The 140338-nt window shown below is 35.8% G+C and overlaps 16 protein-coding genes across 33 annotated transcripts; 12 read left to right on the top strand and 4 right to left on the bottom strand.

Moving 5' to 3' along the window:
• The first annotated feature begins 5855 nt into the window (after positions 1–5855).
• LOC110822903 (uncharacterized) lies at positions 5856–6796 on the top strand. Its single transcript, XM_022053141.2, has one exon. It carries the CDS (start codon positions 5939–5941, stop codon positions 6506–6508), a length of 570 nt encoding a protein of 189 aa, XP_021908833.2. The 5' UTR covers positions 5856–5938; the 3' UTR covers positions 6509–6796.
• A 29881-nt stretch (positions 6797–36677) lies between these two features.
• Positions 36678–43135, top strand: RAD23C (Rad23 UV excision repair protein family). The gene is made up of 12 exons (XM_088213099.1): positions 36678–36913; positions 38624–38785; positions 39141–39194; positions 40237–40307; positions 40407–40571; positions 40774–40951; positions 41449–41589; positions 41713–41793; positions 42038–42085; positions 42161–42270; positions 42358–42436; positions 42767–43135. Exons 1-12 carry the CDS (start codon positions 36848–36850, stop codon positions 42881–42883), a joined length of 1272 nt encoding a protein of 423 aa, XP_088069225.1. The 5' UTR covers positions 36678–36847; the 3' UTR covers positions 42884–43135.
• Positions 43136–60076: 16941 nt separating this feature from the next.
• Positions 60077–63387, top strand: LOC110824058 (Major facilitator superfamily protein). The gene is made up of 4 exons (XM_022054579.2): positions 60077–60236; positions 60334–60551; positions 60694–61253; positions 62333–63387. The coding sequence occupies exons 1-4, from the start codon at positions 60143–60145 to the stop codon at positions 63213–63215; spliced, it is 1755 nt and encodes a 584-aa protein (XP_021910271.1). The 5' UTR covers positions 60077–60142; the 3' UTR covers positions 63216–63387.
• Positions 63388–64823: 1436 nt separating this feature from the next.
• Positions 64824–66388, top strand: LOC110823998 (Glycolipid transfer protein (GLTP) family protein). Its single transcript, XM_088213098.1, has 4 exons — positions 64824–65191; positions 65270–65442; positions 65536–65681; positions 65774–66388. Exons 1-4 carry the CDS (start codon positions 64976–64978, stop codon positions 65878–65880), a joined length of 642 nt encoding a protein of 213 aa, XP_088069224.1. The 5' UTR covers positions 64824–64975; the 3' UTR covers positions 65881–66388.
• A 308-nt stretch (positions 66389–66696) lies between these two features.
• On the bottom strand, positions 66697–71741 carry LTA2 (2-oxoacid dehydrogenases acyltransferase family protein). Its single transcript, XM_088213097.1, has 6 exons — positions 70583–71741; positions 70294–70485; positions 70100–70187; positions 69917–69987; positions 69744–69827; positions 66697–67138 (listed from the first exon to the last, which is right to left on the bottom strand). Exons 1-6 carry the CDS (start codon positions 71501–71503, stop codon positions 67034–67036), a joined length of 1461 nt encoding a protein of 486 aa, XP_088069223.1. The 5' UTR covers positions 71504–71741; the 3' UTR covers positions 66697–67033.
• A 13862-nt stretch (positions 71742–85603) lies between these two features.
• LOC148268734 (Agenet and bromo-adjacent homology (BAH) domain-containing protein) lies at positions 85604–90364 on the top strand. Its single transcript, XM_088213088.1, has 6 exons — positions 85604–86080; positions 87752–87828; positions 87955–88077; positions 88227–89054; positions 89165–89378; positions 89466–90364. Exons 1-6 carry the CDS (start codon positions 85831–85833, stop codon positions 89990–89992), a joined length of 2019 nt encoding a protein of 672 aa, XP_088069214.1. The 5' UTR covers positions 85604–85830; the 3' UTR covers positions 89993–90364.
• A 1091-nt stretch (positions 90365–91455) lies between these two features.
• On the top strand, positions 91456–92659 carry LOC148268733 (uncharacterized). Of its 5 annotated transcripts, XM_088213090.1 has the most exons (4): positions 91456–91572; positions 91700–91861; positions 91965–92085; positions 92190–92659. In XM_088213090.1, exons 2-4 carry the CDS (start codon positions 91754–91756, stop codon positions 92399–92401), a joined length of 441 nt encoding a protein of 146 aa, XP_088069216.1. In that variant the 5' UTR covers positions 91456–91572; positions 91700–91753; the 3' UTR covers positions 92402–92659. The 5 variants fall into 5 exon arrangements, with proteins under 5 accessions (XP_088069216.1, XP_088069217.1, XP_088069215.1 ...); XM_088213091.1 differs by lacking the exon at positions 91456–91572 and having other exon boundaries at positions 91615–91837; XM_088213089.1 differs by lacking the exon at positions 91456–91572 and having other exon boundaries at positions 91618–91861.
• A 150-nt stretch (positions 92660–92809) lies between these two features.
• Positions 92810–93663, top strand: LOC110824155 (Copper transport protein family). 2 transcript variants are annotated; one of them, XM_088213095.1, is made up of 3 exons: positions 92810–93063; positions 93186–93267; positions 93368–93663. In XM_088213095.1, exons 1-3 carry the CDS (start codon positions 93052–93054, stop codon positions 93550–93552), a joined length of 279 nt encoding a protein of 92 aa, XP_088069221.1. In that variant the 5' UTR covers positions 92810–93051; the 3' UTR covers positions 93553–93663. The 2 variants fall into 2 exon arrangements, with proteins under 2 accessions (XP_088069221.1, XP_021910405.1); XM_022054713.2 differs by having other exon boundaries at positions 93183–93267.
• A 1349-nt stretch (positions 93664–95012) lies between these two features.
• Positions 95013–108946, top strand: LOC110825335 (Protein kinase superfamily protein). Of its 5 annotated transcripts, none has more exons than XR_015816921.1 (17): positions 95015–95537; positions 96119–97851; positions 97930–98111; positions 99387–99586; positions 99749–99817; positions 100489–100561; positions 101062–101218; positions 101331–101622; positions 101701–101815; positions 101927–102090; positions 102326–102400; positions 102496–102680; positions 102811–102912; positions 103271–103335; positions 103771–103821; positions 103912–103935; positions 104114–108946. XR_015816921.1 is itself a non-coding variant. In XM_088213087.1 (12 exons), exons 1-12 carry the CDS (start codon positions 95190–95192, stop codon positions 102682–102684), a joined length of 3597 nt encoding a protein of 1198 aa, XP_088069213.1. In that variant the 5' UTR covers positions 95016–95189; the 3' UTR covers positions 102685–103117. The 5 variants fall into 5 exon arrangements, 1 of the variants encoding a protein (XP_088069213.1); XR_015816923.1 differs by adding an exon at positions 95849–95971 and having other exon boundaries at positions 95396–95537; positions 103912–108946; XR_015816922.1 differs by having other exon boundaries at positions 95013–95537; positions 101331–101529; positions 103912–108946.
• A 1523-nt stretch (positions 108947–110469) lies between these two features.
• Positions 110470–115318, bottom strand: LOC110824213 (eukaryotic translation initiation factor 2 subunit alpha homolog). Of its 3 annotated transcripts, none has more exons than XM_022054788.2 (9): positions 115197–115318; positions 114872–114952; positions 112039–112425; positions 111715–111771; positions 111544–111630; positions 111321–111467; positions 111082–111186; positions 110883–110981; positions 110470–110780 (listed from the first exon to the last, which is right to left on the bottom strand). In XM_022054788.2, exons 3-9 carry the CDS (start codon positions 112420–112422, stop codon positions 110631–110633), a joined length of 1029 nt encoding a protein of 342 aa, XP_021910480.1. In that variant the 5' UTR covers positions 112423–112425; positions 114872–114952; positions 115197–115318; the 3' UTR covers positions 110470–110630. The 3 variants fall into 3 exon arrangements, with proteins under 3 accessions (XP_021910480.1, XP_021910479.1, XP_021910478.1); XM_022054787.2 differs by having other exon boundaries at positions 114887–114952; XM_022054786.2 differs by lacking the exons at positions 114872–114952; positions 115197–115318 and adding an exon at positions 114652–114806.
• A 2472-nt stretch (positions 115319–117790) lies between these two features.
• LOC110824261 (Regulator of Vps4 activity in the MVB pathway protein) lies at positions 117791–119974 on the top strand. Its single transcript, XM_022054841.2, has 5 exons — positions 117791–118224; positions 118325–118428; positions 118553–118724; positions 118909–119031; positions 119146–119974. The coding sequence occupies exons 1-5, from the start codon at positions 118039–118041 to the stop codon at positions 119770–119772; spliced, it is 1212 nt and encodes a 403-aa protein (XP_021910533.1). The 5' UTR covers positions 117791–118038; the 3' UTR covers positions 119773–119974.
• AHP2 (Tat-binding protein 1(Tbp-1)-interacting protein (TBPIP)) lies at positions 118735–122804 on the bottom strand. The gene is made up of 7 exons (XM_022054789.2): positions 122525–122804; positions 122252–122277; positions 121424–121691; positions 121165–121235; positions 120877–121065; positions 120636–120786; positions 118735–119062 (listed from the first exon to the last, which is right to left on the bottom strand). Exons 1-6 carry the CDS (start codon positions 122643–122645, stop codon positions 120688–120690), a joined length of 774 nt encoding a protein of 257 aa, XP_021910481.1. The 5' UTR covers positions 122646–122804; the 3' UTR covers positions 118735–119062; positions 120636–120687.
• A 33-nt stretch (positions 122805–122837) lies between these two features.
• Positions 122838–125950, top strand: LOC110824215 (uncharacterized). 2 transcript variants are annotated; one of them, XM_088213085.1, is made up of 5 exons: positions 122838–123301; positions 123539–123633; positions 124949–124994; positions 125092–125227; positions 125339–125950. In XM_088213085.1, the coding sequence occupies exons 1-5, from the start codon at positions 122966–122968 to the stop codon at positions 125752–125754; spliced, it is 1029 nt and encodes a 342-aa protein (XP_088069211.1). In that variant the 5' UTR covers positions 122838–122965; the 3' UTR covers positions 125755–125950. The 2 variants fall into 2 exon arrangements, with proteins under 2 accessions (XP_088069211.1, XP_021910482.2); XM_022054790.2 differs by having other exon boundaries at positions 122839–123301; positions 123539–123632; positions 124957–124994.
• Positions 125951–126560: 610 nt separating this feature from the next.
• Positions 126561–127356, bottom strand: PSRP3/1 (Ribosomal protein PSRP-3/Ycf65). The gene is made up of 2 exons (XM_022054707.2): positions 127044–127356; positions 126561–126963 (listed from the first exon to the last, which is right to left on the bottom strand). Exons 1-2 carry the CDS (start codon positions 127254–127256, stop codon positions 126679–126681), a joined length of 498 nt encoding a protein of 165 aa, XP_021910399.1. The 5' UTR covers positions 127257–127356; the 3' UTR covers positions 126561–126678.
• A 2007-nt stretch (positions 127357–129363) lies between these two features.
• On the top strand, positions 129364–131766 carry LOC110824121 (aluminum-activated malate transporter 9-like). 2 transcript variants are annotated; one of them, XM_088213083.1, is made up of 6 exons: positions 129364–129924; positions 129994–130131; positions 130224–130493; positions 130581–130726; positions 130802–130948; positions 131032–131766. In XM_088213083.1, the coding sequence occupies exons 1-6, from the start codon at positions 129591–129593 to the stop codon at positions 131650–131652; spliced, it is 1656 nt and encodes a 551-aa protein (XP_088069209.1). In that variant the 5' UTR covers positions 129364–129590; the 3' UTR covers positions 131653–131766. The 2 variants fall into 2 exon arrangements, with proteins under 2 accessions (XP_088069209.1, XP_021910358.1); XM_022054666.2 differs by having other exon boundaries at positions 129371–129924; positions 130590–130726.
• A 154-nt stretch (positions 131767–131920) lies between these two features.
• LOC110824120 (aluminum-activated malate transporter 4-like) lies at positions 131921–137075 on the top strand. Of its 5 annotated transcripts, none has more exons than XM_022054661.2 (7): positions 131921–132154; positions 132326–132423; positions 134393–134764; positions 134862–134999; positions 135093–135362; positions 135438–135805; positions 136047–137075. In XM_022054661.2, exons 2-7 carry the CDS (start codon positions 132411–132413, stop codon positions 136788–136790), a joined length of 1905 nt encoding a protein of 634 aa, XP_021910353.1. In that variant the 5' UTR covers positions 131921–132154; positions 132326–132410; the 3' UTR covers positions 136791–137075. The 5 variants fall into 5 exon arrangements, with proteins under 5 accessions (XP_021910353.1, XP_021910355.1, XP_021910356.1 ...); XM_022054663.2 differs by having other exon boundaries at positions 131921–132423; positions 135438–135574; positions 135659–135805; positions 136047–137030; XM_022054664.2 differs by having other exon boundaries at positions 131921–132423; positions 136047–136532; positions 136601–136813.
• The last annotated feature ends 3263 nt before the right edge of the window (positions 137076–140338 follow it).

Genomic DNA, 140338 nt, shown 5'->3' with positions numbered 1-140338 from the left:
GATTCTATTAATACTTAATTATATTTATTTCAAATTAATTAAAAATAATAATAATAATAATAATGAAATTATTGGGTGTTACAAATATCCTCTTCACTCGTACGCTTCTTCAATCTCTTTTCATCTCTCCTTCAACTTCTTCACTCTCCCTCCTTCCGTGTCAACCAACCTCTTCCTCTTTTCCCCCCTTTTTTTGTTTTTTTTCTTTTATTTTTCTTTTCTACTCTCTCTTTATATACTTCCTTCCCCAGGAAATCCTAACCGTTCATCCTAGTCCTCTAATCCTCATCACTCATTTATTTGACCTTCCCCCACTTTGACTCTATTAAATTATTACATAAATTATGATTTTGTTCTTATTTATTATTTTTTTAATAAATTAAATTTAATGACATTTATTTTATATTTTTTATGGGTAATCCTAGCAAGATGTCACGAATGTAGATTTAGTATCTTTTTAAAAAAAAAATTTGAACTTTTTAATTTAAAGAATTAAATAATTGTACCCACGGAGTAATTTTTTGTTGTGTTTATAAAAAAAGTTATTTTAAACATTGAATAGAATAACCCTACTTTATAATGTTACCAACTGCAATTATACTATTTTTAAAATTTTATTGGCAATAATTGGTTCATATATTTAAAATATTTAATTAAAAATAAAAAGTCATTATCTTTCACTATCATACAGATTATATTTTGTATATATTAATAGATTTGAAAGAAAATCAATATGTAAATAGTAAACAACAAATAAAATCCTTTTTTTATGAATAGTAAACTAAATCATATAATAGACTTGATGAGATTTAACTTAAATTAGCTACTGTAATTCTAACAATACATTAATTATCTAATATTCAATTTAATTAAATTAAATATTATAAATTATTTACTGTCGAATTATAATATATTTATAAAATATTAAATTCTATATTATTAATAAGATTTAAATTTATAATTTTTAAATAAAATATAATAAATTTTAACTGTTACATCATAGTATTATTATTATTATTATGAATATAATCTTATCTACAAAACTTCCGTGTTTACGTATAGTGTATAATAATAGTCAAGATTATGCGTGGATAGGTGTTAGCTTGATTTATTTATTTTAAATTCTTCAAATTCATTGTTTTATTTAAGGTCAAAAAATAGTGTATTTAATTGATTGTGGAAATCCAATAATTCAATTATGCCATGCCACTATCATATCAGCAGTGACGCAATCATTAATGGGTATTTTTTCACAACAATGTCAAAACATATACATTTTTTAAAATAATGTTTTTTTCATATGAAATACTTTATTCAACAAGCATCATCATATATGATATGAGAATATTTATTCATATCTATATCAAGTTTCAGGATTCCTTCTACATATTATTGGCTAATATTTTCACTTTTTTATTTTTTAAATTTTTAATAAAAGTACTGGTCCAAATTCTACTATATATTTTATAAGTTATACTATTACTAGTGTGTATATAATTGTTAAAATTTATTATTAGTATGTCAGTGTTATGTAATTATTAATATTTTGTGAATGTTTACTTTGAAATACTATAAGACCTTCAAACATACATATATTTTAATAGGCTATATTCTAATTAATTGTATTTATCAATAATTATAAAACTAATAAAAAAGTAAGACAAAAAAATAATGACTAAATAGCAACTGAATCAAAGACTACGTCACTAGCCCGTAATATTTTGACTTACTAAAATCAGGTTTGCTATATCTATTGGTGACGAATGCTCTACGTATGTATACATATATACATACATACATACATATATATGCAAAACATATATTATTCTTATAAGTACCATTATTATGGCCATCTACTTTTACATAGTTTTTTTGTTTTTTTTTTATCGTATTCTTTTCCCGAAAGAAATTATTCGCAAAAGCAAACAAAACTTATAAAGTATACGAAAGAAAGTTCAGTTTGGAGTATGCTTCAAGAAGATAAGATTCGCTTATTAATCTATACAAGTTGTTTTTCTCCCTTCGTATATATACGTGTATATCTACAGATATATATATATCTCCGCCTCTTTATAAGTAAGATGCTTGTCGGTGTACATATATATACACACACACACACACATACATATATAAACATAAAGCACTTATAAGACAAAAGAAAAGATTACGTTATAATTTGGTTGCCTTAATTTGGTTTGTTTTAATATAAATTTTAGTGGAATCCACGTTACCTTTTAATTAATTTCTGCTAATAACTTTTACGTTCAATAATTAGATGAACAATTTTTTAGTACAACATAATAAATAATGATGTTATGTTAAAATTAATAGCTTAATCATAAATTAAAACTTAGATAAATGTTAATCAAAACTTGTTAGTTACAATTGGATGTTTTTACAAGGTTGAATGTTATACTTCATAATATGATGATTATAAAAGTAAATTAACAGCTTAATCAAGGAATTGAATAGGATTATATAAATTAGTGTAATATAATAAATTTATTTTTTTCAAAGTATAACTTGGGAATGAGGAGAGATATATATATATTATTTTAAAGTTTTATATTATGTGCCAATATTTGGAGCATATTTATTAAATTAAAAACAGCGAACAAAATTATTCCATCATTTTTTATATTGTTGTGTATTTTTTTTTAGAATACCAAATATTGGGAGTGAATTTTGTTAAAATTTTTAATTTAATAAAAATTTGAATGAAATTATCTAAGTCAAATTTATATATAATTCAAATATTTTTTGATACTTTTGTTATGAAATTGAATATATAAAAGTGAATCTAATTATAGACAAATATAATATGTAATATATTAAATAATTAATATTTAATTATATTAAATAGTTCATTTTTATTAATTAATAAATTATTTTAATTTTGATTAAATAGATTAAATTAATAAAATATAATAATCATTAAAAATGCTATTGATAAAAGTCTACTTTATAGTTTTTTTAATTTTATATTTTATGAAAATAAAAAAAACATATTTTCTTGTGTCTCTCTTTTTTATATATTTACTGACACACATGACATAACGGAACAGTAAAACTAATAAAAGAGACTGACATGTGTCAGTTGACGTGGCAGTACAAAAAGAATCTGGACCGTTAGATGAGCATCCTGAAGAATTGGTGGGTAATTATTAAATTAAATATATTTTGGAAATAAATGAGGCTGGCTGGACCGTTAGATCTAACAAACTCCTCGTGATAAGTGAAAGCAACAACAACAACAACAACCATCCCTCCTCCGTATCATGTGATCTCTTTAACATCCTCTTCCTCCACTAACAACACGTGGCCCCATCCATCATCAATCTTTATAGATAGATCTCCCTAATTAAATATATCTACTAGTATATAATTTATTATTTAAAATTAAAATATTGTATAAAACTAATTATTGATGCTAAATTTATTAGAGTAATAAATAGTCTCATGGTAAATACTGGATATCAAACCAGAGTTTACAGAAAACATAATTACAAAATTAAAAATGCTAACATAGATATATATTGTGGCGACTGACAAATGATAGTCGGTGACTAATAGAGAGAGTTGGGTGAAGTTAAATGAATAAGAGCATACAATTTTTAAGTTAGTCAAAAATATTACAAGCAAAATGAACTTTTTAAAAGTTTAGTAAGGTAAACATGCTTTTGATTTTATTCAGTTAATTGCAAAGTAATTTGAATTGCAGAAACCCAGTACAAAAACGGGCATATATATATATATATATATATAGACAATAGTTTGGAAATTAAACTACATTAATTAATTTTTGTAACACTAATTACTTCAATTAGTAATTAGTAAACAAATGTTTGTTTATTCTTTAAATACAAAATAACATGCTAATATATTATTTAGAGTTAATTTAATTACCACTCCAGTTTTAACCAACGGTTAACAAGTTTTAGAAAACTTTTGGAATTCATTATTTTATAAATATATAATATACTAGTAGGAGATTAGTAATAACTGATTGGCGGTTGAATTTTTTTAATTAAAATAAAGTTAATAATAAATATTAATTTAATAATGGGAATTATGAAATATAGTTGGGTATTTCTTCTGGGTCCTTTCAATCAAATCTGGCAATAATGATGACGTTTGACATTTTGTATATTATTTTATTAAGTTAATTACAAAATTGGAAAAAGGATGAATGTGAAAAAAACGTGAAAGGCAGAGCAAGTTGACAGAGTACGCTAATCGAGGGATCGGCTATAGCCTCTACCAGCTGAGCCTGAGCCAGCACTTTTAGAAATTTGAGATGGCATGATTGTGTGAGCCGCGCCGGTTAAGACGTTCAGCTCATTCCTTGGGCTCCACGTAGACGAGGAGCATCGGCTTGGATGGAAGATGGGGGCATAATTATAAATACAAGTAAATGGTGGGGTCAAAATGAAAAAAAAAAAAAAAAAAAAAAAAAAGTAAGAAATGATCAAGTGGAGAACGTATTGTTTGTTTGGGACAATGAGAAAGTGGTTGTCGGCTGGCCGAGTGGGCAGATATTTGGTGAGGCCATCACAATAAGAGCCCGGACCGAGTAGGTGGACCATATTACGCTTTGGTGGGACCCTCTTTTTTATTTTCTGATTTTCTTTTTCTTTTTATTTTTTATTTTTTTTGCCGTACTTGATTTGTCTTCAAACTCACGTGCCCTTCTTGAGGAAACTAATGACGTCGTCTTCAGATTTTTACCCAAAAATGTTAAACCAAACCAACACCTTCTCGTCCCTTCTTATCAAATAAACCCTAATAATTTATTTAAATAATAATAATATATTCTACATTATTTAAATATATTAAAAAGAGTACATAAATAAAAGGGTATTTCATTAAATATATATATAATTTTTACTAAATAATTAATTGGTAAATATAATATTTTAGAAGAAAAATGATGCGAGAGAAATGAATGAATGGATAACAGCAAGAAAAGTTTTTAATTCTTTATAAAGTAAAGAAGCATCAAGAATTAATGAAATGCGGATTTTTTTTTTTTAATATAAATTATGACATGTTCCTTCTTTTAATTTAATATTTTATTTAATTTATTAATTTATATTCATCATTAATTACCCAATAGAAGTCGCCGACGAAATCAACAATCAATTTGCCCACAACTTTCCCGAACACCAAATCCAACATTAAAGTCCGCCTCAAGGCCTTGTCAACCCTCCCAATAATTAATCAATATTAAATTTTCATTTAAATAATTAACGCTTTCTTTAATTTAATTTTAATAAATTACTATTAACCAATATATTTAAATGAAAATAATTTTAAAAAAAAATGTAAATTTTTATGTTCCAAATCAAAACTCAAAATACCCGCAAATTGATTCACACATGACACACCACCTTCATTTTATTTTATTAAAAAATTCCCTTCACAAAAAAAGCATCCCACTGATTTGACCAAAATACCCTTATTCTTTTCCGTTTATAACATATTCCTACCAACCCAACAGACCCTTGGAAGTTGGAATCCGAAAGGCAGCCATGGAAATAGCCAAAAACAAACGGGAAAAAAGATCCAACGGCCAAGATTGACCGACGGCGTGGGGCCCATCTGACCGGACTTGGAGACGAAATTCAAACCAATTTAATAATTTTCCTCTCGGAAAGAAAAGTGAAAGCGGACCCCGAAGATTTCAAAATGTATTTTCTTTTTAGAAAATAGCAAAATACGGCAAGACCTCCGTGATGGTCTATGTATTCTCATCTCCCACGCGCCTGCGTCTCCATCATTTCTCACTCTCTTTCTGCTCTCTCTTTCTCTCTCTACTCTCTCTCTACTTTCGTCTCCACTATATAACTTCGTGTTCCCCTCATCACAGCCACACATCTCCTCATTGCAAAAGATAAACCCTAGCCCTACCCAGGCCCGTCATTTCTTTTATTCTCCCATGGAGGAGTCGGTTAACAACAAGAAGCGAGTGCGTGATGACTTGGGCGAGCCGGATCTCGACTCGCCGGAGGTCAAGAGGTTACGGGATGATCTGTTGGATATCCTCGATGACTCGGACCATGATCCCGCAACTCAGGACCTCGACTCAGTTATGAAAAGCTTAGAGGAAGAAATATCGGCTTCTTCCTCGTCTCCGCCGCCGGTCGTCGATCAAACGTCAGATTCCGGCGAGTCACAGCCGGAACTCGGTTACCTTCTAGAAGCCTCTGACGACGAGCTGGGTTTGCCTCCGTCCTCTGTTGCAACCTCTACAAGCGAGGTCGAGCAGAGTCGGGATGAGACTGCGGCGGAGTTGGAAAGATTGGCCTCTAACTCGTCCGCGATCGGTGAGTTTTGGGGGTTTGACGATCAGATCCCGAGTTACGACTCGTTCGGGCTCGGGATCAATGACGATTACAGCGGTGACTACGTTGCATTTGGTGGATTGTTCGAGTATTCTGACTCGTGCTTCGATTCCTCTGACGTCCAGGTTTTTTCGTGGCGGGAGGAGACTCAGCCGGCGGAGTAAGGCCGGTTTGGACGGAACGATGCCGGCATGTAAATTTGTTTGTTTGTTTTAATTTTCAGGGGTTACATATGGAGGAAATATATTTAGAAGTAGGAAGAAGGAAAATGAAAATTACAGGTGTAGATTAAGTAGTGAAAAAGAATTGGTTCGTTTTTTGAAGATGGATTTAGTTGAACCCGGGGACTTCTCTGCACGAACCCTTGCTATTTCTATATTTTGAACCCTTTAAGGGAAACAAATGTTCAGTTTTCAGTTGAAGAAATACAGATCTAAAATATTATCATTGAACCAGAACCCTTTGGTATTTGTGGTTTAGAACAAAGATTCATCATATGCAATTTATGAAAAAATTAATAATTTTTGTGAAGTGTATTTAAAATTCTGCATTTTGTTGAAGGAATAACGAAAATCATTCTCCGAGTAAGAACAGAAAATAAGCATATTTTAACTTGTAAGACATGTAATAAACAAATCCTTTGATCGGTTCAATGTTCAATAATCGGTCAGAAAAGTTGAATAAGATGACCGGGTTACGAAGAGGACAAATCCATATCAGGGCTGTTGCCAGATGAAGATTTCAGAAATATTAGTGATTCCATTTTGTAGGATTGACCCGGTCAATTTTAGCTCAATAATGGATCAGAAACTTCAGTTGATTGTATTTTTTTATATTAACGTTTGAAACATATTATAAATTTCTCCATGCGTACATTGACCAAGAGGTTTAGAAAGCATTATCTAAAGGGCAAGCAAGTTGAAGTCAACTAAGGTGATTTGTAGTTGGGTGAGATTTTAATTTCAAGTTACAGGTTATGATAGAAACCCTAATTTCCATTCATGTTTTGAGAAAGATTAATATATATTATGATGTTTAAAAAAAAAAAGAAAAAGAAAGGTGAAATCTGAGAAAAGTAGAGGTTTTTTTGTTTTTTTTTGGGCGGGGGGGGGGGGGGGGGGAAATGGTTTAAGTAAAAGATCAAGAAAGTAGGTGAAGAAATGAGACCCTATCTATCCTCTGCAGTGAGAATAAACCAAATCTGAAAAGTAATTAAGAGGTAGGAAATAAAGCATACTATGTATAAACCAAGTTAGAAGCAAAGAAAACCTAAAAGGTTATTTCTACATATTTAAGTTAGTTTTAACTCTTCTTTAGTGTAAATTCCTTACATATATTATATTGTACTTAACAAAAATTGGTAAAAGGCTCAAAATAATTATAATAATAAGGTAAAGAAAGTGCAAGAGGAAAAGTATAGTATTGAAATACATCATTGTCGCCACCTTATTTAAGAGCCTCCCACCCAATGGACCACAACCCACATTTTCCATGAAACCAAAATTATAAAAAAAAAAAAAAAAAAAAACTATTTGGTAAAATAAATTAGTGTAGCATTAAAAATAATAATAATAATAATCATGCGTTATAGTTTGGAGAATGACTAGATACCATTTCCAAACACACAAAAAACCTCTCATCACCCTTTTTAGAGATGTAAATTATTCCATTAGGGTGTACTTATACAAGAATAAATATAATGACAATAATGAGAATTGAATAAAAGTAACAAACAAGAAAAGTATGAGATGAACCTTTAGATATAGTAGCCTACTTACAACATTTATCTCATGTTTCACGTGAAATAACAATAGCAAAACTCTACCGATGCCAAAGCAACAATGGTTGACACTATGAATTGTCGAGCAAAATAAGGGATGTGGGTCAATAAGGATAACTAAAGAGAAGTGATGATCCTCACAACTTATGTCAAATAAATGAAAAAGAAAGGAGTGAACAAAAAGAGAGTTATATAAAATGCTCTGCCCATTCAAAGTATAACTTTTCTTTTGTCCATTGAATTAGATTTCTTTTTTTCTTTTTTTTTTTCAGAAAGTATCATATTCACTTTTATTTTTATTTTTTAGGTATTTTTTACTTTTTGATAAAGTATTAAGTTTGTATATTTTTAAGTTTTGAAATATTAATTTAATTAATTAAATTAAAAGGGTTTTCAATTTTGGTCAAGAATTTACATCTTGCAATACTAAATCAACAATGTCCGGCCCAAAGTGGAGAAATGCTAATGGCCCACGGCCCAATTTGGATTTAAGAATAAAAAGGCAGCAATAAGATTTTGTAATATAATAAATAAAAAAAGTCTCAAAATATTAAAATAAATCAACTAAAAATATAAATCTATTCACAAATACAAATTTTAGTATTTAGAATTATTTTAAATATAAATCCTATGTAGAATGCATTTTGAAACTCTATTAACATGATGAACTTTAAAAATAAAATTGTGTTTTGCATTTTACTTTTACTTTTTTTTTTCAAATATAGTGGTGTAATATAAGTTTACAAAATTTCATTTATTCTTCTGGAATATAATGAATATATTTGATATATTAATCAATTAAGAACACAACCATCTTGTTGAAATATGGTACCCAAAAAAACATACAGCTATAATGAAATATGAGAATCACGGATAAAACAGCCTTCGTAACTAAAGTATGTGCCACGATATTACAACTTTTAATAACCTAAACAAAATAAAAGGAATTAAAATAAATTGTAAATGATAAAAATTGTTTCAAATGCATTTCAAACTTTAAAAAGGCTAGTGCTTCAACATTAGTAAACTTAAATACCATTTATGAGCCACCCAACTATTACTTCATTTTACTTTTCCTCACATCAACTTTGAAACCATATAGTATAGCCATGGTATCAGCATATCCACTAGAGTGGGAGTACAGATCTCACATGTCAATAAACATGACTTCTCCATTCAAATCCCGATAAATAATGCCCAGATCAACCCATTACTCTTTACCAACTGAGGCATTATAATTTAGTTTGAAATTGTCTAGTAGGCAGAGTGACAAACAATTCCCTGTATAGGATTATCATGCCTAGCTAGTGAATGTCCTTCTAAACTATCTCTTTTTAATTTTAATTGTAATTTAATATTATTGCATTTTGTGAATAAGTGTAATGAAATATATATATATTTTTTTATTTTTATGGACCCAATAATTCCTACTCCATCATAAACCCCATAAAATCTAAACCAACTCATCTTTAGGTGTAGAGGATCACTAAGTTTAGCTTTACACCAGTAAAAAAAGATAAAGATGAAAGTTGGTGGGCTCTCGAGGGGCTTACTTTTCATACTTGTTATGCATACATACAGTCTTCAAATAGATGTTCTGTTGTCCCTTCCTTCATCACAATAGGACATATTCAACTAATATACGTTCCTCTTTGTGATAATCTAACTCTTAGTGATAATACATCCTTACAAGCTCTCTATACAAGATGTTTAACTTAAAGGATTGCCAGAGTAATTCCAAATTTTTTGTCAAATAGACTCGTTGCTCTATGATGAAGATCATATCAAAACAACAACTTTACTATGCCTTATAGTAACCGGATTTAACAAAATATGCACCTTTTTTTCGAAGCACCAAGCTCATTGTTAGGTGGTAAAAGGTGACTCAGCAATGTACTTGTCATCAATACAGTATCATGTTATTATACCATATAATAAAGTAATGGAATATTTCATAAAGGATAATGTATAATAATTAAGTAGTAACTAATGATGGGATCAATTTTGGAGCCTTAATCAAATGTCCTAGTTGACAAATTGGTCCACTTTTTCTTCCATATGAGAACTCTTTGACCATTTCCAATCCTCTATGTCAATCATTCTTCAAGTAAGTCTCTACCTGTAAGGATAAGGATGTTGGCCCAAATTTTACTAGCATTATCAAGTTGAAACTTTGAAAATCCCAAAACCCCAATCTTTTTTTTTTGTCTTATTAGAATAAAACTTGGACCATGAGAGCCAATAATCTTAATACTCCCCCTCTTTCTTCCCCCATAAAAATAAGCCACAATTCTTTTCAATTGTTAGCATATTAATTTTGGAATGAGGAAGATACATGTGAAGTAGGATGGAATGGGCTATGCAATTGCCTTGATCATCATTTCTCTCCCTATTTTGATAACTTTATCGAGTTTCAACCCTAAATTGTCTTTTTTTAAAACATGTTTAGTGATTTCTTTTTATTTTAAATATAAAAATTCATGATTCAAATAATGTTACGAATAAATTTCAATATTATTTATTTTTTGCAAACATAATTAAGTTTTGTCCCATTTTTTAGTTTAATTTATTCTCTCATAACATATATACAAATATATATTGTTTTTGACGAGGTCAAAAAGAATTCGAGGACTAGCTATTTATGTAACGACCTGGAACTTGAAAGGAGATAAATTATAAATTGAATGCGGAAGTGAAACAAATAAAGTTAGAGTTTACATTCCTTACACAATAATTCAGAATACCCAATAGAACTACAGAAATAACCCTTCTAAAGGAATAACGAATAATCAAATAAATAAATAGAAAGTAAACAACTGAAAATCCTATTCGCAACCCTCTTGTGGATCGAGATCTGGATATTGGTCCTCTTGATTTGAAAAAGTTAATGAACAAGTGAGCTACACTATCCCAACAAGAATATCACACTACTCGCCGATACAGAAATGAAGGTTGGTAAAAATTATGAAAACACTAATGGAACTCTTAATTTAAGTAAATTTATTTATCGTAAATAAAATTATTTATTGTACACTTACCGTAGTGAAATTTTTAAAACTGATCCATGGAGGCGATAACACAACAATATCATAATCTCATATTCAATTAATCAAAACAACAACTTTCTCTTTTAATTAGCCTACTGATATCCAAGGAGTCCATAGGGATTTTCCTACTACGCATGAACCCATATTCAACATTTTCAATTAACCGATCGTCCTTATACTCCGTCCGGTATGAGCACCAAAAATACTATCCCTCAATATCTCGTTCGGCATGAAGGTGAAACGGACCTTCCCCATACCTCATCCGGTATGAGCACCAAAATACTAATTTTCGATAGCTCGTCCGGTATGAGACAACATTCACGGTAGGGTTTCTTATGTACCTGGTCTATCCACCATCTCCCAGGATATCCAGTTAGACTACCATTCATCCATTCAGTTAATCAAGCAATTTTTCGTTTACATTTAATTTTCCAGTTTTTCAATTTAATTGTAAACTATGCAAAACAAACAATACATGAATCAAAAGACACAAACGAATTATCATACCAATTTCAGTATATTATCACGCATTTGAAACTGTAAAATCAATAAGTCAATTAAAACATGATAAATAGTAATAAATAACCGGCTCAGACTCCATTAGTAACATTTAATTATTGATATTTCTAAATCACACAGAATACCATATTATTTATAATTAGACTTCAATTCTATAACAGAGAATAAGGTGAGTGATTTTTATTCGGATTGGTGTAAAAAATGCTAAACTTACAACTGCACCTACTGGCGGTCCCTGGGTTCTCAGAATTTTCCTTCGGAGATTGAAACACGCTTCAAGTTTTTAAAAATACCCCAAAAAATTTAAAATCGGTGTTAGAAACCCTTTCAGGCCAATTTTAAAATTTTGACACTGCGACATCGCCGCCTGCGGCGGTCGTTTACCTAGGGCTGGCCATTTTTGGTCAGTTTTGGCCGATTTTGACCGATTTTCTACTTATTCACGCAAGAAAACACATTAAGCGAACTCGGTTGACCGAAAAAAGTCAAAAAATAAAAGTTTACCGGTGACGGGATTTTTCGGTACAGTGGCTCCGCTAGCTCACCTTCGCGATTGGGTGTTTTGCCTCGATTAACCTGTAGAAAAAGGAATGGTGATTACAATGGTAAAAAAATTACACAAAACGGGAATCGAGAAGGGCCTCATCAGAGGTAGTTTTTGATTTTTTTTGTGGCAGCGCTGCCGGGCTTTACCTACGATTTTTGGCTCATTCGCCGGTCTTTTTGCTTCGATTTGGCCATGAGGGTGTTCGAAATTGAATTTCAAGCAAATAAGTTTTTTTTTTACCTTTTTTGGCGGTCGGAGGTGGCTCCAGCACGACGGTGGGCGGTAGTTGACTCCTTTCCCGGTGACTTGTTCTTCTTCTCCATGGGGGGGTTGGCAGCTAGAGTTAAGGTTTGATGTGAAGAGAGATATTTATATTCGTCTTCTTTTAATCTGAACCGTACGATCGCGTTTAAGGAGTGAATGAATCTGGATCGTCTATCGCGTTTAATCGCGACCGTCTGATCACGGGCACGCAGATCGCTAACGTGGCCTCCCGTGTGGCACCGTGTCAGCGTGCCTTACCACGTGGCGCGCTCTACTCATACCTGGTTTGGAAAGCTATTTTAGGAATATCTTCTGCCTTGATCTTTACCTGATGGTAACCTGAACGCAGGTCTATTTTGGAGAAGACTTGAGCACCTTGCAACTGATCAAAAAGATCATCGATCTTGGGGAGGGGGTACTTGTTCTTGATCATGACCATGTTCAGTCCTCTGTAGTCAATACATAACCTCAACGTCCCATCTCCTCTTCCTTGCAAATGAGACTTCAGCACTCCAAGGAGAAACACGGTGTTGGATGAACCCATTGTCTTGCAGTTTCTTGACCTATTTCCTCAACTCTTCTATTTCTGCATGATCATTCGATAAGGAAAAACTGAGATAAGTTGCGTGCCAGATTGAAGGTCTATGGTGAACTCAACTTTCCTGTCCACTGGTGGTCTGAGAGGTTCATTAGGAAACATATCTGGAAAGTCTTAGACTACCGGGATCTCTTAAATATAGATTTCTTTCTTAAGTTTGTATATTGTAGAGAAACAATCGAGTTAAAGTGCTATGTACTAAGAAATTTGTTAGGGGAGAATAATATTTGAAATTTTTATTAGCTTGTAAATGACTCTTTATTAGGAGGCTTAAATACACATTTTTCTCATGAAAACAATCCACGATGGCGTGATACGTCGCTAACCAGTTCATTCTTGAAAATACATAAGAGTCCCCCGTGTCAATCTCTATCAGGTCCATTATGGGTGAAACTGAGTCCCGTGGAAGAGGGGATAGATGTTGCTGGGGAGGGACCGGGTGGCCCTATAATGGTGCCAGATGATACAGTGGGGGCTCTGAATTGTATGGTGTCAGATGATACGATGGAGGAGAAGGGTTGTATCGAGGTGACGTTAAATCCTCTCATTGTAGGGGTGGCTCATAGGTTAAAGTGGTAGAGGGTCAGATAGTTCTCTCCTCACTTCCTTGGCCCACTGGGTAGAGATGAGTTTCTTTAAAATCTCGAAGAACTGATTGACATCCTCTCGAAGCGACCCGTTTTGGGTTGCCATGTTCAGTAATTGACTTCATCTCCTCGTGTCTTTTGACTTATTTTTCAAAAGGAAGGGTTTGGCGATAATCCATTGTTTTTGGTGTTTCGTAAGGATTTTGTGTAAGGAATAGTTTCGAGGAACGCGACTCTGATACTAACTGTAATAACCTGAAACTTGAAAGGAAATAAATTATAAATTGAATGCAGAAGTGAAACAAATAAAGTTAGAGTTTACATTTCTTACATAATAATTCAAAATACCCGATAGGATTACGGGAATGACTCTTCTAAAGGACCAACAAATAATCAAAGAATTAAATAGAAAGTAAATAACTGAACATCTTATTCGCAACTCTCTTGTGGATTGAGATCTGAATCTTGGTCCTCTTGATCTAAAATGGTTAATGAAAAGTGAGCTACACTATCCCAGCAAGAATGTCACACTACTCACCGATACAAAAATAAATGTTAGTAAAAATCATAAAAACATTAATGGAGCTCTTAATTTAAGTAAATTCATTTATCGTAAATGAAATTATTTATTGTACACTTACCGTAACAAAATTTCTAAAATTGACCCATGGAGGCCATAACATAACAATATCATAATCTCATATTCAATTAATCAAAACAATAACTTTCCCTTTTAACCAGCCTATTGGTATCCATGGGGGTCTATAAAGATATTCCTATTACGCGTGAACTCTTATTCAATATTTTCAATTAACTGGCCGTCCCCATACCTTGTCTGGTATGAGTGTACCTCAATACCCCGTCCAATATGAAGGTGAAACGAGCCGTCCCCGTACCTCGTCCGGAATGAACACCAAAACACCAATCCTCGATACCCTGTCCAGTATGAGACAACGTTCACGGTAGGATTCTCTATGTATCCGTTCCGTCCACCATCTCCCAGAATAACCAGTAAGGGTACCATTCATCCATTCGGTTAATCAAGCAATTTCTTGTTTACATTTAATTTTCTAGTTTCTCAATTTAACTATGAACCATGCAAAACAAGAAATACATGCATCAAGGAACACAAATCATCATACCAATTCTAGGATATTACCATGCATTCAAAACTGTAAAATCAATCAATCAATTAAAACATGATAAATAGTAATAAATAATCATTTCAGGCTCTATTAGTAACCTTTAATTATCGATATTTCTAAATCACGCAAAATACCGTATTATTTATAATTAGACTTCAATTCCATAACAGGGAATAAAGTGATAGATTCTTACTCGAATCGGTGTAAAAAATGCTAAATTTGCAGCTACACCTATTAGCAGTCCCCAAGTTCCTGAAATGTCTCTTTGGAGACTAAAACACGCTTCGAGTACCTAGAAATACCCCAAAAAATCTAAAATCGGTGTTAGATATTCTTTCCGGCTAATTTCATAATTTCAGCACGGCGGCACAGCCGCCTGTGGCGGTGATTTGCCTCGAGCTGGCCGTTTTTGGTCAGTTTCGGCTGATTTCAGCTGGTTTTGTACTCATTCCTGCGAGAAAATATGTTAAGGGACATCGGTTGATCAAAAAGAGTCAAAAAATAGAAGCTTACCAGCGGTGAGATTTTTTAGTATGGTGACTCCGCTGGCTCACCTTCGCAGTTGGGTGTTTTACTTCGATCAACTTATAGAAAAAAGAATGGTGATTATAACGGTGGGAAAATTGCAGGAAACGGGAATCGAGAAGGGCCCATTAGAGGTAATTTTTGATTTTTTCTGCAGCGCCGCTTTACCCACGATTTTCGGCTCATCCGCCGGTCTTTTTGCTCCAATTTGGCCATCGGGGTATTCAAAATTGAATTTCAAGCAAACAAGATTTTTTTTACCTCTTTTAGTGGTCGGAGGTGACTCCGGCACGGCGGTGGGCGGCGATCGGCTCCCTTCTTAGCGACTGGTTTTTCTTCTCCGGCGGGGTGGGAGGGGGGGGGGGGGGGGGGGCTGGCGGCTAGAGTTAGGGGTTTGTATGAAGTGAGGTATTTATATCCATCTCATTTTAATCTAGGTCGTCCATCTCGTTTGATTTGGACCATCCGATCACACTTAAATAGGAAATGAATCCGGATCAGTCATCGTGATTTGATCTGAATTGTATGATCGTGTTTAAAAAGGAAATAAATCTGGATCGTCTATCACGTTTAATCGCGACTGTCCGGTCGTGCCTGAGGAGGGAACTAATCCAGACCGTCAGCACACGGGGAATAAATCTGGACCGTCCGATCGCGGGTAGGTGGATCACTAGCGTGGCCTCCCGTGTGGCACCGCGTCAGCGTGCCTTACCACGCGACGCGCTCCGGTTCTTTGGGTATGCTCATTGGGCGGTACTGCATGGTATATTTTTCTTAAGTTATATTTTTAACCCCCAGTTTTTGATTTGTTTTCCAAAACACTCTCAAAACCCAAATTTTCACCTATTTCTCCCAAAATTATTTTTAATTTAATCCTCCACCTATTTTTTCATAATTTTTACATTAAATAAAAATTCATAAATTAAAAAATCAAATTTTATACATTAATTTTAAAATTTTTTTAAAAAATTAATTAAGAGTATTACAATTTAAAAGGAGAGAAACAATCTTCTTGCTCTTCCATCTAGCACAAACATTTAACTAATTCTCTTCTATCATTTGATTCAATAGTTGTTACTTCCATATTTCTTTAAAAATATATAGGTTCAAATTGGATGATGCATTCTCTATGTGTTCTTATTAGAATATTAATAGTTTTATTCTCAGTAAAGGTTAATTGTATTAATGTTTATGTATAAGTACTATTTAATTATTAAATTCTATAAGTTTCTAATTTCTCTAATCAACCTTTATAAATGTGAATATTATTAAAAAAATAACTCTTGTTCTATAATTACATAAATGAGCTAAAAGCTTGAAACTTTAATCTTTGGAGGCGATGACTGTAGCGCCCGGATCGAGAAGGAGGAGGAAAAAAAAAAAAAAGGGCCACGTCGGCAGCCACGTCAGCAGGCCCGGTCAGCAGTCCCGGCCAACTGGGGCCTGCCACGTGGCAAGACCACGTCGCTCCGAAAAGGGGCCACGTTGGCGATCCGCGTGGGTGCGATCAGACGGCCCAGATCAATCGCGCGGACGACCCAGATTCAATCAAAAACGAACGGCCCAGATTAAAACAAAATGAACGGCTGAGATCAAAAGGCAAGGGGTTATAAATAGAACCCCCACACCAGACCACAAACCCTAGCCGCCTGCCGCTCGCCGGAGAAGACAAACCAGAAGCCGGCCGCCGCCACCCGCCGCCGCGCCGGGGAAATTTTCGACCGCCGATCGAGGTAAATTTCATACCCCCGACTCGTTTTTCCACGTTGATTCCTCTTGTGGCCAAATCGGAGCCAAAATCCCGGCCAAACGGCCGGAATACGCGGCCGAAGGCCAGCGGCGCCGCCGCGCCCCCTCTCGGTTTTTGCCTCCGATGAGGCCTTTCCCGGCCTCCGTTTGATACAATTTTTATATCACCATGATCACCATTCTTTTCTCTACAGGTTGACCGGAGCCGAATCACCAAAACACGAACCTCGCCGGAGAGCCGCCGTACCCGAGAGCGCCGTCGCCGGTAAGCTCCGTTTTTCCGTGATTTTTTGGCCCCCCCGAGGGCCCTAGGGTTGTTTTCTCACAGGGACCGATGCGAGTGTGGCCGAATTCGGCCGGAAACGGCCGAAAACAGCCAACCCAAGGCGACTCGCCGCCGCCAGCGGCGGCGCCGTCGCCGGAGCACGGCGGAGCCGCCGTGCCGGAGTTACGATTTGGGCCGAAAGGGGCCCTGGGCCTAATTTGGGATTTTTTTGGAACACGTGCAGGTACCAGTAGTGCGTTTCAGTTCTCCGAGGAAAATTCAGGAAAAATTAGGGATAGCCTGCAAGCGCACTGCAAAGCCGTGTTCGGACCCCGAAACGAGTAAGGACCCCTCACCCTATTTCCTATCACGGTATTAAAGTTCAAAATGATAAAACGGTATTTCTTGAATTAACAAATGTGTGAAATTGCTTAAGGTGGCTAATGGAGCCCGAGTCTAGTGTGATTGGTGATTTACTGTTATTTGGCCTGTTTACAGCTTTAAATGCAAAATGAGGTTTGATGTGTTCATTTTACAGATTTGTGTGCATATACTACGTTTTTATTAATTATGGGTTGAATGACTGAAAAACTGATACTGTATGTTGTCTGTTTGGCATAAATTACGATTTGCTTGTTTAAATGTGAATTGATGATGCTGACTGAGGAAAAGGAAAATAAAAGATTGTTTAGACTGATAATTGTATTATGGGGTCAGCCTGACTAGATATCCTAGGAGATGGTGGACGGACCGGGTCCGTAGGGAACCCTACCGGGATTGTGGTCTCACATACCGGACGGGGTATGGAGATCTTATGGTTTTGGCGCCCATACCGGACGGGGTATGGGGACGGCCCATTTTCACCCTCATACCGGACGGGGTATTGAGGTTTATGCTTTTGGCGCCCATACCGGACGGGGTATGGGGACGGCCCTGGAAACTGATTATGAATGTTAAAGGTTAACGGGTAGCGGGACCCCTATGGACCCCCATGGATACTAGTAGGCTGGTAAATGAGAAAAGGATATGTTGTATAATGATTGAATTACAAAAGGCGTGATAAGTGCTATGTTTTACAACTTATATTATTCCATGATTGTGATAATGTTATTGTTTTTCTTATATTGTTTCATGAATTCCACCGAGCTAAGTGGATGGTAAAGGTTTTATCATAAATAAAAGGATTTGTTGTAAATCATGCTCCATTGGTCTTTTGTGTTTTTCTACCCACCTTTACCTCCGTGACGGTGAGATATCGTGATGTTCTTACTGGGCTAGTGTAGCTCACTCCTTATTTAACCATTTCAGATCAGGAAGACATGGTTCCCGAGCCCGTTCCGCAGGAGGACGACGAAGGGGATGCTTAAAGATTCTGTAGTCATACTCATAGTTTTATTTTCGAGTTTCTCTTTTAGTTAGTTTAATCTTTTATATTTTAAGTACGTTTTTGGTTTTCGTGTAAGGGATGTTAACTGAAATTTTGATCTCGCTTCCGCATTTTATGTGTTTAAATACTCATTTCATTTTCACATTTCCGGGGTCGTTACAATGACAGATTAAGGAAATATATAAAATTTGAATGATCATCTTGATTAGATTTACTTTGGGATAAATTTAATTTTCCATGTTTATGTATGGTCCATTTACATTATTTTAGGATTACCTTGAGTTTTGTTTATGTTCAATTTTTATAATTTAAGTTATATGCTCAAAGAACATAAAAATATATATTATGATAAAACTTAACTGAGAAAAATATTATGATAAAGTTTATCTTTAAAAAAGAAAGTGTTGTGATAAAGCTTTAGGATTTGATTACTGATAGAACCAAACGCCGCAGATCAAGGGAAGAAAGGGAAATGTGACTGAAAAATCCCAGGTATTTCGCAGCATGCAGCATGGAAAACATGGGTAATTTATCAACAAGTCATTCTTCCATAATCGGTCAAAGCTATCTCTTTTATTTTGATTTCTTGTTTTTGATTTCTTATCTTCTAGCCATTGTGGCTGTGATTATGGCACCACTGCTACTCGTGCTTCTTGGATAGTAGAAAGAAGTTGATGTATTTCCCCTATTTAAAGCATTCTCCGAGTATTAATAAAGGAGGGTTTTCGGCATCAAATATTTGGGTAATTTTAGTCCTGAATAGAAGATAATTCTTCTTCAATTCGTTTTGGTTCTAACTGGGACCTAATATTGGTATCAAAGCCATGTATAATAAGGAGAGGATTGAATAATTGGAAGCCAGCATCAGGGGATTGCAAGACAGCTTCAACCAAATAGAGTTGGGAGTTGCCGATAAACTTCACCAAATGGAGGACATCCTCAAGCGGTTGATAGATACTCTGTTGATAAACTGTGAAGGGTTCAGCAACAACACTCCAAGTCGACCCAAACTGACGCGACCACTTCGTGAGAATGGAACTGAAAGCAATGATGGAGGCCATCAGCTCTTTTTCTCGAAGCTCGCAAAGCTTGAGTTCCCCACATTTGCCGATGACGATCCGACCAAATGGCTCAGCTGTGTCGAGCAATTCTTCAACTACCAAGGAATTCTAGATAAGAAGAAGGTGCAACTAGCTTCTTTCCTCCTAGAGGGTGAAGCCAACCAACGGTGGCAATGGCTTCATCGGACTTATAATGAAGAAGGGAAAATGGTGACTTGGGCTGGGTTTAAAGAAGAGATACGGGCTCGTTTCGGGCCAATTGATTGTGAAGATTTTGATGAGGCCTTAATGAGGGTGAAGTAAATCTTGCCCCTGAGGGAATAACAAAAAGGATTTGAAAGGCTGGGGAATAAGGTCTGCAGTTGGACCTAGAAGGACTTAATTGGAACTTTCATGGGTGAGCTTCAGCCCCAGATAACAGATGGGATAAGGATGTTTAAGCCTAGGACCTTGAAGGATTCAATAGGTCTGGCTCGTATGCGCGAGGAGCAGTTGGGGCGTCAAGGTAGGTTGGATTGGGTAGAGCAGAATCAACCCAACCCACAAACGCGTTTCCCATCTGATCAGACCCTACGAGCTCTAATAGCAACAATTGCCACTCCTAAGCGGTTATCCTAGGAAGAAGCACAGTGCCGGCGAGCACAAGGTTTGTGCTTCCACAGTGATGAAAAGTTTACCTTCAGTCACAAATGCCATCAATCCCAACTATTATTTCTAGAATGCTACAAAGAGGAAGAAGATGTCAAACCTGCGAAGCCTAATTGAACGGAGAGACCAAGGGTGCCTAAACCTTGAGGACAAAGTTCTAAAAAAGGGGAGACAATGATAGAATCAAACGCCGCATATCAAGGAAAGAAAAGGAAACGTGACAGAAGAATCCCAGGTATTTTGCAGCATGTAGCATGGAAAACGTGGGTGGTAATTGATCGACAAGTCATTCTTCCAGAATTGGTCAAAGCTATCTTTTTTATTTTGATTTCCTATTTTTGATTTCTTATCTTCTAGCCGTTGTGGCTACGATTATGGCACCACTACTGCTCGTGCTTCCTGGATAGCAGGAAGAAGTTGATGTATTTTCCCTATTTAAAACATTCTCCGAGTATGAATAAAGGATGGTATTTTTTTACGACAAATGTTTGGGTAATTCTAGCCCTAAATAGAAGCAAATTCTTTTTCATTTTTTTTTGGTTTTGACTGAAACCTAACAATTACCCTAAAAAATAATGCACATACACTTGCAACATCAAAAGCTGCCTAATACCAAAGCTATTCCAATTACTACACCTATTATTTTACAAACAAATAAGCAAATTACTATATAAATTAAAATGGTTGTCTTCATTTTAGTTATCGATTAATTAATTAATGATGATCAAAATATGTAAACAAGAATATATATATATCTCCAGGGATGTAAACAGCTACAATTGTAATTTCTGCTAGTAACCACAAAGGTACAAACAATACTTGATATATAATGGATGCTCAATCTTGCATATTTCCCGTAAGTATTTGCCCGGATGGAATATTAATTACAAAGAAATAATGGTAATGAAAATAATCGGAAAGTTGGCCAAATATTAATATATATATACATATATATATTTGTAAAAGTAAGTATCTATGAAATATTAATCACATGTGCTTGCTCCCAAATAAACTGTCAGGGATTAAATACGAGCGTAAGTATCAAGCCAATAATAAAATATTGAAATTGGGTTAATGAAATTCCAAACTTCAACTATAAATTAGGAAAGTTAATGGAGTAAAATCACGTAGGTAACTAATTGAAAATAAGCCCATTTCATGGTGAATTTAGGAAAGTTAATGGACTAAAATCACATAGGTAAAAAAAAATCCAAAATAATCCCAACTTTTGGTGAATTTTAGGGAAGTTAATGGAGTTAAATTGCATTGGCACTTAGTTGTCGTGGGGCTTAGAAGAGGGAGAATCACTAGGCGAGGTAATTGCACATGACATGGTTGTATAGGATTTGTTCTTCTTCTTCTTCTTTTTTATTCTATACATCTCTTTCTCTCACTCTCCTCTCTCCCTCTCCTTCATCGTTGTTCAATATGGAGGTGAGACTAAAATCCCTTTACCTCTTCTACAAGAACGAAAACATCTCGTTGACAAAAAGAAGAATGTAGAGACACGATGATAAAGGAATAAAAAATTTGGAGAGCAAATAGAAAAATTGTCATTACCTATGTATATTATATATTTAATCATTATTTATTTTCTAAATTACTTATAAGTAATAAAAGTTACAATTTAACTAGGTTTTCCCATTGACCATATTTTTATAGTAATCATTGCTATCAAGATTATTATTATTATTTTCACAACAAAAGTCAAATCTTTATAGGTTGAAAGAAACATTAAGAATGACACTAATTACATGCAAAATTTCTTGATGATATGTGGTCATGATATTAGAAATAGCTTAACCCAAGAGGTGGTTTACCATTTTTAAAAAAACTTGTAGACATTTTTTATTAGTTTTTGGCAGTGGAATATACATAGTTAGTTTTTCATATAAGATCTACGTATATATATATTTATATGAGGTGGAAAAAAATACTAGATTGAGTTTTTTAACTTTTTTTGTGCCTACTTCAACTAAAGAATCTACCTGACACGTAATATTTTTTCTCAAAAATATAATAAACTCATTAATAGTCACACTATCAATACACTAGTGAACTAATTACATAGTTTTATTAAATTAAATATTATAGGCTGGACACTGTCAATCTACAATATATTAGTATGATTTGAACTCGTAGTGTTTAAACATAATACAAAAGTTTTAACCACTAAATCACCATATTGTTAGTAAGATTCAATTATATGTTAGTATTGCAACTATGTTAATTCATAATTAAGTAAGAAAAACATTGAAGATTATGCATTTCATAACGATATAGATGAAAATTCATGATTATATAATCCAAATAAGAATTGAAGCTACCTTTGTAAAGATCAAGTGTAAAGTCCCGAAACTTTAAAGAAATGGATATGTATTAAAATAGAGGAAGCAAATAATAATTACGATTTACATCTCTTATACAGTAATTTGGGATGCCCAATAGAGATATATGAATGTCATTTTTTTTTATAAGAGTTAAAATAACAGAACAAAAACGAAACTAAAATCCTATGGAGTTAACCTCCACTAGCAACTTTGATGGGGTCTGGAAGGTAACTTCTACTCGCAACCCTCAAGCTGTTTAGGATATGGATCTTGGTATTCTTGATATAAAATGGTTAAATAGGGGGATGAGATATATTAACTCAGTAAGAATATCACACTAATCACTGACACGAAAAACTAAAAGTTGGTAAAAATTATAAAACAACTAATGGAGCCATTATCTTTCTTAAATAAATTTATTTAACATAAAACCGTTCATTCTATACTTACTGTTACGAGTTTCTAAAATTAATCTATAAAAACAATAACTCAAATAACATTATGATTTCATATATAAGTGAGCAAAAACAACAAATGTTCCTTTTTATCTACTTACTGGTACCTCTGGGGGTCTATAAGGATATCCCATATGTGTGTACCTATAATCCAAATTTGTTAATTAACCAGTCGTCCTTATACCCCGTCCAGTACTGGGCGTCAAATACCATCGTCTCGATACCCCGTCCAATATGAGGGTGAACCATATCTTCCAAATCCTTCCGGTATGGGACTTTTCAGCCCCGTCCGACTAAGAAAATACCCACAGTATGATTCCCTATGTACTGGGTCTATTCTCCTTTTCTCATGGTACCTAGTAAACATTTCATACATAAATTCACACCATTAACTAATTACCAGTTACATACTAATATCTCATATTTACATATCAACCGTAAGTCATGTAAATAGGCGATATGTACATTAAGAAACATGATTGAGACATTCATTGCAAAACAAATTAACAATTAAGGGCTATGCAGTTAGGTAAACAAAATAAACGAGAAGGCAATTAAAACTAGCAATTTAATACGCGCAATATAATAATAAGCATTTTAAGTAGTACAGGAGAAAAATAAACAATAAACTAGGAAAATATGCACTAACTTGTTCTGACTCCACTAGTGACCTATAGTTATTTTTAATATTTTCTAATTTTCACAAAACACAATATTATCGATTATTAGGCTTCAATTTACCGTAACAGGGAAAAGGGTGAGGGATTCTTACTTTGGATCGGTATTTGAAATATCGTACTTTTCACTGCACTGCCTGATTAGTCCCCAGTTTTTCTGAATTTTTTCTGCAAAAATTAAAACACTCATCACATATCCAAAAATATTCAAAATGACAAAATAGGCGTTTTAAAATCTTTTCAGTCGATTTTAGGGTTCCAGCACGGTACCGACTTCGCCGAACATGGCGACAGTTCGCCTCGACCTGGTCGGGTTCGACTAGGTTTGGCCAATTTTATATGTAAACCTATGAAAAAACGAGTTAGAAGGCATCGTTTGGCCGAAAAAGGCAAAAAAACTGAAACCTACTGATGGGAGCTCTTCGGGTGCGGCAGCTCCGCCGGTCCTCTTTCGCGGCTTGGTTCCCTCTTCGACTAACCTGAACCAAAAAAGAACGATGAATACAGTAGTTCAAAAAATTACATGAAATAAGGAATGGGTAGGGGATCATCGGATAGGGTTTTTGGTTTTGGTCGCGGTGGCTCAATCGAGCTTTGCCTGTAATTTCTGGCACAACCGCACACCCGATCAAATTTTGAGCGGGAAGGAGGAAAAATTGCCTATTTTGGCTTTGGCAGTGGCTCCGGTGTGGCAGCGACGACGGTAAGTTTTTTTTTCGGCTGTCCTTCTTCTTTTTCTCCAGCGAGGACTGGTGCAGTTAGGGTTAGAGTTTATGGAACGTAATGTTTAAATACCCTCCCCGAGTTGATCTAGGTTGTCCGTGCAGAGACACGTGGTCATCTCCCATACGTTAGATTCTTCTTATTCAGGAAATGAATCCAGACTGTACGATCACATTGAATCAGATTGTTCGATTGCTCCTGAAGGAAAAACGTATCTGAATCGTCTGTGTGCGCGGGATACGATCTGAACCGTCAGATCGCCCAGGCACGCAGATTGCCCACGTGGTCTCCCATTTTGTCATATTTTCTCTTTTTTGCGAGTTCACACCTTGTTTTCAAATGTTCTTTCAAAACTTTAGAATTTTTTTCAATTTCATCCATAACTCATTTTTTTCGACAATTTAATAAAAATTAAATTAAATTAAAATTTAAGTATATATTTTTTTATAAGTTGAAAAAAAATATCTCGGGCCAAATTTCGGGCTCGGGTGTTACAACTTATACCTCCTTAAGAAAAAAATTTGATCCCTTAAATTTGTCACCCTATCACTAGTTAAACATTTGGGGGTACTGGGTTTTAAAATCCGATTCCGGCTCCAAAGTGACCTCTTCCTTTGCGTGATTCTGCCATAGGACCTTGATGAAAGGAATTTCTCTATTGCAAAATATTCTGCTCTTCCGGTCCATAATACTTACTGGTATCTCCTCATAAAACAAATCCTCATGGAGTGAAAAGAGCTCGTGAGACAGGACATGCGAGGAGTTTAGGTTATACTTGTGTAGCATAGACACGTGAAACACGTTACATACTATCTATAGCTCTGGAGGTAGTTCTAGTCTATAGGCAGACGTACCAATCTTGCCTAAGATTTCAAATGGTCTAATGAACCAGAGATTTAATTTTTCTCTCTTACCAAACCTGTCGATTCCCTTGAAAGGGGTGAGCTTAAGAAACACCAGATCGTTTTTCTCAAATTCTAAATCTCTCATTCAGGTATTCGCAAAACTCTTCTGCCTACTCTGAGCTGTGTAGATGTTCTTCTTGATTTTAACTTAGCTGTAGTCTCCTCTACAAAATTCAGGCTAAATAATTTTTTATCACGCACCTCTTTCCAGAAGATCGATGACCTACAGGGTCGGCCACACAATGCCTCATATGGAGCCATCCCGATACTTGCTTGATAATTGTTAATATAGGCGGACTCTATCAAAGGTGGGTGATCATCCCAATGGCCTCCAAAGTCTAGAACACATGCTCGGAGTATATTCTCTAGTGTGCAAATTGTCCGTTCTTATTATCTATCGGTTTGAGGGTGAAATGTGGTGCTGATGGACAATTTCATTTCCATTGCTTACTGAAAACTAAACCAAAATAGAGATGTGAACCTGCGGTCTCTGTCAGATATCACTGTCACCGGGACTCCATGTAGCCTGATTATCTCATAGATATAAATTCTTGCTAACTTGTTTAAAGGGTTAGTCTTTTTGATAGCCAAGAAGTGAGAGGACTTGGTGAGCAAGTCGACAATTACCCAGATAATATAATGTCCCGAGTGTGCCTTAGGCGCAACCCTGTCACAAAATTCATGGTGATATGTTTCCATTTTCACTTCGGGATCGGTAATAGCTGAGGTAGCTCGTTTTCGCATTGATGCTCTGTCTTAACCTGTTGACATACAAGACACTTGGAGATGAAATCTGCAATTTTTCTTTTCATCCTACTCCACCAAAAATGAGGTCACATACTTTGATACATCTTAGTACTTCCAGTATGTATGACGAACTTTGAGTTATTAACCTCTGTCATTACGTCCCTTTTCAGTTCACTGTTATCTGGAACACACATCCTGTCTTGGGACTTTAGCAACCCATCGGCAGAGACTCTAAATTCTGGATTTACTTTCTATTCTGCATCCTTTCTGAGAGCTGTTAGAGTGAAATCAGTCAATTGAGCTTCCTTTATTCTCTGAATTAGTTTTTGGTAGGACAGTTAGATGAGTCAAACATGTAATCATCTTCAAGTCCTAAAGTCGTATTTTTTGTGAAGCCCCTATTACCCTGCATTCAGAAACCATTAAGTGAACAAACATATCTGTACTTTTTCTGCTGAGCGCATCGGCTACCACATTGTCCTTGTTCGAGTGATATAAAATCTTATAATCGTATTCCTTGAAGAGCTCTATCCAATAATTTTGACGCACATCCTCCTGAGTGAATATATGCTTCAAACTCTTATATTCTATATAAATCTCAAAAGTCTCCCCATACAAGTGATGGCAACAGGTCTTCAAAGCGTGGATAATAGCGGTAAGTTTCAAGTCGTGGGTGGGGTAATTCTTTTCATAACTTTTCAACTGCCTATACCCATAGGCTATAACCTTCCCAAGCTACATCAGAACACACCACAATCCCATATAAGAGGCATCACTATACACTGTGTATCCACTCATCCCACTCGGTAGAGCCAAAATGGGTGTGGTAGTCAACTTCTTCTTAAGTTCTATAAAAACTCATTTCACAATCATCGTTCCACTCAAACTTAACGTTTTTCTTTGTAAGTTGGGTCAGAGGAGCGGGTAGGCTAGAAAGCACTTTCACAAACCTTCGATAACAACCTACCATTCCTAGAAAGTTACGAATCTTCTTAATTGAAGTCAATTTTTTCCAACCAAGTACTGCCTCTGTAACGACCCTGGAAATCCAAAAGAAAATGCATATAAAAATCTGAGTGCATAAGCAAAATAAAAGATTTTGGTTAATATCCCCTACACAATAACTCAAAAGTACTAAATAATATCAAAAAATAAGTCCTCTAAATGAGATACTAGAAATGAAAGAAGTATAAAGAAAACTATAAAACATCTAGCATCTACTCGCTGTCTTCTTATGGATCGGGCTCGGGAACCAGGTCCTCTTGATCTGAATGGTTAAATAAGGAATGAGCTATACTAGTTCAGTAAGGACATCACACTATTCACCATCACAGAAGTAAAGGTTTGTAGAAAATTAAAACAACCAATGGAGAAGTAGATTTAAACAAATTCATTTATCAATAATCAAACTATTTACCGTCCACTTACCGCAATGAGATTTATAAAAACAACATATGGAAACAATAATATTATAAATATCATGAATTCATATATAATCTGTAACATAGCACATATCATACTTTTATATTCAAATCATCAAACAAAAATTTCTCCTTCTTATCAGCCTACTAGTATCCATGGGGATCATAGGGGTCCCCACTACACGTGAACTATTTCTCTTAACAAATATAATTACAGGGCGGTCCTCATACCCCGTCCGGTATGAGCACCAAAATAATAAACCTCAATACCACGTCCAATATGGGCGCCAAAACATTAAAATCTTCATATCTCGTCCGGTATGAGACAACGTTTACGGTAGGGTTCCCTATAAACCCGGTCCGTCCACCATCTCCCAAGATATCTAGTGAGGCTGTCATTTTATCCATTTATCAAACCACACCTCTTTCCTAATTTTCCTTAGTCTTCGTTACCAATTTAAACATGAATACTTAAACAAGTAACGTGCATCTAACAAAGCAAATATATCTTAGATTCCCAAAATGAAACAGTAGTGAAGTAAGCAGTGATTCATGCATTCAAAACTATAGAATATATAAACCAGATACCATAATACATTTAAATTGTAAAATAAATCACATAGGAATTGATAGAGAAATATGTCCGGTTCGGACTCCATTAGCAACCATAATTAATTATGCATATTTATTTAATTTGTATAAATTACAGTATTATCATTTATTCAGACTTCAATTCTACGATAAGAAATAGGATGAAGGGGTCCTTACCTGATTGGATGCCGAAAACTAGATTTTCACTGCGCTTACGGGCGGTCCCTAAGTTCCCTGAAGTTTTTTTTTTGGAAATTGAAACGCGCTTACGGTACCTACACATGTCCCAAATAACCCAAAAATCAAACTCAGGGCCTATTCGGCCAATTTTGACATTTCGGCACGGCGGCTCCGCCTCGGGTTGGCTTTTACGGCTGAATTTGACCAAACTTGCATCGGTTCCTGTGAGAAAACACCCTTAGGGCCCTCGGTGGGCTGAAAAAACACAAAAAACTAAAACTTACCGGCAGTGGGGCTCTCTAATGCGGCGGCTCCTCTGGCTCACGTCGCGTTTTGGTGTTTTGCTCCGGTCAACCTGTAAAAGAGGAAACGGTGATCACAAATGTGAAAAAATCACGTTGAACGAGAATCGGAAAGGACCTCATCAGAGGTAAAAATTGAGACACACCGCGGCGGCGTCACTGGGCTTCGGTGACATTTTTTGGCCAATTGGCCGGTGCTTTCACTCCGATTTGGCCATAGGTGGGTTTAAAATCGAATTCTGAGCAAATGATATAATTTTTACCTCGTTTGACGGCCAAAATTTGCTCCAGTGCGGCAGTAGTAGGCGGCTGTCGGTTCCCTGGTGGCTGGGCTGTCTTCTCCGGCGAGTGGCTCTGGAGGCTAGGGTTTGGGTTTGGGTGCGGATGAGATTATTTATAACCATCCACTTTTGATCTGAGCCGTCTATGGCATTTAATCTGCACCGTCTGATCGCGATTAAATAGAAAATGAATCTGGACCGTCTGTGCGTAATTAAATCTGGGCCGTCCGTGCACGATGCAATCCAGGCCATCCATGTGCGTTTTTTATCTGGGCCGTCCGTGCGCGCGGGACTAGATCTCAGCCGTTCGATTGCGCGCACGTGGATCACCCACGCGGCTCCCTTCCGCGTGGCCTCCCATGTTAGTGTCTCTGTCATGCGGCGTTTCCTGGTTGGCCAGGGCTGCTGACCGGGCAGCTGACGTGGTGTAATTTTTCTAAATTGTATTTTGACCTCCGGTTTTCAATTTTTCTTTCAAAAATACCATCAGAACCCAAATTTTTACCCATTTTTTCCAAAATTGTTTTCAATTAAATCCCTAAATAATTTTTACCCCTTATTATTATTATTATTATTATTATTATTATTATTATTATTATTATTTCTATTTGAATAAATTAAATTAAATTAACATAAAATAAAATAATAATGAAATTTTTCAGAAAAAATTTTCTTGGGTGTTACTGCCTCAACCTTCTTGGAATTATCGACACCCCATCCTTTGATATTATGTACCCTAGGAAGGTAGTTTGCTCAAGGCAGAACTCACACTTAGTTAATTTTGTATACAACTTCTTTTCTCTGAGAACCTGTAAAACGTGAGTCAGGTAATGAGCGTATTCCTTTCTATTCCTTGAATAGACTAGGATATTATCAATAAAAATAATGACAAACTGATCTACGAATTGCTTAAAAACCATATTCAACAAGTCCATAAAGATAGTTAGCGCATTAATTAGCCCAAAAGGCATGACCAGAAATTCATAGTAACCGTACTTGGTTCTGAAAGCTGTCTTGAGAATGTCCTCTGCCCTGATCTTTACCTGATGGTAACCCAAATGCAAGTTTATCTTGGAGAAGATTTGAGCACCCTGTAACTGGTCAAAAAGATCATTAATTCTGAGAATGTTGTACTTATTATTGATTGTGACTCTATTCAATCCTCTATAATCAATACACAGCCTTATGGACTCATCCTCTTCCTTTGTAAACGTGAGTCTAGCACCTCAAGGAGATACATTGTGTCAGATGAACCCACTATTATGCAATTCTTTGATCTATTTTCTCAATTCTTACATCTCTACCCGACTCATGCGGTAAGGGGCAACTGAGGTGGGTTGGGTATTAGGCTTGAGATCTATGGTAAATTTGACTTCCCTATCTACTGACAGTTCAAGTAGTTCATTAGAAAATATATCCAAAAATTCTCAGACCACAGGGATCTCTTAAATGTAAATTTCTTTCTTAGTTTTGCATGATGTAGAAAAGACAACCGAGTTAAAACGTCATATAACAATACAATTATCATGAGGGGAAAATATCTAATACTTTTATTAATTTGTGAATGATTCTTCATTCGGAAGATTGAATACAAACTTCTTATAGAAACAGTCTACAATGGCGTGATATGCCGCTAATCAGTTCATTTCCATAATTACGTCAAAATCCCCCGTATCTATTTCTATCAAGTCTACCCTCAATTTCCTATCGGTTATCTCTATGATACAAGCTTTATATATGACCTCCTCTAATAGTATCTTATGCGTAGGAGTAAACACAAACAACACATAATCAAGATTTTTAGGAAACACATTCAATTTTCTTTACAGAAGCATGTGAGACAAAAGAATGTGAAACATCAATATCAATTAAAACATGTGCAAGGTAGTTATAAATAGTGTACGTACCATGTATCATGTTTGAGTTGGCTTTAGCATCCTGTTAGATGAGGGTGTAAGCTCTGCCCTGGATGAGAGGTTTGGTCTGATTATGATTTTATGGGCACTCTCTCACGTAGTGTTGGGCACTTCCACATATGAGACAGGTATTGTTGAGGCGATAGCAGGATCGTTCCATATGATTCTTATCACAGTGCTGGCAAGCCCTGCCACGTCCTGTTATCGAGGCCTGAAAAGGAGCTTCAATCATAGATCTAGGTCTTTTGTTCTGCTGAACCAGTGCAGTAGGTGCTTGTCTGCAGTGTAGAATCGGGAGTCTAAAATCACCCACTACTAGATGAAAAATACGAAAGTTCCTCTCGACTAGCTGTGCCTTAGCCAAAACTGTTGAGTAGGTGCTGAGCTCGAATATATACAGCTGTTGCCTGATCTCAGAACGGAGACCCTACTTAAACTTCCTTATCTTTCTACTTTCATCCATCATACTCTTAGGAAAATACCGACCCAACTGTAGGAATCTTCAGGTATACTCTGACAATGTCAACTCATCCTAGACCAGGTGTGGAAACTCTATTTTCTTCAAATATCAAAGATGCTCTAGGAGGTATTCTATATTGAAAGCTACCTAGAACTGTTCCCAAGTGACCAGAATGGGCATAATGGTCTGCTTCAACTGCCACCAGTGACCTACTTCACCCACGAGCATGTAGGTGACAAGTATAACCTTCAGTTCGGGAACCACCCCAAGAGTTATGAAGGCATTCTTTGTCTCTATTAATCAATACTCGGCCTCATCGAAGGAGGATATCCCTACAAAGGTATAAGGGTTTAGTCTCTTGTATCTCTCAATATAACCTAGGTCTATTATGGATGGAACTGGGTCTCGTGGAAGAGGGATTGGATTATACTGGAGTGAAATCGGACGGCCCTGCGGTAGCACCTGATTGTAAGGTGGGGGCATCGAATTATACTGTGGCAGTGTCAGATGATATGGTGGAGGAGTAGGATTGTATCAGGGTGGCACCGAATCTTCTTGTTGTAAGGGTGGCTCAAACTGTGGCAGAGGTGGAGGGTTAGACAACTCCCACCTTTCTTCCCAGGCCTGCTGGGCGGAGATAAGTCTCTCCAGCATCTCAAAGATTCGATGGACATTCTCTTGAAGTGACCCATCTCGTGCTGCTCAATTCAGTGGGGGACTTCCTCCCCTCATATCCTTGTACCTGCATTTTAAAATAGAGGGTTGAGGTTCGGGTTGTATTCTAGTATTTTTAAATCTTTGTATAAGAAATAGTTATAAGGAACGTGACTCTGATACTAACTATAAAGACCCAAAATCTTAAAAAAAAATATATATGTATTATAATAGTAGAAGTAAATTATAATTATAGTTTACATTCCTTACACAGTAATTTAGAATGCCCAAGAGGGTTACGGGAATGTCCATTTTTTTAAAAGTTAAGTTAAAATAACATAATAGAAATGAAGTTAAACTCCTATGGGATTAACCTCCACTAGAAACTTTGATGGGGTATGGGAGATAACTTTTACTCGTAACACTCCTGCTGTTTAGGATCTGAATCTTTGCCTTCTTGATATGAAATAGTTAAATAGGGGGATGAGCTACACTAAACCAGTAAGAATATCATACTAATCACTGATACGGAAAGCCGAAGATTGGTAAAAAATTGTAAAATAACTAATGGAGCTATTTGCTTTCTTAAATAAATTCATTTAACATAAAACTGTTCATTCCATAATTACCGTTACGAGTTTTCAAAATCGACCTATAAGGACAATAACTCAAATAAAATTATAATTTCATATACAAGTGACAAAAAACATCAAATTTTCCTTTTCACCTGCTTACTGGTATCTCTTGGGGTTCATAAGGATGTCCTCCTACGCGTGAACCTATTATTTAAATTTGTCAATTAACCAGCCATCCCCATACCATATCCAGTAATGGGCACCAAACACTATCACCTCGATACCCCGTCTGATATGAGGGTGAACCATATCTCTCAAACCTTTTCGGTATGGGACTTCTCAGTCCCGTTTGACTGAAGTAATGTCCACAGTAGTGTTCCCTATGTATTAAGTTCGTTCATAATTTCTCATGGTACCCAGTAAGTCTTTCATACATAGATTCACACCATTAACTGATTACCAGTTGCATACCAATATCTCATTTTTACAGATCAACTGTAAGTCATGCAAATAGATGATACACACATCAAGAAACAAGATTGAGACATTTATTGCAAAATAAATCAACAATTAAGGGCTATGTAGTTAAGTAAACTAAATAACCAAGAAGGCAATTAAAACTAGCAATTTAATGCACACAATATAATAATAAACGTTTTAAGCAGTATAAAAGAAAAATAAATAGTAAACTAGGGCAAATATGCACTTATGGGTTCCAACTCCACTAGTGACCTGTAATTATTTTTAGAATTTTTTAATTTTTACAAAACACAGTGTTATCAATTATTAGGCTTCAGTTTACCGTAACATGGAAAAAGGTGAGAGATTCTTATTCTGGATCAATGTCTGAAACACCGTACTTCCCACTACGCCTCCTGGCGATTTCTAGTCTTTCTAAATTTTCCAAAATAAGCATTTTAAAACCTTTCTAACTGATTTTAGGGTTCCAGCATAGTGATGTTGGCTCCGTCGCCCACAGTGGTGATTCGCCTCAGCCTGGCAAGTTTCGATCGGTTTAGGTCAATTTTGACCGATTTTACATGGAAACTTGCAAAAAAGCGAGTTAGGAGGCCTCAGTTGGCCGAAAAAAGGCAAAAAAAATGAAACCTACCAGCAGGGGGGAGGGGGGTTGGGTGTGGTAGCTTCGTCAATCCTCCTTCGCAGCTAGAGTTCCTCTTCGGTTAACCTGCACCAAAAAAGGACGTTGAACACGGTGGTAAAAAAATTCATGCGAAATAGGAAATGGGAAGGTGGTCATTGGAAAGGGTTTTTAATTTTGGCCGCAGCGGCTCAGCTGAGATTTGCCCACATTTTTCTGTTCATCAATCAACCCTTTGGCTTCGATATGGGCATGGGGAGACTCGAGATTGAATTTTGATAGGAATGGAGGAATAATTACTTGTTTTGGCATCGACAGTAGCTCTAGTGTGGCGGCGACAACGGTTGATTTCTCTTTCGATCGCCCTTCTTCTTCTTCTCCGATGAGGACTGGTGCGAGTAGGGTTAGGGTTTCATAAAACGTGACGTTTAAATAGCCTCCCTGAGTCGATCTGGACCATCCGTGCGGATACACATGACCCTCTCCCGTCTGTTGGATCCTTCTTATTCGGAGAATGAATTTGAGCTGCACAATCAGATTGAATCTGTCTGTTCGATCGTGCCTAAGGGAAAAACGTAGTTGAGTTGTCCGTGCACGCGGAATGCGATCTGGACCGTCGGATCACTCAGGCATGTGGATTGCCTGCGTGGCCTCCCATGTGGAGCCAATGTCAGCGTCTCCACCACGTGGTGTGTTCTGGTTCGCCGTGGGTTGTCCCACATGGCCATATTTTTTCTTTTTGCGATTTCGTCCTCTATTTTTAAATTTTCTTTTAAAAAAACTCCCTTATTCAAATTTTACCTATTTTTTTCTAGAATTGTTTTCAATTTCATTTATAATTCATTTTTTCTCAATAATTTAATAAAAATTAAATAAAATAAAATTTAATTATATATATTCTATAAGTTGGAAAAATTATCCCGGACTACATTCCGAACCTGGATGTTGCATCAAATCCGTGTTAAACATAAAGATTTCGTAATCAAATGTCTTCTCTTCTTTAAAAGCCTTAGTAAGTGGATAAATAAACCATTATGAAGTTCAAATAACTAAAAAGTTACTCGACATTAACTCATTCACAAGGCCAAAGTTCGGAGATGAATTTGTAGTTTAGTCAATAATGAATGATGCTACTAATTATACAATATGATGAAAAGGTATGTAAACACCAAAACTTTTTTTGCGAATAAAATACTTTTAGACACAGAGATGTGTAGTACACTATATTAGAGAAATTAGCCTTAGTTATTGTCATTATTGCTAAAAAGCCAAGTCCTTATATAAAAATGTAACCATCATTTTAATAAAGTTGGGTGAATTTAAATATCTACTATTGGCTACAAAACGTTTCAGAAGTCCAAACAATAGTTAACATTTATTTTATACTAATGTGTTATGTAGATACTCGATATAGATGGAGTCCTTGACCTCTAGAAGAGTAGTGTGAGTTTGTATTTCCAAAACCTTTATGTTAATTAGCACTTTCAAGTATATCCTCCAATTTAAATTACTTATTATTAATAATGAGATAAAGAATGAAGTAGTAATTAGTGGGTTAAATATTTTATTTCGAATTTAATTGCTGTAATAGCAATTTATTTATTTAGATTCATTTAAATTAATTTTAATTTAATACAAAAGGTTAATAAAATAATTTCTGTCATTAAAGATAAAAATTAGGAGCAATCTGTAAGGACAATAGTTATTTTAAAATTTATTTTGTATTTAATATGATAATATATATAATAGTTATCAATTTAAAATTTTTAAAATATAAAAATAAATTTTTAAATATATTAAAATAAAAGTAATGTGATAACTAATATCATAATCTAGACAATAGTTGTTTATTTTTTTTAAGATTTTAAAATATTAAAATATATAAATAATAGTTATCTAACAATATATAATATTTATCTATTTAAATATTTTAAATATAAAAATAGAAAGTGAGTATGATGATAATACTATGTGATTAATTTTAATTGCAACAAACTCTGAAATTATGCATTATATAACCTCTTAATTACCTAATTTTTCTAAATTTCATTCATCATATAAATTTCTCAATCAAAAGTTAAAGTATAATATTTTTTTATATTTTATTAAAAACTTTTTTCTATATATTTTTCGCATATTATTTTTACAGAAATACAAAGATATATTTTTTTAGATAATATCAAAAAATGCCATATAAAGCTTTCTTAACTTTTTAGATAAAAATTAAAAATAATATATTTTAATATTAATATAATTATGTATATTATATAGAGATTAAATTTTGGATGTTATCCATTCTGATTTTAAAATAAAAAAATAATATACACAAAATTATCAATCTAAAAATTTTAAAATATAAAAGTAAAATTTAATTTTTAATTGAATTTAAATTAAAATCAAATAATTTTTAAATATAAAAATAATTTTAATAATCGATATAATAATTATTTATTTCAAAATTTTAACTATAAAAATAAATTTTGTTTTAATTAACTGCAATTTTGTATTGTAAATTTGAATTTAAAATTATTATTTTATAAATAATTTTTTTAAAAAAAAATTAACTGTTAGCAGACTAAATTATGGAAATTTAACTTTAACCACATTGTATTAGAATTCACCCAAACGAAAAGTTTTCGCCGATAACCATCCTCTCCGTCGTTTGTAGCATGTGCTCTGGTAGGTGTTCCTCTAAGAAACCGCTTTGAAATGGGAAACCTCTGGTTTCAGCACGCCACGTGGACAATCTGTTTCGTCACTAACACGATGCAAAACTCTTTAAGCCGTCGATTTAGCAGCAAGCGACGTGTTACAATAAGGTGAGATCTTATCCTGACACGCGAAGTACAGAAACGTAGCCCCGAAATATTATAATAAGTACTCGCTGGACATCGGTAGCAGCACTAGATATTCTTTAGGTCTTAACTTGCGCCTCGAGTTATCTCTCTCTCTACTCTCTGGTATCATAAAAATCGTGATATCAAAAGGAGAACAGGAGGGGTTAAATCTCGTTTCTACATATCGTGAAATCAAACTCTGTACGGACGGAGATCGCGTAGTGGAAGATGAAGATTTTCGTTAAAACTCTCAAAGGAACCACCTTCGACATCGAAGTTAAACCCGAGGACACGGTTTGTTTTTTCCTCTGCCCTTTTCATTTTCTCAATTGGAATGGCTTAATTGGAGTAGTTTTATTTTGAATTTCTCAATTTCATGTTTTGTTGATGCGTTTTTTCTATTTGTTATTGAAGGACTGGGTGATTAGGGTTTATGTATCTGTTTTTGTTGTGTATTGTGTTGTTTTACGTTTGCCGAGAATGCGATGAGAGTGTAAATTAATTGATTACTGTGAATTCTTTGTCTAAATTTTAGTGTTTTGAGTGCTTTTTCTTTTCTTTTTTTTGTTTCTCTTGGTTTCGTCAAGGTTTAATTTGTCTCTGTAAGAGGTGTTAGGTAGGTTCGCTTGTTGAATTGTGTGGGACATGAAGAGAGATTGTTTGAATTTAGGTATTGAAGCGTAAACCTCGCTAATTGTTTACTTCAGGAGTGAAGTTTTTGCAGTGTACCTACAATTTGGCATTGTTGTGATTAAATGAGGGATTTATTCAATTGGGTATTGGTAAGACTATGTTGTGGGCTTTGTGATTGATGGGCGTATTTGATGTGTGCCTGATTTTAAGATGTACAGCAAATATGCTTTTACTTCAGTACAAGCAATGTGTGAGATTGTCACCCTCTTGAGTTTTCTTCTTAGAGGGGCAAGCTAATTATATAAAGCAGATTCCTTTCAGTGTGGAAATAGCATTGAGAAGAAGAGGGATCTTGTTATATATTGCATTTATTTTAACTACAATACTAGTCCTTCCGCATGCATGTAGCTTGCGTGTATGCACAAAGAGACAGATTATATTGTTTGTCATATCTGTGTAGGATTGCGAACAAACGGTCACTTCCCATTCATCTTTAACGCTCTTGTATAACCGTGCTTTGGATTTTTGTTATGCAACGCTGGCTTCTCACACATGGTGCATGCAATTTATATAGACAACAAACGTCTAACAACTAGAGCATAACCCGTGCTTGTTTTATATGATCGCTTTCATGCCTTTAAAACAGTAATCTCTTATTGACATTCACATCTACAGTTATTGACAATCCATATAATATATCACTCTTTTATGCTAGTAACGTGCTTTCCTTCTTGTAAAAAAAAATACCATGTTTTGCCTTTATTTCCATTACAACATCGTCCTTCTTTTACGCAACATTTTCTTGTGTATATATAGTCAATAAATTGTCTGAAAAGACTAAATTGGACCTGTGGCAAAGCAGTATCTTTTTCATCTCCATTTCTTTTCCCTTTAACACAGTGATCTTTTATAGGCATTAAAATTTATTACAGTAGTTATTGATTTAGTACTCTTTCATGCATTCTAGGATGTTTCGCCATTGTTTTGATTACAAAACACCAGTCGCCAGACCTCTCACACGTGCTAATCGTGTTTATATTCTATATGTTAGTTAATAAATGGTGCGGAAAACTAAACTGGTCCTAAAGCAAAAACTATGTTTGTTCTTTTGTTTTCTCCCTTTTAACATGGCAGTTTACTGCACGTCAAATCTAATATCGTATTTATTAATTAAGATCACTGGGAGAGTAGTTTATCCTCACTGAGATTGCAATCTCTTTTTTTTTTTCCCATCTAATAATATGCTTGCTTCTGTAAAAAAAAAACAAAAAAGTACATGATAAAGCGTCATAAGTATGCGGGCTCATGCTTATCAACTCTTCTTTTAAATTCTTATTTCATGGATATTAAAACTTATGATTGTTCCACCAGGTTACTGATGTGAAGAAAAACATACAAACTGCACAAGGAGCGGATGTTTATCCTGCTGCACAGCAGATGCTTATTCATCAGGGCAAGGTCCTCAAAGATAACACAACCCTGGATGAGAATAAGGTGGCGGAAAATAGTTTCATTGTAGTCATGTTAACCAAGGTCAGTTTTAGCTATATTTTTAAAGTTCTAGAAAATTGTTTCTTCTATTTTCTGTAGCCATAACTCTTTTTTTTTTTAGTTTTATTTAAAAAATAATAATTCTTTTTTTACTTGAAATGGTTTCACTTTTGTTCATAAATGTTTAGTTTCCTTTAGCTAGAAAATATTAATCTGAATGCATTATGTCAAATTTTGCTTAAAAAATTGATTTGATGATATGAAATGAGTATTTTGATTCATTGCTTTCTAAAATGTTGTTCTTTCAAGATTTTAGCCAAATTTTTTCTTGAAATTTTTGGTCTAGTTCCAAGAAGTAAAGGTGCTAATAACTTAGTTTATGTGTTGAAAATTCCAGACTAAGAGCTCAACTGGTGAGGGTTCAACTACTTCAACTGCTCCTACAAGTAAGGTAATTTCTCTTATTTGCATTAAAGCAGCGATTGCTTTGGCCACTGGTCAATCAGTTCCTGCCGCTATGCTTTTGGATCAGTTGCTGCTACTTCTCTGTTTGATTCGGGAAACTGGATCCTAGGCTCTTGCGTGTTTAATTGTGCACCATTCTAGGTCTAGAGTTAATTTCTATGGTGTCCAATTGTGTGCACTTTTGAGATGATTTATTTGGATTATCTCAAAAGAATCTAATATCATGTTTGGTTCGCGGAATCAAATACAGTTGGAATGAATTAACTTGCTACCAGGAATGGAATGATGCTGCAATGGAATTGTGATTACATTATAATATTATGGGTTGCAATCATTAGTAACTCATTATACTGTTTAGTTCAATAGTGTTAAAAGTTGAAAAGAAAACGTAATAGGTTGTAACTGAGTGCAATAGCTGTATTTATTAAATTTGTTTTGAAATGTATGTGTTGCATTTATATAGAAATTAAGTGTATATAGAATTTTATGTAAATTATTTAGTTTTGAAATTATTTTATATATTTTTCTTTATGTTCAAGCTTAAAAAATTAAAAAAATTTGAGTTAATTAAAGAGATTTCGAACATCAAACCATATGATACCTATAAATTTTTTCATATATTCATATTTAAAATAAAAAAAATTTGATCAATTAATTAAAACTCGAATTGTTAAGTAAGGGGACTATAGCCTTGAGAGTAAAATTAGTATAGTCATGAATTAAGATTACAACTTCTCCATTAATGACAATTATGAGTGATCCTGATTCAACTAACTAAATAGTGTAATAAATCTTTGTAATGTAATAACTATTACATTCTTGATATATATTTGCCTTGTATAGTTAACCAAAAGTACTGTGAATACATACAGGCCTATGTAGTTTGAATCTGTAGCGCTCTCTTTTCCTTTACTTCTCAGATTTTTGGATTTCTGTAATGTTTGACTTTTTGGTTTCATTTGTTGCCTTCAGATTTCCCTTTTTCACATTGTAGAAAATTCGTTTAGTAAATATTTTTTCTTTTGTAGGCTCCCCCGGCAAGTGCTCCAACCCCTGCATTAGCACCAGCTCCAACTGCACCAGTGGCCACCTCAGCACCGTGAGTGTTGTCTTCTTTTGCTTCTTCTGCATTGTCTAGCATAATATATGCAAAGAATGTTAATATATATTCTTGTTATGGATTATTTTGATTGAGCAGGTCTGCTCTTGCTCCTGCTCCGGCTCCTGCTCCTGCTCCTGCTCCTGCTCCTGCTCCTGCTCCTGCTCCTGCTCCTGCTCCTGCTCCTGCTCCTGCTCCTGCTCCTGCTCCTGCTCCTACTCCTGCTCCTGCTCCTGCTGCACCAGTCTCAACTAATACTGCTGAGTGAGTAGCGTTACATTCTGGCAACTAATATCTTCATGTATTTGTATTACGTGTGCCCACACGTGTATTTTTATATTTATGCGTTTCATATATGGGCTTGTTTGTTGTTTGGTATTTGAGAGGTCCAAACCATGATAACCATGTCACTTTTATTGGCTTCCTCTGGCATCAAGGAATAATTATGGTGTTTCATATGAAGCAGGTCTGAATTTGATGTCTACAGCCAAGCAGCATCAAATCTAGTTGCTGGGAATAATTTGGAGGGAGCAATACAGCAAATTCTCGATATGGGTGGAGGGACCTGGGATAGAGATACTGTTGTTCGTGCTCTTCGTGCTGCCTACAACAATCCAGAGAGAGCTGTTGAATATTTATATTCTGTGAGTGCACTCTTCTTATTTGCATATCGTTAACATGTTAACAAGCAATTCGAGAAAAGTTGGTATGGCCAATACATGCTTGGATATTATGGCTTTTGCATTGAGCTTGTGCTGTTGGTAAATGATAACTTGTTTGCTTTTCCTCTTGGCTTCTGCATTTCTTTGTTGTTCCACGTCTGATCTGGTGAATGGTATATTTAGTTGAGAGCACTTGAAATGCCTTGAGAAATTATCTGCTGATTTTGATTTTGGATCGTTCTTAAGTTCTCTACTTTCTATGAAGTGGTTGAATAGCAATATTCATATTATCGATTTCTTGGTAGTTGTTAAGCAGCTTGGTAGCGAGTATTTAATTTTGATTTCTTTCCTCTTTTCTTTTAAGATAAATGTATATGAGTTTGGTGCATATTCTTTTTCTCTTGTTTAATCTTCTCTGCTTTTCTCTGGTAGTCATATAAAAAAGTTAAAAATTTTGTGATTGTAATTTCAAATATCAGGGTATTCCTGAGCAAGCTGAAGCTCCACCTGTGGCTCGGGCTCCTGTTAGTGGGCAAGCTGCAAATCCGGCTCAGCCTGCACAACCAGCACCTGTTACTTCGAGTGGGCCCAATGCGAATCCTTTAGACCTCTTCCCCCAGGTAGTTCTTACTCCATAACTAGTTGATCGTTTATGTGTGACTGAAGCAGAAAATGGTAATATGTAATATGAGAGCTTGGATAACATGAGTGTTGTGTAATTGACTCAAACTATGCATTAACAGGGAGTTCCAAGCATGGGTTCAGGGGCTGCTGCTGGTGCAGCTGGTGCAAACACTCTTGATTTTCTTCGTAATAGTCCACAGGTCTCTCTCTCTCTCTCTATATATATATATCTATCTATCTATATATATATATATCTATCTATCTATCTATCTAGCTAGCTAGCTATATATATATCTATCTATCTATCTAGCTAGCTAGCTATATATATATCTATCTATCTGGCTATTTATCTATCAATCAATCTCTCTCTCTTCCTCTTTCCCTCTCCAGCCACCTGATGTCACTTGTTTTGACGTTGTAACTTCATTTGGTTCTGTGTTTCAGTTCCAAGCTTTCCGAGCCATGGTGCAGGCAAATCCCCAAATATTGCAGGTTTTTCCTATTTTCGAATGCCTTTTGAAGAACATATTTTGTTACCAGTTGCATATTAATTTTATTCTTCTACAGCCAATGCTTCAAGAGTTAGGTAAACAAAACCCTAACCTGATGAGGCTTATCCAAGAGCATCAGGCTGACTTCCTTCGTCTCATTAATGAACCTGTTGAAGGTGGAGAGGGGTGAGTCATTATCATGTATTTTTTTTTTTTAATTCTCGCACTTAGTTTGCATTTTAATATGCTCATTTATTATTTCTTCTATGATAGGAATATATTGGGACAGCTTGCAGCAGCAATGCCACAGTCAATTACTGTCACACCTGAAGAACGTGAAGCAATAGGACGCGTAAGTTCTATGTCATTGTGCATGAAATCCAAACTTGGAGTTTATTGTGAAGATTGTGGGGTTTTCTGATCATTATTATTTTCATTGGTCACATAATAATCTGGAAATTTTAACAACATATGTTTTTTGATGGAGTAAATCTCCCAGTAAGGCAAAGAAGGATCTCGAGTTTTCAAATTTTATGGAGGGAAATGAAATCCAGCTCACAATCAAACCCTAGTTGACTTTCTGGGAATGTTTTGGATGATTGTTGACAGTTTTGTTTTTTCTTAAAAAAAATTTAATTGGTTCCTTTTGTTTTCCATGGAAAATTGCTCTTCCTTTTGTCAGCTTGAAGCAATGGGTTTTGATCGAGAAATTGTATTGGAGGTGTTCTTTGCATGCAACAAGAACGAGGAGCTGGCTGCTAACTACCTTTTAGATCACAGCCACGAATTTGAGGATTAATTTGTTCAGAGAACTGTGGAAAGATGGACAAAAGAGTACCTTTTTTTTTTTTTTTTTTTTTTTTTTTTTTTCTTTTTTTCTTTTTTTCTTTCTTGGTCTTTTGATCGTTTAAATTTAATGCGTCTGGTGTTTATGATGTTGTGGAGTGTCTGGAGTTGGCAAGGAATGTGAAGAATATGTAAACTTTTCTTTGGTTAGTTTTTTGTCCTTGTTAAGATCCATTATAAAATTGGATGCTGCATAGTTTCTCTCTGTTTTCATCGTTTTGTGTATGCTTCTTACTATTGCTTTAAGCTTTTAGCTGTATATAGAATCATCATTTAGCTGCATGTTATTGCTTTGTCTTGAATTTTTCTCTGTTTCCCAGGGTCGAAGGGAAATTTTGGAGTGAATTGTAAGGTACCAATCGGAAGGATATGTTGATTCCAACAATATATATATATATATATATTTTAAAAAAAAACCAATTATTGATGAATAAAAACTCTAAATAAAATAAATTTGCAAAATTTCCAACAAAAGAGTCAATACTAACGCAAACACTGTTTGAGTGACACCTCTATCTCATGAGACGGTGTATGTCCTTTTTAATTTGGTGTTGTTTACTTAAATTGCTCGGGTATCGTTTCATGTTCGTATTGGAATTTATTCTTGTCCTGGTTGAGTACTTTTAGTCAAAAGATTTAGATTGTTAGTGATAGTAAGTCAATCATATCATTATACACGAATTGGTTCAAAGATAATTTATAATGATGTAGATCACGGAGCTTTTGTAGTAAATTGTTTTGAAATAGTAATATCGTATTATGTACTGCCAAAAGTAAATGTAGTGAGGTTACAGTATTTTATTACATTAATTTTAAACATAATTAATAATTATTCTGTCTTTAGATTTTTAAAACTAAAATATTTTACGCAAGGATTTATTCGTAACAACAATGTAAGATTATATTTTCTTTTTACTTAATTTGCAAGACAAGTAATTCTTTAATAGCAAAATACTCTAATTATTTTTATATATTCAACAAATTTTTTTTTTTAAAAAAAAAAAAGAGGAAAAAATGACTGTGGTGGGCGTAAAGAAGAGTATGTCATCAACGAGGTAGGGTGTGCAAGAATATGTTAAATGGAAGGTGGGGAGAGAAGATAGAGTCCTGATTTGGCATGATGATTGGACTAGATCCATGCCATGGCACAAGTGAAGAATATGTCTGTGGAGAAGGCTTATGGGGGAGGCAACAGTAAAAGAGAGTGGTTCATGATGTGGCGAGGAACCTCAATGACTAGAAGGTTGAAGAATATGAAGCTTTACTCCAACATCTGACCACTAAATGATAAGAGTGATTAACTTATTGGGAACTTGAAGAAAAGTAGGGTTTTCATAGTGAAATCATTTTATGCACTTTGTTAGTAAATATTGTGGAGGGAGGGAGGGACGAGATTCCTACTCAATCAGATTTGGAATGTGAGTGCCCCTCCTAGAATCACTTCCTTCGCTTGGGAGGCGGTTAAGGAATGTACTTTGACTGCACACGGGTTGATGAGAAGGGGGGAGGACCATGGTGAACAGGTTTTATCTTTGCGAGTGTGCTGCCGAGTCATGCAACCAGATCTTTCTCTAGTGTCTACTGACATAATTTTTGGACCATGGTTTATAATTCGTTAGGGAATAACACAGTTATTGTAGGGTGGGTGAGAGATAGATTTGTAAAGATTAAAAATTTATAAAAAAAAAAAAAACTTATTATGTTGACTATTTTTTCAAGTGATTTAAAAAAAAAAATGATCAATAAAATTTTTGAGATTATTGAAAAGACGTTATATTAAATTAGTGATATATGGTTTCGTTATTTTTGGTTTTTTGATTTTGGACCATGACTTGTATTAATACGCTAACAGATTTGTATATATATATATATATATATATATATTGTATATGGATGACACCTCATGGTGACGTTAATTTAATATACATCTTATACTTTTTTTATAAAAAAAAAAATGTATTCAAACAATCAACAAACTTTGACCATACAAACTGCTGAAATTGTCAGGGTCCCTGCAACACCCTCTCTCACTCTTCTACAATTCTAAACTCGTTCGATTGTAAATATTTTGAGTTTGATTTAAACTGTAAAATAATTCATTCCAAACGTTCTCTAAAAGATCTTTTCATTAGGTGACATCCAACAAGGGTGGTTTCAGTCAAAGTGTCATTATTATGGCATGGGACCTCTTTTCCATGAAAGGATATAAATTTAGTTGAAGAATGAGATAATGATATGCTAAGAACAGAGTTGAGTCTACGTGAGTTACCATCTCAAATATGAACTGCACCAGATCATATCCTCCACATGCAGGCAGGCCCAACATCCATGAAAGTTGAGCAGGTCAAATTTTGGAGGCAAACCATCCCATCGCAATCAACTTGGAATATTGAGTAGCATAGTGGGGAGCCAGCTAAATTTCTAAATTTTTTCAACAAAAATTTACATATTTTATTTTTTTAAAAAAAAAAATTAGTACTTATATCCCAGTATATGCATAATACACAAAGCAAAACGTGTATTGATTAATTAATGTTGTCTGTCTTACTTCCTTGTGCCGACCTTTTTCAGCTTCTCCTTGTCGTTTTATTACGTTTATCGGAAACGGTATTTTTTGAACATACGTTTTTTGTAAGGGGAGCCTTGATTTCGTGGGTCTTCTGCAATTCACCGTCTGAGCTTCGTAACAATACTAAAAAGATATATACATTAATTAATATAAGTCTACGATTATATTCTGTGTCTTTCATGATTTGATTAGTAAATATCTTCCACGTCCAACAACAAAAATATGTGATCGAAATGTATAAAATGATTAAATAAATAAAATTGATTAGTAAATTTCTTTAATCTTTTTAAATTTTTTTTGTGTGCTTTTTATTTGCATATTTATCTTTTGAAAATAATTTTTTGGGTTTCTTAAATATTACTTCATCTATAACTTTTGAGAGACTATTTTAAGAAATTTTATTTTTTTTTTAGTTTTCAACTCTTACACATTGTTTTATACACAACTTTGAAGTTTTTGAAGAATCTTTTGAAAAGAGCCAAAAAAAAATTTAAATTTAATTGAGTTATCAGTAAATTTTAAATTATAATATCATTTTTTAAAAGAGAAAATATGCAAATTTCACATTATTTTCTTGTGAGTATTATAAGAAATAAATAGATATCTCTATTGTGAGTCAAGTGTTACGAAAAAGAATTAAAAGATAAGTTTGACAACTAAAATATTTGTATTCAGAATAATACTTATAAAAGGTGAAGCTGATATCTTGATATACAAGTTTTTGGACTCGGGTGACGCAGGTGTGAAAGGTGAACTCGGCATTTTGAATACAAACATCTTTTGTTCGAGAAAACATTTGTGATAGATAAAATTTAACATTTTATTAACAAGCATCTTGTAAAAAATTATAGAAAGTCATTCATGTCTTATTCACAATTAATTTTGAATGAATAAAAAAATTAAATTTTTGTTGACTTTCTCATTCTATACTTAATAACTTAAAAGTGTTTTTAAATAAACTTACATTGAATTTAAATTTTTTAAAAATAATTTATTATAATTTAAAAAATAAATTTTAATTAAATCTTTTAAAAAATAAATTCTCACTAATAACATGATATTTATTTATAAAATTAATAAAAAATAAATTGTATTTGAATTTAAATTAATACATTAAAAAAAATTATAATTTTTACATTAATTTTTAATAAAAAAAATTAAATTGAGTATTTCTGTGAAAATTATAAAAAGATAAAATTTCTCTTACGGATTATTACCATAAGTAATACTGTAGAATGGATATTATGTAACGGCCCCGGAAATTTTAACATGAAATATGTATATTAAAAAGGTCAAATGCGGAAGCGTAATAAAAATTTGATTTAACATCTCTTACACTAAAACCAAAAACGTGCTCAAATTATAAAAGAACAAACTAACTAAAAGAAAAATTCGAAAATAAAAGTTATAAATATGACTACGGAGTCTTCAGGCGTCCCCTTCGCCGTCTTCCTGCGAAACGGGCTCAGGAACAATGTCTTCCTGATCTGAAATGATTAAATAAGGAATGAGTTACACCAGCCCAGTAAAGACATCACACTATCTCACCGTCACGGAGGTAAAAGTGGGTAGAAAACACAAAAGGACCAATGGAGCATAGTTTACAACAAACTCATTTATTAACATAAAAACCTTTGCTATCCACTTATCTCGGTGAAATTCATAAAACAATATACGAAAACAATAACATTATCATCATCACGAAATCATAGAAACTGTATAACATAATACTTATCATGTCTTTTGCATCTCAATCATTACACAACATATTTTTCCTTATTTACCAGCCTACTAGTATCTATGGGGATCCATAGGGGTCCCACTACCCGTGAACCTTTAACACTTGTAATCAGATTCCAGGGTCGTCCCCATACCCCGTTCGGTATGGGCGCCAAAACTATAAACCTCAATACCCCATCCGGTATGAGGGTGAAACGGGCCGTCCCCATACCCCATCCGGTATGGGCGCCAAAACACATAAGGTCTCCATACCCCGTCCGGTATGAGAGACCACAATCCCGGTAGGGTTCCCTACGGACCCGGTCCGTCCACCATCTCCCAGGATATCTAGTCAGGCTGACTACATTATACAATTATCAATTTACATAACTTTTCATTCCCCTTTTCCTCAGTCAGCATCATCAAATCACACACAAACAAGCAACCAGTAATTCATGCCAAACAAGCCAACATACAACATCGGGTTCTCAGTCATTCAACCCATAATCAATAAAACAGTGATTTATGCACACGAAACTATGAAATGAGAACATCAGACATCATACTGCATTTAAAACTGTAAAATAGAACAAACAACAACTGACCGACAAATACACCAGACTCGGGCTCCATTAGCGACCTTAAACAATTTCACACATCTACTGATTCATGAAACACCGTTTTATCATTTATTGAACTTTAATACCGTGATAGGAAATAGGGTGAGGGGTCATTACTTGTTTCGGGGTCCGAACACGGCTCCACAGTGCTCCTACAGGCTATCCCTAATTTTCTCTGAATTTTTCCTGGGGAACTGAAATGCACTACTGGTACCTGCACGTGTCTCAAAAAATCCCAAATTAGACCCAGGCCCCTTTCGGCCAATATCGCAATTCCGGCACGGCCGTGCTCCGGCCGAATTCAGCCACACTTGCATCGGTCCCTGTGATAAAACAACCCTAGGGCCCTCGGGGGACCAAAAAATTACGAAAAACCGAAGCTTACTGGCGATGGTGCTCTCGGGTGCGGTGACTCTCCGGCGAGGTTTGTGTTTTCGTGATTCGGCTCCGATCAACCTGTAGAGAAAAAAATGGTGATCACGGTGATATAAAAATTGCATCAAACGGAGGCCGGGAAAGGCCTCATCGGAGGCAAAAACCGAGGAGGGGCGCGGCGACGCCGCTGGGTTTCGGCTGTGTTTTCCGGCCGTTTGGCCGGGATTTTGGCTCCGATTTGGCCACAGGGGAACTCAGCGTGGAAAAATGAGTCGGGGGTATGAAATTTACCGCGATCGACGGTCGGAAAACTCCCCGGTGCGGCGGCGGGTGGCGGCGGCCGGCTCCTCCGGCGTCTGGTTCGTCTTCTCCGGCGAGGGCAGGCGGCTAGGGTTTTTGTGGTCAGGTGTGGGGGTTCTATTTATACCCTTTTGCCTTTTGATCACAGCCGTCCGTGCGATTGCATCTGGGCCGTCCGTGCGCACGCTTGATCTGGGTCATCCGTGCGCGCGGGGATGCATCTGGCCCGTCCGATCGCGCGCACGTGGCCCGTTCCCTGGTCGACATGGTCTTGCCACGCGGCAGGTCCTGGTTGGCCAAGGCTGCTGACTGGGCCGCTGACGTGGCAGCTGACGTGGCATTTTTTTTTAATTATAAATTAAACTAAATAAATAAAATTAATAAAAATAATAATAAAAATGCTGAAATTATTTGGGCGTTACAACTCTCCCCCCTTAAAGAAATTTGGTCCCCCAAATTTGCCTCTTACTCTTGATTCGAACAGATGGGGATACTGGGCTCTAAATTCTGATTCCAGTTCCCAAGTAGCCTCCCTGGGCGTGTGGTTCTGCCACACGACCTTTACAAATGATATTTTTCAGTTGCGGAGTATTCTGCTCTCTCGGTCCGTGATACCGACCGGTACTTCTTCATAAGACAAGTCCTCTTGGAGTGGAAGCGGTTCATGAGCCAAGACATGAGAAGGGTTCGGGTTGTACTTATGTAGCATAGATACGTGAAACATGTTGTGAACTCGGGAGAGCTCGGAAGGCAGTGCTAGTCTGTAAGCAGTGGTACCAATCTTGTCTAAGATTTCAAAAGGTCCAATATATCGAGGGTTTAATTTTCCCCTCCTGCCGAACCTACTAATTCCCTTTAAAGGAGTGACCTTAAGAAACACTCGGTCGCCTTTTTCAAACGTTAGATCCCTCCTCCGGGTGTCTGCATAACTCTTCTGTCTACTCTGGGCTGTTTGAATGTTCTTTCTGATTTTAGCTATCTTCGAAGTGGTCTCCTCTACCAACTCTGGACCGAACAATCTTCTGTCGCCCACTTCCTCCCAACAAATCGGTGATCTGCATTGGCGTCCATATAACGCCTCATACGGAGCCATGCCAATGCTCGCTTGATAGCTGTTGTTGTGGGCAAACTCTATTAGAGGTAAATGGTCGTCCCAATGGCCCCCAGAGTCAAGGGCACAAGCTCGGAGCATATCTTCCAGTGTACGAATTGTTCTTTCTGATTGTCCATCAGTCTGAGGATGGAAAGCAGTGTTGAGGGACAGCTTTGTTCCCATGGCTTGCTGGAAACTATTCCAAAACCGAGAAATGAATCTGGGGTCCCTGTCAGATACCACTGTCATTGGGACTCCATGCAATCTGACAATCTCCCGGATATACATTCTTGCCAACTTGTCCAAAGAATCAGTTATTCTGATGGCCAGGAAGTTGGAAGAATTAGTGAGTCGGTCAACAATTACCCATATAGCATCATGTCCTGATCGTGCCTTGGGTAGTCCCGATACGAAGTCCATGGTGATATGTTCCCACTTCCACTCTGGAATCGGTAAAGGCTGAAGTAACCCACCTGGGCGTTGATGTTCTGTTTTGACCTGCTGACATACCAGGCACTTAGATACAAAGTCAGTTATATCTCTCTTCATCCCATTCCACCAGAACTGAGGTCGCATAGTTTGGTACATTTTTGTACTTCCTGGATGCATGGCAAACCTTGAACTATGGGACTCCGTCATGATGTCTCTTTTTAACTCACTGTCATCTGGGACACACACTCTGTCCTTGAAACGAATCAATCCGTTGGCAGAGATCTGAAATTCTGAACTCACTCCCTGTTCTGCATCCTTCTTGCGGGTTACTAGGGCGGGGTCGACTGACTAGGCTTCCTTTATTCTTTGGATTAACTCGAGTTTAACTGCTAGGTGGCCCAAACATGTGGCCCTCTTCAGATCTCGCAGTCGAACCTGCTGCGTGGCCCCAATTGACCTGCATTTTGAAACCATCAAATGGGCTAGGGTGCCTGCACTTTTCCTGCTGAGGGCATCGGCTACCACGTTGCCCTTACCTGGATGGTATAGGATATCACAATCATAGTCCTTGAGGAGTTCCATCCACCTTCTATGATGCATGTTGAGATCCTATTGAGTGAAGATGTGCTTCAAACTCTTATGATCGGTATAGATCTGAAAGGTCTCTCCATACAAATAATGGCGCCAGGTTTTCAAGGCGTGTATGATTGCGGCAAGCTCCAAGTCATGGGTAGGATAGTTCTTCTCATGATTCTTTAGCTGTCTAGACCCATATGCTATAACCTTTCCATGCTGCATCAGGACACAACCCAGGCCCAGATAGGAGGCATCACTATAAACTGTATACCCTTCTGATTCACTCGGTAGAGCCAGCACGGGTGCAGTAGTCAGTCGCTTCTTCAATTCTTAAAAACTCCATTCGCAGTCCTCATTCCATTCAAACTTTGCATTCTTCTTTGTGAGTCGGGTTAGAGGAGCTACTAGACTAGAGAACCCTTCGACAAACCGGCGGTAATAACCTGCCATCCCTAGGAAGCTGCGAATTTCCTTAACTGTTGTCAGCCTTTCCCAACCAAGTACCGCTTCAACCTTTTCGAGGTTCACTGATACCCCTTCCTTCGATATAACATGTCCCAGAAAGGCGGTTTGCTCGAGCCAGAACCCATACTTGCTCAACTTTGCATACAACTTCTTTTCCCTGAGGACCTGTAGGACTTGGGCAAGATGATGAGCATGTTCTTCTCTACTTTTTGAGTAGACTAAAATATCATTGATGAACACGATGACAAATTGATCCAAGAACTCTCTGAAGATCCTATTCATTAGATCCATAAAGATGGTCGGGGCGTTGGTTAGCTCAAACGGCATGACCAGGAACTCATAGTGTCCGTACCTGGTTCGGAATGCCGTATTGGGGATGTCTTCTGTTCTTACCTTTACCTGATGGTAACCTGATCGTAGATCTATTTTAGAAAAGGCTCGTGCACCCTGCAATTGATCGAAAAGGTTATCAATCCGGGGAAGAGGATATTTGTTCTTAATTGTTACCTTGTTTATCCCTCTGTAATCAATGCACAGTCTCAACGTTCCATCTCCCTTCCTTACAAAAGTAACCCCGGCACCCCAATGGGAAACGCTGTGTCTAATGAAGCCACTGTCTTGTAACTCAGTGATCTGTTTCCTTAGTTCTTCCATCTCGATGCGGCTCATTCGGTAAGGAGCAACCGAGATGGGCTGGGTACCTGGCTGTAAGTCTATGGTGAACTCGACCTCTCTGTCCACTGGTAGACCGGGCAGTTCATCTGGAAATACGTCTGGAAAGTCTCGGACTACTGGAATCTCTTGGATACAAACTTTTTTCTTGGGTTTACCTAGTTAGAGAAAATACAAGATTAAGGCACTGGGAATTAAGAAAACTTGCTATCAGGGGAAATCAGTACTGAATGATTTTATTAACTTGTAAATGGCTCCTCGTTGGGAGGATTAAATACAATCTTTTTGTTAAAGCAGTCTATGGTGGCGTGATACGCCGCTAGCCAATCCATTCATAGGATTACATCAAAATCCCTCGTGTCTAACCCTATCAGGTCCACCCTCAATTTCTTATCTGCTATCTCCACGGCACATGCCCTGTAGATAACCTCTCCTAGCAATGTCTCCCCACCAGCGGTAGATACAAGCAATAATGAATCAAGTCTATCAGGTGGTACACAAATTTTAGAAGCAAGAACATGTGAAACAAAAGAATGTGATGCACTAGTGTCAAACAAAACATGAGCAATGTGGCCAGAGATAGTATGCATACCATGTACCACGTTCGGGTCTGTGTCGGCATCCTTCTGGGTAAGGTTGTAAACTCTGCCCTGGATTGGAGGCCTTCTTTGATTCTGGTTCCTCGGGCATTCTCTTGCATAGTGCTGGGCACTGCCGCATATGCGACAGGTGTTGCTGAGACGGTAGCAGGGTCGGTCCCCGTGATCCCTCCCGCAATGCTGGCAGATCTTCCCATGTGCTGCCCCCGTAGCCTGAGGAGGGGCCTGGATGGCGGGTCTGGGCCTCTTACTGAGTTGGACAGTCGTGGTAGGTGCTGGCCTGCGGAGCAGTGCTGAGGGTCGGGAACTCCCCGCTAGCTGAGGGTGGGTGTCGAAGCTCCTTTCTATGATCTGCGCATTTGCTAGGACTGCTGAATATGTCTCAAGCTCCATTACCAGTAAGTGCTGTCTGATTTTCGGGCGGAGACCCCACTGGAATTTCCTGGCCTTTCGGCCCTCATCCATCAATGTCTCCGGGGCATATCGGCCCAGCTCCAGAAACTTACGGGCATACTCCCACACTGTCATGTTTCCCTGGAACAATTGAGCAAACTCCATTTCCTTCAGGTGTTGGATGTGTTTAGGGAGATACTCCGCGTGGAAGGCCGCTAAGAACTGCTCCCAAGTAGCTGGTGTAGGCAGGGTGGTCCGCTTGAGCTCCCACCAGCGTACTGCTTCCCCTACCAGCATATAGGAGGCAATGGCAGCTCTCTGCTCATGAACTACTCCCAAGGTCTCGAAAGCTCTCTCAGTCTCTGCCAGCCAATATTGGGCCTCTTCAAAAGAGGATCCCCCTGCAAAAGTAGAAGGGTTCAGTCTTCTGTACCTCTCTATGAAGCCGGGGTCGATAAAGGAATGAGCGGGGTCCCGAGGTAGAGGGACTGGGGCTGGCTGAGGGTGAACGGGGGGGCCCTGTGGTGGCACCTGCTGATGTGGTGGGGATACTGGAATGTGCTGTGGCGGTGCCTGGTGGTACCATGGCTGTGGTACCTGGTCGTACTGCGGCTGTGGTGCCGGGTGGTACTGTGGAGGAACAGGCTCCTGCCGGGGTAGCTCGGGATCAGCCTGCTGTAGCGGGGGCTCAACCTGCGATAGCGGAGGAGGTCCGGGTAACTCCCTTCTCTCCTCTCGCCTTTGCTGGGCAGCTACGAGAGCTTCCACCATCTCAAATAGTCTGTCTAAATCCTCTTGAAGCGAATTATCTTGGGCCGCTCGGTTTAGTGGGGGCCTTCCTCTCCTCATTTCCGTGTACCTGCATTCACAAGGAATGGTTGAGTAACGATCTATCGGTGAGTATTTCTCTAAGGCACTATTGTGTAAGGGATGGGTCCGAGGAAATGCGGCTTTGATACCAACTGTAACGGCCCTAGAAATTTTAACATGAAATATGTATATTAAAAAGGTCAAATGCGGAAGCGTAATAAAAATTTGATTTAACATCCCTTACACTAAAACCAAAAACGTGCTCAAAGTATAAAAGAACAAACTAACTAAAAGAAAAACTCGAAAATAAAAACTATAAATATGACTACGGAGTCTTCAGGCGTCCCCTTCGCCGTCTTCCTGCGGAACGGGCTCGGGAACAATGTCTTCCTGATCTGAAATGATTAAATAAGGAATGAGCTACACCAGCCCAGTAAAGACATCACACTATCTCACCGTCACGGAGGTAAAGGTGGGTAGAAAACACAAAAGGACCAATGGAGCATAGTTTACAACAAACTCGTTTATTAACATAAAAACCTTTACTATCCACTTATCTCGGTGAAATTCATAAAACAATATACGAAAGCAATAACATTATCATCATCACGAAATCATAGAAACTGTATAACATAATACTTATCATGCCTTTTGCATCTCAATCATTACACAACATATTTTTCCTTATTTACCAGCCTACTAGTATCCATGGGGATCCATAGGGGTCCCGCTACCCGTGAACCTTTAACACTTGTAATCAGATTCCAGGGCCGTCCCCATATCCCGTCCGGTATGGGCGCCAAAAGCTATAAACCTCAATACCCCGTCCAGTATAAGGGTGAAACGGGTCGTCCCCATACCCCGTCCGGTATGGGCGCCAAAACACATAAGGTCTCCATACCCCGTCCGGTATGAGAGACCACAATCCCGGTAGGGTTCCCTACGGACCCGGTCCGTCCACCATCTCCTAGGATATCTAGTCAGGCTGACTACATTATACAATTATCAATTTACATAACTTTTCATTCCCCTTTTCCTCAGTCAGCATCATCAAATCACACACAAACAAGCAACCAGTAATTCATGCCAAACAAGCCAACATACAACATCGGGTTCTTAGTCATTCAACCCATAATCAATAAAACAGTGATTTATGCACACGAAACTATGAAATGAGAACATCAGACATCATACTGCATTTAAAACTGTAAAATAGAACAAACAACAACTGACCGACAAATACACCAGACTCGGGCTCCATTAGCGACCTTAAACAATTTCACACATCTACTAATTTATGAAACACCGTTTTATCATTTATTGAACTTTAATACCGTGATAGGAAATAGGGTGAGGGGTCCTTACTCGTTTCGGGGTCCGAACACGGCTCCACAGTGCGCCTACAGGCTGTCCCTAATTTTCCCTGAATTTTTCCTGGGGAACTGAAACGCACTACTGGTACCTGCACTTATCCCAAAAAATCCCAAATTAGACCCAGGCCCCTTTCGGCCAATATCGCAATTCCGGCACGGCGGCTCCGTCATGCTCCGGCGACGGCGACGCCGCTTGGGCGGCGATTCGTCTTGGGTTGGCCATTTTCGACCGTTTCCGGCCGAATTCGGCCACACTTGCATCGGTCCCTGCGATAAAACAACCCTAGGGCCCTCGGGGGGCCAAAAAATTACGAAAAACCGAAGCTTATCGTCGACGGTGCTCTCGGGTGCGGCGGCTCTCCGGCGAGGTTCGTGTTTTGGTGATTCAGCTCCGATCAACCTGTAGAGAAAAGAATGATGATCACGGTGATATAAAAATTGCATCAAACGGAGGCCTGGAAGGGCCTCATCGGAGGCAAAAACCGAGGAGGGGCGCGGCGGCGCCGCTGGGTTTCGGCCGTGTTTTCCGGCCGTTTGACCGGGATTTTGGCTCCGATTTGGCCACAGAGGAACCCAGCGTGGAAAAACGAGTCGGGAGTATGAAATTTACCTCGATCGGCGATCAGAAAACTCCCCGGTGCGGCGGCGAGTGGCGGCGGCCGGCTCCTCCGGCGTCTGGTTCGTCTTCTCCGGCGAGGGCAGGCGGCTAGGGTTTTTGTGGTCAGGTGTGGGGGTTCTATTTATACCCTTTTGCCTTTTGATCACAGCCGTCCATTTTGATTAAATCTGGACCGTCTGTTTTTTATTAAATCTGGGTCGTCCGTGCGCGTGCATCTGGGCCGTCCGTGCGATTGCATCTGGGCCGTCCGTGCGCACGCTTGATATGGGTCGTCCGTGCGCGGGGGGACGCATCTGGGCCGTCCGATCGCGCGCACGCAAATCGCCCACGTGGCCCGTTCCCTGGTCGACGTGGTCTTGCCACGCGGCAGGTCCTGGCTGACTGGGCTGCTGACGTGGGATCTGACATGGTGCTTTTTTTTTTAAATTATAAATTAAACTAAATAAATAAAATTAATAATAAAAATGCTGAAATTATTTTGGCGTTACATATTAAAAGCTCCATAAATTACTTAATTAAAAATTATAGTTATTTAATTAAAATTTTATTAATTATTGATTTAAATTTAACTAATCTAATTGAAAATTATATTAAAATTGTGATGCATTTAAGTATAAAACAAAATATTAATTTGAAAAACAATTTTTCAGGAAATATAATATAATAAAATACAGTTTATAACTGCCCACCTCTTCATAAATATTAGGTGATCTACCTACCTGCACCTGATATAAATATCTACAGAGCCTAACAGGCAATCGGGCAAGTAAAGTATAAAGAACATTGAAACACAACCTCATTATTATATTTATATATATATATATGTATGTATGTATGTATGTGTGTGTATATACCTTTATCTGCTGGTTGGGTAAGATCATGTTACTACAAAAAGGAAAAAATAAAACTAAAACAAGAAAATGTCAATTTTTTAACTGTTAATATTATGTTAAATAAAAATAAAATCTCAAATATTTATTTATTAAAAATTAGGGATAAAAATAACTGGGTCCACTTAATCTGTTCATGGGCCCCATTCAGCCCAACCCACTTGCTACTCCATTTATTGTCTCCTCTTTTTTTTTTTTTTTTTTTTTTTTTCAAAGAGAGAATCCGCGGTCAGCAGAAGGGTCTCAATCACGTTGACTTCACTCATCAGACATGATTCTGGAAGACGAGGGACACGTGTCTGCATCATCAAGCGTCCCAAATTTATCTTACATTTCAGTACGTTGATGTTGGGTTGATTGCATTTGCACCCCGTAATTTGTTATTTGGTTTATTTCGAAAGAATAATTATTATATTTAATTAATCTTTTAGTTTTTTGCTAATTTTTGAAAAATAATTAATGTAATTATTTGTTTGGTGCTCTACTCTCAGTTAAGTTGTTTTCTTAATTCTTAATTTCAGGAGTTGCAAAGTTGGTTTCAATAATTAAATTCCCAATTAGCTTATTACAAGGTGTTTGTTTGTTTTTTTTTTTTTTTTAAATTTCTGAAATTTAAGTCTTAAAATACCCAATTAATAAAATTTATGAAACCTAAACTATGCATTATGTGTATTATTGTTAGTCAATTATAATATTATTAGTATTTATAATTTTTATGTTTGAGTTTATCTTATTTTTATTTAATTTTTGTTATTTTGACATAGAAAGTACTTTATTATAATATACAAATTCGATGTATAATTAAATAGATTTCAATCATATTATTTCGTTAATATTTTTAATTTTACAACCACGAATTCACACATGTTAAAAACTAAATCAAAATATCAAATAAACTTGAGTCGGACATGAAATTCATTTAGAATTAAAATATTATTTTCATTAAATTACATATCATATTCTTATTTTTACAAAATTCTATCATTCAATAACTTAATTTTATGGTCCCTATAAAATTTATCATTATAAAAAAAATAAAATTAATTCACATATAGTTGTGAATGTATCCACAATCAAAATATCAAGTAAACTTGGCTTCTAAAGTTTCCAACTTCTCAATTTCCACACAAAAAAAAAAAGGTGGGGTAATATGCAAATCAAGTCTCGTACATCATTAGGGTTTCTATTTTTGTTTTCTTCTTTGTTTCTTGTGGTTATCAATTGTGGGTTATCTTGTAGCATGATCATAATCGTGTTGCGTGAGTTTCATACCGATCATGCGGTGCACAAATACCAAAAGGGTATTCAGAAAAGACAAAACTTATGCTTGTAATCATTTTAACTATGAATCTTTATCAAACACGTACGTCTTCCCTCACCATCATTCTTGGCTTTTTCTTTTTGGATGCAATACATTTTTGAATCATTTATATTACTAGTAATTTCCAAAATATACTTCCCAAAAAAAAAAAAACAAGAAGAGAATACAATATTTTATATGGGTTTAATTGGGATAGGAGTCTACTAAGTAGACGGATATAATAACACTAATCATATTAATACATACAAAAAATTATTATTTTTTTAATCCATATATAATTTACTTAATAAAAAATTATATTTATACCCAAGTTAATTTATTTATGTTACAAAAAATTTCAATATATGGGCACACATATATAATTTAATGGGTATTACTATTATAAAAGTATAGTTAATTTAATTTGTAATTTAATAAAATTGATAATTAATTTTAAGATATTAAATTATCATGGGTTTAATGTGTAGAGACCAAATTGTTATTTCTAATTTATCTCTTTTTAAAAAAAACAAAATATCTTTTTAAGGAGTTATAATCTCCAATTTAAATGGTCAAAAGATTTTTATTTCTCATTTCAATAGAAAAGTTTACATATTTTAAGATTGTTTTAAATTAAAAAAATTAAATTATAACTGTTAAGAACAATCAATTCTACAATGGATCAAGATATATTTTCGATAATTTTAGTGTTTTAAAAATTTATTTTATGTCCAACAATTTAGACCCATTTGACATATTTCTCAAATTACTTAATACTCTTTGATTAAGGACAAAATTTAAATTAATGTACTAACATGTATTAGAAAGTTTTGAAAATGGGGTAATGAGTAAGTGATTCTGAAAAGTGCTTGCAATGTTGAAATTTTTGATTTATAAGAATCGGCCTGATATGGGTTTCCACTTTTAGGATACGAATCTCCAATTTTTTATTTGTAATTATCATATAATCAATCAATCATAGTAACATTCATTTTTCATTGGAATATTAGATCTATATCATTTTAATTACTTTTTTTAATCTTCGTTTTACTTATTTATTTCTTATGTGCACAAAATGTATAGAATCTATATATATGCCTAATTTCTATATCAACACTATAAACTACGAACTAGAAGGTACATAATTTCACCCGTGTGTGTGTGTGTATATATATATTATGTGAAACAACTTGCCCACTATATATAAAAGAATTATTTAAAACTTAAAAGTAAGTAAGTTAATTATGCATAATAAATATCTTTTTGAAAAACTGAGGTATGTTGGGCCATCTATCCAACAACTAATCATAGAATCATGACCTTTTTTAAGGTAATGGAAATACATATTGTATTTTTTTTTAATTATATTTTCTTGTTTTTAATGCATCAGATAAATGTAATTTATTGCGTAGACCCCTGCATCTTGTTGAAGCAATCCATAACTAGTAGTTCGTCAAAGTTTCAATTTGTTGTGAATTGCTAATACATAATTCCATTTTTTTTTATAAAAAAATAAAAATGAATAATATAAAAGTTTATAATATTATAAAATTATTTAATGTAACGTGAATTACTTATTTGTCTGGGTTATTCTTTGATTTAAATATATATGTCAACGAAAAAAATGGTTTTTCATTTTTTTATATAAGAAGAAAAAAATGAGGAAAATAAAAACGGTGTCGTTTTGGTGCAATCTTGATGACATTAAGTATAGCAAGGACGGGACGGACCAAAATTAAATTTGAGAAGAAAAATAAACGGCTGTACCTTGCAAATGCACATTTGTTTCATGAGTTATTGCGCTTATTTCAGATGTGTCAGACTACATATCACACTGAAATTAATATGATGAACATCCATCATTTGTGACATGTTACATTTTTCATAAGTGGGTATTTTTATTATTAATTTCAATTAATCTGGGATAACTCCTAGCTGCCATGGCATATGACGTCGGGCTTTAAAAAGTGATATATATATATATATATATATATAATATATCATACGAAGTAGTAGTATCTTTTCGTTTTGATTCTTCCTCATATGTAAGATAACAATAAAGAAAAAGTCCAGCTAGCTAGCTACCTTCATCCCCCCTCACTTATAAAAACATAGATACAGTACAATAATGCCAAGAGTTAAAAAAAAAAAAGGTACTGATAAACAAAACAAATATGATAAATGTACAATAACAATAATATATAATGACCAAACTATACCATTCATGCTTACCGAATACGTACATAACATCTAGTGTAAATATATTTGTGGCTGGAGATGTAGCAGTGATATTTACTACTACCATCGATACAATATATTTTTTTTTACCGAGTGCCTGGAAAAGCTTGACGTAGTAGGTTCTATAAATAATGGCTTCTGCCATGGGAAATCGAAGCATACTACTGAAATGGAGATTGAAAAGAGAGAAGAAAAAAGGGTTGCCGACCATGAACATGGGAAAAGGCAAAAGGGAGGGTTGGTCACCATGCCTTTCATCTTTGGTAATAAGCTTAAGCTAGCTTTTCACTGACGAATTAAATCAGCTTAATGTTGTTTCGTGTTAAACCATTAATGGTGTGTTTCTTTTGGTTTTGGCAGCAAATGAAGCCTGTGAGAAGCTGGCGGTGGTGGGTTTTAACGCTAATATGATAAGCTACTTAACGACACAGCTTCATATGCCATTAACCAAAGCAGCTAATACTCTTACTAACTTTGGAGGAACTGCCAGCTTAACGCCCTTGCTCGGAGCTTTCCTTGCCGATTCATTCGCCGGCCGGTTTTGGACTATAACCATTTCTTCCATTATATATCAAATAGTACTAAACTCTCTCTCTCTCTCTTTTTTTTTTTTTTTTCATATATATTATATTTATAACTTCATTATATATCAATTGATACTTGTTTCTTTCTTGTTTTCTCTTTAACTCATCTGGGGTGTTTTCTAATATATATAATCAGGGGATGATAATTTTAACACTGTCAGCCATACTGCCAAAGCTAAGGCCGCCACCATGTAAAGGCGAACAAACTTGCCAAGAAGCTGATACAGGACAGTTGGCAATCCTGTACGTGTCTCTGCTGCTGGGAGCAATAGGGTCGGGTGGGATCCGGCCATGCGTGGCTGCATTCGGGGCGGACCAATTCGACGAATCGGATCCAAAGCAGACAACCAAGATATGGAGGTACTTTAATTGGTACTACTTTGTTATGGGAGGATCAATTCTGGTCGCCGTGACGGTTCTTGTTTACATTCAAGACAATGTGGGATGGGGTTGGGGACTTGGTGTTCCAACCATTGCAATGTTTCTGTCGGTTGTTGCCTTCATTTTCGGGTACCCACTTTACCGCCACCTGGATCCGGCAGGCAGCCCTTTTACCAGGTTAGTGCAAGTAGGAGTGGCGGCTTTTAGGAAGAGGAAGGTGGCTATGGTTTCTGATCCTATCCTTCTGTACACGAATGAGGAGCTCGATGCTGCCATTTCTCTTGGTGGAAAGCTTTTTCATACTTGTCAGATGAAGTAAGTTCAAACTCCTTAATTAGTTTTAATAATTTATATTACTAATCAACATTTAACTATTTTATGTTCTTTCTCTAAATTTCATAATAATTTTACTCTTATTATTCTCGGTCTAAAAATTGTGTTTTGTTGTATTTATTTATATATGTCAGTTAAACACAAGCTAGGACATAGATTTTTATTTGACTAAATTTATTATTTATTTTAATTTTATTTTATTTATTTATTTCTATCAGAATTTAACCGAGTGTTGATTTTTTATTCTTTATTTTATATTCTCTGAGATAATTTTACTTATTTACACACAAAAAAAAAAAAAAAGACTAGTTGAAAATTGGTTAGTGTTTTATAATATACGAATGCATTTTTTTCATTCCTCTCTATAATATATATTGATATAACTCTTTTGTTAAGTTTCTCAACAAAATATTATTAATTAATGAATATTTTTGAATTTTTATTAAACCTTAATAATTAATTTTATAATGGTTTTCTGTGTGTGTGTGTGTGGAGTACTGTGAACAATGATTGTACGGGTGCATTTATTGATTTAAGCTGTTTGGGTTAATTGGTTAGATGGGTGTGTATGTGAATGGTGAGTTGTTTGATGTGGAAAAATTAGCAGCACACGTATGGATGTTTCTTTTCGGTGAATAAGATAATGATTTGCGTTTCTACTATTTGTAAAAAAAAAAAATACATGAGGAAAAAAAAAAAAAAAAAAAAAAAAAGATGGATATCACCGATTTTTGAGATGATGATGGAACGTGGTGGGTATGAGTTTAGGAATATATGACATACACGCAAGTGACTCAAAGATTTCTTGTCTTTTAGGAGCCAATTCAGTCAGCCTCAAAATCTTGGATAGTAGCGTCACACAATCTCTGCATTTGCAGCTTTTTAGGCTAACCTACAAATTCCCTTTTACACTCCACAATAGCAACCCACCATGTGACATGTTTCTAGACCGATAAACCCGACTGAACCCAACATTATCCGGTCTGGTCCTGTCCCATATGATCCGAACCAGTTACAATACTAATAATAATGTTTAATAGGTTACATGATTATTGACGCAGGTTTCTTGACAAAGCAGCAATAGTGACTGAGGAAGACAACATAAAACATGGGCAACCACCCAATCCATGGCGACTCGACACGGTTCACCGAGTTGAAGAACTTAAATCGGTGATTCGTATGGGCCCAATCTGGGCAGCGGGAATTCTCCTCATCACCGCCTACGCTCAACAGAACACCTTCTCCCTCCAACAAGCGAAAACCATGGACAGACACCTCACCACCCACTTCCAAATTCCCGCCGGCTCCATGTCCGTATTCACCATGCTGTCCATGCTCTCCACCATCGTCATCTACGACCGCTTCTTAGTCCGCATAGCTCGCAGATTCACCGGCCTGGATCGCGGCATCACCTTCCTGCACCGCATGGGGATAGGGTTCGTGATTTCCGTATTGGCGACCCTAGTGGCTGGGTTCATTGAGCAGAAGCGAAAACAGGCAGCCATAGCTAATGGGCTCCTCGACAAACCTCAATCAATAATCCCCATTTCAGTTTTCTGGCTTGTCCCGCAGTATAGTCTTCATGGGATAGCGGAGGCGTTCATGTCGATTGGGCATTTGGAGTTTTTCTACGATCAGGCACCTGAAAGCATGAGGAGCACGGCGACTGCTCTGTTTTGGACAGCGATATCTGCTGGGAACTATACGAGCACTCTTTTGGTTTCTTTGGTGCACAAGTACAGCGCAGGGCCTGATGGGTCTAACTGGCTACCTGATAATAACCTGAATAAAGGAAAGTTGGAATATTTTTACTGGTTGATCACAGCATTACAGGTGGCTAATCTGATTTATTACATATGCTGTGCCAAGATGTATACGTTTAAACCTATTCAGGTTCATAACAAAGAAGAAGATGCAGATGATCGGGTTTCCAACAAGGTGTGAATGAATGAGGGAGCAGATAACATATTATAGATACGTGTATGTAAACGCATACCCTGAATAACAGCAAGTGCCATCTTCTTTCTAGAAGATAATGAGAAGTGGTGTTAGCAGAACATCCTTGTAGATGATGGAGATAAAAAGTTAGAATCAGAAAAACTGTTAATTTTGGTCAGTGGGTTATATATATATATAGTAGAAATGTCAGGCTTAATTATTGGTATACATAATTTAAGTTGAATTTAGCTCAACCACCACCACCACCACTCTATGGAAGTAGTAGTTTGGGTTTAGGTTTAGTGTTGGGGCAAAAAATTGCAAGAACTCAAGATTCAAAATTGGGTAATTAAAATTAAATATAATATGTTAAATTTTTATGGTATTCTTCAATGTTCGTATGAGTGTGCGGGAAATTAAATATAATATAGTATGATATTTATAAATAAATATAAAAAAAATTAAATTTTATTAATTTATAATTGATTTTATTGTTAACTGAATCGATCCAAGTTCAATTTGTTTTTGGTTGATTTGCTAAGTTGGATTTCAATTGATCCGCATGATTCGGTCAGGTAAGTTGATTTGATGAGTTTACTTATTAATGAGACTGATTGATTGAGGCTTCACCACCCTAACACAAAGATATAATTATTATTATTAATTAAATATATAAGGATGCTAATTATATCTAGTTATTATACCCTTTTTTTTAACTTTTAAGTTTCGTATTAATTATTTAAGTTTTATCTCCTTCATCCTTTAAATTTAATTCATAATCTCATTATGTAGATGATCTATTTTGTTTACATGAGAAAAAGGATTAATTATATATTAATATACTCATAAGTAGGAAATTGGTTAATTATTATCTTGATTATGCAAACCAGTTTGACCCTACTAGTTGATTTGCACTTAGTTGTCTGTGTAGAGTGACGTAATATTTATACGTGTCAGGAGGTTTAAGTTTCAATTTGTAAAGTAAACATTGCAGTAAAATAATTATTAAAAAATTAAAAACCACAAGCTATTTGTTACTTATTGGAATACATAATTTCTTATATATATATATATATATATATAATAGTATGAAATTAACTTAATGAATAAGTATTATGAAGAATCATCAATTAAATTTCAATAATTAGAGAACTATATGTTAAATGCATGAATTTAATTTTGTGAGCTGACTTGTCAAAAAAAATGGCAAGTGAATAATTCTTCATTATGAAATACAAGAATTTTGACATTATATCACCACGTAATAAAAAAAATAGAATAGTAAATGATGTGGCAAAAGCCTGAATGATATATATATATATTCAATAAAAATTAAAACTCTACATTTGTTTTCGGGTTAAATTTCTAGTTCTAATATTCATAATAATAAAGTTGAAGATAATTATAGTAATGAAATCCAATTATTACTTTTTAATAATGTAACTCAATTTATTAATTCTCGAATCATGTATTATTATGTAACTTTATTTAAAAATTATAATAAAATTAATTATCACCTATTATTTATTCAAAATTATAGTAACATAATGCGTGTGTATTCACTCCCTGGTTCTATAGGCAGACCGCAAGCCTAGGGAGGTTCCGCTTCCAAAGATTCACCCTCAACTTCATCAACCACCCAAATTTCATGCCATTGCTGTAAACATCTGTCAACAACCACAACCGACGAGGAAAAGTGAAAGAAACAAGGAGAGGAACAAGAAGAAGAAGGACAAATATAGTAAAGCGGCAAAAAATTGAGAGCCATGGAAGAGGCGGAAGAGAGGTTCGAAGACGCCACAACAACGGCTCTCTCGGCGATTACAGAGGCGTTTGAGGATCTGGCAGAGGTGGTGGAGGATGACACGGAGGAGGAAGAGCTCAGAGTTGATACCTTCTGCCAAGCGTGTAGTCTTGTGTCTGTTCTATTTGGCTGTCTTGGCCTTGCTTTCAAGTTCGCGGAGTTGGAGTACTTCTCCAAGGTATCTTTTCTTTTTCGTTCTCTTGTTTATATATTTTCTGGGTCCGAATGTAATGTCAAGAGTTGGTTCATTACTCAGGTGCGGGATCTGATGGAAGCGTCCAAAACCTTTGAGACTTTACGAGAAATTCTTGACCTGGATGTCGCCAACGATACAGTGAAAGTGTCGGGAAGCCATTCGCGTAACCTGCGCCGGCTTAGGCAGGGTCTGGACCTCATCAGAGTTCTCTTTGAACAATTCTTATCAACAGAGTAGGTTCAATTCCCGTTATAGTTATTTCTTAATTTCTTTGGTTAAGAGACTGATGCATGCATTGCATTGTTGATTTTTTTGTCAAACTTTAGCGATTACTCTTTAAAGGACGCAGCATCAACAGCTTATGCTCAAGTTTGTGCACCTTATCACACATGGGCAGTCAGGACGGCGGTTGCTGCCGGAATGTATACACTTCCAACAAGGGACCAACTGCTGCTCAAGCTTAACGAAACTGGTGAGAATGGAATTTCAGCTCTTTGCCTTAGTTTCCTACAAGTTTCAATCAAGTCTATAAAGTATATATGTATATATGTTTTTTTGTTGCAGATCAATCGGCACACAAGAAAATGAGAAGGTATATCAAAGCTTCACGTCCGGTCATCGATTACATTGATAAGCTTTACATTTCAAGAAACATTAGCTTGGACTGGTGACTTTCGTCATTTCCAGGGAAAAAGAAATAACAGTGACTGAATCTCTCAACCTGAGAAGCACTGAAGTCTGTCTTACCATCTCATTGGTTCAAAGACATCGCTAGAGCAGATTCTATATCCTAGCAGCCCCAATGAAGATGAGTTTATCACACTGCATATCATTCCATTCTTCATTGACGATGGATCTTTTATCTTCTGTAGCTATCACTTCTGTCTAATAGTTCTAGGGATTATTTCAAGAGTTTGGCATAGACGGCAGGATTTTTGACAATATTAATCTATAGTTTTTACCAGAGTAAAGAAAAATCATACAAGTGTACATAGAGAGGGGTCACCCGAAGAAGGAAATCTCGAACTTCTAGTTATAAGTATATGGGTTACTGCGGTGACTAAAATTGGAAAGTTGGTATAGCAAGTAGAAGATCCTTCAATCTTTGATTGATCATCATGTTTTTTCTCCTAAACCAAATTAAGATGAACAGCAGACTCTAGCAGCTTTCACTTCCAACTTGGTTGATCATCACGTACATTTCTGCAACATTTCTGTATCATTTAAGCGTCTTTTGAGCAAGCTCAAGAGGAACACATACCACATTATTATGATACATAACATGTATTTAACGCCTATTAAATCCTAAACTACTGATAAACGTAGTTATAATACAGGAACTAAGTTGTTAAATATTCATGAAAAAACCAGTAACAAGCATCAAAGAATCTCATATATTTTACCCATATTTTGCTAATTTTATTTACTTTTTTTGTCAGTAAATATGGGGATGATGCTCAAAAGCTCATGAATGACCAACATCATGATGTCTGGAAATTAATTTATATAATTCCAGAGATAAAACTTTCTGGAGAAAAAGAATAAAAGTATTGTTCATAGGATTCTGTCAAAAACTTTCCTAGCTATTATTCTTTTCTATCAAGACTATGCCAAAAAGAAAACATCCGAAATCGTCCCTTTTACACTCCGAAAATGGAAACAAAATGAAATACAACATAAACTCAAAGCCTCTATGGACAACTGCAAAAGGCATTTTCTTGAAGCCGGCCACTAAGCAACATAGAGAGTTCACCCCATCTTGACAACCATCAGAGAATTGAGGCCCGCAGTTAACTTACTTCATTCCATAGGCCTGAATGTCATCTATAAGGTCAGGCTTTCAGGGTTCTCAACAATCTTTGAGAAAGTCTGAAGGAAGGCAGCCAAGTCAGCACCATAGACAATTCGGTGATCTGCTGTCACATTCACCTGAAAAAGAATTGACAGACGAACTCACTTATGCTCTTCAACAGACACGTCAAGTTACAAGTAAATCTTTAGTTTTTTCTGCTACCCAAGCCGAATGTCTATTCTTTTTGTTGATGTACAAACCATACATGCATACAGGTTTTATATTTATATATATATATATATATATATATATCTTATTTGATACCTAGCCAGATGTCTTTTCTTCATGCTGATTGACAAGCACACACCTACAGCACATATAACATATAGATATATATGTGTGTGTATATATATGAGCTTAGTTTGAGACAGTAATAACAATAATAAGATAAAAACTGCAGATGCCATGATCTTCATAACAATAGGCATCCTCTTCTCAGTGTGAATAACATCAATCTAAGGTTCTTGTGCACTCAACTAATTTATAACTATAACTAGCAAACAGTTTTGAAAGCAGAGAAAGGAAAGAGAACCTCAAACAAGGGCAACCATTTTCTATAACTACATTCCCATACCTAAGTTATCAAGGAACTACTAATTTATGAAGTACGGTTAGCGAAGTTCACTTGATCTTCCAGATTACTCATTGCTCAATCGAAGTCCTGGTGATTGTGTCACATTTGTTTATATTACAAGTGGTACTAAACACACCCTCCTCAACTCTTAATGGGCTGGGAATAACCTGGGATGATATTATCTGACATGACTAGATTAGACTGAGTATGACACAGATATGCATGCCTTAGCAGACTAGCTGAGGCTTTATCTTCTTGGCCGAGCCCCTAAACTTTCACATTATCGTTTGAACTGATATGTCTACTCTTCATAAGCCTACCTATGGCTGGAATTCAGAGGAGCACTAAACTAAAAATTACAAGTTCAAAATCATATATCTTATTCTCACAGATAGTAGGAATTAGAATTCTATTTTCGTTATCATGCACGTTTCCAACCAGATCCTAGCTCTTCTCCAGATTTTTCCCTCAATCTAATTAAAATCATTGATACTTAAAAATGATATACTCGACAGTGCATACACTGATAATTTAAGATGAAGTTATATAACCCAAGAACCATTGTATTCATCACTATGTAGCTAATAAAACTTATAAGCAAAGTTCTTTCTAGACCTTCAACCCCTTCCAACAGAACCACGTAATTCACTATCAACATAATTGTCTTCTTCATCTAACAGCTAAATTATCACCAAAATCTGGCTAATCACTTAAAATATAAGGAAAACTCAACACTAAGCACATCAAAAACAAAAAAATTGCAGACTGAATTTTAAGACAACTATAGTGACATCTGCCAACAGATGTTTCCTTTGTAAAAATGCCTTGGAATCCTGCAACCACCTTCTTTTGAGTTGCCCAACTACTCGTAAACTTTGGAGTATGATTCTTGGACTGTTGGGAGTTTCTCGGGTTATGACTGAAAATGTTTGTAGCGAATTGATGGCCTGGGAGGGACTTGGCAGCAACAATAACTCTATTAGACTCATTCCCCTTACCATTTTTTGGGTCTTCTGGAAGAAAAGAAACAACAAGGCTTTTGATGGAATTGAATTTGATTTCAACAAGATCAAGGATAACTGGTTTCACTACTTTGGTTCTAACTTATTAGGACATAACCTTGATTGTTTTGAAGATCTTGGATAGATATAATAATTAAGATGTAAATTTTGTACATTGGCGGTGCTCCCTTAGCATCTTACATCAATACAACTTCACACTTTTATTTCAAAAAAAAACTATAGTGACATCAGCAAGCATAACAAGGATACCTATCAAGACACATTTAAATATTATGGAAAATATTATTAACAATGATTTGTTATTCCTTATTTACGATATAGTTCTTCTTCCAGCAAAGGAACATCTTAATACGTGTTTCTCCAAGTTATTTAGCAAAATCGAATTATTTCCTTTTTCAATTGCAATTTGCAATATAATAGAATCTATAACTTTTTCATCTAATCCATGAAAGATTTCATCCTAAATTTCTGATTACAGCAATTCATTCGCCAGTTATTACACAGGTTAGTGGCAGAGGGTCAATATGATCAACGAAACAGAGGAAAAACAACAAGGGAAAAAAAAAGTTTCAACAATAGGTTCAGGCTAGGTACTTAGCATTGCAAATTGGCTACTCCTACTGATAGCAAGAAAGAAAATAATGAAATTGAGAAAACACTGTAGTAAGCAGAGTGGGCAGGGGCAACCATCCTAAGGAGACATCATCCGGCCACCTGCGCCCTCCTTTAAATCAAATGACCTTTTCTCTTCTTGTGAGTTTTCTCTTTATCTCATGATGAGAAATCTTTATATTATCAAAATTATAATTAAATACAAATGACCACAAATAGGTGAAACCTAATCAGTTAGCGGTAGCAAGATCACAAAATTAAAGAACCAGTATTAAGTATTAACTATGAGGTTTCAATTGCATTTGAAAGTAATGAAATTATGAATTCCAAAGGTCACTGGAGCTAGAACATGAATAATCAGATGCCAACGGAATACATGAAACAAATATTACTGCTATGATCTATAAGGAACTGCATAGGTCTTCAGTTCAAAGAGAACTCATCTTGCAGTCAATAAGAATGAAATCAACTAACCAGCATTTTGCTTCTCACACTGAAGAATCCATCAGCATCTGCCACAACAGTTGGCTTTGATGCTCCAACGGCCATAATAGCACCCTGATAAATTATTCCAAATTATAGCAATTGAAAAGATTACATAAGACACAAGAGGTGTGAAGAGCCTAGCTATGTCAGTTGTCCCTCACCTGGCCTGGGGGCAGAATGGCATCAAATCTGTCCACTCCAAACATGCCTAAATTGGATAGAGTGAAAGTGCCTGCAGAATTACGAGGAAAAGACTTTATGTTCTTTCATGGGTTTGAATCAAAGATCTATTCAACCTCGATTGAAAACAGAAAACAAGGCAAACAAGTGATAAAAATGAAAACCTGAATTATATTCATGGGGCTGCAATTGCTTTGCCCTTGCTTTCTCTACCAGCTCCTTCCATTTTTGTGATAAGAGATACAAGTCCAGCTGTGCCAACCAAGTCGGTAAATCAACAAAACAAGTCCAGAGAGAACAAAAGCAACGAGTACTCTTAACTAGAATAACTAATGAACAGTAAAAATTTTCCACCAACCTTATCTGCATCCTGGAGAACAGGGGTTATCAACCCACCATTGATTGCCACTGCAACCGCAATGTTTATGTTGCTATTGTATGTAAAACTTTTTCCATCTTTACAGCTCGCGTTCACAACTGGGTGCTGCACAAGGGCCATAGCTGCAGCCTTCGCTAACAGCGCAGTCATTGTAACACCTTTTGGTTTCACCTGTGAAACCCAAAAGGAAATTGATTACTATATCAAGTCAAAGATGCAATGTAATCAATACAATAAACACTAACAAACGACAATTCAATCAGAATACCTTCTCATACAGCGCATCGAGAGCATCGGTAGTCACAGGGTACCCCACGCGAAAAGTGGGGACTGAGAGACTATCCACCATGTTCTTTGACACCGCAGCTTGCATCGTGGTGAAAGGTACCACCGTTGAACCTGGTAAAGGATTCAAATTAGTCGCCGAAGCTTTAGGTGGTGATACAGGAGCGGCGGCAGGAGAAGGCTGCGGTGGTACAACGACCGAACCCGCATTGGGCTTGGAAGGCGCGATCCCAGCTGCTGCTTCAACGTCAGCAGCCGTAATCCGTCCGTACGGTCCCGTACCCACCACCGATCCAATGTCCACCTTGTGCTGCTTCGCCAGCTTCTTCGCGTACGGCGTCGCTACCGTCTTCCTCGGCCCCTCAGGAGCTGGTGCTTTAGGAGGCGGGGACGGCTGCGCAATCGCCGGAGCGGGAGTGGAAGTAGCAGAAGGAGGCGTGGGAGATACGGCAGCAGGAGTAGAAGAAGAGGATTTGGAAGCGGCCTTAGCCCTGGCCTCTTCGATTTCATCCTCGGTCTCGGCAAGTAAGCCGATAGGAGCACCAACAGGGGCAGTTTCACCCTCCCCGACTACGATGGCGGCAAGGATACCGTCGTAGAAGGTCTCGACGTCCATGTCGGCCTTGTCAGATTCGACGACCACGACGCTCTCGCCCTTGGAGAGTTTGTCGCCCTCGGATTTGACCCAGGAAACGATCTTTCCCTCGGTCATGGTGGAGGAGAGGGCGGGCATGAAGATCTCCCTGATCTTGGATTCGACGGTGAGGGTCCCACGGCGAGGTCGGGTGGGAAATGAGGGGGAAGGAATGCGACGAGGGAGAGATGCGACGGAGGATGAGAAGGAAATGGTGGCGCCATTGGTGTTAGAGATAGAAATCTTGGAAAGGAAAGGAAAGGAAGCCATTTTCCTTCCTTGAGAAATAGAAGATAGAGAAGAAGGAATAATGTGAGTGATGAAAAAGAAGAGAGGAGAGGAGAGAAATAGAAAGAGGAGGGGGCGGAGAAGACGAGGTGGAGTTAGTTGGAGAGTAAGAGGCAGCCTACTCTGTGTTCATCGCCGAGCGAGTTGGCTTGAGTTGAATCGTCAAATAAATAAAAGCAACATACGAGGATTAATAAAAATTAAAATAAAAAATTACAATGGAGGAGCATAGAGTTCGTTATGACATAATATACATATATATATATATATATGTATATACACGAGCGCATACATCTTAATCGGAATGGGTGCTTACCTTAGGTACTAAATAATTGGGCCAAAAATGACCACCCTAACATAGCCTACAAATATCACATGATCCTAATGGTATGACACATTCAAAAACATGTGATAATATATACTTGTCATAATGTGACATATACACTTATCATAGTATACTATATGGGAGTTTGTTCATTCCAAATGCCTATATAAAACTATTATGAGATTTACTAACTTTAATCACACAAAAAATCACTATCAATAATATGTAACTTTATTCGTTGAAGAAATAAATTATGAATTTTATCAATTACAAATAAATTGACAAATATTAATACTTTTTAAATTTTACATATTTTTCAATTAAAAAATTTTTAAATATTTTTTATATATTTTTTTTGTTTTTTTTACTCTTTTATGGTATCAATCTCTAAATTTATTGAGATAGAATTCAATATTATTTGTGTATTCATCTTAATAAATTTTTTTTTTATTAAGAAATACCGTCTTAAAAATCATCAATGAAACCTCAATTTATTAAATATATTTACCTATCACGTATTATCCTCTTCTTTAATTCAACTTTATCAATTAACATCATTTGTAAGAAAATCAAATATAATTAAAAAAATTTGGTACGTAAGTCAAGCAGAATACTTGCAAAATGAGATAATAATTTATATTATATCAATAGAAATAATAATATAACTTATAATGTTATGGGTTAAATTTCAGTTAATAAGTATTATAAGCTTACTTAAGAATATACTTTATTTTTTGTAACTAAGTTTAATCACTTATCTTCCCTATAAATTGTTTGCTTTCATTTTCAAAACATAATTTTTAATTCGAAACAACTAAAAAAATTTCTTAAGGGGAAAAAAATCAAAACACCTTCTTATAATTTAATTAAACAGGGCCCAAACGTGTAGTTACGATGTCTATTTTAACAGGAGAGATTTACACGTGATTCCGAGCCCAAATAAATAGGCCCAATTATTAACTCCTCATCGAATTTGAGGATGCTATACGGGATTCTTTTATTTTTGAAATAAAAAACAAAATATATATATATATATATCAATATTAATTATAAGTATATATGTTATATATAAAGGTAAATTTTAGATCTTATTTATTTAATTTTTAAAATATAAAAATAAAATTTTTAATTTTAATTAATTACAAAATTACGCTGTATAGTTTTTAAATTTATAAATAATTTTTAATTAACCACAATTTATATATTATATAACTAATTTATTAAATTATAACTCGGACGTGTAGTTTTAGGATAATTTATATAAATACTATTTATAATTTAAATAAAATTATAAAAATATTCATTTATTTTATTATAAAATACTCTTCAATATTTTATCCACTGTAGAGGGAGGTACCCACTCTTATTCATGCCCGCACGTAATGCGTCCATTACCTCATCACCATGCTTTAATTAATACTAAATCTCGCCCCAATAATAATAATAATAATAATAATGTATCTGTCTTGTTTTATATTTGAATTTACCATAAGTTATTTTATAATTTTTGTATTTGAATATTTTAATATATTCTCTCATTTTTTTTTAAATAAATTCTTATTTACAAATTTTTCAGTTATTATGAATTTTTAATATTGGCACACAATTAATATTATTTAAATTATTATATTAAAAATACTTGGTTGATTCATTTATTTACGATAAAATATAATAAATGTAAATTTTATTTCATCATATATGTACATGCTTTTTTCATATTTCTATTTTGTATAGTTATTAATATTTATTTATGTGCTATATACACACCATATTGTTTGATATTTATTGAAGTATGTAAATTATGTAATCATCTTAAAATACATATTTTGTAACGACCTTGAAATTTAAAAAGAAACGTATATATAAAAATTATAAGTACGGAAGCGAAATAAAATATTATGATTAACATTCCTTACACAATAACCAAAACGTATTAAACGTATTAAATAATAAGCTAACTAAAGTAAATACTAAAAATGAATACTATAAGGAAAACTATAAAATCTTTAGGCATGTACTCGCCATCTTCCTGCGGAACGGGCTCAGGAACTAAGCCCTCTTGATCTGAAATTGTTAAGTAAAAAATGAGCTACATTAGCCCAGTAAAGACGTCACACTATCTCACTGTCACATAAATAAAAGGTTGGTAAAAAACAAAAACGACAAATGGAGCATAATTTATAAAAAATTTATTTATCAATAATAAAACCCTTTACCATCCACTTACCTCGGTGAGATTAATGAAAACAACTTATAAAAACAATAACATTATAATATCATGAAATCATACGCACTTTGTAATATAACACATGTCATACTTTTAATATTTCAATCATCAGGCAACAAATTTTCTCTTTTACCAGCCTATCAGTATCCATGGGGATCCATAGGGGTCCCCACTACACGTGAACCATTCACCTTAATAACTTAACTTCAGGGCCGTCCCCATACCCTGTCCGGTATGGGCGCCAAAATCGTAAACCTCAATACCCCGTCTGGTATGAGCGCTAAAACATTTAAAGTCTCCATACCCCATCCGGTATGAGAGACAACGTTCCTGGTAGGGTTTCCTATGGACCCGGTCCGTCCACTATCTCCCAGGATATCTAGTGAGGCTGTCGACTTATCCACTTATCAATTCACATACCTTTTCTATTATTTTCTTAGTTTTCTGTTTCTCACATAATCATGAATATTTAAACCAGTAACGAGCATCCAACAATGCAGGCATATCATCGGATTCACAAAATCAAGCAGTAGTGAAGTAAACAGTGATTCATGTATTTAAAACTATAAAATAAATAGATCAGACATCATAATGCATTTAAAACTGTAAAATAACTAAAACAATAACTGACCGAAAATATATCATATTTGGGCCCCATTAGCAACCTTAATTAATTATACATATCTATTAATTCATAAAATACCGTTTTATTATTTATTAAGCTTTAATACCGTGATAGAAAATAGGATGAGAGATTCTTACTTGATTCGAAGTCTAAAATCAGTTTTTCACTGTGCCTACGGGCAGTCCTTAGATTCCCTAAATTTTTCTCCGGGAACTGAAACACACTTCCGGTACTTGCACATGTCCTCAAAAAACTCTAAATCAGACTCAGGGCCTCCTCGGCTAATTTTAAAATTTCGGCACTGCGGCGATCCACCTCAGTTTGGCTGTTTTCGGCCGTTTTCGATCGAATTAAGCCAAACTAGCACCAGTTCCTGCGAGGAAACACACGTAGGGCCCTCGGTGGGCCGAAAAATACAGAAAATCGAGACTTAGCAGCGGCGGAGCTCTCGGGTGCGGCGGCTCCTCCGGCACGAGTCGCAATTTGGTGTTTTGCTCCAATCAACTTGTAGAGAAAAGGACGATGACCACAGTGGTGTAAAAATTACATCGAACGAAAATCGGGAAGGGCCTCATCGGAGACAAAAATTGAGAAAACCCGTGACGACACCGCTGGACTTCGGCGGCATTTTTCGGCCAATTGGTCGGCGGTTTGGCTCCGATTTGGCCACATGTGGGTTCAACATCGAAATCTGAGCCAATGAGAGAAATTTTGCCTCGTTTGGCGGCCAGAAAGTGCTCCGGTGCGGCGGCGGGTGGCGGTGGTCGGTTTCCCCGGCGGCTGGGTTGTTTTCTCCGGTGAGGGCTCTGGCGGCTAGGGTTTGGGGTTGGGTATAGATGAGATTATTTATAACCTTCGTCTTTTAATCTGAGCCGTCCACCATGATTTAATCTGGACCGTCCGATCGCGATTAAATTGAGAATGAATCTGGACCGTCCATCGCGATGCGATCTAGGCCCTCCGTGCATGATTCAATCTGGGTTGTCTGTGTGCGCGGGAACCGATCTCAGCCGTCCGATCGCGTGCACGCGGATTGCCCACGTGGCTTCGTTTCGTGTGGCCTTCCGCGTCAGCGTCTCTGCCACGCGGCATGTCCTGGTTGGCCGGGGCTGCTGATGTGGTACAATTTTTTTAAATTGCGTTTTGACCTCCAGTTTTCGATTTTCTTTTCAAAAAAATCCACAGAATTCGAATTTTCACCCCTTTTTCCCAAAATTATTTTCAATTAAATTCTAAAAATAATTTTACCCCTTTTATCATTATTTTTTTTTAATTAAATTAAACTAAATTTAAAATCATATAATTATTACATAATAAATCAATTATAAAAATTAAAATAAAATAAAATAAAAATAATTCCAATAATAATAATAATAAAAGAATTAGGGTATTACAACTCTCCCCCCTTAAAGAAATTTGGTCCCCCAAATTTGCCTATTACTCCTGGTCGAACAAATAGGAATACTGGGCTCTAAAATTTGATTCTAGCTCCCAAGTAGCCTCCCTTGGCGTGTGGTTCTGCCACATGACCTTTACAAATTACATTTTTCGGTTGCGGAGTATTCTGCTCTTTCGGTCCGTGATACCGACTGGTACTTCCTCATAAGACAAGCCCTTTTGGAGTGGAAGCGGTTCATAGGCCAAGACATGAGAGGGGTCCGGGTTGTACTTACATAACATGGACACATGAAACACATTGTGGATCTTGGAGAGCTCTAGAGGCAGTGCTAGTCTGTAGGCGACAGTACCAATCATGTCTAAGACTTCAAATTGTCCAATAAATCGAGGGTTCAGTTTTCTCCTCCTGCCGAACCTACTAATTCCCTTGAAATGAGTTACCTTAAGGAACACCCGGTCGCCTTTCTCAAACGCTAAATCTCTCCTCCGGTTGTCCGCATAACTCTTCTGCTTGCTCTGAGCCGTCTGAATATTCTTTCTGATTTTAACTACTTTAGACGTGGTCTCCTCCACCAACTCCGGGCCGAACAATTTTCTATCGCCCACTTCTTCCCAAAAATCGGTGATCTGCATGGGCACCCATATAATGTCTCATACAGAGCCATGTCAATGCTCGCTTGGTAGCTGTTGTTGTAGGCAAATTCTATCAGGGGTAGATGGTCATCCCAATGGCCTCCAAAGTCAAGGACACAAGCTCGGAGCATATCCTCAAGTGTACGAATTGTCATTTCTGATTGTCTATCAGTCTAAGGATGGAAGGCAGTACTGAGAGACAGTTTTGTTCCCATAGCCTGCTGAAAGCTACTCCAAAACCAAGAAGTGAACCTGGGGTCCCTGTCAGATACCACTGTCATTAGAACTCTATGCAATCTGACTATTTTTCGGATATACATTCTTACCAACTTGTCCAAGGGATCGGTCATCCTGATGGATAGGAAGTGGGAAGACTTGGTAAGCCGGTCAACAATTACCCAGATGGTGTCGTGTCCTGAACGTGTCTTGGGTAATCCCGTTACGAAATCTATGGTGATATATTCCTACTTCCACTATGAGATCGGTAAAGGCTGAAGTAACCCGTCTGGGCGTTGATGCTCTGCCTTGACCTTCTAACATACCAAGCATTTAGATACAAAGTCAAGTATGTCCCTCTTCATCCCATTCCACCAAAAACGGGGTCGCATGCTTTGGTACATTTTGGTATTTTCGGGATGCATTGCAAACTTCGAGCTATGGGATTCTATCATGATGTCTCTCTTTAACTCACTGTCATCTAGAACACACACCATGTCTTGGAACTGGAGTAACCCATCGGTAGAGACTCGGAATTCTGAGCTCACTCTCTATTCTGCATCAATCTTGCGGGCTACTAGGGCAGGGTCGACTGACTGAGCTTCCCTTATTCTCTGTATTAACTCGGGTTGGACGGTCAGACGGCCCAAACATACGACTCTCTTCAGGTTCTGAAGCCGAACCTGTTGTGTGGCCCCAATTTACCTGCGTTCTAAAACCATCAAATGAGCTATGATACATGTACTTTTCTTACTGAGAGCATCTGCCACACGTTGTCCTTTCCCGGATGGTACAAGATATCATAATCATAGTCTTTGAGGAGTTCCATCCACCTTCTCTGACGCATGTTGAGATCCTTTTGAGTGAATATGTGTTTTAAACTCTTATGATCGGTATAGATCTGAAAGGTCTATGAGTATAAATAATGGCGCCAGGTTTTCAAGGCATGTATGATTGCGGCAAGTTTCAAGTCATGGGTGGGATAATTCTTCTCATGATTCTTTAACTGTCCAGACCCACAGGCTATGACCTTCCCATGCTGCATTAGGACACAACCCAGGGCTAGATAGGAGGCATCACTATAAACTGTATATTCTTCCGATCCACTCAGTAAAGTCAATACGGGTGCAGTGGTCAGCCGCTCCTTTACTTCTGAAAAACTTCTCTCACAGTCATCATTCCACTCAAACTTGGCATTCTTTTTTGTGAGTCGGGTTAGGGGAGCCGCTAGACTAGAGAATCCTTCGACGAACTTGCGGTAATAACCTGTCATTCCTAGGAAGCTACGGATTTCCTCAACTGATGTCAACTTCCTCCAGCCAAGTACCGCTTCAACCTTTTCGGGATTCACTGATAGTCATTCCTTTGATATGATGTGTCCTAGGAAGGCGGTCTGCTCAAGCCATAATCCACACTTACTCAACTTTGTACATAGCTTCTTTTTTCTGAGGATCTGCAAAACTTGGGCTAAATGGTGAGTATGTTCTTCTCTGCTTTTTGAGTAGACAAAGATGTCATCGATGAACACGATAACAAATTGATATAGGAATTCTCTGAAGACCCTGTTCATCACATCCATAAAGATGGTCGGGGCGTTGGTTAGCTCAAATCGTATGAGCAGGAACTCATAGTGTCCGTACCTAGTTCGAAAGGCCGTTTTGGGGATGTCTTCTGTTCTTATTTTCACATAATGGTAACTTGATCGCAGGTCTATTTTGGAGAAGACCTGCGCACCCTGCAGCTGATCGAAGAGGTCATTAATTATGTGAATGGGATATTTGTTCTTGATTGTGACCTTGTTCAATCCTCTGTAATCAATACACAGTCTCAACGTTCCATCTTCCTTCCTGACAAAAGTGACTCCAGCACCCCAAAGAGACACATTGTGTATAATAAAACTACTGTATTGCAATTCAGTGATCTGTTTCCTCAGTTCTTCCATCTCAACGCGGCTCATGCGGTAAGGAGCAACCGAAATGGGCTGGGTTCCTGGTTGTAGGTCTATAGTGAACTCAACTTCCCTGTCCACTAGCAGTCCGGGTAGTTCATTTAGAAACACATCTGGAAAGTCTCGAACTACCGGAATCTCTTGAATACAAATTTCTTTCTTGGGTTTGCCCTGTACCACGTCCGGGTCGGTATCGGCATCCTACTGTGTGAGGTTATAAACCCTGCCCTAAATAGGAGGTCTTCTTTGGTTATGGTTCCTCGGGAACTCTCTCGCATAGTGCTGGGCACTACTACATATGCGACAGGTGTTGTTGAGGCGATAGCATTGTCGGTCCCCGTGATCCCTGCCACAGTGCGACATATCTTGCCATGTGCTGCCCCTGGAGCCTGAGGGGGAGTCTAGATCGCCGGTCTGGGCCTCTTATTTTGTTGGACAGGCGCAGTAGGTGCTGGTCTGCGGGGTGGAGCTGAGGGTCTGTGACTCCCTGCTGACTGAGGAAGGGTGTTGAAACTCTTATCCACAATATGCGTCTTTGCATGAATGGCTGAATATGTCTTGAGCTCTAGTACCAATAAGTGCTGCTTGATCTTTGGGCGGAGGCCCCACTAGAACCTCCTAGCCTTCCTGCCCTCATCTATCAATGTCTCAGGGGAGTATCGGCCCAGCTCTAGGAACTTACGAGCATATTCTGATACCATCATGTTTTCTTGGACCAGTTGGACAAACTTCATCTCCTTTAGATGTCGGATGTGCTCGGGGAGGTACTCCGCATGAAAGACTGCTAAAAACTGCTCCCAAGTGACTGGTGTAAGCAGGGTGGTCTGCTTGAGCTCCCACCAACGACCTGCTTCCCCCATCAGCATGTAGGAAGCAAGGGTAACCCTCTGCCCGGAAACCACTCATAAGGTCTTGAACGCCTTCTCTGTCTCCGCCAACCAGTATTGGACATCTTCGAAAGAGGACTCCCCTGTAAAAGTGGAAAGGTTCAGTCTCCCGTACCTCTTTACGTAGCTCGAGTCAATCAAGGAAGGAGCTAGGTCCCATTGAAGAGGGACTGGGCCAGGCTGAGGATATACTGGGGGGCCCTGTGGTGACACCTGCTGATATAATGGGGGCACTGGATTGTACTATGGCATTTCTGGGCAGTACTGTGGCTGGGGCACCGGATTATACTGCGACGGTGGTGCTGGGTGGTACTGTGGGGGAGTAGGCTCGTGTCGGGATTGCTCGGGATCCGTTCGCTGTAGCGGTGGCTCAACCTGTGGTAGTGGGGGAGGGTCGGGTAACTCCCTTCTCTCCTCTCGGCCTTGCTGGGCAGCAATGATCATTTCTAGCATCTCAAATATTCTGTCCACATCTTCCTGTCTGGTATGGGCGCCAAAACTGTAAACCTCAATACCATGTCCGGTATGAGGGTGAAGCGGGCCGTCCCCATACCCCGTCCGGTATGAGCGCCAAAATATTTAAAGTCTCCATACCCCGTCTGGTATGAGAGACAACGTTCCCGGTAGGGTTCCCTATGGACTCGGTCCGTCCACCATCTCTTAGGATATCTAGTGAGGCTGTCGACTTATCCACTGATCAATTCACATACCTTTTCTATTTTTTTCTTAGTTTTCTGTTTCTCACATAATCATGAATATTTAAACCAGTAACGAGCATCTAATAATGCAGACATATCATCATATTCACAAAATCAAGCAGTAGTGAAGTAAACAGTGATTCATGCATTCAAAACTATAAAATAAATAGATCATACACCATAATACCTTTAAAACTGTAAAATAACTAAAACAACAACTAACCGAAAATATATCAGATTCGGGCCCCATTAGCAACCTTAATTAATTATACATATCTATTAATTCATAAAATACCGTTTTATTATTTATTAAGCTTTAATGTTGTGATAGAAAATAGGGTGAGAGATCCTTACTTGATTCGAAGTCTAAAATCGGCTTTTCACTGTGCTTACGAGCAGTCCCTAGATTCCCTAATTTTTTTTTTCAGGAACTGAAACACACTTCCAGTACTTGTACATGTCCCCAAAAAACATCAAATCAGACCCAGGGCCTCTTCGGCCAATTTCAGAATTCCGGCACAACGGCTCCTCCGTGCTCTGGTGGGCAGCGGCGATCCACTTCGAATTGGCTGTTTTCGGTCGTTTTCGGTCGTTTTCGACCAAATTCAGCCAAACTAGCACCAGTTCCTGCGAGGAAACACATGTTGGGCCCTCGGTGGGCCAAAAAAATATAAAAAACCGAGACTTACTGGCGACGGAGCTCTCAGGTCCGGCGGTTCCTCCGGCGCGAGTTACAATTTGGTGTTTTGCTCCGGTCAACCTGTAGAGGAAAGGACGGTGGCCACAGTGATGTAAAAATTACATCGAACGGGAATCGAGAAGGGCTTCATCGGAGGCAAAAATCGAAAAAACCTGCGGCGGCACCGCTGGGGTTCGGCGGCATTTTTCAGCCAATTGGCCGGTGGTTTGGCTCCGATTTGGCCACAGGTGGGTTTAACATCGAAATTCGAGCCAATGGGATAAATTTTTCCTCGTTTAGCGACCGGAAAGTGCTCTGGTGCGGCGACGAGTGGCGGCGGTCACTTCCCCCCGGCGGCTGGGTTATCTTCTCTGGCGAGGGCTCTAGCGGCTAGGGTTTAGGGTTGGATGTGGATGAGATTATTTATAACATTCTCCTTTTAATCTGAGTCGTCCATTATGATTTAATCTGGGCCGTCCGATCGTGATTAAATTGGGAATAAATCTTCGTGCGTGATTCAATCTGAACCGTCCACACGCGTAAAATCTGGGCCGTCCGCACGCGCTTTTGATCTGGACCGTCTGTGCACGCGAGAACAGATCTCAGCCGTTCGATCGCGTGCACGCGGATCGCCTACGTGGCTCCGTTCCGCGTGGCCTCCTGCGTCAGTGTCTTTGCCACGCGACGTGTCCTGGTTGGTCGGGGCTACTGACCGGGCTGCTGACGTGGCTGCTGATGTGGCGTAAATTTTTTAAATTGCATTTTGAACCCTGATTTTCGATTTTCTTTTCAAACATACCCTTAGAATCCGAATTTTCACCCATTTTTTTCAAAATTATTTTCAATTAAATCTCAAAAATAATTTTACCCATTTTTATCATTATTTTTTTTATTTCTATTTAATTAAATTAAACTAAATTTTAAACCGTATAATTATTACATAATAAATTAATTATGAAAATTAAAATAAAATAAAATAAAAATAATTCTAATAATAATAATAATAGAAGAATTAGGGTGTTACATATTTTGTCTAATTTATTATTAGATTTTAAAAATAAAATCTTACAAAAAATGTTTTTGATAAATATAAATAATATAAGTCAAGGACCTATATTATTATTGTGATTATTATATTTTTTTATTTTATTATAATTTCATCATAGCTTAATACAATAGATACTTACAATACATACTCAGACTAATTTAGGTATATAGTTGAGTTTAATGGGTGTTGTATTAATCAAATTTATATCATTAGAACTGAATTCTTTTCAATATAACTTGAAATTTTGTACGCAATGCAAATAATTTTCTACTATGTGTATAATTTATATTTATTATAATTGTAAATAAAGTAATTATTTATTAATAAATGAATAATTTTAGTACGGTAGCATGCCATCATCTCCCTCCGCATCTTAATGAACAAGGTGACATAGTGAGAGTTGAAGGGAGGTGGCCGTCACGTGAATACTTGCAGCCAACTTAGGTGGGCCAGGGATTTCACCGGTTTAATTCGGTCAGATTTATAAATAACTAAAAATTGTAATTATTTTTAAAAATAATATTTCTTTAAACACCAAAATATTAAAATAATAAAATAAAATTCTTTCGTATTTTCTAAATTCTTTTTCAGTCTCCCGCCTTGAAGACTAATTGGGGCCCATCTCTACAAAAAATGAATTAAAAATAATAATATCTGGAGCCGGCTTAGCTGTCATTTGGAGTAAATTCCTATGTCTTACGTCAGCTATTTTAACTTTATTGCTGATGGGATTGGTGGTGACCCTCTCCTCCCCCAGTTTTTAATAATTTGATAAAATAATAATCAATTTGAAATTTGCTTTTTTCCTTTTTTATTTAAAAATAAAATGTTAAGATGTGACGGCGCCACATAGCAGATGATGGTGTTGCCGTCGCAGCAAACGTGATGTGGACACCACAGGATCAGCCACGTGGGGAAATCAGATCTTTGTATTTTTTGTTTTTTTTTTTTGGCGTTGCCGGCTGCTTTGTAGAGAGAAGGAGCGAAACGGATATTTTAGGACGGGAGCTGTCTTCAATTAGTTATCCCGTACGATATGAGACTAAAACGCAAAAAAAAAAAAAAACGAGCTTCTAATTATTAAATAATTTAAATATCAGTTTACGAGTTTAAAAACTTATAATTTACTTAATTAATCCATTAATCCATTAATTATATATTAGATTGGCCACAGGAAATCAATTATAGGAGGCCAAACGATTCCTCTTCCAATCCATAACTCATATTAGCAAACACGAACGTTTACGAATAACATCAATGGGCAATATGTAGATAATAATATTTTTTTTATGTATTTCAACTGTTCTAATTATTTTCTTCATTTCATAATAAATATTTTAAAATAATTAAGTAATATCTAAACTGTTTAAAAAATAATAAAAAATATCGGAATCAATTTATAACCAAAAAAAAAATATTTGAAATTAATTTATATTAAACGGAAACCTTCAAAAACTAATTTAGTAATCTATAAGTGAAAAAATAAGCGGGATATAGGCATTTGTAAGTGTTATGGATTAACATATTTTAATAATTATGTAATAATTATACAATAATAAAATTATAAATAATATTGTAACCAACACATATACAACCATTCAAATATATAATCTTGTAAAAAATTGTGAGATTACTAATTATGTAACTAATGAAATGCTAGTCAACATTGTAATATATATTATATATTCACATATTTGATGTAATGTAATCTTAATTATCCTTATCATGTATAGTAGAACATTCAAAAGCTCATAATATGATATGTATATTTATATGTGATTGGAATAATAATTTTATTTAATACTATTTATTTTTATTTAAATTAATTTATATCCCACTTTTTTTTCGAGTAAATTAATCTCTATAATTTTTAAAAATTTACAATTTGTACATTTTTTATTATTAATTGATAATATACTTAAATATAATGTATAAAATTTATTGATATTTGATATTTTATGATTGGTTAATTTATAAGTTGAATAACACATCAAATTATTAATTAATATATAGTATGATATTATTAGTAATTATTTGCTATCATATAAAAAAATATATAACAAAGTTATTCATAGGCAAAAATTTAGTTATTTTTTCATCAAACAATATTAATATTTTAAGTTGCAACTTATCTTATAAAAAGAAAAATGATTGGAATTTTCGTGTTGTTTATAATTTATGATATTTTTTATAAGAGATGAGAGAGAGAACGAGGATATTAGGGGATTGGGCTTGTTTTATATAATTTTTGTAAGAAAACTAAATAACAACAAATTTTATTTAATAATTATCATTCTCAAAAATATTATATATAAAAAATAAAATAATTTAATCGATATATTATTTTAAATATGATATGTAAATACGTATGGTGTGTTTGTTGAAATAATTCAATAAAAAAATTATTTATTTATTGTATGAAATATTTTCAAATTGGTTAATTTTTTAATTTAAATTTAATATTAAGTTTAAATTTTAATTATTTTGATTAATTTTTTTAATTTTTTTTTTAATTTTTTTTTCAAATACTACGTGTGTGGCTAAAATGTAATTACATTATTATTCTTATATTTTGCATTAATATAGTTAACAAATATGACTAATGTTCAACAAATGAGCCAATGGGTTAAAAAAAAAATTACATTGTCTTAAATTTGAAATCATCAAACCAAAACCACCAAATTGAAATTTACTCATATTTTTATTTTGATCTCTCAATCAAAAATTACCATTCCTTCTATTACCTCTCCATTAATTTTTGTATGGGTTAGTTCGATTCAAATTAGCAGTTCAATTATACAGCATTATTTGGTACAGCATTATTCATAAATTTTATGTAAGTAGTGAATTTTTGATTAAAAATATCTACAAGTTGACAAATTTAAAAATAATTAAAAATTAAGTAAAATTTAATAATTTTAAATAAAATATTTTAATAAAAATATTATTTTTTTAAAGTATTTTATTAGTCATCAAAATTTTTTTTTTATCTCATAAGATTATTAGTTTTTATAAGTTAAAATTATAAAAATTAATACCATTTATAAATTTTGGAAAGACAATTTTGCTTCGTCGACACAGCTGGCAATCAAATAGAGCGAGTCTACTCTTTCTATACCCGACAATTACGTTCTCAACCGATTCCTCCTCAACTTGTGCATTGTCTTTTACCAAAGCCAATTTGGCAATATCATCACACATGGGGGATGGATATGAAGAGAAAATTAAATTAAAAAAGAAAAAACCAAGTAAATCGAAACTTGAGGGTATTTTAGGAAAACAAAAATATATCCAGGGTAATCCCCCGCAGTTTCCTACTACTTTCCTGCGTGTCATCCTCGTGGATGAAATCCCAACCGTTCATTTTCTTCCCCAATTTTCCCATCTGGAAACCCTAGCGCCTCTCCCTCCTCCTCTCTCTTCTAATAAATCTTTAAAATTCCCCCCCTATTTCTCCCGTCGTACTGCCAAACAGAAAGAGAGGGAAAAACCGCACAGCTGTAAAGCCAAATCTCCTTGTCGAAGTCTCTTTGCCTTCCCCGGATTTTCTCTTTTATTTTTCGAAATCTTCGTTCGTTTGTATTGGGTGCACTTAATACAAGGTTCCGGTTTTAAGCGGCGGAACATGGAGTCGCCGTTGAATACAGCGTTGTATGAAAGTTGGACCGAGGTGTCTGTATCGAGTGACCGAGGAAGGAGGGAGGTTCATTATTACCTGAAAAGAAGAGATGGAAGCGCAGATCTGGCCGTGGTTGGGAGAGAAAAGAGCTCGAGGCACATGTCTTATCACTACGCTATGAGGAGTAACCGCTCCGTCCTTTACAAGCTCAGGTCTCGCAGAGAGGTTATTGATTGGCTTGATTCAATTGTTTCAGGTAATTAAATATTCCTAATGTCGAAAAGGCCTATCGTTTCTCATTCCTCCCTCCCTATTTCCTTTTCTTTTGAAAATTTGCCGGGTTTCTGCTAAGGCTGTTGTGTATTCGATTTGGTTGGCTATGACCAAGAAAAATTGTGATGGAGTGTGTTTTTAGGTGATTTTTTTTGAGGGGTTTGGTTTCGGGCCAGGCTTCCTGAGAGCTAGATCTGAGCGGATATAATGGAAATTACGCAGTCGAATGGGTTTTGGTGATTTTTAATCAACTATTGGAAACATTTTATTTGGCGTTTTCCTTCTACTCTTATCGAATATTGAAATTGACGGAATTGTAATAGAGTATTCACTAATTTGTTGTTGTTCTTTTTCGTATGATGTTTTTCCACATCAATTTCCTTTCGTATATTACAGGCTTTTCTTATAAAACTCACTCTCCTTCATTGGAATTCAATAATTGAAGACATATATCTGTTCCAATTCTCTGTCTATATGATCTGGACCTGAAAGCGCAGATCTTTCAAGTTTCTATTCGCTTCCTCATTGAAACCCTAGTTTAGATTTGGCAGTCTCAGCTTGCCCCAATTACGGATTTGGTGAAGGGCTAATTTCTGTGGTTAGCTGTTGGGCTTGGAAGACGGTCTTGTACTCCGGCAATTTTTTTGTCGACGAGTTTCTTTTGATGGGTCATAAAATTTAGAAGACTATTTAAGCTCGTAATTTTATAGATTTTCCTGGCTTTAATTGTTTTCTCGGCGAAATAACTTCAATATTTTTGTCTTCTTACCAAAAAGTTGTTCTCTTTCAATACGAGAGAAATTGAAGCGACAAAGAATTGGATTGATGGACTGCCATGCCTTGTTTCTTTTGATTAATCAGCCTCCTTCCATGCTAATTCTAACGTTCGATTCCATGATGTACCCTGTTTGTGAGCTTCGCCATTATGTGCTAGCTCTCTCCCGTTTGTTCTTGCAAGTTCTTGCCTTTCCGGGTTTTTAATTCTTCTTTAATGATATATTATTTTGAAGTCTTAGGTTTTTAATGCTTTTCAAACTAAAAACTTTAAATCATATGCAATCCTTTCTCTTCCTTTTTTCCCTTAATGAATTTGCTGTATTTTTCTTTTGCTCCACATTGGTATCTATTTAATGTCGTTATCAGGTGTTACTGTTCCAGAGATATCATTTCATTGTTTTGTTTGTCTCTGTTTTTAACTTCATGGCTTCTAGTTAAGGATGTTTATGGTTCTGTTGATTGTGATATTGTAAAATTGACTGCAATCTGGGCTGCAGGATTATTAATTCAGTTTTAAAGAGCTGGTTGAGAGCATTGGATCTCATTATATCAACAAGCAATCTAGGTTAACATCTTTCACAGACAAATATCTTATCCTTTTGTAAATACTGTTCGTTTGTTATTGGCCTTTCTTTTAATCTGCCAATACCATTTAAAGCAGAACCCTTTGATGTAATTCATATGCAATTTGGATATCTGCATCTTGCATTCCTAATTCCTATGCACTCTCGTCTGTCTTTTCTTCCAGTAATATCATGTGCTTTTCATCTGTTTAAGATAAACTTTGGCTATGATAATTTTGATTAGGAGTTCAATATTTTCCAAGGAAATTAGTCTCTTCTCATCTGTGTTTATTTTATTTCTTGAATTCTCTCAGAATCCTCTCTCAAGCCATACTGTTCAGCGAGCTCTGGCGCAAAAGATGCTGATGAGGTGGATATTGAGGCTTTAGAGGTACGGATGATACTAAATCTTTGAAGGAGTTCCCCATCTTTTCTCATTCGTCAAAGGTATTTGTTTAATTGCAATTACTGATTTGATTATCATTTGTATTGATCGTTCTTTTAACTCTTCTCTCAGGGCATTGAATTAAAACCAATGGGCCAATCTACAAAAGAGTTTCAATGGTTGGGTTCTTCATGGACATGTAGGAAAAGACGGAAACATTATCAATCATTTCACCGGAATGGTGTCAGAATCTCTGTGAGTCCCTTTTGGTTTGTGGTATTTTTTCAAGTGATCAAGTTTTCTTTCTCATTTCATATATTATGTGGTTTTTTTTTTTACAGTTACTTTTTTAATTTAGCTTATTTATTTGTCTTCTGTCTGTCAAATCTTCAACTTCTTTGCAGATGTATGATTTTGTTTATGTTTTAGCTGAGGAGGGTAAGCGGCTTGTTGCTTACTTAGAAGATATGTACGAGGATTCTAGAGACAACAAGATGGTTGTGGTACGCTGGTTTCACAAAATTGATGAGGTTGGTATTGTTTTGCCTCACAATTTTAATGACAGAGAGATTTTCTTTTCTCTTTGTCTTCAAGATCTAAGTGTTGAATGCATAGATGGATTGGTGACCGTCCTCAGTCCGCAGCACTACGATAAATACTTGAAGGTGGCAACACATACTTGGCTAGAACCTTTTGTCTGCCACAATATGTTTGATAATGATGATGTCAAGCCTTTTGATATAGCCCAAGTAAAAGGTTACTGGAAACAGGAGTTACTTAAGTATATGTACAACATTTCAACTTCGAAGTATCATGAGATTTCCTTGCAGCCTGATGATGTCCAGAAAATGGAAGGAACAACCAGTGTCGATGGTGGTATTGGAATCCGGCCTAGAAAGAAGCATCGTCGATTAAAAGATGATGATGATCTTTCCTTGGAGTGCCCTGTTAGTAAAGAGTTTTCAGGTGCAGGTCATGTTCTAGGACAAAATTGCCAAATATCTCCAGGAACTTTAAAAATAGGTGCTTCTAGAGCTGTTCTTTCAACAAAAGTGTGTAAGCAGAGTTCTTATGAGTATTTAAAAGTTGGTTCCCAAGTTGAAGTGCTCTGCCAGGACAGTGGCATGAGGGGTTGTTGGTTTAGAGCTTTGATAATTAAGAAGTGCAAAGATAAGGTGAAGGTGCAATATCAAGATATTCAAGATGCAGTTGATGAAGCTAAAAAACTAGAGGTATCCAGAACTGTATTTTTTTAAAAAATGAATAATTGATGGAACTTTTATCGTGAATGTGCTCCTTTTCCCATTAGTTTAATTAGTATTTTTTATTTCTGATATTGTAGGAATGGATTTTGGCATCTAGGACTGCTGCTCCTGATCAATTGAGTCTCAGGATGTGCGGAAGATCAATGATTCGCCCACTGCCTCCTTCCAGCAAAGGCAAAGTTCAATGGGCTATTGATATTGGAATGGTTGTGGACGTTTGGTGGCATGGTGGATGGTGGGAAGGGATTGTAGTTAGAAAAGATCAGGATAAAATTTGTGTTTATTTCCCAGGTTTGTAAATGCTTCCTCCTTGGATTTTAGTTGTTTCCTGGTGCTTATTCAGTTTGGTTGTTTTCAACATTTCACTTGACCTTGCAGGAGAAAAGCAAGAGAGGAGCTTCCCTTGCAATGATTTGAGACATTCACAAGAATGGCTGGGAAATAGGTGGATGCATATAAAGACCAGATCTGATATTGTTTGCTCTATAGTTTCTCAAACAGTGGATGAGCAAGTTGAAGTGCAACCCATTGATGACAATGCAGTCCAATCTGCTGCTAGTGATGGCAAACAACCGAGAAAAGATGAGGCTGGAAGTAGTGATTCTCATCTTGACTCTGGACATTTGCAGCCAGTTCTTGATCTTTTGAGAGATTGTTTGCTCTCGGAGTTGAAGTGGAAAACCTCGAGGAAGAGAAAAAGAGGTAGTGCGAGCTCTATCCATAGGTTTCGTGGGAATAGTAACAGCTTCAAAAGTAACCAAGAAGTTATGACCTCCAGCATTAGTGAAAGGTGTTTTATTTCTCCACCTGTAACAGTTGATCGTGAGAATTGCAAGTTTGTGGGGGATTCTCTTTTTAGCTCTTCAGTTGTGCCTCCTCTAAGAAGCTTGGTAATGTCTCGGTGACTTGTTTCTCCGCGACCTGTTGAGAAGTGGAAACCCTTGGCATTTCTGTGAGTCTGGTACATATGTCCTAATGTTGCATCTTCTTGATGCAGCTTTTTCTTGGGAACCATGTGAAATAGGGAAATCTTTGTTTAACACAACCAGAGGCCTTCTACCTTTTTTTTTCGAATGGTTTTTTTTCCGTATGTGCCAGGCTATGTACCAGTAGGCCTGGTTCTGGGAAATTCTGGCAGCAATTTTGGATGCAGGAATAACCTTTTAGGGCGCTAACATTTTCTTAGTAGCAAACACATCCCAGCGGCCATAGAGAACCGCTTGTACAATCTAATCTTTGTATATCAACTCATTGCTAATAAAAATTCTATTTTATCCTCTTGTTGTCAGGTTACCTGAAGTTGTGGTGCCATGATATATTTTTCGGTTGGTATAGCTGGATTTTATTTTGCTGTGTTGTGGTTTCTTTAGGTTGGTAAAATTCTATTTCATCATAAAAAAAATGTATTTTATGTTATAATTTATTTAGTTATCAAACAAATGAAATTGAAATCAGATTTAATTTAGCAGCGCTGAAACTAATTCATTGTACCTTGTCGAGTAACAAAATGGTTATAACAACGAAGACATTATTATTGGAATAAACTCTAAACAAATGGGATTTCTAAATATTCAGTGTGGCGGAAGCTTCGTTGATTCAGAAATCCTCGAGTGAAGTTGGCAGCCATGATGGATAAGTTTCTCGGACTTGCGTTTTAGTCTGGTATTCTCTGCATGCTGCAGACTCCTCGAAATCTCCTTGCTTGGTGACGAATAGATACACTTGCAGCCTCCAAATTGGGCTAACACAGAGATGTTCAACTGGGGCTGATGACTTTTACAGCAGCTACACCCACTTGTTTGACTTTTGGTACTTCATGCAGGAAAATTTTTATTGGCTAAGAATTTCATTTTTCCATGTTTTAAGTTTTATCAAGTGCTGGATTTCTTATTTGTCAAAAAAAAGACTTGGGATTCCCTTCAGATTGGGAAACAAAATATCATGAAGTGAAGATTTATGGCTGTAAAAGAATACCTTTATGCAGATCAGTTTAAGTATTTGGACAAATTATGAGGAAGCTTGGTATATTTTTGTATAATTAGATTCAAAATCTATTATTTTAATGTAATAATTCTATCTTTCCGTCATAAACATGAAAAATGTGTCACACATTAATTGTGCAACTTCATAATAATAAAGAACTGTAGTCATTTATAAGAACATATAGAAGTATTAAATCAAACATAAAAAGCTGTAAAGTAATTTACCTAACTACTTGAGTAAATAACTATTTCATCAATTCTGCTCCATGGGATAATTCTTTTTTTTTTTTTATCATATCTGAAGCATGCAATAGCTGTTGGCATCTTAACCTATTATTTGCTTTGATGTGATGGTTAAATGAGGAAACAGCTTTAGGGTAAATATAGTAAACTAGTTTGGTCTTATAAGCAACCTCCAAAGTAATAATTATTTTGTGGAAGGGAAAAAAAAGCAGGTAGCTTTCTCAAGTGGGGACTCCATGTGAATGAAGCATCTTTAGGAAGTAAGCTTATGAATAAAAGGACCCCTTGTTTCCTTTTCACTTTACTCTTTTGTGTTTTAACATATACCATCATTCTCGTTTTTTTTTTTTTTTCATTATCTAACAACTCAAGTACATATCTCAAAAGTTGCAGAATCCTTCTCCCATATGAATCTCTTCTTGGGGTTTGGATAATTTCAATATGGCTCTTGCCGTTTCGCCTAAAAGGAAAAAGGAGTTGCCAACATTAGGGTGTGTTGCACTTAGTGGAACCAGCCTTGCATCAGTTGAATCCTTGTCCATGCCCCTTGTTTGTCCTCTTTCTCTCTTTTTATACACATATACATATGTATATATATGTATTCGTTTCATGTCTTCCCTAAGATTTACTGAAATTGGGTTGGTGAATGCAGATGCAAGAAGTAGTTCTATCAGCAGATATTCGTTGTGCTGATTGCCAGAAGAGACTTGCTGATATAATCTCAAGAATGAATGGTAACTCACATATTTCTACCCAATTGCATATTTTCCACGGTATTGTTGTATTTACTATTAGATCTGTTTAATAAGTGAGAGAATTACGGTTCTTGTTTGTTAATTTGAAGATGAACTGCTTTGTTCTATCTGGTATTTGGCAGAGACAGAGTCCATATCGGTCAATTTGTCGGAGAAGAAGGTAACACTCACTTGCAGATACTCCCCAGTTGTGAAGTTACCTAGACAGCAAGTTGCCACAATACACGGCAGGCCTTTTAGCAAAATTGCTATATTCAAGAGGATATTTAATTATTCTTCCCGGAATTTTTTACCAGCCAAGAAAAGCTCAGCTACTCATACCAACTTTTCATAAAACATTCTTCCAGCCTTTAGTACCTCTATGTATATACACTAGTTATTTAGCAGGGAAGAATAAACAGTGGCTGCAGTTTCAGAATTTGCTCTTCTATTGAGATGTGCCCTGTAATAAACACTATATGTGTAGGTTTTCTTCTTGTTTATACTTTTGGGAAAGACGGGGAGTTCGACAGATTCTTCGTTTCCCTGTCCATTGTGCCTCCTTTGATTGCAAAGCGAAATATTATTATAAAGATGTCTTGGTTTTTGTCAAGATCCTTTGCACAAAAGCTAAATTTTATGCAACAGAAACCTTTGGAAATAAGAAAGGGATGCTTCTTGATGTTGCATGAGGTAACATGCTGAATTTAATGACGAATACCTCCTAAATACACCAACGTTTATATGTATATATATCTATGTATTGATAGACTTTGCTGTGAGAAGAGGAACAAAGCCTTTTACACGAAGTCAAGGATAAAAAGCTAAACAGGGCAAACGCTGCCTTCTTTCTAGCCCTTATAAGCAGAATCAGATTCCAAAATGAAGGAGAAGAATTTTGAAGAAGGAAACCATAAAATAGATAAATGAGCTGCTTCTCGCATTTAAAATCTCGTCAAAGCAGCAAATTTTCATCGGTTTCATCTCCCTCTACTTCCTACTTTCATGTCAGAAAGGGCAAGTTTTATAATTCAATCTTTCAGAACTTGTTTCTTTTTCTTTTTTTTCCTGTTAAACAGATTGAACAAGAATGAAGATTATGTACTGAAAACCCTTTTTGTTTTTCCCTTCAATAGCAGGTATGTTGTATGGTGATGAGGATTAACTTAGATTGTAATGCTTGTTGCAGGAAAGCCAGGAGAGTTCTTCTCAATATGAAAGGTAATATATATATATATATATACATAAAATTATTACTTCTGTTAATATGAAAAATATTGAAGAAAAACGCAATTACTTGTTATTTTTCTTGTGTGTGAAGAAATAGAGACACATCTGATAGAGAGGCAGCATTGCAGAGTGGTTGCTTGTGGGAGATTCAGACCCTCAGATGTTGCAATAAAGCTGAGAAGGAAGATGAACCGCAGAGTTGAGATTTTGGAAATTCAAGAATTCGGTGATAACAATGCACAACAAGACCAGACACCCATCACCAATACCCAATGATTTTTTACGTACTCTTTGTAAGCAGATTCTCTCATTGTTATTGAGATGTTCAAATGGACATATATATATATATATATATAGTGCCTCCAATGTGTGTTCTATTTTTATATATATATATTTTTATGATTTTTAACTTGAAGGATTTTTTTTTTTAATATTAAAACTAAGCAATAAAATATTGGGGCACATCTTTCTCTTTATCTCTTAAAATAAGTTTATTTCAAGCCACTATAATATTATATCTATTTCAATAAAAAAAAAGTATGTTTCAAGCCATTATGGTAATATTTACTCAATTTTAATTGAAAAATACTTATTTAGTTTAAGTTGTCATGTTTTTAAGTGCTGTTGCGGAATTCAGAGTTCAAAAAATAATATATTTTTTATTACAATAATAAAAGTAATATATATAAAAAAGTTAATACTTGATTAAATATGTTTAAACAATATCACAATAACTAAGATAAAATTAGAGCATGATATATCTCATTAAAATATGATGAATTTATTGAGTCAAACGATTAGAACAAATATTACTTTCACGATATCATGACAAATATTACTTTCACAATGTATATGCAAGATTTGAATGTCTCAATTCAATTTAAAAAAAGTTCTAATATGACTCTCAATTTTTATAAATAACAATCTATTCTCATTATATTTTTTAATGAATTACTTTTATTCTAATAAATTTAACATATTCTAAGATTTCATGAATTTTGACTAGCATAGAACTAATAGTACTAAGGTTGTAAGTAAAGCTAACGATTTAATGATTATAATTTTTCTTAATGAGACTATTAATTGTTGCATTTCTACCATTACTTTGTATAGAACTATCAATATTAAACTTTTAAAGGAGTGCTTTCTTGCCGATCCTAAAAAACGAGATGAGTCTTCCTACCGATAAGGACTAATAAAAATAATTTAAGGGCTTATGAAAAAAGATTAAATATACTCGTATAAAATGTTAATCAATGTGATAATACATATATTATTTTAGGTTATAATATGAAGACAGTAACTAATTTTGGTCAGTAGGTCTAGAGTTTGGCACATCGGTTTTCGCTATAAATACCTAAAGGGGCGAATAAAAACATGAAAAACACATATATAAAATGTTTATTATTTGATAATACATGAAAAACACATAATCTTTAGGATCCAACCAGAAGACTTTGACCAATTTGGATGAATAGGTCTAGCCCAAACTATGTCGACTGTTGGCTGGGCTGACGAACTGTGCTGAGCCTTGTTTACTTTATGCCCTCAGCGCGGTTCGATCTACCCACTAAAAACCCATGTTAAGGCCCAAGTTAAGGAGCAATCTTGTTTGACATTGCACGCGTGCGAGAATCCAAACAGCCTTAATTTCAACGCAGAGAGCCAGAGACAGCCGCCGGCACGCTTTATCTCTCGCACGTGCGGCGTAACTGCTGCCCTTGCTGCAGGCCCAAATAAGGCAAATCGAAATCTCACCAGTAGTCTTCTCAAGTCCAAACCACGGAACGGGAATCTCACAAAATTCACTCCTTTCTTTCCTAACAGAAAAACCACCGCGAATACGAGATCAGCACAGCTGAAACAAGCCCTAACCCTAATCCTAACCCTGGTTTCTTCATCGCAACACTTGAATGGCTAGCGAGACGCTGCTGGAATCTCGCCACAGTAAGCACCGACGATCGTCCGACGATGAAGACACCGATAAATCCTCAAAACGACACAAGCACCGCCACCACAAGCATCACAAGCACCATCGCCGCCATAGTCGTAGCAAAAAAAACGAAGACGACGCTCAACGGTGTCGTAAAGATACTGCTTCTCCTCCGTCGCTCCCCGTTGGCGATTCTAAACCCGACGATGACGTGGAAGAGGGAGAGATTCTCGAAGAGCAAAGTTTCGCTGAGTCTTTAGAGAAGAAATGGGAGTCTGATGCCGAGTCTGGAGAAATCAAAGCCGATGATTTTTGCAACAGTAATCTGGTGTGTTCTAATTGCTTTTGTCGGGCATTCTAAAATTTATTGTTTCATCTATGCGATTTATATTTGTTTGATTACTGAAAAAATTTGGATTTTTATTCGAAATTGGGTAAATTTCTTTCTCTCTTTTACGTGCTACTCGGAAATTAAACTTTTGTTTCCCGCTGGTCTACCTTAAGGAGCTTTATTTTTTTGCTATCAAGTTTGGGAATCCTAAATCTGGACAGTAGTCTGTCTCTTTTGTATATATGTGTATATTTGTTTTATGTCTTTTTGAATCTATAATGAATTTTCCTTTGGTGAGAGCTTGTTAGATTTACCCTTATGAGTGTCCCCACACATATCTAAGAACCTGCTTGCACTGCACGAACATGAGTGAAATTGCAAAAGAGGTTCCCTAGGCGTTTCAATGGAGACTGATGGCTTACTATTCCTTTGTAAGAGCTGGTTACATGTTTTTTTTTTTCCCTCTTTTGAATATTTATTCTCTATATTTTGCTAAGTTATTTATTTTCTAATATTGTATTTCAGGTCTGATAATTTTGGAGTTTGTATGCTTATGCTTTATTGGTCTTTATTTGCAGCTAGTTGGTGATGATAATCATCCTGTTGATGAGCATGTGGGAAACAATTCTAAAACTTCAAAGATTTCAGGTGGTGATAGGGCTGAGGGTTTGGTGACTCACCCTTGTGTAGGTGATAAGAGTGATGTAGAGGTTACATTGCTGACAACTTGTAATGTGGATCCTCAAAATCATACAGTTCCTATAATTGTTAGAGGGGATCAAGTCAATGGAGATTTAGGTTGCAGATTTCGTAGGGAGGATGAGAAGGGGCAGAGGGAGTCTGGGTCTCCTTCAAAAAGAAGTGGCAAAAGAAAGGGTTACAATGGTGTTGATGGCATGGACTTGGATGAAAGCCAATCAAGCAAAAGGAGAAACTCATTGTCTTCTGAAGGGTCTGGTAAAAAATACGAGATCTCAGCTCATTTGCTGTCCAGCAGCCATCATGGTGAGGTTGATTGTAGGAATAGATCAAGATCATGTGAACTTGAGAAGACAAGATCTCGATCCCAAAGCTTAGTGGAAGATGAGGGCTTTTTGGAGAGGAAGTATCATTATGAACGAGGAGCCAGTAGGGATGGTAGGCATGGTAGTGTGGAGTTGGTGAGGGACAAAGCAAGGCAAAATAATTCTAATTATAGAAGATATGTTGAAGAGGATGACATTCATAGTAAGGAGATGTATGATAGAGAGAGGAGTAGGGAAAGGGAGATAGAAAAAGACAAGAAAAGAGGGAAAGACCGAGAAGGAAGCAGGAATAGTGAGACAGAGAAGGGTTGGAGAAGGGAAGGTGATAGAGAGAGGAGCAGGGATCAAGAGATAGAGGGAGAACGGAGAAGGGAAAGGGATAGAGAGAGGAGCAGGGACCAAGAGGTAGATGGAGAACGGAGAAGGGAAAGGGATAGAGAGAGGAGCAGGGACCGAGAGGTAGATGGAGAACGGAGAAGGGAATGGGATAGAGAGAGGAACAGGGACCGAGAGGTAGATGGAGAATGGAGAAGGGAAAGGGATAGAGAGAGGAGTAGGGACCGAGAGGTAGATGGAGAATGGAGAAGGGAAAGGGATAGAGAGAGGAGTAGGGACCGAGAGGTAGATGGAGAATGGAGAAGGGAAAGGGATAGAGAGAGGAGCAGGGACCGAGACATAAGTGGAGAGCGGAGAAGGGAAAGGCATAAAGAGAGGAGCAGGGACCGAGAGATAGATGGAGAACGGAGAAGGCAAAGGGATAGAGAGAGGGGTAGGGACCAAGATATAGATGGAGAACGGGGAAGGAAAAGGGATAGAGAGGGGAGCAGGGACTGGGAGATAGATGGAGAACGGAGAAGGGAAAAGGAAAGAGGGAGGGGCAAGGACATGGATGTAGACCGTGAAAAGAGAAGGGAGAAAGAACAGGATAGGAGTTGGGAGAGAGCTTCAGATAGAGATAGGAGAAGGGAGAAGGGAAGAGATTGGAGCAGGGACATAGGTAGAGATAGGGAGGAGGAATTGGAGAGTAGGGACAGAGATAGAGTTAGTGGCCACAGCAAGGAAAGAGAGAGGGATAGGGAGATTCGAAATGATAGAAATAGAGATAAAGGCATAGATATTGATAGCAATGGGAAAAAGTATAAAAATCTTGACGATGATGCTGGTGAGCATGGTAGGTATAAACATCCTGCAAACTCAAGATTTGTTGAAGCAGAAAACTATCAGAAAAGAATGAGGAAAGATGGTCTTCGAAAGTCTTTGCAAGGGAATGGGGATAAACTGAAAAGGTATTCTGTTGCTGAAGGAGGTTCTTGTAAATTCATTTTGTCTTTGATGTTTTTTTCTCATCAATTAATTCTGTGCAGAGATGAGGCTGAGCAAGCTGATTTCGAGGAAAGCATATCTTTGAAACTTGCTGAACAGGAAGAGGAAGACCTCGAAAGAATCAAGGAGGAAAGTAGAAAACGAAGGCAAGCCATCCTAGAAAAATACAAGCATCAGCAGTCACAGCAGCAAAATGAGTCTTCGGCAGAGGAAAAGGAGAAAGGTGCATTAATTCTTTTTTTTTTTTTTTTCAAGATTCATGTTCATTAAAATTTTAATTTCTGTCAGCTTTCTCGAAGTTTTAAGATATGCCAGCCTTGTCTGGTTGATGGTCCTGATGCTAGTTGGTTTGGCTTTTTGGATTATGGCTTGGATAATTTCGTATAGTTGAAAATTTTCTTTTTGCCAGTTTTCTTCTCACTAATATGCTTTAACAATGGTTGGTGATAAAGCCACAATAGGATGAATGGTCAAAGATAATCTTGGTACAAGAGACAAATGCTGGGGGAGGTCTTTCCACATCAAAGAGAGGATTTAATGCTGCCTTTTCCTTATAAATTGATCTGGAAAGTCAAAGTGCTGCCAAGGGTTTCTTTCTTTGCTTGGGAAGCTAGCAGAGAATGTATTTTGACTATAGATAAGCTTGGAAGAAGGGGCTTAATTCTGGTTAACGCTTGCTACCTCTGCAAACAGGCAGAGGAGAACTGCAGACACCTTCTCTTACAGTGTCTTGTTGTCTATCAGTTGGGGTGCATGGTTTACAGCTGGTTGGGTATTAGCTGGGTTTGTTCAGGTTCCATTAAAGATGAGATATGGGCATGGGAGCATCTTAGGGACAGCTGTATCCTTGCTGACTTGATTCCTATTACGATTATGCGGACTGTGTGGAAGGTTAGGAATAGTATAGTCTTTGAGGGGCTTGATGACACAAAGGGTTTTGATGTACTGAAGGATAGATGACTTAGTACCCTAAATTTTTTGCTTACGGGTCATCCTCCGGTATTTTTTGAGTCTTTTAGAAAGTTTTTTGGTATGGAGGGCAAAGCTGTAAATAACTGTGCATGTCTTTGCACCTCTGGTGCTTATAACAATACAACTTTACTACTTTTCTTTTCGGAAAAAAAAAAATAATCTTGTATATGTTAGCTTTTGAGGATAGATTTTGTTTCTCCTTTTGATAGAGATAGTGACTTGTGGTTCCAGACCTGTGTTTTTTCGTTCAAGGTCATCTTATTTATTCTGCTGAGGACCTTGGGAACCTTATCGACTTTCTGATTGGGCTGTAATTGTTTTTTGATATTAGGTGGCGTTCTCTTGGTGTCTTGTTAATAATAATTTTCCTTTCTTCTCAAGAAAGAATAATTTTACAGATGTTGGTAAACAGGTCTTTCCAATCAATTACTTCAACTGGTCTTAATGTTAATTTTCTTAGTTCTTTTGTTGACACCCATTGCTATTATAATTTCTCACATAATTTGAAATTTTGTTTTTGGATCAGATCAAGGATTGGAAGGTAATCCCGTTCAGACAATACATGCCCCTACTGATGCCCCTGGTACTCTGGATGGTAAAAATGATAGTGTGGACATAAATGTTTCTGGTCCTTTATTAACTGTTGGGAAATCACCCTCACAAGATGGAATTGCTACCTTGGAGACAACTTCTAGGGCTGCAGGGCTTGGAGAGGGCACACCAAAGGTGTGTGAATTCTTTCTTCTGAAGGATATATATTTCTTGAATATGTTTATTTGCACATGTTGAAGGGATCTCAATCTTTGTGTGTCCTTGACCATTTGCAACATCATATGGTTATTAGGTTGATATTCCCATGATGCTTATTTATGTTTTCACTTTTCTCAGAGTGAGAGATCAGATGACATGTTCTGCGATGATATATTTGGAGAATCACCAGCCGGCGTTCGAAAGTTGGTATGTATTTGATCCTTTTTTTTTACTATGCCTGTTCTGATATTTGCAGGATTTTGCTTTATCCCTCTCCTGTTCTGTGTTATTTCTTGACTATTTTTTTTTTTCTGAAACCATCAGAAATAAATGGTGCTTTATTATGATTATTATCTTTTACCTACTACTACTTCAAAATAAATTTGTTAATTCTGAGTTCTACACAAGCAAATAGCTCCTTCCCCTGCCTTTAATTTAAAAAAGTTGGTAATCATTAGGTGACAACATTGTATTTTCTTTTCCAGATGCATCTTAAGGCTCTAGTGTTTGCACCCGCTGGTGTTTTGCCAATCAGCTATGGTCTACACATGCTTCTTTAAATTGTCTGATGACTCTCAACAAGTTCCTTCCCCTAATGAGAATATCTTTTCTTGGCTGGAAGAAAAAATTATTTCTGCATCATGGAAATTAAAACTTTCATGTTGACTTGTGGTGGAAGGATAGTGTGTCAACCTCCCATTTTACTGGTCAAACTGCTTATATTCATGATCTATGATGTTAATTTTTTACTTTTATGCTTGATGGTCATGCGGTTTTTAAGTGTAGGTTATGTTCTTAAAAAGCGTGCATGATAAAGTTATTAATGTGATTATGTCATGGCATGGTAATTTTTGCTAAGGTTAACAATCTTTCTGCAGGGTAAAGGAGATGGTCTACCAATTGTGAGGAGTGGTCTTCATGACAATTGGGATGATGCAGAGGGTTACTATAGTAAGTGTTTGATTGGAAGGATTGCTTCACCCTTTTGTTTCTTATTACCAGGTTTGCATCTGTATTTGTGAGGTAACATGCAGGTCAAAAGAAAAAGAAAAAAATTGTAGTTTCTCTCATATTTGCCTTTTTGTTCAGATTTTTGACATCAACGTATTGTTGTTTGTTTTTTAAGTCTTAAGGTGCATGTTATTTGTGAGAGGGTTGGGATTATGAATTTCTAAATTTTCCCTTCAAACTTCATGTGTGGTATTTGAATGAGATCTTAATGAATATAGTTGTCAATCTAACAATTTTCAGCGAGGAAACAATTTGCAACCGGTTAAGTAGACTTTTTTGAGTGGGTTTACCTTTGTGTCAATCGTGCACTTCCCGCTTCTCCAACATGTATATTTTCCGTTTAAATTTGAACAGTGTGGATTTCCTTAAAGAACGGTTGATGTTCTTTCATCATAGAGAAGGTTAACAACTTTTATCATAAAATCTCTTATTTCTCCCAGGCTATCGATTTGGTGAACTGCTTGATGGTCGATATGAAGTTGCTGCTGCTCATGGCAAAGGTGTCTTCTCCACTGTAGTACGCGCCAAGGATCTGAAAGCTGCTAATGGTGAACCTGACGAGGTGGCTATAAAAATTATACGTAATAATGAAACAATGTAAGCGACCAATATCCCACAGGCCTTATCTCATTTCCCCCCCTTTTGGATATCCAGTGTTCTGCTTTGAAATTTGGATTGCTTTGAAGCTGCTTTCACTTATGTGATACAGGCACAAGGCTGGTCAGTCAGAGGTTCAGATATTAAAGAAGCTTGCTGGTGCAGACCCAGAGAACAAGCGACATTGTGTTCGTTTTCTTTCAAGTTTCAAGTACAGGAATCATCTTTGTTTAGTTTTTGAATCTCTTCACATGAATCTGCGGGAGGTTTTGAAGAAATTTGGTCGCAACATCGGTCTGAAATTAACAGCTGTGAGAGCATATGCAAAACAACTTTTTATTGCCCTTAAGCATCTGAAAAATTGTGGTGTTCTTCATTGTGATATAAAGCCAGATAACATGCTGGTATGTTTTTTGGTGGATTCTTCGGGTGATTCTTTAAGTCGAGCGTTGTCTTCTCACCCTTATTTGTTACTTTTTCAGGTCAATGAAGCAAAAAATGTTTTGAAGCTTTGTGATTTTGGTAACGCCATGTTTGCTGGAAAAAATGAAATTACACCTTATCTTGTGAGCCGCTTCTATCGTGCTCCAGAAATAAGTTCGTTCCTATCTCTTAGTGTTGCTTGACTAACTTGATATTTTTGAGAGAAATTTTCTGCTGAGTTTGCTGCATAAGATGTATAACATAATGCCTGATGTCTTTGTGCAGTTCTTGGTCTCTCTTATGATCATCCAATGGATATGTGGTCTGTTGGCTGCTGTTTGTATGAGCTTTATACTGGGAAAGTTCTCTTCCCTGGTCCAACAAACAATGACATGCTACGCCTTCATATGGAATTAAAAGGTCCTTTCCCAAAGAAGATGCTTCGCAAAGTAAGAACTTTTCTCCCCGGTTTTGATATATTTAAGTTTCCATAATCGTACTTCTGAATTTCTTTCAATGAGATTTTTCTGTTTCTTGGCCTTACAGTTTCTTTTTTTTTTTTCATGTGTGCTTAGTTGTTCTTGCACATAACATATGTTTGCTTCAGGCATGCTTACCTAGGTATGAGATATCATTTTGTGGTTGTGTTGATACTGTTTTCCTTTTTTTTTTAATCTTTAACAGGGGGCATTTAGTGATCAGCATTTTGATCAAGATCTGAATTTTCATGCTACAGAAGACGACCCTGTTACCAAAAAGGTAATAAAGGTTTTTAATTTCTTTTCAATTACTGTGCTTTTTAAAGTCTTTTTTCTGCTTTATCTTGACTTGAGTATGCTATTATTTATTTGCAGACCATAAAGAGGATAATTATTAACATAAAGCCAAAAGATATTGGATCAATTATTGTGGGTTCTCCAGGCGAGGATCCCAAGATGTTAGCCAATTTCAAAGATATTCTAGAAAAAATATTTGTCTTGGATCCAGAGAAGAGAATGACAGTGTCACAAGCATTATCGCATCCATTCATCACGGGCAAGTGAGCCATGTTGCTGATTTTATGACTGCAGAAATGCTGCTTCACTAGATATTTGTAAATTATGTTCTAATCGTTATTAAGACATCTAATCATTGGACATTATCTTTTATCTTCTCTTCTCTGCGATAAGAGCTCTCGATACAGTTTTTGGCATGGTTCAAGTGAAGGGGTGATGTTTGGTCAGAAGTACTCTTTACTGGCGATTGTTTCAGTGGAATGTACTGTTTCTATTGTAAGACAACTCGCCAAAGGCGTTTCTATTAATTTTTCTCCTGTAACTTTTCCTGGTTATGGCCATAGGCAAAATTATCGTATCTTTTCTCATTGCTGTTCTGAGAAAATTAACAAGGACAGAAACTTACAATTTTTACGAGTTTTAGATGAGTGTATTCTCTCTGATAATCATTGATGAAAAAAGGCATGGTGGATTTAATTTATCTTTTATAAGCACTTCTCTCCCATATATGTCTAACTGATAACTGCTCTTTCATTGCCACAGTTTCATTGGTTATATCTTATTGCAATATAACTTTCTAGTATATGATTAGAATTGTTGGATCTTGGAGAGTCTGATTCTTTTTTTCATTCAGGATATCTGCCACTGCTTTGAGACAATCCTCCAGTGCTTAGATGCTTAAAAGGCACACAGGAGAAGGTACCTTGGTTTGCTTATTGGGAAGATTTATGACACACTTGAAACTAAATATCACAATCTTTATGAAGTTCTTCTTGGTGTGTTTTTTGGATTGGGTCCATAGTTTAAATGTAAAAATAGCTGTTTTATGTCTGTTAGATCTTTTCGGATGTGTGCAATTACAGACATGATCACTTTACTGCCCTTCTACTGAAATAGTAATACAGGATAGAAAATTCTTGCTTTTGAGCTTTGAAATCTGTTCTCTTGCATGGTATTTTTTGTATCTTTCTAAGAAAAAACCAACCCTGTTTCAGTTTGTTAGTGGTGTCTGTTTCAGTATGTTATTGAGAGAAAAGTTTTTTCGTTTTTTTCTGTTATCTCATTCACACTTTACATGGTGCCATATCCTAATGAACTGTGTTATATATGATCCATGGGATTGTCATTCTGAAGGCACTTGCATTGGAGCTTGTACGTCTGCAGTAAAAGTGAGAATGTAACTGAGTAAGTAATCAACTCCTAACGTTTCCTTGCTATTTGCCAATCTATTTGCCAATTCCATTTTCTTAATGTGATTCTTGTTTTGTTATGCAGTAATCCCATGTGTCATTGGATCTTGTAAGTATTTCTAGCTCATATCCATTTCTAGTGCAGTTCATTATTGTGTTTATAAGTTGAGGTTCCTTCCCATTAATTATTTATTATTATCTAGTATAGGATGGTTTTTAGGAACTTAACTAGTATGGAATTGACTGTCGCTAGTAGTCATTCTTTACAAATTTTGGATTTTTTGTAGGATTTTAGGTTTAAGTCTGACCGTCGATTCGCTTTGATCTTGAGAAAGTGATATTACAAGCTAACAGTTCGATAATGTTTCTTGCTTTTTTTGTATTATGCCCAAACCTGAATCTTTTTGAAAGTAGAACCTGATCGTTTTTTCTTAAGCTTTTTATCTTCATTTCCCAAGTTGTTATGGTTTGTTTCCGTAACCAGGTAGAGGTCCTATGTTAAATATGAGTTACCTCCTTTATGCTGGCCTCGTTGAATTTAAATTTTGGCGTCTGATTTCCCTGTTGTCCACAAAATTTGCTTGTTGCCAGTCATTTTCATTTCTAAAACCTTGATGATTAATGAAATTAAAGGGTGGGGAATTTTAGTATATTGTTTTTGTTGGGTTTCTTATTTCTTTTTCAGAAATCTTTTTGAAGTATAAATAAAGCTTTCAAGCTCTTACTTTTTATGCTTGCAATTGCCTGCGAAACATTTTGAGTTAATATTCCAATTTTTAATGAAGTTGCATAGCTATGACTTAAAACTGGAGAAGGTAGTTACTGCTTGAACTGAGCAATTTATTTCTAGTCTCCGCTTCATTCTTTTCTTTTTCATCAATTTCTTTAAATTGATTTTTTTTGAAATAAAATTTCTTTAAATTGATTAATAATGGCTATTCCTATTGGAATATGGTCTGGAGATATTATCTTGTTGAACTTGGTATGAACTCACTTCTTGTTTCTTAGGGAACAAAAGGAACTCAATCTTGGGTCAGGAAAAGAAAATTGATAGATAGTAAACATTCCTAACTAGGTTGGTGTAAGACACAGGGAACTAGGACCTAGAACTATAGAGAAATTGGACCAGAAACAGATTCTGGACCTCAATAATCAATTCAGTTTAATTGAATCTGAAACTTTTCTATGGATATACTTTATATCAGTGCCAAATATACCACCAGGATTGGTAGGTAGGTTACCTAGCATAATAAGAATACTTGATAGGAACTACTAATGATAGAACAGAAACTACTCTGCCAGAGAAGAAATCAAGTAAATTTCCTCAATATTTCTTAAACTCCTAAACTATGTAAATATTATTAGAACCCTTGTGATATTCAAGAAAAATTATTTCAGAAAAAGTTATTGGGTGGTTGGCAGGATGCATGGAGTGGAATGAATGTAAAATCTGTTATGGGACTAAATTACCCTTACTCTTTTATTGAGTTTAGAGATACTAGAATTATTACTGTCTTCACACGTTAGGAAATTTTATTGTCTCCCACTTTCACCTCCTTTGCAGATTCAAGTCTTTAGTCTCTTTGCACATTAAAAATTAATATGTTTACCATTCCATTCAGTTACCTCTGTCTGTCCCTTACATCAATTCTCAAGGCATCAGTTTTCAGGGGTTGGGGAAACATGTCTTTATTCAATGTTATTTGGTACATCATAACATTTTGATGTTGGACTAGGTACAGTTAAACTTGCCTACTCAGGGACAATTCAGATATTTTACCTTTTATAAACATTAAATCTAAGAAGTTTTAACCATTACGTTTAAAGGTTTGATTGCATCATACAACTAAAAAACTGAGAGAAAGTCTAATAGAAGAATAAAATCTTAAAATTATTAAAATTATAACGATAGAAAACCTAAATTGTAAAGTAATTTTATTAAAAAACTTAAAAAGCACAGTGATTGAACCATTGTGCAACACGTTTAATTGACCATTTCAGAAAAACAGTATTATATGGAAATTGAAGTTTCTTCTTCTGCAACTGTTTGACCAGTTGCATTTTTCTTTGAAATCTTTTCTTTACTCCTGATACAAAATCTTTCTATATCTGACTAAAAGTTTTGCTTTTCTGCAATGAGCACCATCTTGTTGCAGGTTATATATATGATCAAATTCTTCACTAGAACCTTCCTTGTTTTACGCATTATAAACCAATCTTGCTGTCGTGACAAATATCACTTGTAAGATCTAATCTGTATTAATTCATCAAAACATCATCATTCTTGATACCTTCAACAAGGAGGTCTAAGGATTACAGATAGTATCCCAACGAGGCTTTTAGTGTGGCTCCAGTATGTTTTGCAAGTTTTATAGTCCTTCCTGCTTAATCTGATCTCTTTTTCTTTTCATTTAAAGAACTGGTGGGCGAGAACCACACCCAGTAATAATAATAATGATAAAACTAAACAAATGAGGATCGTCAATCTTTTTAGATTGTTCATAACTTCATAACTTCTTTGTTTTGAGATTAGTTATTAGGTGTTTTTAGTGGTAAAAAAAATATTTTATGGCCATCTTTGATGTTGTAGAAGACTTGGTTTAATGTTCTTCACCAGGTGCAGGACTTTCGGATTTGTGTTGGAACAAATGATTTATTTCTGTGGAACTTATTTGGAAAGTTTGGGTCTCGTTTTGTTATAGAAAATTGTTCTGAGTTTTTATTTTCTTTGATTTTTAAATTTTGTATGTGTTTGCACAAATATATATATATGTGTAATTGTGAAAATACAATGAAAACTGAAATGGTAGTGAATGGTGTAAGTTTACAAATAATTAGAAGTTATTCCAAGTTCATTTCATATTTTCACTATTATTTTTCAAACTTTGTTTTCCTTTTCAATAACTACATGTCCTATATAAATTTTGAAGGTAAAGTCTCCAAAACAGTTTTCTACAACTAAATTTGGATAATGGTTTGTAAATCCATTTTCATTATAAATATCCTGAATGGTTTTGTGAAGATAGGAACTACCAAATGAACTAAATGCTGAACTAAGTATGCGAACTACAATACTTAAGATGAATCCCAGAAAAATAGTTTATTTTGCTCAGCATACCCTTGAAATCTACATTTGTAATGCTGAACTAAGCATGAGAAGAACATTGAAAAAAATAGTTTGTTTTGTTCGTCATACCCTTGAAAGTTTTTGGAAAATATATTTTGTTATGTAGCTTTTCTCAAGGCTTGTTGGATGATTATACTGGTAGGATCATTAGGATTTCATATTTGCAACCTGGGTGAGGTTGGAAGCCATTAAACACTTAATTTTCTTAGACTTGATTTATCAGTTTGATGAAGGGGGTATTTGCTCTGACTACTCTGGTTTACACCTGGTACTACTTATCAACTGTAAGATAAAAATTGACTGCTAGTGGCATCTGGGTTGAAAAGCTCAGAAGAGGCTGAATGAATCTTTGTGGGATTATAGATATGGGTTGTGCTCATGCTTTCGTGTTTAATTCATTTGATTATCATCTTTGTTAGAGATTGTGGCCTTTCTTACCACTATTGTAGTAAGGTATCTCATATCTTGGATGTTTTACCAAGGAATAGGACAGTTAATATTATATACGGTTCTGTTATGTGATCAACTTCTGCAAGTCGAGTGCTGAATACCCTCCCCTGGGTGTAAAATTACAGAATATCTCTGGTCTGAATTAAAGGTCTGTTGCATCTTATATTTTGAACGATTATTCTCAATGTTTTCTTCATTCTCCCTGATTTCCATGTTTTTATAATTTTCCTCATCCACATTAACTGAAGTATTCTATATTTGAAAGGTGAACTTTCCTTTTTGTCTACATGCTCTTGTGCTTATTTCACATGCACTATTTTGTTAGTTTGAAACTGCCTATTATTTGACAGTATATCCTGGTAAAAGATCCATTAAGTTTACTTCTGTAGAGAGTTTCTTTCATTGTCTTTATAAAGTTGTTTAGTCAATTAAATAAAGAAAAATTGTTTGATGATGCTTGCTGCTATAGTATTTCGAGATTTTATGTATTTAACTAAAGCGTGATACAAATTGTGATATATGATATTAGGATAATGTGTATTTAGCTGTCAGATAAGTGAACAAAAATTGTTTGATGACACTATCATAATTTGTATAATGGCAATAAGATGTTTCTAGTTCAGCTGTCACAATTAACTGTTAGTTCTTTAAAACGTTTTGCTAGGATCTCAAGACTTCTGAATCTTTTTTCAGATAAACCCGTTACATTGTTCAGGTTCTGTGATAATACTTTTATAATTTTTTAAAGAGCTTAAGCCAACACTTTATACTAACAGCATTCTCTTCTCATTCTCTACCTGTCAGAGTGATATGTGCATGGAAACTCTGTTTATGATCTTCTGATGTTTGCCAATATGCTGTTAGTAAGATACTCAAAAGAATTTGACAAAACCTTGAGTTTGATGTTGAATAAATGATGCTTCTCAATTATAACTCTTTACTGGATATCAGATGATTTAACAAGTCAACATATGCTATTTGCCACTAGAACATAAGGAAAGACAAATGATTTTTGGCATGACACTTGTGATAACTTATAAGAGTGTGAGTTTCTATAAAATGCTGAAAGATCTGCTGAAGGCATGATGCTTATGAGGAAACATGACATTTTTTAAGAAGCATGAAAGTGTAAATGGATGGATTTGATATATTGAATCTTTGTGTGCTGACTGACACTTAACGGAGCTAATTGCCATATATTTTTTTGCGAAATTGATAACATGTGCTATTTTGTGCTAAAAAAAAGCCAGAGGCCCATGTAACAACAGAAATGGTAGGGTGATCTCTATTTTTCTGTAAGCTATTTCGACAATCTGTGTAACTCCTACATTTAAATTAGCACACTCAATCTCTCTTTTTAATGAAGGCTATTTGTAAGGTGGCATTCCTTTCTTTTATTGGCGATTGCTCTAGGTATGTATGCTTGCTATCTTTGGCAAGCAGATAAAAGTTTTGTGTATAAAATTTACTTGCAATAAAACTAATTTGCAACTAAAATTCTAGTATGTTCATATATTTTTATTGACGAGGTTTCTATTGTAAATTTTCACAATGAAGCATGGGCTCCTATTGCAGCTTATGATAGTTCTAATACATTTTTATATTTTTACTTAAAAATGAGATAACATGTATCACTTATCGAGTATAGTGTTGGGTTATTCTTTATCAGTTTCTATAAGAGACATGATAATCTCTTAACAAATTTTTGGATGGCGCCTATAGCAACTGTAATAATTCAAGTGAAAATGAACTAAACATAATATATCATACCATATTGATGATCTCAAGAGTTGACAAAGATGGTTAGGATGGGTCATAGGCTATGAGAACTTGCCGGTGCTCCATTTAGTTTTTAGTCCATTTTAAATAAGGTGACTCAACAAGTTCTTGACTTAGGTTGGATTAGTCCTGCAAGTTTTTATTTAGATTTTAGCTGCGGCAAAAGTTTGATAAGTGTACGGATTTAAGTTGGATTGGTCCTATAACCTTAATTTTCCAACTGAATTGGATTAGGTCTGATAAGAGTTAGACGTAAATGAAAGTGAGGTTTATTGAAAATTTATCAATTGTTGTGACAATAATGAAAAGATTACCCGTAATCTATATTGCTCTTGCTAAAGTGCATACCCACACAGATGTAAATATATCATTCGCACTTCTGTTTGGTGTACAGCATGGGAATTCTAATTTAAAATTGAAAAAAAAAACAGTTTAAATGAAATCATAGAAATATATATATTTTACACTTTATTTCCCTGAAATTATAGTTCAATTGATCAGAATATTGCCCTATCAAGACGGAAGTTACAAGTTCAAGCCTCCGTCAATGATCTTGCAAATCTTTACACAAATTTTAATAATGCTTAAATATGACATGATTAAAGTTTCAATGAAACCTTGAGTTTTGTTGACAAGGTTTTACCGCTCAAACTAATAAAAGAACAATTAACAGTGCGAATTTACTGGAGTTTGAGTGTATGTTGGGAAAGCGAAGAGTATACACAGAGTGATCAAAAGATCTAGATACAGAATCTATCTATGCTTTTACCTTTGCTTGCCTCTATACATTTAGCGATTGATTTACAAAGTTAAGAGTCATGTAGTGGCGCTTAATATATACTGATATTGGGCGGGTAATGAGACTAGTCATCAATGACTGGGTTTTAGGACTCTAGTTTTCTGAATGTGCAACCGTAGAGGAATGCATGCATTGCGGACAAAAAAAAACTTGTAATTGGTTGTAATTGATATCATGTGTATTCTTTCTACACGTCTATGTAGAGCTAATGTGAAAAATTAAATTTGAATAAGAACAACCAAATTGGATTAAATGATTTACATGGTGCAATGCAAGGTATTTAGCCATTTTCTTGTAGTGTCGAATTTCCTAGCTATCTGAATGCTGCTATCTTTCTCCTCGAATAAATCTAAATTGAACCATCAAAATTGAGGTTGGCTACTTCCACCGCCCACAGGTAATGCTGGTGAAAATCCACAGTAAGAATTCAATAATTGGCGCACATCTAGTTTAACTAATAAGCGAAAGTTACCGCTGACCCACATCAATGGTAAAAAATAGACTTCTATGTTAAAAGGGTGAATGGCTAAAACAGCATATGTATACAACTGCAAAAAAGTTTGTCTCAAAATACAAAACAAATTGGAGTAAAATGCTCGTCAAGAAGAACACTCAAATTAGAACAACAATCCTCTGAAGTTTTCAACATTCATTCAATTAGCCCAGCACCATCTACATCCACTTCTCCCATTCCCGTGTCTTCCTCTTCTTCACTATCTTCATCGCCACTAACTTCTTCATTATCATTTCTTAGCTTAGCCATGTGCTCGGCAAGTAATTTATCATCCCGTTCGCTCACCTAAAAATCAACACATAGGTCAGAACCTTACAATGGGAAAAAGGGCGATTCTTTTGTAAACGATGGTTCAATTAAAACAAGCTAAAAAAATTTGATACTTACTGCTCGAGGTGGCTCCTTGACAGTCAATTTACCCTTGTGGTGCTCTATTGACTCGGTGCATGATGCAATTGCTTTATTCAAAATTGTTATTCCTTGATCCTACTCAAAATAAAAGTTTCCATTGGCTAAGTTGCCATCAGAATGCATAATGATTTTAGTAAACTCCAACCGACCAAGAACAGGAATGAGATGGCCTAACCTTGTCAAGAGTTTGAGTAGTAAGAACATAAAGAGGAGGTGCAACCAGTTTGATTTTTACAGGGCAATCATTATTGCCTGCTGCCTCGGCCTTCCGCATTGCCTCCTGCAGAAACATAAATGTGGATAAGTCAAATCTCACTCATTTCGTGACAAAGAAACCCCATTCCTGCCTAATTAAATACAAAGCACTAAATCAGAAAACATAATGGAACAAAGAAAATAAAATATAGACAATACCTTAATGTGCAGGACACCATCAAATTGAAAACACTTCATTTCAATATCAGCTCGAATCTTCAGGGGCTGTGGTGTCATTCTCCTTCGAATATTCTTAACTAATGCATCTTTCACTTCTTCTGATATGGCAGGAACAACTTTGATCACCTAAACAATTAAATGAAGCCACCCTCAGTCATCAACGAAAGGAATACTGTGTATAATCAAATAGAAAAATGTTTACCTCTTGTCCATCAGGCCCAACTTCTTTAACTTCACGGGTGAGGGTGTTTAAGACTGAATCAGGATCTGTAACAATGATCTTGAAAGCCTGCATAGAGAATAATTTTATATCTTCAAAAACCTAAACAAAAATAAAATTAAAAAAAAAAAATGAAGTGCAGCGAATTCTCACCTCAAAAGCATGACCATATTTCCGATATAAAGGCCAGCAAATGTTTACATACAACTCCTGTATCAAAAATAAAGATAATAATCAATAAACAATTTGATCACCACACTATGTACAAGAACCCCACATTGTGACAATAAATGAATCACTACCGAAATAAAATCAAAACTGAAACCTCCATAAACCAAACCAAATCCAATCAAACTACCTAATAGTAAAAAATATCCCAATTTTCCCAATTAATCAAGCCTATAAGTCAGACTGTACAAAGCACTTTTTTCTAAATTATTATTATAATAGCCAAGATGCTAAAAATTAAAGAATTACCTCTAAGTCAATGCCCATGGTCTCTGCAACGTGCCGCATGATTGAATGCACAAGCTTGCTCTTGTTGTATCGCTCCTCACAAGCCTGAATATCTTCCTCACTAACCCTCCTCTTGCTCAAATCAATGTATCCATTCTCTTTGTCAACACGCAAGACCATGACAGGCTCAATTCGACCCACCTTGATAAGGCTGCTCACACTACGAATTCGTCGGCGAGAGAGCTCTGAGAAGAGAATAAGACCCTCAATGTTGTTGTACTCCAGCAGTGAGACATAAGCACCCATATCAGCTATATTCTTCACCTGAATCATCACTGCCATGTCCACCTCAGGGTATCTTGCTTCATACATGCGGCATTCTAGGTTTGGGGTGTGGGTTGCCATTTTCTGCAAGAAAAGTGGAGACTTAATGAATGAAATAGAAGGAACAAGTGAAGGAATAAGAGAGACCTTTGGCAATTATTTTCTCCATAAAGCGAAGTGTCAAACACAATATGTATAGTAGGCAGGCAAAGTTTTAAAAGCTATTCCTAATTTCCCAGGTGACAAATTCAAACTTAAATAGAACTCCCAAATACACCATGCAAGTAACACCAAATATGAAACAGACACAAAGTGAACAAGAACATCTATGTCTGTAACCTAAGGATGTATTGGAGAGGTGAGGAATACTCATTCTAAACGTTAAGGGTCTAGATCATGCGAGATTCTTGAGTAAACTTCACGCAAAATGCTACCAATGTTTTATTTTGGCTCATCGGTTCAGGTGGACTACATGGTTTTCTTTAAGAAAAGTTTTATGTTGGTGAAACTACCAAAGGTTTTAAAGTGCATGGAAAATTTAGAAGTCATGAAATTTATATAGAATTAAATATATCAACAAAATTTGCAATTAGTTGTTAGGAAATGAAATCAACCAGCCCCAAAAATACTTGAGAACAGTTTTGTAAAGCAACAAATGAGAAAAAAAGAAAGAAAAACTAATCATCACAAGACAGGTGAATATCCAACATGCAAGTGAATGACTAATCCCTGAATATGAATGTAATTGATTTATCGCACAAGACTGTCTAGCTTAATTAAATCAACTGAAGTCAATGAGCCAAAAGGAACACGGCATGCATGATTAAGATTTCATAATAATTGTCAACACAACCCTTCCCCCCTCTCCCCAAAAAAAAAAAAAACAAAATAAAAAGATTTCAAAACTATAGCAAAAAAGATTCTTATGAGTTATGATCAATGCTCCAAACCTTCTATCTGTACTAATTACTAAAATAATCCTGAAGCCTCAATTATGTCATGCAAGACCCAAAGGAAACCAGAATGTCCACAAACAATCCCCAGAGTAAATGCAAGGAAGGTATCAACTTTTCTCTTTAAACTTTTAATTCAACAGAGAAATACAGAGGAAAAAATCTTATTGCGTCACTATGATTGAAAATGCATTGGGAAGGAAGAAACAGCAGGAAGATAAAAGCTAATTGATATCACTGTCAGCTAACAAGAAGTGCTGCTGTCATATCCTGTAGACTCTAGAGACTCTAGACATTCCCGAAGACAAATGAGTTAAAAGGAGAAAAAAGGTCACCAACACAGTATCAATCCAAGCTGTATTTGGAAGAGCTAACCCTTGAGACAAAAAATACTAGTATTAAGAATCATGTTTCAAAGCCGATGTTGAAAGGAGAAAATTTCTTGCAATTTGAATAAATACTAGTATGTTTCCATCAAGATTGCCATGTTAAGGCATGTTTGGACTTATAATAAAAGGCTCACATAAGACAGAAGAATGTTTTAAAAAATATATAGAACAATTATTTTTGAATTTTGAAAATGAAAACTATTAAATATTAAAAAGAAACATATTGTCTAGTTACATATACAGTGAGTGAACTACTTATCGCAGTCAAATAATTGAAGAATATTATTGAGAATCTATGGGGATTGAAGCTAATACTGCTTGTGAAACTTCTTGAGTTGAAGATGTCCAAACCCACTCTATCATCTCCTATAAGTAACCCCATGTCTCTTCCCACTTCAAGGCTACCCAGTAGAAACAAATTAACCCACACTTGAGCTAGAAATTGAGCGCAAGAAAGAATGCGAGATCCGTTTTTCCATCTGGTGAGGTCGCTAGTTCCATTTCTTGGAAATGATAGCCCAAAGCGATTAAGAAACTGTATTTTTTTTTTTCTAATTTTCAGCTTGAACAAATATATATTTTTCCAAATGGGTAAATAAACCACCTGCTTCTGGAACACGTATTACCTACCCATTTCCACCGAAACCCCCCTCCGTCTTCCATATCACAACATAAACAACTAGACAACACTCTGATTTTCTTTGTTCTCTTTATCTTCTTCCTGCCAATATAAAATATGTATACTTATGACTCCTGTGTCTATCACACACACAGAGAGTGCAGCAGAGCAAGCATGGGAAAGAAGATTGACGCTCTGCTCAGAACAAACTTCAAGCCTCCCAAGTTCAAATCACTAGTTAATCTCGCCATTTCTCGCCTCCCAGTCCTCTATAAGGATTTCTATCAAATCTACGCTAGATCTATGTAAGAACAACTTGAAAATGATCAAAACAGAACGAAAATCTTACCAGGCACGAAGGGTCGGCGAGAGCCGAAGGGAGAAAATCCTAGAGGCGCAGTCTTAAAATTCTTCTCCTCTTTCTTATTTCGAAAAAATGAATTAACGATATTTATATGTGAATCAAATGGTGCACGCCAACACCACATGCATAGGGAATCAATGTATTTTAAGACCCTAGTTAAAACGGCATCGTTTGATGTCAACAAGGTGTATATATACATACTTACAGCATATACACACACCTGAGAGTGGATCAGCCTGCGTCTGTCTAATCAATATTACCCCGTTCACGAAGTTGCGCACAATAGCTGCAATTTAGAATTGAAAAGAAAATGAAACAGAAAGAATTAGGAGTTAAGTGATTGGCCAAGGTTATATTCATCCTAAGCTGATAACTTTTTCAAAAAAACGCCAGAAAATTGTTCTTAGCATCAAACTCAAAATCAACAAGGAGAAGTTCCAAATCGAGAAGAAAATTAATCGTCCATAGGGAACAATATAGACGGAGATAATTAAGTAACCGTAAAGAGAGAGATTCTGGAGGAGCTTAACCTTCTGCACTATCCGATTTGCGAGCCGTGAGTCAAAAAATGCGTGGTTTGGCAAGAGAAACCTCCAGTATAAAATCCAAGAAGCGTAAAAGCCGCTTTAAAACGACGACGTCTGTACCGGTAGACTCCAAGAATCAATACTTAAACGGTGTCGTGTTGTCTACTTTTTAATATTTAATTAATGTGCAGGGGACAAACTTACGAATTTACCCCCGGTGTTCTTCTTATCTTTCTTCTTTATCTTCCTCTCCTTCGCGGCCGGAATCTCTCCGGTCGCCGTTCCCTCTCTCCCGATCAGCTCTTCCTCCCCCTCCTCTCTCTTTCCGGGCGGCCATCTTTCCCAATCTGAAAGGAAAGTCGAGTTAGGGTTTAATTAAATACTCCACCCGAGAGCCGTCCGATCTAGCTCCCTGAATTTTGGGCCGTCCATCCTTCCTTTCTTCTGGGCCGTCCATTTTGCCTCTTCATCTGGACCGTTCATTCCTGATACTTCAATAATTTATTGTGTGGTCTCGCTTTTGCATATTTTATTCATTTTTAATTGCATACTGCCCCTACAAGTTTAATTTGTCTTCATTTGGGTCCCTAAATTTATAATTTTTTTTATGTCTTGTTTAATTTTTTAAAATGTTCTTTGAATTTATCAATCGCCCCTATATTTTCTAGAACGAACTTAATCCCCATTCGCGGGTGTTATAATATGTAACTATATAAATTATCTAATATTTATATTTCAACAACTAAAATTAACGATTAAAAAAATACATATCATTTTATAGGATAAAGTAGTTATATAATGTGCAAAAGTGGTGATGGAATTCCTTTGTTTCTTAACCTACTTCCAATTACGTACAGGAAAGTACCAACAAATTTTACTCAAGAGTGTGCATACAAGTTCAATGCTAATAAGTGCACTTTCAAAGATTGTAAGTAATTTAGAAGGTAGTACGATTATCACAAGTTTAATTTAATTTATTAATACCTACTGTATATGTATATATATATAAATTATTATACTTTTAGATTTTTCAAATAACTTACTGCATTTTTTAGTTACTGGTAAAAATATTAATATATTGATCACTAAAATAATTCCTAAAATAATAATTTTCTACTATATAAATTATTTTTTGAACTTTGATATTTACTAGAGTTAGTTTTATATATTTTTAAAATGAAAAATATAGGACTGGTGATGCCATCTCTTCTAGAAAGTAACTTTAATTGTTATTTGGTAAATGTGGTAGATAAGAAAATCGTAAGCACATTTTTCTTGTTTGGCTGAATTGAGATTTGATTTAATTAATATTAATCTTATTTCACTAAATTAGATTTAATTATATTTTTTTAAATCTTATTTGTTTTTTGTAAAAGTTGTTTATGTGAATAATTTAATTTGACAAGAAATACACTTGCTGAAGAAGCTTAATTTGTAGTTTGCGGCCACATCGTGCTCACACTGTGCTATTCATTTTATTGTTATTATTATTTATGTTATTATTGTCACTGCAAGGAAGGCTGAAATATTTATGACCGTGTCAGAACGTACTTCTAATTTTTAAGACCCAAATCATCATTTTTTTAAAAAAAAAAATTCGATATAAAATTAAAATATTACGATCTTCACCAATCAAATTTTTAATATTTTCAGTAAAATTACATGTAACAATTAATCAAATTAGAATATAAGAATCCCAAATGTTCAACATTCCATCAATTTCGAATTGCCAAGTTAATATAGGCTCTAATATTACTTATAATAATTTTCATTTAAAACATCACTAACCCATTAACTTCAAGCTAGTATTGCTTGTGAAATTTCTCGAGTTTAAGAATTTCAAACCCACTCTATCATCTCCTACAAGGAACCTCGTGTCTCTTCTCGTGCCCCCACGACGTGCAAAAGAAATACTCGTTTCTAAAAAAATGATGTTATTTACAAAATTAACAAAGAATTAAATACGGCGTCTCGGAAATTATTTTAATTTCTTTAGTTAAAAAGTTATTTTATAATTTTGAAAGAAATTATTTTCTTTATGTTATAATTGTAAGATAAAATATATGATTCTTCCATATTTTCATAAATAAAAATATAAGTGAACTTTAAAAATAAAAAATTTAAAAAATATTTCATTTTTTAAATAGAATCTTAAATTTTCCATGTAATAGTGAATTTATTTTTTAATTAATCTTAGTTAAATATTTCAAAGTACTGTAAAGTGAACGAGCGAAGAAGACCAAAAATTATTATTATTTTAATTAAAGTGGAAATATAGAGAATTATCGTGAGTGCTTATATTTTGAATTCAAACAAACATTTAATAAAACTAAAAATAAGAATTGATATTGACGTAAGTTAGAAAGTACTCGGTAAATAATAATTAAGGGAGCGTCTATAACGCGCTAGAAATTGAGCGTGAGAAAGAAGACAGGACGGCTTTTTCCATTATATGGGGCCGCTTGTTGACCAAGATCAGCCATTTCTTGGAAATTCACACCCCAACGCGCTTAAGAAATTGTATTTTATTTATTTATTTTCATTTGCAGCTTGAATAGATATATATACATATATTTTTCCAAATGGGTAAATAAATAAATATTAGTTTTCCATTTGGCAAAACTCGCTCTCTTGAAAAGTCTTCGTCCTTAAGAAATCATCTACCTCTGGAACACGTATTGATCTGCCCATCTCCACAAAACCCCCTTTCCCTCTTCTCAGATCACAACATAAACAACTAGACAACACTCTGCTTTTTCGTTCTTCTCTTCCTGCAAATATATAATATTTATATATACATAGGATTCCCGTGTCTATCACACACACACAGTACAGCAGAGCAGGCATGGGAAAGAAGCTCGACGCTCTGCTCGGAAGAAACTTCAAGCCTTCCAAGTTCAAACCAATTGTCAATCTCGCCATCTCTCGCCTTGCCGTCCTCAAAAACCAGCGCCAGGTCAAGTTCTCTCAGGCCAGGTCAGATGTCGTCAAGCTCCTTGAACTCGGGCACCATGAACGAGCCCTTCTTCGGGTATCATTTTTTTCCTATCAATCTATCTCTCTCCACTCCATCTACATTGACTAATATTAATCGGTGTGATCAAAGGGATTTTTTTTATTTATGTTGACAGGTGGAGCAGGTGATCAAAGAGCAGAATATGTTGGACGTGTTTGTTTCGGTGGAAGGGTATTGTAATCTCCTGCTTGAAAGGATCTTCTTGCTCGAACAAGAGAGGTTAAACTTCTTTTCTCCTTCCTTATTATTTTTATATGTTAATATGTATACATATAGCATCATTTTCTTTATTCATTGTGGCTATAGATCTTCTGATGGATTTTAACGAATTGTTTTTCTACAGAGTATGTCCTGACGAACTGAAGGAGGCGGTGTCAAGCTTGCTGTTCGTGGCGTCCAGGGTGGGGGATTTCCCGGAGCTGCAAGAAATTCGGGCAATTTTGACCTCTCGCTATGGCAAGGAATTCGCAGCTAGTTGTATTGAATTGCGTAACAACTGTGGTGTCAGCCCCAAGGTATATATACATATATAATACGTTAGTTTACATGGTAATTAACATCAAGCTAGTAGTAACGATCACAATATGATCTGAGTTGTATAATAAGTTCTCCCAAAAGGTTAATACATAGTTTGAAGTTTCATTTGCATCAGACTTGAATTGAGGTTTTCTTTTCTTAATGTTGTACTCTTGGCTGTAGATAATACAAAAGCTATCAACCAGAAAGCCAGACCTGGAGAAGAGAATGAAAGTGCTCAAAGAGATAGCTGCAGAGAAAAGCATGGTTCTGCAACTTGAGGAATCTTCTGCTTCTTCCACTGAGGTATGAAGCGTATTATCTATGCCCGCACAACCTGAGATGGATAATACTGTTGTTCTTAAACCATGGATTGCATTCGTTGATATATATGTAAAAAATACTTGGTGTTTGATGCAGGAAAAATCGAACATAGGCTCAAAATCAGAGTTACCAACTAAGCCAGGCAATGATGTGCAATTTATGGCTGAACCGATAGGAAAAGATGATAATTTCTCTGATACTGCAAAAGGAAGGAAGAAGTACAAGGACGTGGCGGATGCAGCTCAAGCAGCCTTCGAGTCAGCTGCTTACGCAGCAGCTGCAGCGAGAGCAGCTGTGGAACTATCTCGATCTGACTCCCATGATCCTGATGATAAGAGTAATCCTAGTACTCAAATACAAAAACCATCTGATGAGTCCAAGAAACTTGAATCTGATTCTAAAAATGAAGCAATTCACAGTAGTGACAAAGCTGAAGGATCAAAGCAGAGGAAAGAGGAAGCAGAATATAAAAGATCAATGTCTGGTTCGAGTACAGATTCAGCGGATGACAATGTGAAGGTGCCAATAACAAAGTCCTTCCGGGAAATTGACCCAACTAAATTGTTGGATAAGGAGATAGTCTTTTATGATAGTGATGATGAGTCTGGTAAGTCTAATATATCAGGACGTGCCACTCAAGGATCTGGGATGCACAATCTGAAGCATTCAAAAATAGAGAAAGGGCCAATTTCAGTGAGGACAAGACAGGTGCGTGGCTACTGAGAAGTATCGATATTATATTTTTCTCTCCTTTCGCAAGCTTTTTGAGTTATATTTTCACAACAGGCCTGAGTATTGTATAAAGTTTTGTTCCTGGATTCTTGTTTATTAAATTTCCAGAAATGGGAACTTGGTGTAATGGATTGGGAGTGTAATTACATTTTTTGAAACCTTTTTTGTATGCCAAAAAATAAGTTTCAGATTTTTTGTTGTTTTGCTCTTGGCTTGGAGTCCACAGATTCCGACCAACCTGAAGCTATTTGGTCGACTATTTGGAATTGGAATTGGTCTTTTAATGAATAAGTTATTAAAAAATGAACCAAGTAAAACCAATAATATAATTAAAAAATAGTGTAGGATAACTGTAACTCTTCAACTTCTAAAATTAATTGCAAACGTTAAATTTTTAAATATAAAATTATAATTTTTTGGAAATTGTAACCTTCTAAAATTTAAAATCCAAACTCAAATTATTGAACGGCTAGATCTCGACTAATATTTTTCCACTTAATCTTGGTGTAATATCCTTCTAATTAATATAGATCAATCACAAAGCAAAGAAGCATTCAATCGAACCATTTAAAAAATCATTAATTGATCAACAAGTTAATTAACGATGATGAAAAAACTGAATTTTTTTTTTGGCTATTCAATAAAAGTTCGATAATTTCCCAGCCCCTCCCAACTCAGAAGTAAGCAACCATGAACCGTTCATAAAACAATGGCATAAAAAATTTATGCGGGTATACATATCAAAGGGGTGGTAAGCAGACCTCAATAAAATGAATTCATTCATCAGAACCCTGAAGCACGTTTCTAGATACAAGGATTCAGAATCTACAAGAAACTGAAAAAAAAAAGTTCACCTCTATTGAGAAATTATATATGCTTGCAGGCTGATTGATTCTTCTTGTGAAATCACCGGCATCTGGCCCGCTTCTTGTCATGTTGTAGCAAATCACAGAATGACTGCAGATTTACGTCTACATCTTCGTCATATTCGATTCCAAGTTCCTCCTGCAAAACATATACATTGGTAAAAAATGCCTGCCAGGGCAAGTGCATGTGTTTGCTGGATGTAAAATGTAAGTAAAACATTGAGAAAACCTTAAATTCCTTGAGATCCTTTGGTGAGTTCTCAGTTATAGCATCCCAGAGATCTTTGAACATCCTTTTACGCTTTCTCCATTGACTTACCTTCTCAGTATATATTTCTTCAACAATCTTTCTATCCTCAACCTTCACCAAGGTAACGCCTCCACGTAATTTAGCCAGTTTGTCCTCCATTTCGTTAACCTGAGGTAATTAAGAAGGCCCTGAATCTTAATGTTGGTCTCTTCTACCCAGAACAGCCAAAAGTTAAAAGCAGACTTCAAACGCAACCATGTTATGTACCTCCTTTCTCAGTTGGGCCTCTTTCTGTCGTATATCTTCCAGTGTCAAATTCGACTGCAAAATCTTAATTGCTGCCAAAAATGAAACAAAAGATATAGTAAGGCAAAAAAAAAAGTTCTCTATCGACCTATTGTCTGAACAAATATCCATGAAAATCAAAATCCTTATGGCATCATCAACCATGAAACATTCAATAACTGCGATTTTGTATTCATTATCTTTAGGACAAGTATCAGCCTATCAGGTATAGAGTTTCTACCTCCCTCAACCTTGCCGATTGCTCTCTTTTGCTCGTCAAGCTGTTCCTGCAACTTGGCATTTTCCTCCTTCATTCGCGCAAGATCTTCATTGTTTGGGATGTCAAATTGATCTTGCTTTGCAATATATATCTTTTGCTTACCGTACTCTTTGAATGAAATCCGCCCACCATCAGCAAGATTATCCAGTGCTTTTTGAATGGCAGCCTTTTTGAGGTTAAACTTTTGCAAAGAATCAGCCACACTCTGAGCATTTAGAGGTCTATTTTGCTGTTTAAGAAGACATGAATGGTGAATCCCCATCAAAGAAACCAGAGGATGAACAATAAAGAGAATATGTGTGTACTGTGCAGGAGGACTCAGAGAACCATACTATCCTCACAGCCTATAATGTTTCATAGAAAGTAAAAAGTACTTCTATGGGAAATGGAAGCCTACTGTCAAGTGTCAATTGAACATATAAACGAAGTCAAGACTCAAATCTGCAGGATAAACATCTTTTGTTTCATAATCTACAATTGATTTGTCGTGAATCAAACAGACCCAAATTGTTATTATTAGTTTCTCTATTATTCCTAGACCAAGCAGCAACTGAGGTTTCTCAGCATAAACCGTTTTGGTTCCGAGAAAATGCAGGAAACAACACTAAAGAAAATAAGAACTAAAATGACGAAGTTTTAGGAGTTATTAATCAATTCTCATGTAATAATCAAACGCGAGAAAAATTCCTGTACGATACATAACTCAAAATTTTTGTTTCATTGAGCACAAAATTCAAAAAGGTGAAAACCTAAACGCTAACGTTCACTGAAAGAGTAATTAACACTTACCTCGTTCACGAAGTTGAGCACAATAGCTGCAATTTTAGAATTAAAAAGAAAAAGAAACAGAAAGTATTAGGCGTTGAGTGATTAGTAAAGGCTATATTCACCCTAAGCTGATAATTTTTTTTTTAAAAAAGACGTCAGAAAATTGTTCTTAGCATTAACTCAAAATCAACAAGGAGAAGTTTCAAATCGAGAAGAAAATTAATCGTCCACAGAGAACAATATGGAGGAGATAATTAAGCAACCATAAAAAGAGAGATTGTGGAGGAGCCTAACCTTCCGCAGTATCAGATTTGGGAGCCATTGAGTCAAAAAAAATGCGCGGGAAAATCCAGAGACTTCCTTTTTGGCTGCCGCGATGAACTTTGTGTAGTTTGGCAAGAGAAACTTCCAGCATACAACTCAAGAAGGCTGAAAGCTGCTTTAAAACGACGACGTTTGTACCGGCTGATACAATAATCGGTACTTAAACGGCGTCGTCTTATCCAGTTTTTTTTTCTATTTTAATCAACGTAATGAGGATAAACTTACCAATTTACCCCCGCATTGAACCCCACATCACCAAAACCGACCTCTGCAGACGAAAAACTATAGCCATTCCCTTGTTTAGTGTTGCGAAAATGAACCACGTAATTTATAAGTAAGAGTTCAATTTCTCTTTTAAAAAAAGAGATCATTTCTTCATTATTCCGTCTGGCGGAAGTCGCAGAGACGACGATGATTTTGATGACGACTCAGAGGTTGGAAATCAAAAGCCTAAATACTCTCCTTGCATCAAACAAACCCTTCAATTTCCCAAGAACGTCTCTCTCTCCTAAAAAGTTATACGGAGGAAGGCAAAGCTTGACGGTTGATTGCTTCAAGCCATGGTCCAAGCTTATTACCATCTCATCATTAAGGCTGCGAGATATCAGGTCTCTCTCTGGCCGTAAGCCCACCATCGCCACTGTAGATGGCGATGATGATGATAACTTGCGGAGACTCCTACAGTACGTTCTGTGGACCGCTGAGGCTGTTTACATATTGTGGCTCTTTCTGCTCCCTTATGCTCCGGTATGTAGCTCTATGGTCCGATGGAAACAATGAATTGATTCACTTCTTCACCATAGATTTCTAAAATTTGTGGTAGTACAGTAGATTGCTGCATGAGATCCACCAATTTCTACTTTGCATTTTATCCACAATTAATTGGGAATGGTGCATAATTACGGAACTTGATAATGCTGCTTTTCTAGGGATATAGATATGACAGTAACTTTCATTGTCGTTGTATCTTTTAAATGTCAACAGGGAGATCCTGTTTGGGCCATCAGTTCAGAGACTGTGAATTCTCTTGTGGGTCTTTCTCTGAATTTCTTCTTTATCTTGCCTTTGGCAAATTCTGGTACGTTCAACTTCTTTTTGGCTATTTTTGAGATCTTTAACGCTCTATGTCCTTTTACAATTGCTTGCAACATCAAATGCTGTTAATTCTAAATACCTTTGGTTAATTGTCTTGCATACTTTCGTCCTTGTTTTAGATTGTATGCTACAATGCGGTGTCTGTTTTGGTTATTTGTCGCTGATGCCTGAATGGAACATGTTTCACGATCCACAATGAAAACTTTATCCACCAGGACGCACTTGATTGAACTGATCAGCATCACGATGTACTTCTTTTTGCAGTTAGACTTAATACTATTGCACTGTATTATCTTATTGGTCGTTGAAAGCAAAGAGGCATTTGGACATGCCCTTGCGTAAAGAATCTTGATAGTGTTACTTTAAGAGCATTTCATTTGAGCTTAAAATTTTCCTTTCCCTCTATACCTTGCGTCAGTTATAAGCATTTTCCTCTCTATATCAACAACTTGCTTTTACATTTCCCTTCATCTTTTGAGGTGATACCATATTTCTTTTTTGACCCCATTCTTTTATTTTTCCTGTTCCTTTAGAAGTGGTTTAAGTTGGAGTTTAATATGCCCCTACTAAATTATATGACCAGTAGTTTGATGATGAGTTATACCAGGTAAAATAGTTGATACTACTACTAGCCAATTGTCCAAAATCTCTAAAGTTATGAGAGGAGTTTAATTTATTCTTTAAGTATTTTTTAACACACATAAAACATGAATACCCATGGAAACCCAAGCTGAATTTATAACCTCTTAAGGGTAATGGGCTATAAGTATTCTTTGTTTCTGGAAAAGATTAGTTCACTTCTATTATTTCAGATAGTATCAGAGTCAAATATTTGGTTTAAAGCTTAGGAAGCTTGTCCTATCCATTATTTAATTGTTTGTTCTTTCTATTTCTGCTATTTGGTCTTCTTGTTGCTTGAGTTTCAGTCAAGCATTTGTCTTTGTTTACTGTTTGGTTTTACAGTAGCTTCGGTCTTTCATTGAGTACACGTGCTTAACTTAAAAACAGTTATTGCATTTGAAATTGTCTATTGCTAATATGATATAAATGATAGATCAAAGGTAATTTATATCAGCTTAAAAAATTTTAAGATATCAATTCAATTATGTTATTTCAGGGATAATACATGGAAATGACTAGTTTGTTTGATTTGCTCTTCATCTTTATTTTGATGTATGTCTCTAAAATGTGACAACCATCTATAAGATACTCTTTTGCATTTTGTTTTCGATGCAAGATCAAATTATTTGCTCTGTCCCATCCTTGATTACTTGTGACTTTCTGCAATGATATTTTTGGCAGAGTAGTTGGCATCCATCTATTGGAGGCTCCTGTTCTTCACCCAGTAAGGATTATGAGACTTAACTTAATTTGCTGTCATGTATTCTATTCTGGTCAGTAATCTAACCATTTGGAACATGTGATCATCTCATTTTCAACAGATGTCTGAAGGATTATTCAACTTTGTCATTGGGTGGACATTCATGTTTGCTCCTTTGCTTTTCACTGATCGGAAGAGGGATAGGTACAAGTGGTCTCTAGACGTATTATGGGGCCTGCAGATGTTCCTCACAAACAGTATGTTTCTTGCGAACTTGATAAGTGACAGGAAGTTATTTGCGTTTCCTGCAGGATTCAATAATGTATTTAAGATTTAACCAAAAATCAATGTTTTCTACACGATGCCAGCATTTCTAATACCATACATGGCTATCCGGATGAATGAGACTGATGCAGACCGCCTTTCAAGCAAGCAATCTCAATTAGGGTCCGTGATGACAAATGGCGCACCAGTTGTTGGGCTGCTTGGTGGGGTAGTGTGTTTGATATCAGCATTATGGGCATTCTTTGGTCGAACAGACAGTAATTTCGGTAGTATATCTGATAGGTGGCAATTCTTGATTAGTTATCTGGGATCAGAAAGGCTGGCTTATGCTTTCATTTGGGATATTTGTCTTTACACACTATTTCAGCCTTGGTTGATAGGTGATAACCTACAAAGCGTTCGGAAAAGCAAGGTAGATTTAGTGAATTATCTTAGATTTGTTCCAGTGGTTGGCTTAGTCGCATACCTTCTCTTTTTGGATCTTGATGAAGAAGCATAGGAAGTATACAGAGTAAACCCTTGATTTGTTTATTGATTAGTGAAGAAAGAGGGAAGTGCAGGGTTCATTTCTGTAAGAGTACGTAAATGACAAGCTTTTACTGGAATGATAGTGGGAAAGCCCAACTGTTCATTGCAATTGCAGTAGAGGATGTATACGGAAACTTTAATGAAGAATGTTATGGTTATTTGGTTTATGGAAGTATTTTTTAGTTTTTGTTTCTAAAACTTGTATGCATTTTACTGTGAAAATATTTTCATGCATTATTCAGAGGTATGGTTCAAACTCTTCCTCTCGTTTAGGCAACAAAGTTATACAAGGACAGTTGAAAATCCTTTAAAATCACTAGAAGAGAGGGATGAACAGAGATTATGTATCCATCTACTTTTTTTTTTTTTTTTTTTATAACAAATAATGACAAAAATCACCTGATTAAAGATACGAAGTATACAATAATTCTTTTATTTTGCAATGCTCGGTTTGATCTCTTGCCAACGAAAATAGAGATACATATACAATAAATTATAACTGATGCTCGAAGCGCATTAATGAATTAATAAAATTTTTCTTAAAAAATAGAATTGGTAAAATTTTAAAATCTAATATTTGATTTGAGCTTTACATAACACCTCATAATTGTTCTCCTTTTAACTAGGAGAGAAATGTATTGTGCAAGGCCGTAAATGTCCCATAACATATAAGTCAGTTAATTAGCTCTAACATAATTGATAATACAAGAAAATACTGCGGTCTAGCTTGCTCCAAGAGAAGAAACTAGCAATGGAGACCTCTAAAGACAGTTGGAGTGACAGTAACATTGTATAATAATAAATAAACACCAAAATCTGATTTTTCAGCAGGAAAAGCAAATCAACACAAAATGATATAAAAAAAAAATTCAAAAGTGTAACCTGCATTATTAGTTTATGCATTTAGATTGCCACCACTTTGCTGCCACAAATTTATGATATCAGTAGCCTGATTAAGAAGTATAATCATCTTCTTCTGGGATATCCATGGCTTACTCTCTAAAGTGGTCTTGAGCTCTTCCCATGCATCCTTTCTTGGCCAAAAGAAGTAAGGACTGAGAGGTACTGTTCCATGCCCGGGTATGACATGATCAAGAGCTAGTCCTATGTTCTTCTCCATCCATACGAACTTGAGCACCAGTCTCGGCTTCTCCAATTGCTTCACCGTCACCTTAGCTTCCTGCAAAACCAACAATCCTCTACATCACATACCCACTTGAGCAAATGTAGTTTTAGACCAAGACAAGGAAAGATCTGGACCTGAGGTTCTTGCTGAGTTTCTGTTTCAGTGGCTGGTTCAGCCGTGAGTGCCTCCGGGACTGCTCTTCGAGTTCTTGAGAAAATGAGTGGGGAATCTATGGAGATATGTTTGGGTTTGGGAAGAAGGATGGTTCTGAATGGAGATAAACTGGGTTTGTGGGAAGGAAATGAAGAACAAAAGAAAGCAGTGTTAAGACCAGACTGAATTGCCATGGATAATATCTCCTAGTTCAGAGAGAGAGAGAGAGAGAGAGAGAGAGAGAGAGAGAGTTTTAGGCGTTCATGGTGTCACTTTAACAATCAGAATGAGAGTGGATAAGAGAAGAGATAAGAGGCCATGGTAAAGAAAAAGGACCCTGTACTGGCCTACATTTGGTCTGTGTTTTTTTATTGGACAAAGGCCCATACTAGCATAGGTAAGCTTATTCTTTATTATGTTAAAAATATTTACCTTTTTATTTCAAAAATTAGAAATTTTTAGTCTCAACGTGCCCAATACAATTTTCAGCAAAACAAATATTTCGATTAAAATTTCTAAATTAGAATAATTATTTATTCTCAAAATTTTAGAAATTTTTTAATCTTCAAAAACACTTAGAACTCTTATTAAATTAAAGGGCAAACCAAATTAATTCTCAAAACTTAATATTTTTCATAATGTAATCCTTAACGTTTGCTTCAAACGTTTATTTTTTTAATGAAAAAAGTTAAAACAATTAAACTAATTTTAAATACTTTAAAAATTAATTCAAAAAAATAAATTTAAATAACTAATTAAATTAATAACTTTATAACAATAAAGAATAAATTTAATAATATTATTAATTTAGTAGTTAATATTATTATTATCTTTTTACAATTTTAAAGTATTAAAAAATTAATTTAATTATTTTTAAAGTATGAATTAGTTCACAGGATTTGAGTATAAAATTCTATTTATTCATTTTAAAATATAAGTATTACGAGATCAGATAATTTATTGAAAGCGTTTGTAGATTGTCGTTCCATATTTAATTTGAAGACATCTATATATATATATATATTTTTAAAGAAAATTTGTGAAATAAATAAAAAAATTAAATATTAAATTATGAAGAAAAATATTGAAATTTAATAATTTTATGATAAATCAAGCATTAGATATAGAATGAGTTTCCAATGGCAACTTTAAAACTTTGACCGCCCACGTGTATCTCACAAGTTATCTAAACCCATTTAGGAAACAAAATGAGGCGTATCATCACGTGAAATAATAAAACGGACGGCGTAACGTTGCCATCCTTTTATTATTATTATTTATAATTTAAAAAGAAGAAATAGAAGAAGAAAAAACAAACATGTAGGAAGTTTCCTCGTTGTTCACTTGTAAGCATTATATATCTACTTCATTTTCATGCTTTAAACATTTCCTCGTTTACTATAAATTGATTTCTTTCTCCTAATCTTTTACTAACTTTTTAGATAATCAGACATTATATTAATAAAACTGCTACATTATATTGTATAAAATAATTCTTTTAATTTATCATATCATTAATTTTTTTTAATTTAATTATAATATTATTGATGTGTCTTAAATTTTATCAATATTTTATAAGATAATTTATATAATTTTTTTTATATTTATTATAAAAAATATTTAATGTATATTTAAAAAAAAATTATTTATGAAAAACTTTGCTAGTATATTTATAAATAATTTTACTGACATATTGATAATATATTTTCAAATTACATAATGAAATATTTTTTACCAATCTTATCGGTAAATGTAGTCACACTATCATACTTGTGTTTTTTTTTTTTTGTACTTTAATTTTGGTGTGATTATAGATGTTTTAAGAATTAATTTTTTTTAAACAAATATAATTAAGAGGGTATGAAATTAATGTAATGTAAATGTTTGAGCAAAATGTGTTGTCAATTAATTGTTGAAAAAAGAAGGAAAACTAACACTGAGTAGATGAGAAAAAGTTCAAGCAATGAAGAGTATTGTTGAAAAACATAGATTAATAATCTCAAGTAAATTGCTTGCTTTCGTCACAAATAAGACTTCCCATTTATGGGGAAGATGAAAGTAAAAGAATTAGAACACATGTATAAATATATCACATACATATATATATGTATTTTCAACTATATAGTAAATTATTGCTCATGTATCCATCTATAATTGTCTATTATGGTGTAAGAAGAAGATAATAAAGAGGTTCCTTCAACTCATAATTCAAGCATCAATTTACGTACAAGTTTGTAATTGTCGGTGAAGCACATGGCTATTTCAATTGAATTCGGCAGTCTCTACAAGATATATATATACACACACATGTTTATATTCATTGGCCAAGAGAGCAACCAAAGCGGGAAAGCCGACGAAAGAAGCATTCATTAGCCCAATTACAGTTGTGTTTAAACCATTAGATCCAAGGCTTAAGCTGCAGGAAGAATCTCATGCCTAGCTCCTGAAAAAATTTACAGTCGCCACTTTATCATCTATGCTTCACGTTCCCGTTTTCCAGAAGAGAAAGACGAAAGGGTATAGATGAAATGGGATCCCTTGAGGCAAGAAGTACAAACGAAAAGCTGCTTATAAGCAGTTCAAGAGAAGAGAACAATAATGGCGCAGATGAAACGAGCAGTGGTTTTATGAAGGTGACAAGAGAAGCATTGAACAAGTGTTTAGATGATTTGAAAGATTTTACGAGAAAAGCATGGGAAATGGGTCGGTCCGATCCTCGAAAAGTTATATTTGCAGCAAAAATGGGACTAGCACTATCAGCTATTTCCTTGCTCATATTCTGGAAAGGCTTGAACCAAGATGTTGCTCAGTACTCCATATGGGCAATACTCACTGTCATTGTCATGTTCGAATTCACCATAGGTATCTAAATCTTCAATTTTCAATACACCATTGGTTATATGTATCACTAACTATAATCATTTTAAGCAGGAGCAACCTTAATCAAAGGATTTAATCGTGGATTGGGAACACTCTGTGCCGGAATACTTGCATTTGGTTTCGCTGAGCTCTCTGTTTTGGCTGGCCAGCTCGAGGAAGTTGCAATTGTCATAAGTATCTTTATTGCAGGTTTTTTTTTTTATACTTTACAAGAAGTATCCATCTCCATTAAAATATCTTAAAGAAAACGGTATACAGTATTGATATTGTGAATTTGACAGGGTTTTGTGGATCTTATCTGAAACTTTACCCGACAATGAAGCCATATGAATATGGATTCAGAGTGTTCATATTGACGTATTGCATACTTATGGTAGCTGGGAACAGAACCAGGGAATATAGCGAGGCAGTTGTAACAAGACTGGTACTGATTGGACTGGGTGCTAGTGTTTGTTTTGTGGTAAACATATGCATTTACCCTATCTGGGCAGGCGAGGCTCTGCACGATTTGGTGGTTAAAAACTTCAAAGACGTTTCCAATTCATTGCAAGGTAGTAATTAGCTTTACTCTCCCTCTTTCTTACCCTTCTCCCAAAATAGATATTCAATTTCTTCAGTACTTGTTTGAAGTAGTTTAGTGTTTTTAGGTTGTGTAAATGGGTATCTGAAATGTGATTCATACGAGAGAATCCCATCAATGATTCTCCCATATCAAGCTTCTGATGAACCTCTTTACAATGGGTATCGCTGGGTTGTGGAATCTACAGGCAAAGAGGAGACACTGGTACTGTAAATCAGTTTGTGCAATTCAATAAATCAAGAATAACTAATGAAATCTCTTATGGATCGTTTTTGGCAGTTGGGGTTTGCTATTTGGGAACCTCCTCATGGGCGCTATAGAATCTCTAACTATCCATGGAAAAACTTTGTCAAACTAAGCGATGCTCTAAAGCACTGCGCCTTCACGGTGATGGCTCTACATGGGTGCATTCTTTCAGAAATACAGGTTTAAATTTGAAATACTTTGGTATGATTTTAATGTTAATGCACAACTTTATTAAGAGCTGGAGCTTGTATCTTCCATGTCAGGCTCCTGCAGGGAAAAGACGGGTGTTCGCCGGTGAGCTCCAGAAGGTTGGAACAGAAGGTGCGAAAGTTCTGAGCGAGCTGGGAAACAAACTAGAAAAAATGGAAAAATTAAACCCAGCTGGTGACATACTCAAATCTGTGCATGAGGCAGCCGAGAAGTTACAGAAGAAGATAGACCAAAAATCATATCTTCTGGTAAATTCAGAGAGCTGGGAAATTGGAAGACGACCTAAACTGGAAGAGCCAGAAAAATTTGCAGGCACAAACAACAATGAGAACATTGAATTGGGTGTGAAGTCTTTAAGCGAAACTGTGCTTGACCTGAGGTCAATTCCTGGTGCGATAGAAGCTTCGTGGCCCTTGCAGGTGAGTAGGTTAATTGATGAGTCGGAGGAGGAAGATGAATCCAAAACCTACGAAAGTGCGAGTGGGTTGTCATTGGCCACATTTGCTTCGCTTCTGATTGAATTTGTTGCTAGGCTCCAGAGTGTTGTTGACTTATTTGAAGAACTGAGCGAGAAAGCGGACTTTGCAGAACCTGATTTTGACAAACAGGTTACTAGGTCGAGGTTTGATGGTCTCTGGGCTGGGCTCTCTAAATTTTTCAGCCTCAAAACTTGAGACACCTACCTTCAAACTAATTTTCTCTTCAATTAGGAAACTAAATTTTTTTAATTTTGTAAATTATAATTTGCATTTGAATATGGTAGAATAAAGGGCAAATTTGGAAGATTATTAGGGTGCATGAATCATGTGTTTGGTTGGGTCCATATTTCACTTTATTCAGGTGGTGAAATGATTGGCATCGCCCTCTCATGTCCGTCACGGGATGATGGCCCTTAGCATTGATTGCCTTTATCGTAAGCCGTTGGGCCGGTTAACGACCCGTAGCGTAACCTTTGAAATTGACATGTAGAGATTTGATACTAAAAATGTATTATTATTATTATTATCCAACTCGGGGTTTTCATAATCCCAAAATAGTAAACGTATGACATATATATATATATGTGTATATATATATATATATATATATACGTTGAATAAAGGAGATTTATACCCATGAAAATTTCTGCATGCCTTGTGTCTGGGGATTTTTTATGCAGAAATTATTAACATTATGGTATAACATCCAAAATTCAACTACTATTTTATATTATTCTCTTGCGTTCGTTACCTCATTATGGCCCGTGGCCTCCATTCACTTTCATATTTTCTTTAGTATAGGTTGTTTTTTGTTTATATCTATACGTATGCATATATGTATATGTATTTAAATTTATATCTTCTTTAGCCAATAGCAGATTCGACAGGAAGAGTGAAGAAAATAAGCAGAGCAGAAGGAGCTAAAAGGGAGTTGAGAGCAGAGGAAGCTGTGCATGCATCAGCACGGTAAAGCTGTAACTCTAAAATCCCAGAATGAGTTTAATTACAAGTTTATTTCATTTGAATCGTGTTTTCATTATTAAATCTCGTAATTAGCGGAGTAAAAATTAAGATGGGAACGGAGAAGAAACAGTTTACAGAATCATCAGCCAACTTTTTCTCTCCAATTTCTTCACTGTTTTCCTTATTCCTAAGTTCTATTTCTCTCTTCTCATCCATCTTTTTCTTCTCTTTTCCGCTTCTCAATCCATTCTTCAATCAAGCATCTGGGTTCGTGTCTAAGAACCCTAATAGTTTCTTGGACAGGATCTAATTAGTGAGATGGAGATAGTTGTCTCATGTTGGTCAAAGTAACATTTCGATTTTGGTTTATAACAAAACTATCTCTATAAAAATAGGACAAAACAATAGTATAGAATGTTTATAAAAAAATTATTTTTTAATTAAGGAAATGTGCTATATATTTATAATAAATAAAGCATTTAAAGATAATTATATCAAATTGTTCATATAAAAAAAAAATCATTCATATAAAGTTTATCACAAATAAAGAAGTCCTTAAATTTAAAGAAACTTTTAAGAAAATTTTTACAAAACATATTAATAATATTTCAATAAACAATAACCCATTTCAGTTCATAGGCATGTTGCCTATACTGTTAATCTCTTGCGTGAATTCTAATTTTTTTTTTTAAGAAGATCCATTAAGGGTAATCACATGAATCTTGCCAGATTTTTTTTTTTTTTTAGGTAAATAGCTTATTATCATTTATTTAAAATGGGTAAGATAGTAATTGTACAAGTTATTCTTACTAAAAATTCTAATTTTTTTTTTAAAAAAATAAAATATTTGGTCATGAATATAAATTATTATTCAATTTAAAAAAATTTAATTTAACTTAACATGTTAGATTCCAGTTATAAATTTATAAAATTATTCATTTTTCTCCACGTCTTTCATTTTTATAACATTATTAAATTATTAAAAAAAAATTTATTTAGAATCGAACTAAGAACTAATTAGTAGAGAAGAACTTATTAAAGAAATTGATTTAATTTTTTTCAATTTTGAAGATTAAACAATTTAGAAACTAATTTTAATTTTTTAATTAATATATAATTCTTGATAAAACTCAATCCACCGAGCTGTTTCCATTGTCTCTAGAATTTTTTATATCCATTATTTTGATGACCACCTACCAATCAACAAATTCTAAAATGTTACCTCTGGTATCAAGATCATTCATTTGTCCTTAAGCAGGAGATATTATATATATGTATATATATATATGTGTGTGTGTTCTTATAGATGTATACAATGTGTCCTAATTGCCTACTCGAGTTTCACATCAAATTTCCATTATTTTATTTATTTGTTTTTTTTTGAGAATGCATTCTGTTTTCTAATTAAACTTTAGTTTAAGTACGTAAAATCAAATTTCCTTTTCCTTGCGAAATAAACCAAGTTATAATTAGTAAAGCAATGTGACTTTGGCGTTACCGTCCTCTTCGACCCTAACGCAAATGATGAAAGGATGGAGCCACGCCATGAATAATTGGCCACTGTTTTAACCAATCATTTGCTGCCATGTGGATTCTGGCTCCTACCACTCTCATCTAATTATTCCTCTTCTCCTCCACAGCCATGGCCATGGCCATGAAACCGTTTTGACCAACCGCTATGTCCCCAACAATACTTCAATTCATCATGAAGCCATTTCATCTTCTTCCTTTCTTCGAATTCTTATATTTAATGCAGGGTTACTTACAGTTTATACTTTCCTCGACGTGTTGTGTTATAATTCCAGTTTTCTCAAGCAAGGCAAGATACTTATATATACTTGATCTAATTTCTTATATTTTTCGTCTTGTTTATAATAATATGTACTTTTTGTTGTCGACATAAACTGCATTCTCTTATGTTACTATGGCTCTTGACAAGTCCTCTTCTTCTTTTTCCCCTGCTATCATGAAGACATGGTTGCGAAAAGCGAGATATCTGGGCAGAGCTTTAAAGAGATAAGCAAGGAAAGACTACTACCAAGAAAAGAGTACTCGGAATTTAACCTCAATAGCTCAGCTAGCAATGGAGTTGGGACGAAATACACGTGTTTTCAGTCATGCTCTGATAGAATCATCAGATTTTGTAATGTTTTGCCTGATGTCGCCATCAAGTTCTTTGAAATGGGTCGTTCAGATCCTCGAAAAGTGTTTTTCGCCATGAAGATGGGGTTCTCACTGACAATTGCATCGCTCGTTATATTCCTGAAAGAACCTCTAAAAGAAGTCAACCAGTATGCGATTTGGGCGATTCTCACTGTTGTCGTCGTTTTCGAGTTCAGCGTAGGTATTGGTTTTGATCTGTCTAACATCCCTCACTTTCAAATTTTATAGACTTGCTTGGTTCAACCATGACAATATGTGTTTCTGATGTTTGGAAGTAGGTGCCACACTTAACAAAGGATTCAATCGAGCCCTGGGAACATTTTCTGCCGGAGGACTTGCTCTGGGCATTGCCGAGCTCTCTATCTTGGCAGGAGAGTATGAAGAAGTATTTATTATCGTCAGTATTTTCATAGCAGGTCCCCGATCAATATCACTCGCATGTATCTTCATTCAAATTTTCCTTCTTCGTTCATATTTCTTATTTTTTTTTAAAAAATTGTGGTTCTTAGGATTCTGCACAAGTTATGCAAAGCTTTACCCCACCATGAAATCCTACGAGTATGGATTTCGGGTATTCCTGTTGACATACTGTATTGTTTTGGTGTCTGGAAGTACGAGCAGAAAGTTCTTCTTGACAGCATTTTATCGATTATTGCTGATTGCTGTTGGGGCTGGCATATGTTTGGTTGTAAATATATGTATATACCCCATCTGGGCAGGGGAAGATTTACACAAGTTGGTGGTTAAAAATTTCAAGGGCGTGGCTCAATCTTTGGAAGGTTAGATCCAAATCAATGCTGGAGTTTTGACGTTTTGTTGTCCTTTTTAATCACTTATTTTGGATTTTAATTCAGGATGCGTTAATGGGTATCTGCAATGTGTCGAATATGAGAGGATCCCTTCAAAAATTCTTACATACCAAGCTTCAGATGACCCACTATACAGTGGGTACAGATCAGCTGTACAATCTACAAGCCAAGAAGAGACTCTGGTATTATTCTCTCAGTTTCTCATACTAGAACTTTCCCCCATGTCCTTAAGGAAATGGTATTGGGTTGATGTTTGTTTTTTTCAGCTAGACTTTGCCATATGGGAGCCACCTCATGGCCCCTATAAGTCATTTAATTATCCATGGAGATGCTATGTCAAGGTTAGTGGTGCATTGAGGCATTGTGCATTTATGGTGATGGCTATGCATGGATGCATACTTTCAGAGATTCAGGTGAGTGGCTTTTCAATTTTTTCTTTCACCTTTCATTAATACACTGTTTCTTGATGTGTTACCTAGATTCTTACCATCAACCCCTATGAATATGTTTTCTGAATAGAAGATACGAAGTACATCAGTTCATCTTTAGAAGTCTTTGATTATATTGATCTTGTATCTCTATGGTATTGATAGATCATAATTTTCTTTAACCTATATATTTATGCAATGGGATCGCTAAAATCATCATGTGCAGGCGCCCCCAGAAAAGAGACAAGTTTTTAGCAATGAACTTCAAAGAGTTGGCAATGAAGGAGCTAAAGTATTGCATGAGCTTGGTGACAAAGTTGAAAGAATGGAGAAATTAAGGCCCGTAGACATACTTGAAGAAGTACATGAGGCAACAGAATTGTTGCAAATGAAGATAGATCGAAACTCTTACCTTCTTGTCAACTCAGAAAGTTGGGCAGCTATTACACAACCTAAAGAATTTCAAGAATCTGATATCGCTCCTGAAATCAAAAACGACGAAAATAAACCTGATACGTCTATTGACATTAAAGAAGATGGAAGTAAAACGACTCAATCTATTAGTGAAATATTGAGTGCTCAGAATACTATTTCAGGCATGGAACCTCCCATTACAGATTTATTTTCCTCAGACAGCACGCTCAGAAAGTCAAGGTCCTGGCTGCATCTACCTTTTAACGGGGGTTTCATACTCGATGAACAGGAATCAAAGGTATATGAAAGTGCAAGCTCTTTGTCTCTTGCAACGTTTGCATCACTCTTGATTGAGTTTGTTGCTAGGCTTCAGAATCTTGTGGAAGCATTTGAAGAGCTTAGTGAGAAAGCAAATTTCAAGGACCCTGTTGATCCACTAGAGATCAAGAATGTGGTAGGAGTTTGGACCAGATTTAAAAGATGTTTTCAGTTGAAATTTTTTCTTCTCTGGACAACTTTGTCGAAGATCCTCAATTCTTCAGATTCGCAAAAATGAATCAAGATTCCATATTCGCAGAATTGAATCAAGATTTAAGAGGTCAAGATTGCAATGTATGAACAACAAAATCTTGACAAGTTGCTGCCTCTATGATCAATGAACTCGATCATGGTAAATTTCAATTCATAGAAAGGGAAAATACAAGTAACAGGGATATATTTGTTAAGATTCTTTCGTTTCTTTTAGGATGGTAATGAAAGAGTTTAAGATATTAATAGCTGCACAAAAACTTCATTATTTTACTCTATATTTTTCATGAAGATTTTTGTAATGACGGCTCAAGATTGTGTTAGGCTCAAAATAACATATTGGTTTCTGTTTTCCATAAAAACCATTAAATCTAGCTACCAACTATTTGCTTGAATCAAATTAGTGAATTCTAACGTAATATTTTAATATCATATCTTAAATAATAATTTGAATACTACATAATTCACTAGATTTTAATAAAAAAAGAATTGATCAATAATCTTTAAAATCATAGATTTTGAATGTTCAATTATAACAGAAGGAGACTCGGTATATAAAATTAGATTATGTTTTACTGCTAATTTAGTAATTCACATTTTTTTAAACTTTAGGATGAATAAATAGATAAATTTAATAGGTAGTTTAGAATATTAATAAGCAGATAAATATTTATCTGTAAAGACTATATTCATTTTTATATTTATATGTATCCTGACATATTAGGTTTTTTATATTAAAATTATTATAATTTTTTTAATTATATTTATGCAAATATAAATTGAATGAGAATATAAAATTAATTTTATCTTTGTTAAAATGAATAGACGGGATGGGGCAGGTGATAAATAAATGTGTTCGCCCATGACTCATAAACAAGTAGATGATTCTTCATCTGCTCTACATATATACACTGTGTATGGGTAAAAAAAGTACTTATCTACATATAAAATAATAAAAATTAAGTTTAGGTAGAATTCTAAATTTAATATATTCTAAATGGAAAATTATATAAAAACTCAATTTTTGTTATCTTAATATAATTTATAATATTTGTAATGCTCAAATTTAATTTAATGAAAAATAAATTAATTTATAATTTTAATTTTTTTTATTTTTTAATTTTAATTTAGTATAAAAATGAAGAAAATTTGATGGAAGATGAAATTAGAAACAATTTTAGAAAAAAATGGTAAAAATTTAGGTTCTATGAGTATTTTTGAAAGAAAAATCAGAAATTAAGGGGTCAAAATACAATTTAGAAAAGTTGTGTCATGTAGGATGCCCAGTAGGCAGTCCTGACGAACCAAAACGCGATGCGTGGCAACGAACATTGATGCGGTGCCACACGAGAGGCCACTCAGGCAATCTGCGCGCCCGCGATTTAACGGCCTAGATGTGTTCCCTCCCTAAATGCGATCGGATAGTCAGATTTAAACGCGATCAACAGTCCAGATCCACTTCCTATTTAAACACAATTAAATGGTCCAAATTAGATTGTAATGAACGACTCTGATTCACTCTCTATTAAGCGCGATCGGACAGTCCAAATCAAACGCGATGGACGATCTAGATTAAATGAAGACAGATATAAATAACCCTCTTCACACCAAATCCTAACCCTAGCCGCCAAACCCCCCCACCCTCTGCCGGAGAAGAAGATCCAGCTGCCGGGAAGGAAGCCATTGCCACTCCCTGCTGCATCAAAGCTCTTTCTGACCGCCAAAAGAGGTAAAAAAAATTTCCTTTGCTTGGAATTCAATTTTAAACACCCACATGGCCAAATCAGAGTAAAAGGACAGGCAGATTGGTCAGAAATCGCAGATAAAGTCCGGCAGTGCCGTCGTAGGGCATTGCAAAAAATTGTCTCTGATGAGGCCCTTTTCGATTCCCGTTTAGCGTAATTTTTCCACCATTTTGATAATCATTTCCTTCTCTACAGGTTAACCGGAGCAAAACATCCAACTGCAAAATGAACAAGTGGAGCAACTGTATCAAAGAGCCCCGCTGCCGATGAGTTTCAATTTTTTATTTTTTTAGGGCCAACCGAGATCCTTTAACGTATTTTCTCGCATGGATTGATGCAAAACTGGTCGAAAGTAGTCAACCTAAGGTAGACCGCCGCCGGCTGTTGCCGGAAAACGGTGGACCCACCGTGCCAGAATTCTGAAATTGGCCAAAAAGGGGTCCTGACACTGTTTTTAGATTTTTTGGGATATTTGTAGGTATTTACAGCGTGTTTTAATCCCCGAAAAAAAATTCAGGGAACCCGGGGATCGCCAGTAGGCGCAGTCAACAGCTTAACTTTTTGGACATCAAATTGAGTAAAAATCTCTCACCCTATTCCCTGTTATAGAATTGAAGTCTAATTAACAATAATACGGTATTTTATACAATTTAGAAAATATCCATAATTAATTACGAGTTACTAATAGAGCTAGAACCGAAAATTATTCATTGTTGATTCTGTTGATTGATTTTATAGTTTGAATGTATGATAGTATATGATTGATCGATTTTATAGCTTTAAATGCATGGATTGTTTATTTTGTATGGTTATGATTGAATTGGGAAGCTAGAGGTTAAAGATAAACGAAAAATTGTGTGATTAAGTGAATGGATGAAACGACAGCCTTACTAGATATCCTGAAAGATGGTGGATGGATCGAGTTCATTGGGAACCCTACCATGAACATTATCTCATACTGGACAGGGTATCGAGACTTGATAATTTGGCACTCATACCGAACGAGGTATGGAAACAGCCCGTTTCACCCTCATACCGGACGAGATATTAAGGTTTAGTAATTTGACGCTCATACCGGACGGGGTATGGAGACGGCCCGTTAATTGAGAATGTTAAAAGAAAGGGCTCATGCGTAATGGGGACATCTATATGGACCCTCATAGATAACAGTAGGCTGATGAAAAGAGACAATTGTTGTTTTGATTAATTGAACATGAAATTATAATATGTGCATATTATCGATTGAATATGAAATTATGATAAGTGTTAAACTATTGTCTCTATACGTTTTTTTTTGTAAATCTCGCTACGGTAAGTGGACGGTAAATAATTTATTTTTAATAAATGAATTTGCTTAATTAAGTGCTCCATTAGTTGTTTTTAATTTTTCTACCAACCTTCATTTCTGTGTCGGTAGTAGCGTGATATTCTTACTGAACTAGTACAACTCATTCCTTATTTAACAATTTTAGATCAAGAGGACCAGGATCCGGAGCCCGATCCACAAGAGGGCTACAAGTAGGATGCTAATTTTATTTTATTTTATTTTCGTAATTTTTTATTTTTCCTTCGAAAAGGTAATCCCCGTAGCACTAGTACTTTAAGTTATTGTGTAAGGAATGTAAACCCTAACTAATTATTTCGCTTCCGTACTTAGGTTATTATTTATTTCCTTTGGATTTTCAGGGTCGTTACAGTTAGTATCAGAGCTGTGTTCCTCAGACCCATTCCTTACACAAAATCCTTAAGAAACACAAAAAATAATGAATTATCACTCAACCATTCCTTGTGAAATACAGGTATAGATAGATGAGGAGAGGAAAACCCCCAC

This window comes from Carica papaya, chromosome 2 (assembly GCF_054855325.1).
Source record: "Carica papaya isolate Zhongbai chromosome 2, ASM5485532v1, whole genome shotgun sequence".
In the NCBI taxonomy this organism is placed as follows: domain Eukaryota; kingdom Viridiplantae; phylum Streptophyta; class Magnoliopsida; order Brassicales; family Caricaceae; genus Carica; species Carica papaya.
The sequence above is the reverse complement of the archived record's forward strand: the minus strand, read 5'-3'. Positions and strand labels throughout refer to the sequence as shown.

Bases quoted from the DNA above. Each gene is read 5' to 3' on its own strand.
- LTA2 (XM_088213097.1), bottom strand. From the start codon at position 71,503: ATGGCTTCCTTTCCTTTCCTTTCCAAGATTTCTATCTCTAACACCAAT. The intron at 70,486-70,582 runs GTATTCTGATTG...TGGGTTTCACAG, and splicing joins TCGATGCGCTGTATGAGAAG to GTGAAACCAAAAGGTGTTAC. The intron at 69,828-69,916 runs GTGAGGGACAAC...ATAATTTATCAG, and splicing joins CCATTCTGCCCCCAGGCCAG to GGTGCTATTATGGCCGTTGG.
- PSRP3/1 (XM_022054707.2), bottom strand. From the start codon at position 127,256: ATGGCAATTCAGTCTGGTCTTAACACTGCTTTCTTTTGTTCTTCATTT. The intron at 126,964-127,043 runs GTCCAGATCTTT...TTGGTTTTGCAG, and splicing joins AAACTCAGCAAGAACCTCAG to GAAGCTAAGGTGACGGTGAA.
- RAD23C (XM_088213099.1), top strand. From the start codon at position 36,848: ATGAAGATTTTCGTTAAAACTCTCAAAGGAACCACCTTCGACATCGAA. The intron at 38,786-39,140 runs GTCAGTTTTAGC...TGAAAATTCCAG, and splicing joins TTGTAGTCATGTTAACCAAG to ACTAAGAGCTCAACTGGTGA. The intron at 42,437-42,766 runs GTAAGTTCTATG...TCCTTTTGTCAG, and splicing joins AACGTGAAGCAATAGGACGC to CTTGAAGCAATGGGTTTTGA.
- LOC110824261 (XM_022054841.2), top strand. From the start codon at position 118,039: ATGGGAAAGAAGCTCGACGCTCTGCTCGGAAGAAACTTCAAGCCTTCC. The intron at 118,225-118,324 runs GTATCATTTTTT...TTATGTTGACAG, and splicing joins ATGAACGAGCCCTTCTTCGG to GTGGAGCAGGTGATCAAAGA. The intron at 118,725-118,908 runs GTATATATACAT...TCTTGGCTGTAG, and splicing joins ACTGTGGTGTCAGCCCCAAG to ATAATACAAAAGCTATCAAC.
- LOC110822903 (XM_022053141.2), top strand. From the start codon at position 5,939: ATGGAGGAGTCGGTTAACAACAAGAAGCGAGTGCGTGATGACTTGGGC.
- LOC148268733 (XM_088213090.1), top strand. From the start codon at position 91,754: ATGGCTCTTGCCGTTTCGCCTAAAAGGAAAAAGGAGTTGCCAACATTA. The intron at 91,862-91,964 runs GTTTGTCCTCTT...TGGTGAATGCAG, and splicing joins AATCCTTGTCCATGCCCCTT to ATGCAAGAAGTAGTTCTATC. The intron at 92,086-92,189 runs GTATTGTTGTAT...GGTATTTGGCAG, and splicing joins CCAATTGCATATTTTCCACG to AGACAGAGTCCATATCGGTC.
- LOC110824058 (XM_022054579.2), top strand. From the start codon at position 60,143: ATGGAGATTGAAAAGAGAGAAGAAAAAAGGGTTGCCGACCATGAACAT. The intron at 60,237-60,333 runs GTAATAAGCTTA...TGGTTTTGGCAG, and splicing joins CACCATGCCTTTCATCTTTG to CAAATGAAGCCTGTGAGAAG. The intron at 61,254-62,332 runs GTAAGTTCAAAC...TTATTGACGCAG, and splicing joins TTTCATACTTGTCAGATGAA to GTTTCTTGACAAAGCAGCAA.
- LOC110824155 (XM_022054713.2), top strand. The intron at 93,268-93,367 runs GTAATATATATA...TTGTGTGTGAAG, and splicing joins AGTTCTTCTCAATATGAAAG to AAATAGAGACACATCTGATA.
- LOC110824213 (XM_022054788.2), bottom strand. From the start codon at position 112,422: ATGGCAACCCACACCCCAAACCTAGAATGCCGCATGTATGAAGCAAGA. The intron at 111,772-112,038 runs GTAATTCTTTAA...TTTTTGATACAG, and splicing joins CCATGGGCATTGACTTAGAG to GAGTTGTATGTAAACATTTG. The intron at 110,781-110,882 runs GTAAGTATCAAA...GTTGATTTTTAG, and splicing joins TCAAGGAGCCACCTCGAGCA to GTGAGCGAACGGGATGATAA.
- LOC110825335 (XM_088213087.1), top strand. From the start codon at position 95,190: ATGGCTAGCGAGACGCTGCTGGAATCTCGCCACAGTAAGCACCGACGA. The intron at 95,538-96,118 runs GTGTGTTCTAAT...CTTTATTTGCAG, and splicing joins ATTTTTGCAACAGTAATCTG to CTAGTTGGTGATGATAATCA. The intron at 101,219-101,330 runs GTAAGCGACCAA...TATGTGATACAG, and splicing joins ATACGTAATAATGAAACAAT to GCACAAGGCTGGTCAGTCAG.
- LOC110824121 (XM_088213083.1), top strand. From the start codon at position 129,591: ATGGGATCCCTTGAGGCAAGAAGTACAAACGAAAAGCTGCTTATAAGC. The intron at 129,925-129,993 runs GTATCTAAATCT...CATTTTAAGCAG, and splicing joins CATGTTCGAATTCACCATAG to GAGCAACCTTAATCAAAGGA. The intron at 130,727-130,801 runs GTACTGTAAATC...CGTTTTTGGCAG, and splicing joins CAGGCAAAGAGGAGACACTG to TTGGGGTTTGCTATTTGGGA.
- LOC110823998 (XM_088213098.1), top strand. From the start codon at position 64,976: ATGGAAGAGGCGGAAGAGAGGTTCGAAGACGCCACAACAACGGCTCTC. The intron at 65,192-65,269 runs GTATCTTTTCTT...TTCATTACTCAG, and splicing joins AGTTGGAGTACTTCTCCAAG to GTGCGGGATCTGATGGAAGC. The intron at 65,682-65,773 runs GTGAGAATGGAA...TTTTTGTTGCAG, and splicing joins GCTCAAGCTTAACGAAACTG to ATCAATCGGCACACAAGAAA.
- AHP2 (XM_022054789.2), bottom strand. From the start codon at position 122,645: ATGCTGGAAGTTTCTCTTGCCAAACTACACAAAGTTCATCGCGGCAGC. The intron at 121,236-121,423 runs GTAGAAACTCTA...CATTTTTGGCAG, and splicing joins AATCGGCAAGGTTGAGGGAG to CAATTAAGATTTTGCAGTCG. The intron at 120,787-120,876 runs GTTTTCTCAATG...TATGTTTTGCAG, and splicing joins AGGATCTCAAGGAATTTAAG to GAGGAACTTGGAATCGAATA.
- LOC148268734 (XM_088213088.1), top strand. From the start codon at position 85,831: ATGGAGTCGCCGTTGAATACAGCGTTGTATGAAAGTTGGACCGAGGTG. The intron at 87,829-87,954 runs GTACGGATGATA...CTCTTCTCTCAG, and splicing joins TGGATATTGAGGCTTTAGAG to GGCATTGAATTAAAACCAAT. The intron at 89,379-89,465 runs GTTTGTAAATGC...TTGACCTTGCAG, and splicing joins AATTTGTGTTTATTTCCCAG to GAGAAAAGCAAGAGAGGAGC.
- LOC110824215 (XM_088213085.1), top strand. From the start codon at position 122,966: ATGATTTTGATGACGACTCAGAGGTTGGAAATCAAAAGCCTAAATACT. The intron at 123,634-124,948 runs TACGTTCAACTT...TGATATTTTTGG, and splicing joins TTGCCTTTGGCAAATTCTGG to CAGAGTAGTTGGCATCCATC. The intron at 125,228-125,338 runs GTATGTTTCTTG...ACACGATGCCAG, and splicing joins GCAGATGTTCCTCACAAACA to CATTTCTAATACCATACATG.
- LOC110824120 (XM_022054661.2), top strand. The intron at 134,765-134,861 runs GTATTGGTTTTG...GTTTGGAAGTAG, and splicing joins CGTTTTCGAGTTCAGCGTAG to GTGCCACACTTAACAAAGGA. The intron at 135,363-135,437 runs GTTAGATCCAAA...ATTTTAATTCAG, and splicing joins CGTGGCTCAATCTTTGGAAG to GATGCGTTAATGGGTATCTG.